The sequence below is a fragment of the Pantherophis guttatus genome, chromosome 3 (genome assembly GCF_059756535.1).
Source record: "Pantherophis guttatus breed Tessera chromosome 3, ASM5975653v1, whole genome shotgun sequence".
Classification (NCBI taxonomy): Eukaryota; Metazoa; Chordata; class Lepidosauria; order Squamata; family Colubridae; genus Pantherophis; species Pantherophis guttatus.
In genome coordinates this window covers 68,888,320-69,010,215 of record NC_142065.1, presented here as the reverse complement: position 1 = coordinate 69,010,215, position 121,896 = coordinate 68,888,320, and the positions used below count along the sequence as shown (strand labels likewise).

The 121,896-nt window shown below is 39.9% G+C and overlaps 4 protein-coding genes and 2 long non-coding RNA genes across 8 annotated transcripts; 3 read left to right on the top strand and 3 right to left on the bottom strand.

Moving 5' to 3' along the window:
* The first annotated feature begins 348 nt into the window (after nucleotides 1-348).
* LOC117664323 (uncharacterized) lies at nucleotides 349-3,835 on the top strand. Its single transcript, XR_004590995.3, has 2 exons — nucleotides 349-534; nucleotides 2,384-3,835. It is a non-coding gene; the product is annotated as an uncharacterized LOC117664323 (long non-coding RNA).
* A 7,019-nt stretch (nucleotides 3,836-10,854) lies between these two features.
* Nucleotides 10,855-56,332, top strand: ITGB3BP (integrin subunit beta 3 binding protein). Of its 2 annotated transcripts, none has more exons than XM_034415248.3 (9): nucleotides 10,855-11,336; nucleotides 18,678-18,720; nucleotides 23,856-23,991; nucleotides 28,933-29,008; nucleotides 30,935-31,013; nucleotides 32,253-32,346; nucleotides 33,476-33,535; nucleotides 51,722-51,791; nucleotides 55,746-56,332. In XM_034415248.3, the coding sequence occupies exons 1-8, from the start codon at nucleotides 11,329-11,331 to the stop codon at nucleotides 51,772-51,774; spliced, it is 549 nt and encodes a 182-aa protein (XP_034271139.1). In that variant the 5' UTR covers nucleotides 10,855-11,328; the 3' UTR covers nucleotides 51,775-51,791; nucleotides 55,746-56,332. The 2 variants fall into 2 exon arrangements, with proteins under 2 accessions (XP_034271139.1, XP_034271138.3); XM_034415247.3 differs by lacking the exon at nucleotides 10,855-11,336 and adding an exon at nucleotides 16,037-16,145.
* Nucleotides 56,333-63,115: 6,783 nt separating this feature from the next.
* ALG6 (ALG6 alpha-1,3-glucosyltransferase) lies at nucleotides 63,116-88,787 on the bottom strand. 2 transcript variants are annotated; one of them, XM_034415243.2, is made up of 15 exons: nucleotides 88,702-88,787; nucleotides 83,782-83,883; nucleotides 81,186-81,270; nucleotides 77,947-78,036; nucleotides 76,195-76,283; nucleotides 72,668-72,750; nucleotides 71,068-71,132; nucleotides 70,568-70,753; nucleotides 69,970-70,105; nucleotides 68,296-68,381; nucleotides 67,828-67,912; nucleotides 65,214-65,284; nucleotides 64,677-64,745; nucleotides 64,346-64,544; nucleotides 63,116-63,788 (listed from the first exon to the last, which is right to left on the bottom strand). In XM_034415243.2, exons 1-15 carry the CDS (start codon nucleotides 88,784-88,786, stop codon nucleotides 63,591-63,593), a joined length of 1,629 nt encoding a protein of 542 aa, XP_034271134.2. In that variant the 5' UTR covers nucleotide 88,787; the 3' UTR covers nucleotides 63,116-63,590. The 2 variants fall into 2 exon arrangements, with proteins under 2 accessions (XP_034271134.2, XP_034271135.1); XM_034415244.3 differs by lacking the exon at nucleotides 88,702-88,787 and adding an exon at nucleotides 88,314-88,686.
* Nucleotides 88,788-91,474: 2,687 nt separating this feature from the next.
* On the bottom strand, nucleotides 91,475-96,149 carry LOC148114626 (uncharacterized). The gene is made up of 2 exons (XR_015733123.1): nucleotides 96,041-96,149; nucleotides 91,475-95,251 (listed from the first exon to the last, which is right to left on the bottom strand). It is a non-coding gene; the product is annotated as an uncharacterized LOC148114626 (long non-coding RNA).
* Nucleotides 96,150-104,080: 7,931 nt separating this feature from the next.
* On the bottom strand, nucleotides 104,081-106,604 carry FOXD3 (forkhead box D3). The gene has a single exon (XM_034415242.3). The coding sequence runs from the start codon at nucleotides 106,151-106,153 to the stop codon at nucleotides 104,849-104,851; it is 1,305 nt and encodes a 434-aa protein (XP_034271133.1). The 5' UTR covers nucleotides 106,154-106,604; the 3' UTR covers nucleotides 104,081-104,848.
* On the top strand, nucleotides 106,233-117,401 carry LOC132711215 (uncharacterized). Its single transcript, XM_087888809.1, has 4 exons — nucleotides 106,233-106,283; nucleotides 106,438-107,083; nucleotides 116,143-116,422; nucleotides 117,233-117,401. The coding sequence occupies exons 1-4, from the start codon at nucleotides 106,233-106,235 to the stop codon at nucleotides 117,267-117,269; spliced, it is 1,014 nt and encodes a 337-aa protein (XP_087744935.1). The 3' UTR covers nucleotides 117,270-117,401.
* The last annotated feature ends 4,495 nt before the right edge of the window (nucleotides 117,402-121,896 follow it).

Below are 121,896 nucleotides of genomic sequence, written 5' to 3'. Positions count from 1 at the left end.
TGGATCAAGGCATCTACAGTTTTGCATATGGTCATTTGAATGTTTTAATGAAATATATTACAACACATATAAAAATGTATGCAGTTTTTTAAAACAAAGTTCTTAACAGAATCCTATTTTTTTCTAAAGACCTGACAAGGAATCCTTCCATTCAAAGGAGTCCTCCCTAAAATTAATGACTTGGAAATATTTATTTTAAAAAATAACAAAAGATAAGGCTGCTTACAAGTTGATTTAAACTGTTGTTGACTACATCCATAAATTTTTAGCAGTATAATAATGGACACAAGTAGAAAGAAATTGCAATGGAATAGGTTTCCTGCTACACGTGGACTTTTTTCTTTGCAGTTTGAAAGAATATGCTGTGCCATTGAGGCATTATTGTAGACATGACATGGGAAAAGCCTTTCAAAGGGATGCTGAAAGAAGAATGGGAAATATATCAGTCATCACTGATAATCTCAGGAGCCTAAATCATCTAGTGCCTTCAACATAAACCCAGATTCCAAAAAGTACTTCTTCGAAATGTACAAGGTATGTTAGTTGGAGGATAACATGTTTTTTCCATCAACAAAATAATACATCCGGAAATTGGAAAGGAAAAACTTTCCAATTTCCTTAAAGGAAACAAATTTCTATCTTTTGCAAAAAAGAGAGAGAGAATAACTACATATTTATTGTGCAATAAAATGACCACCTGGAATACCTTTCATAACTGATATGAGATTTACTGAAGCTGCAATAGCACAGGTGACTGAAAAGATAGAGCAATGGAAGGACAACTTTTATTTATTTTGTTATTCCCTATCATAAGCCTTTATTAATGACATTTGACAGTAGGCAGAAGCAAAACAAAACACAAATGTGGATGTTATTCATTTCCTAGGTATGAGGGTGTTTGTTGGGGCACCTTGTAAGTATAGCCCTCTTGTTTCTTGTGTGGTTTCCAGTTAAGACAAAAATAAAAATAATATCCAAATTGAGTAGGTAAAGCCCTTAAGTATCTAATTATTGATTTTAAATCCTTTACCCCACAGAAATTTCAGTCTTCAGTCTTGAAGTTTTCTCTAAATTGAGAAGCTTATTTTACACATTCTTATGTGTACTGTCATTCTTATGACAGTACATATTGGTAGTTTTTGGATTGGGTTGAGAATATACATAGGTCACATATGATTTATTATCAAACTCCTAACTGTTCTGTCTTGTAGAGAAGTAAGATATTCTTAGTCTGAGAGGTAATTTTGCTGGTATGTGGTATTTGTATTTGTTGGTGCTTGTTTTTTATTTTTATGATCCAATATGTAAGGAGTTCCTTGGAGAACTTTGTATGTTTATACGGGTTGTCTAGCCTATAGAAATGGGCAGCATTCAAGCTATATAAATAAATGAATGCTATCTCCTTACATATCATCTGAGAGTCTTGATTACATAGAAATACAGCCTAAGTTGAACAAACCAAACAAATTTGTTATAGCTACCAGCCTGATAGTTTACCAGCAAGAGATTGGAAAGCTAGGTTGTCATTATTTCTTTATTAGGCTGTTGAAATAGAACCTGTTATCAGTGGTTCAAAACTCTATATTTTCACATACAATATATCATCTTTGAACATACTGGAATTACAGGCTAAATTGTGTAGAGGTTCAAATACCTAAACACAGAGAAAAAATATCCTCAGAGAGGATGCTTTAAAATTTTAATATAGAACAAATGTCACTGCCTAGCAATGTTCAAGATATAAAGGACTTCAGAGTTCAATAACAAATAGAGAGTTGTTATTTGAAACAAAAATGTAACTCCAGAGAACAATCAGTTCAGTCTTCTAGCAGCAGTTACATTATGTGGTCATAACCATTCTCTCTCCCTTACACAGTGGTCTCAAGGTGCACATTTTTAATGCATTTTAACAGTTTCCAACTAATGTTTTTTATTTCTCTAGCTATTATTTTCCGTTGAAAGAAAACTAGTAAAGGTTGAATCAGGAAAGGGAAAACAAATGGGAAAAGATCAATATTAACACTCTACAAATATTGACTTAGCAAAGTGACTTGGTTACTTTTCTCCCACCGGAATGGGTATTGAATGGATGACTTATTTAAAAGAAATTACCTGTAAAACTTATTAGTCTAGATAATAGTCAATATTTTCAAGCAACAGTGTATATTTACCAATTAATGTCTTCCGATCTGAGCAGGCTTGAAAATATTTCTTTCCAATTACCTTTCCTATAGATGGTTGTGATATATAATCTTTCAGGCTACTTAAGCATTTAAGATCCTAATATATTATTCAATTTTGAATTTCTCCGTGCAATTTTATTCAAGAATGCTTTGCTTTATGGAAAGGTTTGGGTTGTTCTACCAAACTTTCATATCTGCAGAGCCTGTATCTGGTGAGGAAACCATGAAGAACAATGAAACCTTACCTCTGTTCGATTTGCTTCAATAAAACTTTGAAGTTTTGTTGCTCGTGGTATCCATACTAACAAGAGTAATATATGTGATTTGCAGTGACTTCAAGTTCACTGATAATTGGTAATAAACATCTATATCTGCCAAGTAACATTGTACTCAAACATTACAGAATCTATCTGGTTTGAATTAATAAACATTAGAATCCATTTTTTGAAATCAGCATCGTTATGATACTAAAGGGAGCTCTAGTTTAGTGACCATAATTGGGACTGGCAGTCTGGCTGCTAAGTGCTACAGTTACTAAATGGAAAATCACATGACTGATGGTCTTATGACCTTATTTCTCCTTCAGTTGTTAACTGAAGCAACATGGTTGCTAAGCAAAGAATCACATGACTGCAAATTATGATTTTACTTCCTCCTTCTCTAATAACTGCTTGTGACAAAGCATGGGATGGTGATCACTTAACCATGGAATGCTACATTGGCCATAAATGTGAAGGATGGTTTTTTTTCTTTCATGTTTCTAACTTTGAATGGTTGCTGCATGAGGCAGGCATTAAGCAAAGACTACCTGTATGTCTTCTCATTATGAAGGAAAGTTCCCTAGGTTATGTTTTTTTCTCAATTATAAAACTAAAGTCTGAATAGAATAGTCTCTGAAATTGAAAAAAGTTATCAGTAAATGAATAAGATGAACTAACTTGTTAAATGACTGAGTATAATGAAACTTCCTAAGCTCATATCATTTGCCCTATATTTATTGCTTGAATTTGGATATAAAAGCAGAGTGCTAGTACGTTTCCATAATCTTATTTGCTATTTTCTAAGCTGTAATTATATTATTTGAGTTATACTATTTAAGCAAAAAAGAAACACTTATTTATGGAACTTTTATACTATTTCCTTTTCAATTGAGGGAAGAACACAAATTAATATACAAATCACAGCCACTGATGATACTTCAGTAGTACTGAGTCCATCTAATTTCACAGGCACAGGCAAATATTTAATTAAGCTTATTGCACTACAGTCAATGGCACAGTTAAATGTTTTCTGCTGGCTGCATCACAACCAATATTTGAAGTAAAATCTACTCAATCTCTCTGTTAAATCAATGGATTGACAAACAGATGGTTGATATACTGTATCTTATGTTCAATTGTTTTTTCAATTTTTGAACACAAGTGATACAGCAATACCAGCAGGTTTTTTTTTAAGTCAGTGGCAATAATGACAAATTATAATTTCTGACATTAATGAAGCTAAAGTTATCAATGAAATAATGGTGCAAAAGTGACTGTCCACTGTAAAATATAGTGTAGTACTATCTAATATTTATTATTGTAACAGGCCTTTGAGATGGATTTTGCCCGGCTTGCTGAAGGACTGTACAATAAAGCAAAATATTCACATTTGTTGAAACTGATACATTTGGTTTTTTTCAAAGCAATCCAAATTTGTAGTGATTTGAATTTCACTCATGATTATAGTATTATTTAAATCGATTGTGAACTATTTAAAATTCATTAGCACAATAAAGTAACAGAGTCCAGTAGATTTTATTCTGCTAGTTGTTGACAACTATAGTGGGTAGTGCACTTCTCCGTTTCATTAGCGCAATACCAGAAACAAAATAAAAATTTGTATTTTTGCAATCATTCTTGAATTAACAGGTTTTGGGGTAAAAATTATGTTGACTTATCTTTTTCCAATTGACATATTGCCCTGAGGGTCACAATTTGGTTTCTAAAATTACAGGTATAGTTCTGCTTTACTGGCTTCAATCCACCTTATATGCAGGTATAACATGTGACACACCTGTTCATTACTGATGAAATCTATTATAAAACAGATTTGTATGGAGGCTTTAGCTATCTGATTCCTAGCAGTTTTATCAATACACAGAAAAACAGTATATTTTGGGGCATATGAAGAAAAATCTGCATCTGAAACAATTTACAGCACCTATTTACATTTTTAAATCATATCTAGAAATATTGATCACAATCCATGCATTTTCTTTAGGCACTGTATTACCTAATGGCACTTTTACCTTTTTTTTTTTTTGAAAAGCAGCCTCCAATGTTAAATGATTAACTGCAATCTGAATTCTGCTAAGTTTCCAGCATAGTTTGTGAGAAGACTTCAGGTATGGGGGGAGGGGGGATCCTCTAAAGGCCTGGCAGCATTTATATATACTTTCCACTGTTCATATTTTGCGATTAACCATTACATGGTATTTTTTGCTATATGGCTATTTTAGTTACCTGAAGAGGTTGCTTAGCTTCCTTCTTTGACACAAAGTTCATTTTTAAAAAACCTGGGGAAATCCCAACTCTCTAGAGAGATACTGTAAAATTCTGTTACCTGCATATTATTTGTACTTCCTGGGAACTATACTTGCTGTGAAATGCTAACTTGCCTCCAAAGACTTTTAAAACAAGGTCTTTTACATTACTCTTTAAATGTACTTGTAAAGAACAATTGGATGCTGGTAAGTGCCTTGAGATATTTTCACCTAGTTCAGAACCTTCTATTTCAGCAAGTAGTTACAATTCATTTATGTACCTCATTTTGAAGAATATTGAAAGTTTGGTGTGGTGGATAAGGCATCAGTCTAGAAAGTGGGGAACTGAGATGTAGTCCTGCCTTAAGCATCTAGACAGTTGAGTGACCTTGGGCTAGTCAGTCCTAGGAAGGCAATTATGGCAAACTACTTCTGAAAAACTTTGCCAAGAAAAGCGCAGAGATTTGTCCAGGTAGTCTCAGAGAATCTGACATGATTGAAAGGGGGGGGAAAATTAAGCATACCCATTATATATGTCATAAATATTACAAATTATAAAGCAGAATTTATCTTATTTATCAACCATCATGCCTTCTGTCTCATTCTAGCAATTTGACTCTTTTATCAGTAGTTTGATATAACTAACAGATGTTCTTCAGATATCTCTAATTATATAAAAAGGTTGAACTGTACTGAATAGATCTTTACATGGGCATTGGGAAATATTTGTACTCAAGGGCCATGTGGACAAAGATGAAAGAAACATCAGGGAAAATGATCACACAATCATCTTTAATATGCAGATTAGCAAAAGCTAATGCTGATATTTGATCATTACTAACTCTAAAAAACCACAAATACCCACCAAGTAAGAGAATTACAAAAGAATTTTTGACAAAAACTTTTTTTTTTTTTTTTTTGGTATACTGGATAAATATATCAAAAAATTTAAAAGTATGTTTTTCTTATTTGCTCGGTATCAATTTCTTGCAAACTCAGCATGTTCTTGTAAATGAGGGGTAGACAACCCATGAAACTTATGACCCCAGAAAACTGTAGGAATACCATATATCAATTTGATTAGTGATTTGCAACGATCTGTGATTTGCAGCAAATGACTAATTTGGGGCAATGGTTTTTCTCCCAGTTTTTAAATGAAATAATCCACAGGTATATTAATCGTATAGCGGGGTTAATGCAACTATTTTGAGCCAAATTCTATCATCCTCTCCATGGCGCATACCTAGCACATGGTTGGATGGGGAAGCAGAAAGTAAACATCCTCTGCAAAAGGATTCTCTTCCTCCTTGGAACTCATTTGTTTATCATAATTAATCCTTCCAGATGTGCTCCTGATACCTCACACTTTAGATCCAACACCACTGTATAATAACAATGGAGGGCAGATAAGACAGGCAGACAGCAGGCTGATGATCTAAAATATGCTACAATGGTTTCAGCATATGAATCTATGTTTCCCAGATATAAGATGAAATGGTGAATTAAACACTCACATGCCATGCATCACTGATATTTTAACACATGGGTGTCAAGCTCGCCATGTCACGTTGCCGTCATGTGACATTTCATGACATTTTTCCCATTTGTGGAGCCGGGGTGGGCATGGCCTGTGTGTGACACATTTGGCCACCAGTTTGACACCCCTGTTAAACACTTTAATATTTAAATAAAAAAACACCTAAATCTGTTATTTTGATTCAGTTTTCCAAGCTACTTTTAGAGACAGCTAAATAAGATGCTCTGTAATCTTTACAAAATAATGCATCTTCATAATGCTGATTTTTTTTTTTACTTCAGAATTTTTAGAGAATGGCATTTGTTTACAGAATGGCAATGTAGTGCTCTTCTGACTAAGTCACCAGACATCCTGTGAATAATGCAAACATATTTAGAGCCATTTCTTTTATTTGGAAGCTTCACTACACATCACCATCTGTCCATCCCCTCTGGTTATGGGAAATACATTAAAAATTAGTCATTGTACTTCATTTCTGTAAAAAGAAATCTTCACAAACTTCCATTTATTTATATTTCCATACAAAAATGTAACATTAGCATACTGCTATTAAACCACAGTGGTTCTGGAACAGTTCACAATAATAATATCAAACTCATAGATCAATCATTCTGCCAAAACCCAGATTTTAGGTGCAATTACAAAATGCATTTCATTCAAATAAATCATAGCATCATGAAAACATGCAAAAATGAAAATCCATGAAATTGGTACAAGGTAATGTTCTACAGGGAATTGTTAAGCCTCCCAAGACAAACCTGAAGGTACCAAACTCCCTGTCTCCTGGAGACTTCACACACTCTTGCTTTGGAGTAATACACAGGATTACAATTCTTGCTGCAAACTTTTCCAGTTGTACAGGTGATCCTTGATTTATGACCACAATTGGGACTGGACCTTCCACCACTAAACATGTGAATTGTGCCTGATTATATGACTTTTTTGCCATGGTCATTAAGCAAATCATTGCAATTGTTAAGTGAATCTGGCTTGCCCCATTGACTTTGCATGTCAGAAGCCATTTGGGAAGATTGCAAATGGTGATCATGTGACCCTGGGGCGCTGCAACCGTTGTAAATACATGCCAGTTGCCAAGCAACCAACATTTTATTACATGATTACCAGGACATTGCAATGGTCGTAAGTCTGAGGACCAGTCATGAGTCATGTTTTTCAGCACCATCATAATTTTGAATGGTTGCTAAATGAATGATCATATGTCAAGGACTATCTGTACCTTGCTGATATCATTTCCCTAATCTGAGTGTATGAGAGGTAGGGCTCACACACTGCACTGCCTTTCTGAAGACTAAACAACCAGAATGCAAAAATTAAATATATTTCAATTGTGCCAACTGCTGACCACATCCACCCAGCAACTGGGCAGAGAACCCCTTGCTAAAATTTTTGAAGCCCACCCCTGACCATAACTGACAAGCTATCATGGTAAGCTTTACATGCTAAGACCAAAACATATACTTTACAATTCTTTACAATCTAATTTCATGTATTTAATTAATAATACAAACTCCACTAAACTGAATAGATTTGCCTTTTAGAAATAATGTTTAAAAATTCAGTTCTTTTTTGACTAGAACTGGCCCAGCTTCAAATTCCCAAACAGCTATGAACTCACTGACTCTGGATTACTTACTATGCTTATCCTACAATATTGTTTAAATGGGAAATTCTCTAGAATTCCTCAGAGGAAAGATGAAATATAAAATAATTGTAACACCTGAATGGGAATTATTGTGGCACATTTGTTCCCCTATGTAGATCAGTGAACCCCAACCTTTACGGCTTGGTGGCCTAGCCAGGTGGTGGTGGAAAAAGGAACAGGACTGCGCAAGTGGCAGCCCGCCATGCACACTTGCGTGCAGGCCTGCACTTGTGCAAATCAAGCTGCATGTACACCGGCCTTCCACTTGTGGAGTTGCGAGCATGCGCACCGGCCTGCTCCTTGCACAAGATAAGCTGCACGTGTGCGCCAGCCAGTTGCAAACAGGCCACAGCCCAGTAATGGAACATGGCCTGGGGTTTGGGGACTCCTGATGTACATTATTGAATTGCTAAGCACACATCAATAAAAATAGGTTTTGTTTAAGATACTGTAAACGTTCAGCCAATTATTGCCAGAATTTGATTATCTTTGATGCAGAGTTAGTTGTGGTTTCTGTTTTCCAGAAAAGAGTCAAGTGAATGTAAATTCAGTAGGTCTATGGAAAACAGCACTACATCATCTACTACAAGTGACAACCTGTACAGCATTTCTTTTTAAATAATTATAATTGAGCAAGTCTTTTTCTCGTGTATAACTAGTAAATGTTAATTGTCATTTTCTTTTTTACCAATAATGATTTAAGCTTTTAGAAGACCATCACAAAGTGCATTAAACTGTAGCATACTGTACTGTTGGTAGAACAGCCTGTAAAATCATTTTATCCAGGGCTGAGTCTGAAAAATATATTCTGGTATAATAAATTGAATACATCAAGTTCAGTAAGAAGACAACAATAGGTTGGGACCCCTTCAGGACTCATTGGAGCCTTACTTGAGAGGCCTAAATCACTTGCAACTTTTTGAATTATCTAAGCCTTTTACACTTGGGAAAGAAAGATAATAATCACTTATCATGGATAAAGTACCCTATTTATAACAACTATTCGCCTTGCTTGACAGTTTATATTATAGTGGCATAAGGAGTACCCCAGGGACGCAGTCCAGTTACTGCAAACTTGTGTCACTATAATAATTAAGGACCAGTGTTAGCACACACAAAGGAGTTCTAGCCAATGAGTGAACAAAAGAATGTTAATCTTATGGTCATCCATTCCATCAAGTATGAATGTGTGTCTCTGCTCATGAACTCTTGTCATTATTTAGCCATTTCTCATTTGGGCAGTTATGCAGTATGCAGATTATTTAAGTAGAAGAAAGCTTTTTCACTGTGGTTATTCAAATAAAAGCTGCATTGAAAGTTCAATAAAAAATATTGCTAGAAATAATTTTTGCGAGGCTAATATGGTGTGAAGCCAGACGTGGAATTTTCAAAGTCTAATTCCTATTATTTCTCCAGAGTAATTATCTCATATTTACACTTAAAACTATTTTCTCTTCATAATGCTTTTCTGAGTCATTTATTTATCTATCAGCAAGACCAGAACACAACCATGCACATCTAATAATTCATATTGAATATTCTGCCATGTAGTCCTCCCAATACGTTATTGATGTTACCTTGATATACTGGAGTAGTAAATCTGATTTGTACTAAAGGAAACTGTTAGTTCCTACACTTGTTCACTCTGCACAGTTGAGGCGTTGCAGGATTAGGTAGTAGTTGTTACTCAACTAATATGTCTTCTCTCAGGTATTACCTATAACATGGCCACAACTGAATGAAAATGGCAAACAATATAAACGTGATTCTATTATGCTTCAGATTATAGCACAAACCTGCAGTCTAATGAAGATCTATGCTTATAAGTATATTGATTGGGAGCTGTCCAGAATTGGCAAAAGGATGTGCAGCTATATAAATGTTTTAAATAAACCTCAATAAAATAAATTAATTGCATCTGACAAAATATTACTCAAAAGTGATGATAATTAGTAACTGAGGGAGGGGGAAACCAATGTTTATTCCATAATCTATAAGAGAGATGAGTAAATCACAGGATCATTGAAGGAAAAGGATAGCTGGAGTTATTGTTGAGTTGTTTTAATGAGAACTCTTGATATTAGTGGAGAACTAATTTTACAAATTGGGAAACAGCAAAGTTGTATTATTGTATAGAAATGTTGATGTGCTCAATAGGTAGCCAGAAATAGGTAAAGCTGGGGAGGCTCAGATGCAATGACTCATTTAACATTTAATTATACCTTAAATTTACATATAATTGAGAGCCAGTGTGGTATAGTGAATCGTTCTGGATAGCGAGATGGGCAGGAACGATGGTTAGGGTCAGCAAAAGTTATCTCTCAATCTGCAATGAATCAGTGTGATGACATTCTATAACATTGAATACAAAAGGCTTTATTCTGCTGGGCATTGATTCAGGGCAGCAATAACATATGACTATTATTACAAGCAACTGTTCTTGTAGATTCTTTGACCATTGGCCACAGTGCCATTATTCAAATCCTATACCAGATCCCATTGGGGAAACAGCTAATTCCTAGGATATCACATAGACACTGACTCATCTATGCAATAAAAAAACCTTAATCTTTGTTAGAAATCGGTTCCAAAACTCTTTTTTACAAAATTAGTATTTACACTTGGAACTGGCAGTTAGTCAAAACATTGCAAGGCATGTATAGAGAGCTTTTTCTTTCCAGAGCACAAGCATGTCTATCCATAGGATATCTGAGATAACGTTCACTTTTTATTTACTACAGTATTTTCCCACACCTGGAAAAAATATAATTTTCCTTTCAGTTATTCATGATGTTATTTAAACCTTTGTTAGTGCGCCCACGTGTGTATAAGAAGAGTAATGCAATAAAATGCTCAACTGAGAACTGAATAGTTGCAAGAGCGCATTGGTCTTCTAGGAACTTTTTTTTTTAATAGCGAATGAAAGGAGAAAGAGTATTAAAATACCAGACAGCAGCCTTAATTTCATCTGTGAAACATCAAAGGGCCTAAGACACTGCAATTCTTTTCAGGAAAACTTATCGCTTACAGAATTCATCTTAACCACTTAAGGATAAACATCAACCCAATAATCAATGATTATTTTCATTGTGACTTTCCTTGATCTTTCCTAAAATAAAATCCAGAGTTTTAAGACTGCCTCTTTTCTGTTTCTTGCCACTGCTCGCCTGCAAATAACTACGGGAAATTTTATCTTGCTAAGAATCTGATGGTAGTCGAAAAGGGCAAGAGGAAAAGAGAACAATAACAGCGAGCAGAATAAAGAGCTTCGGCCGCTCATGCTAAAAACCAAGCAAAGAGGAACGCCGTTTTCAGACTGGGGATTGATGTTCCCGCCCGGCCGCTTTTGAGCGGTGCACCGTTTGGACTTGGGGCGGGAGTCTCAGCTTCGCTGCCGAGGAAAGGCTTGGAAGTGGTCCTGATGCCGCGGTAAGAGGGAAATTGGGGTGAGGGAGCAGCGGAGGGGCACCATTGCAGCGGATTGGCTGGCGGCGCAGGGGCGAGGTTGGGTATGCTGGTCGAATTTAAATTCGAACGCAGACGAAGACCAACGAGTTCTAACGGTGCCACGGACTGTCAGTTAAGAGCAGGGGTCTCCAAACTTGGCAACTTTAAGACTTGTGGACTTCAACTCCCAGAATTCCTCCGACAGCAAGCTGGCTGAGGAATTCTGGGAGTTGAAGTCCACAAGTCTTAAAAGTTGCCAAGTTTGGAGACCCCTGATTAAGAGTGTCTGTTAACCGGAGGACGGACAGAGACCTATTGCATTAATAACTGTGTTCCACTACACCGACAAGAGGAGTGTATTTAGGTGCTGTTGTTATAGGTGTTGAGACTGTCGAAAGAGTGCAGAGAAAAGCAACAAAGATGATTAGCGGACTGGAGGCTAACACATATAAAGAACGGTTGCTGGAATTGGGTATGTCTAGTTTAATGAAAAGAAGGATTAGGGGTGACAGGATAGTGTTGAGATATCTCAGGGGTTGCCACAAAAAAGAGGGGGTCAATCTATTCTCCAAAGCACCTGAGGGCAGGACAAGAATCAATGGATGGAAACTAATCAAGGAGAGAAGCAACATAGAACTAAGGAGAAATTTCCTGCAGAGCAATTAACCAGTGGAACGACTTGGCTCCAGAAGTTGTGGGTAGGTCCAACACTGGAAGATTTTAAGAAGAGATTGGACAACCATTTGTCTGAAATGGTTAAAGGGTTTCCTGCTTGAGCAGGGGATTGAATTTGCAGACCTCCAAGGTCCCTTCCAACTCTTTTATTCTATTCTAGGTAAGATGCTACTTTTTGCATGTGTTTGGCAAGTTAGTTTTTCACCCTTGGCAGCACCTGGAAAAGTGTTTTCTTGACAAGGTTTTTTGGAAGTGGTTTGCCATTGCCTGTTGCTTAGGTCTAAAGGGTGACTGATCCAAGAAGGCCAGTTCATTGGCTTTGTGTCTAAGGTAGGACTAGAACTCATGGTCTCCTGGTTTTTAGCCTGATGCCTTAACCTTTACACTAAGCTGCAGCTGAGAGTGCTATTAATATATAGAAATAACTATGGGAGTTGTGCTTTGGAGTGTTTACAGCCTTTGAGTTTCCTCTGCCCCATGGTAATAAATATTTCTAACAGTGAATCGCCTCCACCAGCCTGGTGTCCTCCAAATGTATTACATTAGCAGCCCAATCATTTCCAGCCTAAGTGGCTTTTCAATTTGGAAATGATATGAAAAGGGCACTATATTGTGAAAAACTTCTATGAACATATGGGATAGAATATTCAGGTGAAAAGTGATTTCCACCTGCTTGTTGCTAGAGAGCCAAACATGCTTTAGCTTGATAAATTAGGAAAAAGTCCTGCTGAGATTTATAATGTTTGAGGATTTCCTTTTTTTTTTTTTGTTTACTTGAAAAGGTAAAAAATACAACACATACAACACACATACCTCATTTTGTTTCCTAGTATGAAATGAAGCATTCTTTTCCACCTCTCTTCATTTGATAGTATTTTAGCTACTAATACAAAAGGTGGCTTCCAGGCCTGACATTAGCATTGATGAGAATTCCCATTTAAATGCTTGTCCTAAACATTTACTTTTGAGACTTTATATTGTTTCAGAAAAGTTTATATATTTAGCATAATAAAAGGATAGATGAGGTTAGTCCTGTTCTTTGGGTTCACACATCACATTAAATCATGGTGGCTTAGCACAATGTTATTAGGATCTTCAGCAACCTATGATTAAATATATGATTCCAACTAATATGTATAGTTTTTATTTTTGAACCAAGCATTCCTCTTGACAGTTGCTGCTGCTGGGAAATATACAATAATGATGATCCATTGAGTAAACATAACTTATTCATAATTTTCACTGACCACTAACTATTGGGGTTGGATTCATATCATAGGCTATGCTAAACTATGGTTTATGGTTTAGTTTGGCAGGCAAACGCAGGTAGTGCTATCCTAGTAAGATGTGCAATTAAAGTAAAAAGTGAGCAACATCAAACTTTGTGTTTATGCAAAATGCTAGACAATAATCTGCTTGACAATTTGGTTGATTTTGGCTTTAAATATTATGTGAATTCAGCCATAATCAGCATATATATTCATTAGCAAGAGCTTTAAAAATGTTCAGGCATATGTACATATGTGCGCTGACATATATTTGACGTACTTCTATTAATTCTCCAAGTAGTCAATTTTTGGTGACTGGAAGTTCTACTTAACATGATGGAGGAGAGCTAAGGATTAAATTCTGAAGTAATAAGGCAAATTGCTCCAGTATGTAGGTAAATAAACAAGATTTTTTTTTATTTGGCCTTGATACTGTGAGGAGTCTTTATTTTTAAACTATGCCAGGTCTATTTCAGGATTTGCTCTACAATTTTATAGTTCTTTAAAATCAGAGATGCAGAAAATGTGGCCCAAAATCTGCAAAATCATGCTCCAAAAGGCAAGACAAGAAACAATGGTTGGAAACTAACCAAGGAGAGAAGCAACCTAGAACTTAAAAGGCATTTTCTAACGTGAGAGCTCCAAAAAGAGATTGGACAACCAATCTGAAATGGTATAGGACCATGATGGCGAACCTATGGCACGCGTGCCACAGGTGGCACGTGGAGCCATATCAGTGGGCGCGCAAGCATTGCCCTAGGTCAGCTGCAGTGCACATGAGCGTGCAGGCCAACTGATTTTTGGGCCTTCCGGGCACACTGGAAGTTGGCAAATGGGCCATTTCCGGCCTCCAGAGGGCCTCCAGGGGGGTGGGGAAGGCCATTTTCATTCCTAGAAAGCCTCTGGAGCCTGGGGAGGGCGAAAAACGGGCCTACTGGGCCCACCGGGCCATCACGTGCCAAAAACAGGGGGAGTATGGGGTGGTCGCACATGCATGTGCGGGGGGGGCGGGGGGGCGCATTGAATTGTGGGCGTGGGCATGCACATGTGCAACCCCCCCCCCGCATAACCTCCGCTTTTGGCATGCGACGTCAAAAAGGTTAGCCATCACTGATATAGGATATTCTGCTCGAGCAGGGGCTTGGACTAGAAGACCTCCAAGATCCCTTTCAACTCTACTATTCTATATTCTATGTTCTGCATGTGACTCATTAATATTTCAGATTTTCCCAGAATGACTTGGATCAAATTCTAGATCTTGTATTTCCATTGCTGAGGAATTATGAGGTGTACAGTATAATGGATGTCTGAACTATTTCAAAAGCTTAATGTAGCCATAGAAATGGTGGTAGTAATAATTTATTATGGTTGACCAGAATTCTCAGAGTTATTCACATAATTACTTTCTATTTTGAATAAAACCAAGAACATAAAATTATAACTAGGTCACTGAGGCAATCAGGGCATATTTAATTTATAGGCAGTGTAAAAAAAATCTAACTACATTCAAAGAAATAAAATTTACAGGTATGATAAAAGCAACTGTACCAAAAATAATTCAAAATTGTCTGGATACTTTGCCAACTAGGGAATTATGAAGCAAGTCCTTGTGTTCTTATAGAAGGAACTACTGGCCATGAGCTATGGATTCAGTGGATCCTTTCCCACAAGGGTACAACCTCAACTTGTAAGAGTTTTTTGCCTTGAGACCAGCTTTTCAAAGAGCATTGAAATATGTTAATGTTCTTTTGGGTTTAGGGACCCTTATTTGGTTTAAGTATCTTGCTGGTTCAAAAAAAGGCAGTTGACTTCTCAGAAACACTTTCTTGGGTAGGGCAGATTGATCTCATCAGGTGTTCAAATTTGTAACACTTTTAAACTATATGATTGTCATAGAAATATGAATTCTAGCTGCTTTTCATGTAATGCAGATTATACATTTTTTTCATATAGACTTATTGATGTAACACTGGTAGATTCCTTGAGGTTAAATGTGCAGAACAGCTATATGCTGCTGTTTTGGATTGCTGATTCTCAAGATGGCCAAAAAAATGAATATACCATGATTCATAACATAATATGTTTTGAGACTGCTAAGAAGGTTATAGGATTTCCTTCAGAGCAAAAAACAAACAAACAAACAAACAAAACAAAACACCAAACTATTGGTGGAATAGTGACCTGGTGCCTTAAGTTAGAAGTTACTATCTCCAGTCTTGCTGCTGAGAGATGATGGGAAGCTTCAAAACATTCAAAATATGCCAAATTTCCAATATTATGTTGTCACACCAGCTTTAATGAATGGGTATATGTGCACCTTATCTCATAAGAACATAAGAATTCCATGTCTCAACTGAGCCTATACTCAAAAGACAGAAAGTGGTTCCAAGACTTGTTAATCATTTATGATAGGTTCCGTTGAAATCATCTGAGCAAGAGTGTTATGACTTTCACATCATTGGATTTCTTGGAAAATAAATTTAATTTAAAGAGGCTTATGTATTTTTACAGTCTCTATATTTACAGGGCCCTGTATTTAAAAAGGGAACATGCTGCTAAGAATTTTGTGAAATTGTTTTACATTTACCAATAGAAGAAAGTATACGTAGCTTAAGGTTGAATAGTGGAGTCCTTGGTGTTCTCTGACCTTAGTTGTTTGATCATAGATGTTTCATTACCTGACTAGGTACCATCATTGATACTAGTGAGCGTGGTGTTTACTCTGGGTTTTCTCCTTAGTACCCTGATCCTGAAAGCCTATGAAGAATTAAGGACGCCAAGGAAAAATATGTACTCTAATCAAAGGAAGTATGAATGAGAAAACCATTCCCCTACCAACAATGGCAAGGCAAGTTGCTGTTTATAAACAGGGAGCAAACACCACACTCAGTATCACTAATGAGTATGTACTCTGTACACTGTACCTAGTCAGGTAATGCAAGCAAACAAGATCAGAGAATACCAAAGACTCAACTGTTCAGCTTTTATTGTCTCTTGGCAAGAATATGAGTGTCTCTTACCGTGAAAATATAAATACCATACAACTCACAGTATCTTATTCTTTTTATACACAAAAATTTTCAGTAATTCCTTTTCAAAATAATCCTAAAATCAAAACTAGCAATATAAAGTCATGCTTCAAAGATGTCCTTAAACTTTTCTCATTATGTTTCATCTCAAGAGAATAAAGTAAAAATATTTTATTGGAGATTGGCTTGAGCGTTGGCCTTGCTTACATATTTTTACATGGAAGCATGTCTCATTGCATTCATAAGACTTAACTTTTGAGAAGATGAGAATAAACTACCTCCAACTAATAGGCAGCGTTAGCCAAAGCACATCATGTACACTGTTATACATTTCATTGATTCACTGTCCCATTTGGCTATTTGATCTAAATGATAAACCAGTTCTTAAGTAAAGTGTATTTTTTCCTCCTATAACTGTATGATATAGAAGAGCAATACAAAAGAAACGTAATAAATGCTTCTCAGATTATGCTTTCTATTTCACAATATAGCCTTGAATTGATGCTCCTTCACTTTCCCATTTAAGAAATGTCATTCCTTAAATCTGTAAAGGTCTTTGCAACTGTTGAGTTTTACTACTATTGCATAGGGGAAATATGTACCTAAAATAATTGTGTAACAGAAATGTGGCAACTCGATTTTTCTTCTCCTGGTAAAGCGGTAATTTCTTGGACTGTGAATGGCTAACGAGTTCAATTATTTCCAAGTTTTCAGCATCTCCACAGGCAGTGGAAAGAAAATTTGGGTATGCTGTAACTCTGCTGCCACCCAAAGTCTCTGACAGATTTTAAATAGCATACTGCTTGGCCAGTCTACCGTTTTTCCTAGATTTTTTTTTTTTTTCAGTTTGCTATAGTTTAATGGGATTTTCATGTAGTTTGCCATTTATCCTAATCATAAAGCTATCTTGGGTGCAGATTCCACTGTACTTTTGCTTCCAGCTTTCTTTGAAGTCCACCATAAAAACTTCCATCATAACATGCCTTAGTGTCGAATGCAAATACATGTCCCCTACAGCATCTTTGCAGAGTGAATGTATTAATGTACACAGTGTTTCCTTGCTGCCACTGAGATACAGAAGATGTAATGGAGTCTGCATTCGTTAAGCAATACAGGCACTGTGTTTTAAAAAGAACATTCCATTAAGAATTTTGTCAAATTCTTTCAGCTTTGATTGTATCTTGGCAAGAATGCAAGTGGCTTTTAACATGAAAAATGTAAATACCATATAGCGTTGCTTGTTTGTTTTAAAGACAAAAATGTTTTTCATTTTCATTTCAAGCTAGCAATATAAAGTCATACTTCAAAGATGTCTTTAAACTTTTCTCATATGTTTCATCATAAAAAAATAAAGTAAAAATATTTTGTGGGAGATTAGCTTGGGCTTTGGCATTGCACACAGGTGCCATTTATGCAGGTAATTTTTTGTGAGGTTTACTCATTCTAGCGCTGTGGTTGTTTGGAAACAGGAAAATGGCCTGTTTCCAATGTGATACCTGTAATATTCTTTTCTAAAATGAAAACCCTCTGCAAATGTTGTTTAATCTAAAGTTATCTTCTGATGCATTTATTAAATGATTTTTAAAGGTTCTTAGTTCCTTCACAGGGAAAAAAAGGTCCTTTAAATATTGTTAAAATTTAAGAAGGTACATTGGAATTGTCTCTGGGAACAATAGTCTAAATTTATGTTGACCTTTCTTTCTTTAAGTATTTAGTCTGCATTCAATAAAATTCTGATAACTGCTCTTTAGAAGACAGCTGTACAATCTAAAATATTATAAATATTCAGCTTTTCATTTCTAGTATTGCCATTAACAGCTGGGCATCTAGTTCAGGAAAACAGATTTTACAGAGGAAGCTGGCACGTTCTTGAATCAGTACAGTGAAGAATGCGAGAAAATATTTTCTTATGGTTTAGGGACCTGTAAAGTCATAGAGCATCTGTTCCTTAATTCAGTCATAGTCTAGCAGCACTGAATCATGTTAAGAGCTGAAATATAAGAATTGCTTTTTTCACCTTGAAAAATAACGAGGTAAGTTACTATGCAATTCTGCATAACAATGTTCATTGTTAGTACTTTATAGTTAATAAATATTTTGGGTAATCTGATATTGGTATTCTAATCGAAGTGTTTATTTCAGTTGTATGCTACATGTGAGAAAACAGCACAAATATAATCAGTTTTCAAAGCAGTATTTACCAACTTGTTCAATGTATAACTGTATGAGGTTAGCTCTTACTGTAAGAAAATGTTTGCATGTGGTTGAGATTAGTTAATGGGGATTACTACTAGCTACCAGTAAAGGATTTTCTTAGATTAAAATTTCCCTTTGCTTTCCTTCTTTTGTAGTGCTAAAAGAGCTTTGAAGCTGGAAAATCTTATTCCAGAAAAAGTAAGAGTTTTGTTTTTCTGTCCTGTATTTAAATTATTTTGTAAATTATTTTGTAGAAAATGTGTGTGTGTAAATGAGCAACATTTCAGAAAAATTATCATAAACATTTAATAATGATACTATATATCTGAATGTATAGAAGTGATTGCTAGAGATCTTTGAAGGCAATACTATTTTATATAATATTCTGGCTTTGCATGAAACAATTGACTATAACTAAGGAAATATAGTGCTGTTCTTTGTTTTGTTATATTAAAATCTCTTTCCAGCACCAAATGTTTTTATGACATTGCTTATTAGAAATTTGTTTTATAATTGGTGAAGCAAATGCACTGCTATCTGAATGTACATATAACAATATGCAATTATGATAATACTATAATCTGGATATTATAAACTGCAAAATTGAAAGCAAAACAAAGACATTTTTATGATCAGAATGTAATTAGCTGAGAGAAGTAATTTAACATGAAATAATATACTGTAACATTGTAATAAATTACCCATTCAGTTATCACAATAAAAATGAAATTATATTGTTTTTGTGTTTCTCTCTTGTTCTCCCTCATTGGTAAAATGTGGCACTGTGTGTTTCTAAACCCATTGTGCCATGACATATGCCAGTTTATTTTCTTCCAATACCAATTATGGGTGTTTCTGTGACGCTAAACCAGGTAGCTTGTGGAAGAGAACAAATAATAAGAAAATATATTAAAATGTAAATAAAATGAATTTCCATTTTTGTTTGCATGTGCCATTTTTTTTTTATTTTACAGATTTGCTACAGCTTAGCTAAACTGAAAATTTGACCTTGCTAAAATATGTATATTTTCTCTTTGTTTGGATTGAAACAAAATTCAAGCCAAACAAATAACAATCATTAGCAATGTAATTTGCAATTTCATTTTCTATTATTCATTATGTGCTGTAAATACAGCTGTGACTGTAATTTTGCATCTGTTTTCTAGGTCAGAAGGGTGTTTTTGGAAACAAGCGATCCAGCTTGAAATTATTTTATTCCACCCTAAAGCTGCTTTTTCTTCTGAAATGGAAATTTAAAAGGGGGGAAATGTTTATTTTAAGAATAATTATTTGGCATGTTTGCTCAGTCAGATCTCTTGCTGCAGGTTTATAATTTCATTACTTTTTCAAAAATCAGAGGTAAAATTAATCATGAAAATTGGGAGAACCACTTTTTTGTTCAGAGTGAAAACTGTGTTGCTAAATGTTGAAAGAAAGTGTTCAAATTACAAGACTGTTATAATATATCTCATCCAGAGGTAGCTTCTGTGGGCTGTTTTGAGAATATATGTAGGTGATAGAAACTGTAATTTGTAATCCTAAAAATTAAATCCTGAATGTTCTTAATTTCTTATTTCATTCTACACCACTTTCTCTCCACTTTCCCCTAAATTTTGAGTAGTAAAATTAGAGTTGGAAATGTCTTGCTCTTTATATGGCATTTAATAAATATTAAGTTAATCAAATAAAAACCTGCAGTTATCAGGCCCAAATCCAAAGATTAGACAGCAAAATCCAATTGACTCCAATCCTTTTATTTGTTTACATTTAATAGACAGAAACTTGCCAGATTAAAGCTATAACCTTCTAACCTAATAGAAGTACTCCTGAGAGATTATAGGATGTTGCTTCCTTGAATTTTTTTCTCCCTCTCCCATCTAGTTCAGTCTCATATTCTGGGCTTTTCTCTGGAGTGTACTGTCTCCTCCCTGGTAAATTGTGGTGCTTTTGGCAAAATCCCCCCCCCACCCTTCTCCAGTTATATATTCTATTAGAGCGGCCAAGAGATTTCCAATTATAAATGAGCGATAAACATTATCAATGTTTATTTATACACAAATACATTTTAATGTTTAGCAATATGGAGATATGGAAAGGAATATGGAATTTTATATTAAATAGTAAGTCTGCTATGTTTAGTTATAATGTGATGGTGAAGGAGGAAAAGGCAATAGTTCGTCAGATTCAGATTTGGCTTCTATCTATGTAACGCATCTGTTGAGGTTGAAGGTTCTCTTTCTTCTGAATCATCTATAAGCAGCGTCTGAGTGATTGGTGACACCTTTCTCATTATTTCATTTCATGATTAGTAGCATCAAGCAATTCTGAGGTGATAATGAGTGTGTAGTAGATTGATTAGGGAAGACTAGGTTATTGCCAGCCTTTTTTTAAAAGTTGAAATAACATTTGGAATAAAATGTGAAAAGTAAGTTAGCAGCTTTCCTCTATATTGGCAGGATGATAGGAGGATTATTTAACAGGTTAGTTTGTACAGCACAGTCTAAATCAGAATCAATATCAGGCAAAAGAAAATCTTGTCTTTGAGGACTATGCTGCTTAATTCTTGGGTCCTGCTGTAAGCTTAAGCCTACAGAAGTAATTTCACCTTGTTGGAACTGCATTGAACAGGTAAGTTGGGAAGTTACCCTGTCCTCTAAGTCAGTGGTTCTCAACCTGTAGTCAGCGGACCTCTGGAGGCTCACAATGTCATCACAGGTGATCCACAAAGGCTTGGGGGCACAGTGGTTAGAATGCAGCGCTGCAGGCTACGTCTGCTGACTGCCGACTGCCTGCAGTTCGAATCTCACCAGGCTCAAGGTTGATTCAGCCTTCCATCCTTCCGAGGTTGGTAAAATGAGGACCCAGATTGTTGGGGGCAATAGGCTGACACTGTAAACCGCTGCAGAGAGAGGGCTGTAAAGCACTATGAAGCAGCATATAAGTCTAAATGCTATTGCTATCAGTTAGGTCCGGCTGAGAGATAAGCTGTGTTAATGGGGAGTGGTTTTTGTGGTTCTTTAATCTTGAGTCTGTTCTAAAAATTTATTAACTGAACATAAAATAGATCATTGGTGGGGAGGGGGGAGAAAAGGATGGTTGCATTCTTTTGCAGTAAAGCACTGGTTTTAGTAGAGATTATCCTCTGCTCTTGCAGAAGCCTGAACCCTTTGCAGGTGAGAAGAATGTAGGTGGATCAGGGGCTGGACTAGAGTGTTTCTAAAAATTCTAGAAGAGAAAATGTATTTTTGTTGAAGAGTTTGTCCCATCCTAAAAAAAAAAAGGTACATTAAATGGTTTATTGAAAAAGATACTTTTAAACCTTAGAAAACCAGGCAATAAGTGATATGCATTCAACCTACTGATATATGCTTGGAGTCACAGTTTTAGGCGCTTGCTCAATAATTTATTACAACTTTCCAATGTGTAAGATTCCTAGCGAACAAAGATAGAGAGCAGAGCCTGCTTCTTTTGAAGCTATGCCTTCAGATTGATTGATTTTTTAGTAGAACACCTGGCATCATTAGATTTTGTGGCATGACAACTACTAACACCAGTTGTTAGAACTTGAATCAACTTACCAAGTTTAGATTGAATGTCATTTGAGGAAATAAAGATGGCCACAAATGTAGAACCTGTACATAAACAAAGCTCTCCTAGAGTATTTGGGATGGTCTCTGAAGAGTGGTTTTTGTGTAGTCTTTCTTTTCTATTCTCTTCAGTGTTTTGTAACTGAGGGTAACTAGAACTAGGCAAGTATTGTCTTTCCTCAACCTCCTTCAGAAAAGTAGAGTTTCCTTTCTCATGGTAGCAAGCTTGTTCTTAAGTAAAGGGGTACTTACAACTCTGTAAGAATCATGGTGTGGTAGGAGACCACTTTTTTGTTTTTCTACCTTGTTTTGTTGTTTCCCCACCTTTTTTTTTTTTTTTTTTTTTGCACTGTTGAATACTATTTCTCAGTTGCTTCTTTCATTGGTGGTCATTTTCAAGGTAATCACAGAAGTGCTAGAAGACAAGACAAGTCATTTAAATGGCGAGAGGGATGAAGTAAGAGAGTACTGACTATGAGTGTTCAGCCAGAATATAGCACTCTAATAGGATAAAGCCAGAAATGGAAGCGATAGAATAGAATAGAGTTTCAAGATCAGTGTCCCAAGTTTCAACATTTTGGTACAAATAACATTGTGTTAATCTGTGAGCCCTGCAATATCTTCTAGTAGGTTTCTGTGTGTAATTCAAAAATGCTGTTTTTAATATTTGGGATAGGTCTTTCTTGTGCATTCTCTTCCCCCACCCCCATCTTTTATAATATGTATTCACTGATAAGGCTTAGGAAAGATAACCATTATGCTGGAGAAAATGATGTGCCGCCCTTGCTATAGGATAGAGATGGCTAACCTTTTTGCCATCGCGTGCCAGGGGGAGGAGGGGTTGCGTGCATGTGTACCCATACCCATAATTCTAGGTGCCCCGCCCCCGTGCATGCACGTGTGACACCCCTGCTTCTGGCACACAATGGCCCAGTGGGCCCGGTAAGCCTGCTTTTCTCTTTCCCCAGGTTCCAGAGCCTTTCTAGGAGCTTGGGGAGGGCAAAAACAGCCTTCCCCACCTCTCCGAAGGCCCACCGGAAGCAGGAAATGGTTCATTTGCCAACTTCTGGTGGGACCAGAAGTCCCATTTTTTGCTCTTCCCAGCCTCCAGAGCCTTTCTAGGAGCCTGGAGAGGGCAAAAATGGCCTTCGCCACCCCCCTGTTGGCTTCCGGAAGCCGGAAATGGCTGATATGCCAACTTCCAGTGGGCCTAGAAGGACTGAAAATCAGCTGGCCAGCGCATGCATGTGTGCCAGAGCTGAGCTCCCGTGCCCACCGATATGGCTACGCGTGCCATATTGCCATCACAACTATAGGATAAGCTTTGGTTCTTTTGGGAGTCATTTAGAAGGCACATGCTACTACAATAAGGTCTAAATGTTGTGGGTTTTTCAGATATTAATTCAGCATCCATAGGAATCTGAAAGTGCAGCCAGAGACATTTGTGCCACTTCTTCTAGATATTCACTTAAGATCAACTATATTTTTCTGTTGTGACACCCATAACTTAGATCACCCTCTTGCAAAATTACATGAGTTGACTTTGATGCAACATAGAATTATGCTGAAAATATTAAAACATATGTAACTCTGGATTGCAAGGAGGTGTGTTGCATGATAGGTAAATTATGATTATTTAAAATAGTAAATAAGTGTATCGGCATTGAAAGGGAGAATGTGATGGTGCTTTTTTACTGCATTATCCTGCACATACAAAATGTTTTTTGCTGTTTTTTATTGGTACAGGTGCCAGCAACATCATCAGTAAAAGGAAAGGAAAATGGCCTTCTTTTTTCACCAATAACAGGAACATGTCTAATGAGTTCATTTTCAAGTTCCAGGAGTAATCATGCCAAAGAACAGAGAAATGACCTATCAAATGGTTAGTTGAACATTTTATTCTACTTACTATGTAACTTTTCTGGTTATTGATCAAGTCAGGTTCTTGATTTAGTAATTTATGTTTATAGTTACATAAATAGCTATAATTTATTTTTTATTTTCTCCCCACCCCCCAGTGAAATTGGATTATGAGGGCCAAGATTTTTACAACTTTTACAAGCATGCTTAAACCATATTCGATGGGGAGAATAAAAAACTTGCCAGATTTTGTATGACTTCTTTACTGTACGATGAATATTTGTAAACTCCTTTGACTGACTTCCTTCAGAAATCTGTAGGAGTTTTATTTTATCCTTTACATCACTCATTTAAAGGTGCAACAAAACTCAAGGTGTTGTTTTAAAATATACATTGCAGTTAATTAACTGCAAAACAATTTCATACCTTTATTAATTGATGGAGTGTATCATACAATGTATCAATTTAGAATTCTTGATTAAACAAGTTGTGGAAGTTCTAAAGATAGAAACAGACAGTGGTAGAGACATTTATGAGGCTGAATGTTCTCAAATAAACACAGAGCTCTGTAAATTCAGCCATGAATAATTGGTTGCATTCTTTTACATTTAAAACTCAGAGGGAAAAATTCAGATGAGAAACTCCTAAGGGGGAAAAATAATTGATCAAACTAGATTTCTTTAATAGCCTTAATTTAGAAAAAGTCTTGTAACATCTTTTCAGCTATGGTACTGAAAATGTATATCTTCTGCAATAGCTATTGTTGAAAGATCTTAATGTACAGTAAAAAGAGAAGGTATCTCTCACAATGTTGAAATCTGTTCACTATTTTACTCAAGTCAATTTGCAAATATTAGGTTGTTAAAAATAATAAAAATGAAAAAAAAAAGGCTAGAAAGTTGAAAAAAAGTCTCAGAAAAATGCAGTGGCAAAATTATGGCCAAAAATAAAAAAATCCTACATGGACCAGGAGTTAAGTTAACTTTGAAGAAGCTTTTGTTTTGTTGGTCAAGTAAAGAAAATATCATTTAGGATTTTAAAAATACCCGTTTCAATTTCCAACTATGACATCTTTATCATAATACGCCCACAACTTACTTGTGCTCACACTATTTGTAAGAAATTAAATTTAGAAATTAAGAGTAGAATTTTAAAAAAAACAGCTTACCATCCGATTCTTTGGCATTATTTCTGCAGCTTGATAGAACTAAAAAAAGGAAAGCTACTGAGGCTTTGCTGTATAATTATCCATCTAAATGTCAACTGCGAACATGTGATGCCTTCTTTTATGTGCAAAAGGACTGTTCCCTTATGCCCATACTTAATTACAGCATGGAAATATAGCACACACTCACCTTTGCCTTTGACACTTAATGTTCAGGGATTTTACTTCAGGCATTTCTCCTTTTCCCCCCCACTCAGAGTACAGGCATATAAAAAATTCAGTCAATCTATATGCCACATACATATGTGCCACACAAAAATCGCTAAAAATCATAGAGTTGGTAAAAGCAAATACTTTGTATACTGTTAATAAAAGATTCATTCAGGACATCCAGTGTTTGGAGTTTTGAAGTTGTAGATTACACTATAGATTATGAATATAGATAAATCTATTATTAATATTCAACTAAGAAGACAGGAATTACTGAGTGAATATGATAAATTCTTCAATTTGTATAATTGCTTTTTTACCAAGTAGCTCTAACTTGCAGTATGATGTACAAAGAGTACAGATTTTCCTTATTTTAATTGGTCCATATTAAGCCATAAATTTCCAAACGATATTTTCTTTCTTCTCTTCGGTGTCTCTGTATCATTTCTGTTTTGACATGTTACTTGGCTTTAAGCCTGGTTTAAGGCAAGATTTTAAATAAAAAAGCCCTTATTGTTCCTCAGGCCTTTTTAATGCATTTTACACTACAAGTAGTCCTCGTATAACAACTGCAGTTGGGACCAACAACTCCATTGTGAAATGACATGGCTCTTAAGTGAAACTTCACATGATTGCGCCAGGCTTAGTATATCCGTTCTGCTGTGGTTGTTAAATGAATTGACTGCAGTTGTTAAGCATAATGTCACATGACCACGGTTTGCAACTTACTAACAGCTTCTCCAATGACTGCTTATTGGAAGCTGAGCTGGCTGTGAAGGACCAAGTATAAAGCTACTTTTTCAGTGCCATAATAAAATTGAATGGTTGTTAAAGAAAGGCAGCCATTAACCAAGGACTACCTGTATTTTCTGTATCTCATCCCACACAAACTCTAAAAATTAGATTCCCCCTAATATCCCTTAGCTCCCATCTTGGCATTCCAGAAGGCTTTAAATAGTTTGGCTGTTTTCCCAGGCCTTGTGCTAGGGTGGTCAGGATTTGTTTGAGAGGGTCAGTGGGTTAATCATTAGTTCTTATTTTTTATCATTTTCTTACTTGTTTTTATAACTGTTATATTGTATTTTCTATTTTATTTTGTTTTATTATGCATCTCCCAAAGTCAGTTTAGAGCTGGACGGTGCCTAAATTGAATAAATTAAAACAAAATAAAATTAATTAATTTATGATCCCATAGCTAGTATTCTGTCTATATTAGCATGACATAATAAACAACAGGCTATTTTACTAATTTAATTAGATTTCTAAGCATTAATGTTTTAAAAATTGATTTTAATCCTTACAAATCCCTTTAATGGCTATACATAAATGCAGAAATCTGTGAGTGCCAAATTCAGTGACCAAACAGAAAGGTAATTAATATACTTTAATGAGAGAAAGCTTCATTTCTGTATCAAATATGGGAAAGGACCAGGTTTCTCAGGCTAATAATAGTTATTCAGGAACCAGGAGGACACATTTTGCAAACGTTCAAGAGCATTTTTCGAGGATGTTCAGGGCATTCAGATTAGGTCCAGTATAAAAGCCACTGTTGTTTATGAATCAAACATAAGGTCCTTCTCACTGTGTTTAGAACACTATTTAAATTTGGGAATGGGACATCATTTGTTGTAATCTGCAGAGAGCTTGTGTGAAGAGATCCTGCAGCCTTTCTGTACTTCAGTTCTGCACTTAAGATATATTCCTGAAGGAGTAAAATAACAGAATGTTATACATTGTAAATTTTAAGTCATGACTTGACATGCATACAATCAGTAGATTCGGTGCAGTGCAGGAAAACACTCCTAGTGATATTTACATGGTACTTTAATCATCCCCGACCTCTTTCACTTTTAGATAGCCTTTAATTCTCCCTTAGTTGGAATCATTTGGTGTCACAAGACTTGGGAGCAAGCTGTGCTCAGCGGATTGCCACCTCCTACTACTTGTGCCCTACGCTCAGCACTAATTCTGTTGCCTCTTCTTTTAAGTCCAGTCCATCCTGTCTCCCAGAGGGAGGCGACATAGACCACACAGTGATTATCTCTTTGCCTTATTCCTTAATGTGCTTGATTAGAGAGGGCAGGAGAGGAAAAATAATTGAGCCAAGCAGGCTCTACGATGGAGAGATCACATGAGCCCAGTCATGTTGTCTGTATTGTCCCTTCCTGTTAATCTGCAGATCAGGACATTTTAGTTTTCTGAACATAACTGTGTTGCGATTCTTTTGAATGAACGGTCATTAAGCTTCATTCACGTGTGAGTGAATGTTTGTTGCTTACTTATGGCTTGATCTGCACGTCCTGTGTTAGGATATGGGCATACACTTCGCATTCAATTTGCCATCGAGACAGACTGTAAGGATAATATTTGGCCAGAAGATCAGCAGCAGCTATTTAGTTACTTGGATTTTTATGCCAATCCTCTCATGACAGTCTCTCTGGGCAGCTTCTGTAAATAAAAAGATAATGCCGTAATCCTAAAAAAACAACCATGTGCAGAGTGCAGAATCAGCTTGAAGAACAGACTGGTGCACTAGTCAAAACTGAACAGGAACACACAGAACCCTTTCATGTGTTTGCTTCCAAATCGCCTTAAGAAAAGGAATGGTTTTAAACTATTTAACCAGAGAATAAAGCAGTAAAGAGAGGGGAACTATCTATGGTCTGGAACCTCTACATGCTCTGTGTTGCTTTCTTGGTTAAAGGATGGGTTTGGGGTTTTGAGGAAAGAAATTTCTCCCTGTCTCCCTGATGCAAAATGTTCTAGTTGTCTAGAATGCTGAATTCCTTTTTCAGAGCCTTTGAACTTTCTCTGGATAGAGAGGGAAAATACATCCCTAATTTAAAAGCCACTGTTTGGGGATTTAAACCTCTGTTCTGTAGAAAACGTTTGCCTATCTTACCCAGCTATCGCAATGAGATTGACTGCTAAAAAGTGTTACGGTTGCTAAGGATTAACTTTCATAGGGCTTTCCCCACTTTGGGGTGATATTGTACATATTATATAGTACAGTGACATTGAATTAAAATCAAAGTCTTGTGTACTGTTTCCTTTCGGTGATTTCAAAAGTATGAGATAACCCTCATTCTTTTCTATATTCTCTGTTGAATACTTTTTTAAACCAGTTCAAATTGAGTGTCTTGTTTTCCTTCCTCATTCCAGTCCTTCTACCTGGGACAATGATGGAGTCTTTGTGAGAGGAATCAGGGGCTGGCTAATGTAAATAATCCACTCCACTAGAAGCATCCTAATTCTGAGATACTTTTTGGTTTCCAGGGTTTAAACAGTGTATGTGTGTGTATATACATAGTATACACATGTATGTGTATGTGTACAAAAACACACAGACACAGAGTATATTAGATAGATAGATAAATAGATAGATAGATAGATAGATAGATAGATAGATAGATAGATAGATAGATATAAACAGAGAGACAGAGACACATACAGATACAAGCATACATACATAACATTCATACATATTATATTAATATGGAGAGGAGTTTCTGTTCATCAGCAAAATGGGAAGTGTTCTTTATTGAGAAGATAAATAATTTATTCCTACTTCTTTAATTAACTTTGTAGAAATTGGAGAGTCTTCCAAAGTCTTGCCAATCCAATCCAATAGAAAGGAGCAACATCAAATGAAGAACAATGACAAGTAAGGTTTTCCATTGAGTAATTATCATGAAGTTCCAACTGCAGGTGATTTGGGAGTGTTCAAAGCATTAGCACTTCTAGATGCCATATATACAAATACTTTTTTGCACTAGTATTTCCTGTGCATTTCCATGTTTTAATGTTTTGAATGACACATTCATCCAAGGGATTGAAAAGAAGATTAAAACCCTCACTTTATCGTGCTTGCCATGCTTTTTCTTTGTATTTTATGTTTTATTGGTTTTATTTTTATTTTTTTATTTGATTGTTGTGAGCTGCCCAGAGTCATTGAAAGTTGTGAACTGTGTTAAATAATTTATCTGTATAGGTAGTCCTTGGCTAGTGATGGTGATTGGAACCAGAATTTCCATCACTAAGTGATGTGGTCGTAAAGCACAATGTCCATCACATTACTTAGTGACAGAAATCTCAGCAATCAGAAAATCCCTATTGGTATTTTTAATTGAATTCCCCTGGTGGGAACCCACTCCAATCCAAGCCATTACTGATTTGGTACCTCCCAGCCCTGAATTTCAATAAGGGACTTTCTTGTCCTGAAGTCCCCCCATCTGCCTAGCTTCCCCCACTGCTCTTTTGGCTGCCCTGCATTGTGACATCCTTCAACAGCAGTGGCAACTCTGGGACTGAAGTAAAAGTCCAGTACCTTCAGTAGATTCTGCTGGCTGTAGCTGCCTTGGGCCTCTACTTCAGCCCCAGCACTGCCAGCGCCGTTGCAGAGTGTTACCTCAAATTCCATGCTGCAGCCAGCAACCCAGCACCACAGCACAAAGCCACAGCTGCTCCCACCATCTAGTATCTATTGTACCTTGTACTCCACCAGCCCTACTGCACCTAGGTGACATTTGCTGCCTTCTCCCTTCCGCTGCTGCTGAGGCATCTCTGGCCCGGCCCTATGCAAGGCGGCCACTAACCACCCCAGCCTTCTTCCTTTTTTACAAATTGCATGTACTGTTCTCCAGATTGCATGTGTCCTCACGATTCTTTGGAAGGCCTCTACGTCAGCCCCAGTGTAGCTGTCACTACGACCACCGCTAAAGCAGCACTCAGGCAGAGATGGGGCCCTAGAAGCACCCCTGAGACCCTTAGTCTTGTTGATGTGAGTGAATGACCATGCCTGAATTTTGATCATGTGATCACAACGGTGCTGCAACAGCCATAACTTCGGGGACAAAGCGTAAATACTATTCAAATAGTTTTTGAATAATTTCAACAATTATACAGGATTAGCTGTTGCCTAATCCTGCAAGAAACTGTTATTCCTTCCAATGTTGTTGCACTGGATTTGGCAGCAATGCCATCCAGTATGGTTGATGATGAGAGAGGTTAAGAGTTGTAGTTTAGCAACATCTGTGGAATCCTCATCTTTATCCTATAATATCAGTTTGGTTGTTTCAGCTGTTCGGAGCAAGCAATTGTTACTTGAGCTTTTATTTAATATATTTGTACAGTGTAGTCCTTCTGTCAAATATCGACCTTCTAACGGCCTTCAGAATAGTGCTGGGGTTTCCATTGTTCTTTTTTCTCTGTTCTTATATCCACTGTTTACTTTCTCCTTGATCTTAAACAACCATGAATTTGGAATGTGGCTTGGTTGGAATTCTTATGTACAGTACTAACACTGGGATATCTGGGTAAGTAGATACTAAATTAGTACACTGAAGCATGTTTGCAATCTTAATGCAACCAGGAAGAAACCCGATGAACTAGAAATATTTTTCAGATGCGTGCCATAATGTAAATAGTTGCAACTTTATATGGCTGTTGTTTTAACCTTAATTGGGGTAGGGACAGGTTGTTTGCTAAAAGCACAACTTTACACGGAAGGTCTAGTTTTTCCTTATTTCTATTTTCCTTATTTTTGTTTCAAGTATTGTGCCATTGATGTTGTATTTGTCTTTTTACATAGACTCTTGGTATTGCAGTCTGAAGTTGAACATTCCCTGGAAAGATTCCTGAAAATCCGAAAAAAACTAACCAATCTGAAGGTCCATCATTATGCTTTTCTGCTTTATCAAATTAATTCAATTATCTTGATTTAAAACAAAAAAAATCATTACAGCTTAGTTTTTATGTTCTTCCTTTTCTTATTGTGAGTTGAGTTCAGTAGAAATACTAAATATTCCATAGATGCATATGTGTGCTTGTGCCATCTCTTCAAGGTAGACCCGACTAAGGAACCAAAGTCATATACACTAATGCTACATTTATTATAAGTTTATATTAACAGAATTTTGCAAATCTGAGTGTTTCCCTGCTCTCTCCCTTTGTCTTTGTGAAAACTAGGGAAGGTTTTCTCTGAGATGCTTGCTCAGGCTACAGTTTTGCTCTGGATTTAGATTTATTTTCTGACTATAGTCCTGGTTATGGATCTTTCTCCTGTTCCTCAAGGTGAATCTTTCTGCCCATTACATCTTTCCAAGGGGTCTGGAATAGCTCTCTACATTCTCACAAGTTCTTTTCTAACAAGTTGCCCCTTTCTGCATTCACCTGCTACTTTCACTGTCTGAGAGGTGCATGTGTGTAAGAGGATTTGGGGATGGCTTTGCTCCTACTTTTCATTTTGTTCAAAGTTTATAATAATTGAAAAATATGGGAATCACTGTCAGTGAATTTTAAAATGTAACAGTGGAATAATTGAATTAATTATAAGTAATAATAGTACAACTTCTTTAAAATATCTAAGTAATCCTACTCTTTTGCAGTGCAACTTCCGATATGCTTTTTAAAGTCTGGTGTTTCCCTTAGCCTTAAAAATGTTTAAATCTTGATATAGTAGCTGAATATGAATTTGGATTGGAGGACATCTGAATTAAAATCACGGTTCAACCATTCCTGCATTTTCATGTTGGTGCATGAGATTAAGACAGAGTTATGGGAAACAATACATTTTATCTGATTTGCTCTAGGAGAGATGATAAAATAATCCAAGGTTACCCCAACAGGCAAAAACTTCAAATCATATCCAAAATTTATTTATTTATTTATTTGTTCAACTTGAATGAAATTCCTGGTTTCTCAGTTCTCTAACTACCAAATGTAGCCAGGAAATTAACTTTCAACTTCATTGAACTGATCCTATTGGGCATATTTCTAATATAACGTGCTAGTAACATGATATGTTTTATCAATTGAAAAGAGTGGAAGATTTAAGAAATGTTGTTTTTAGGTTAAAAACCTTAGCACTGATACTAACTTTCTCAAAAAAATAATAATCTGTTTTTCAGGCTTTAGAGGGCACCGGAGAGCTGGAAAATATTCTGGGCACTTCAAACAAGCCTGGTAACTTAAAAATTGAAGTGAGAAAATCCAGGAAACTGAGTAAGAAGGATTTTATCTCATTCCAGGTTTTTCTGACAGAATTTAAACTTTACATTTTGTAGGAGGGCTTGGAGCTATAATTGTATTATATAATAATATAAACCCTTCATTGGTTTATTTTTTATAACTTTTGAAGGCTCTAAAGACACTTTGCATGGAACAAAACAATTACAAAGATAAGTGGAGATATATATATAAAGTTATTTAAGGCAACACAGCTCAATCCTGTATTTATCTAGTTAAATACAGTATTAAATTTAGTGAGACTCATCTCATGCAAATAGGACTATACCCTTAAATTAAAGTGTTCTGTTGAGGAAGTTAAAAAGTAACCTAATGTTTAATTCTTCACAGATGAAATGACCAAGTTTGGCATCCTATCTGTATTTCTCAGTTTACTAATCCATTCATGTATAAGACTTTCTGGGTTTTAATTTAGACAATATCAATATTATGGCTTTACGTGCATATTTTCTTCTAATACTTGTCCTTTATCGGTTCTTGTAATATAAGAATTTTGTTTACAAACTCTTTAGTGTATTCTAATATCCTCACCAATGTGTGTAGTAATATGCAAGATAAATTGTGTGGGTGGATATTTCCATAAATTAAGATGTATTATTGCCATTTATATTAAAATTTACTAAGATTCTATTTGCTGCTTTTCTTTTTTGGGGTAATATAGAAGTGTTGTAAGGTCTAAGGGTGATTTCCCTTCTCATTTCCTTAAATTAGATGAGAAAACTGTAAAAAGCATACAAACTGTCATAAAATTTGAATAAAAGTTGCAATAGTGAAAATAACTTTTCAATACAGACTGGATTATTAAGGTCTATTAAACATAAAATCTGTGAGACCTTGATTAGTATTTAAAATTTGATTTTTATGCCTACAGCTGGTCTTGTAAATAAAATGGCTTGATTTCCTGTCTACCTGAAACCCTCTGTTATCATTCCTGATGCTTTCTTAGAAAACACTCATTCTATAACTATAATGGATGTAGAAATCTGCATTCAATTCAGCATTTTTAAATGTAATGATTTCATTGGGTGTTACTTAACCACCATTTTAAACATTAGAATCACACAAGTAGAGTTCTCGTGGTATCTAAATATTGTTTCTTCTTCAGTTGAGCAAGTCAGAAAGAGAAACCTGCAAAAACCGGGTGCTGTTAGACTTTCTACTCAAGGTGAGGTTTTTATTCCTTAATATTGTATAACATTTGCTTTGATGGCTAATTTACTAGGGAATTCCATTTCTTGACATGCTGTTTCGCAAGGCACCATCCCACCCATCCCTTACAGTATAATGTAACTTTCGTCTCTTCCCCAAGCACTTAAGCAGGTATATAAAGACACATTGTCACATTTAAGGGTCTAACTCGAGGTGTCCAACCTTGGCAACTTTAAAAACTGCGAATTCCCCAACCAGCCATGTTTACATGTCTTAAACATTAAGACCTGTAAAGGGAGTGTCCCAAGGGAGACACTCCTGGTCCCAAGGGAGGACACTCCCGGTCTAACCAAAGTGATATGGTCTAAGAAGCTGCATTTGGTATTAGTTATTTTGCAATTTATCAAATGCCAAGAGGCTAGATATTTTGGACAGATGTTTCATTTTTTAAAACTCCAAATAAGATGTTGAATTGTTTATTTACATATCTTTCCCCTCTGGCTAACGAGGTGAAGGAAAATCTGCAGCGCCTTGTGATGTTGATGTCCTTTTTTAATGATTGAGAACCACAAAAGTAGAAGTAGCAAACCCAGTTTTCTCCAAGCAGATGCCTAGGCAGCCCAGGAGAAAGAAACATACTGCTGATGAACTGCAAAAACCTCATTCCCATTTTTTCCCACTTTATTAACAAGCTTCCCCAGTTGGCACTCACTCCATCAGTGTCCACCAATAAGTGGTATGGAGTTGAAGTCCAACACGGTTGAAGAGGTCACATGAAGTTGGATTTATCTTTGTAACAGGGATGATTGGCTGGTGGGGAAACAACTACTGTAGGGTATTACAGACTGAACTAATTTATGGATTATTTATTTATTTATTTATTTATTTATTTATTTATTTATTTATACATACATACATACATACATACATACATACATACATACATTATATCTGCAAATTCATTGGAAGCCTTGAGTGGGAACACTTTAGAACATGGTTGTCCAATCTTTTGGCTGGCCTGTACTGCATAGAATGAAGAGGAATGGTTTTGGGCTGCACACAAAATATAGTTAATATATATAAATAACAAACTTCCTTTATTTTTTAATGTTATTTTTTTAATGATTTTGTTGGGCCCATTACAGGCTGTCCAGGGCCACATGAGGCTCATGGTTTGGACACAACTGCTTTAGAGAATCAAGAAATCAGGGACAATTTTGATTTATATTCTGGCTTTGCCTTCACATAAGAAAATGACAGAATTTATTGTCTGACATTGGTTTTTGCAGCCTGTTATCGTGGTCTTTGAATAAGCTGTTTGAAATCCAGTTTCCATGAAATCCGATAATTCTCTTATATCATTGGAAAATTTAGTCCTACAGGATGAGCATTGATAGAATTGATATTTATTTACTGAGTCTGCATTAGATCTGCAATAATTTGACAGTTACAGTGGCTCTTGACTTTTTATTTATTTCTTTGATTGCCAAATGCCATTATTTTCTAAAATGAGTTTTGCAGCAAGTTTTTTTAAAAGGATACTAAGGCGGTTCAGAGATCCTAAATAATATCCAGTGAAGTACAATTGTATTCTTCCCCACGGAGCCCTTGTATTGTCCAAAATATTTTTATAGAAGATTGGGACAAACAATGGAAGTGCGGGAGAGAGGTCTGGAGAGAGAGGAGAAAGTTGGGAATATTTTACACAGATGGTCATAGCCCCCCACTATTTTAAAATCATTCTGGGCTTTCCAGAGGCTCTTATGCAAACATGCAGCTTATATAGAAATGTTTCTTATCAAATTATTTTCCTACCAAAATCTTTTTCTTTGCAATGTTGAATCCACAGAGAAGAACCAAATGTACACATTTGGGGAGCAGTTTGCTTTTTTTAAAAAAATGTGCAATCTTTATCTTGAGACTCACACAAACATATTCATGTTTTGCATTTTGAAAGAGTAGACTATGACAAAACACAAGGAAATGTGATTCGGTGATCATGGTCATGAAGATTCGAGAACAGTGGTGTCCAGCCTTGGCAACTTTAAGACCCGTAGATTTCAACTATTACAATTGCTGGTAGTTGTATGCTGGCTGGGGAATTCTGGGAGTTGAAGTCCACAAATCTTAAAGTTGCCAAGGTTGAACACCCCTGCTCTAGAGTCTGCATGTGATCCTAGAGCACCTTCAGTTGCTACCAGTGGTGAAATCTAAAATTTGTTACTACCAGTTCTGTGGGCGTGGCTTGGTGGTGGGGGGGTAATGTGACTGGGTGGACATGGCCAATTTTTTTTTCTTTTAAAACCATTTTTTCTACAACCTCTTCGGCGAAGAGGTTATAAAAAAATGCTTTCAAAAGGCTCTGACGATCCCAGTTGAGTTGCCTCACCGGCAGAGGCTTTTTTCCTTTTACAAGCCTCTGCTGATCAGGCAACTCAGCTTGGATCGTCAGAGGCTTTTAAAAGAAAAAAAAACCTCTGCAGATCAGGTAACTCAGCTTGGATCGTCAGAGGCTTTTAAAAGAAAAAAAAGCCTCTGCTGATTAGACAACTCAGCTTGGATCGTCAGAGGCTTTTAAAAGAAAAAAAAACCTCTGCAGATCAGGTAACTCAGCTTGGATCGTCAGAGGCATTTAAAAGAAAAAAGCCTCTGCTGATTAGACAACTCAGCTTGGATCGTCAGAGGCTTTTAAAAGAAAAAAAAAACCTCTGCAGATCAGGTAACTCAGCTTGGATCGTCAGAGGCTTTTAAAAGAAAAAAAAGCCTCTGCTGATCAGGCAACTCAGCTGGGATCATCAGCTGATGATCCCTTTGACGATCCCAGCTGAGCCATGCGATCATCAGAGACTTTTTTTTTTTACTTTTAAAAGCATTTTTTTGGCCGAAGAGGTTGTAGAAAAAATGCTTTAAAAAATTAAAAGAAAAAGCCTCTGATGATTGTGTGGCTCAGCTGGGCATTGGGGGGGGCAGGGATTTTTTCTATTGGTTCTCTGAACCACCCGCCTCCATCGCTACTGGATCGGGCGATCCGGTCCAAACCGGGAGCATTTCACCCCTGGTTGCTACCCTTTATGCTAAGACAATGGTGCAGTTTTCCTGCAGAAGCAGTGTTACGGCAATTTGTGGTGAGGAGCACTTCTCTCTATTCTGCTGGAATCCTTGGCCTTTAATACAGATTAAGCCTCACTTAGTACTTAGCTCCCTTTAAGGAAACACATGCTGCCATTTTTCCCCTCGGGCATCTTTAATTCACTGATCTTAATAAAAGCTACCTTTTTTTTTTTCCAGTGTTCTTTGGGAAGCTTACAACAAATTGGAGCCAGAACATACAATGTTTTTAGTGTTCTTGACACCATGAAAGCAGCATATTTAAGGGGAATATAATCTGTTAATACCTGAATTTACACACACACTTCTGTATCTGTCTTACCCACATCACCATTTCTTAACTTCAAATCTCTCTGTGTACAGTATAGCCTTGGTGCCACCCAAGGCTTTAATAATGATAATATTTCTCTAATGTCTATTACTGGGGGACTTGAGAACACTCAACATTTATGAATACAGCCTTGCCACATTGCAGAGACAAATGAACTCTATTTTACAAAGTCCAATCTCACCAAGGCACTTAAAAAGATGAGATGCTTAACTGACATCACTGCTTAGCTGACCCACCTGAAGGTTTAAGCATATCTTATTTAAAAATAAGCACTTTATAGTTCTGTTTCATATTATGCACTTCAGTGGCTTAAAATCAGGAGGTTATGAGCTAGTGAGATAAACGATCTTTTTCCATGGTCTTAAGGAGTATTTCTAATCACTAGTTTTTCATAGACATTCTTCGTAAAGTTGTCTAAGTTTGACAGATGGAGGAAAAATCTACCTTGAAAGCATAAATATATCATGTGTTACACAGATTCATAGAATTTGAAAGACTGTTTAGACCAGTGGTGAAATGTAAAATTTGTTACTACCTGTTCTGTAGGCGTGGCTTGGTGGGGGGAGGGTAATGTGACTGAGTGGGCATGGCCCACCCAGAGGCTTTTAAAAGCCAAAAAATGCTTTTAAAAGCCTCTGACGATCCTAGCTGAGTTGCCTGATCAGCAGAAGCTTTTTTTTCTTTTAAAAACATTTTTTCTACAACCTCTTCAGCTGAAGAGGTTGTAGAAAAAATGCTTTTAAAAATAATGTAAAAAATGCCTCTGATGATTGCGTGGCTCAGCTGGGCATGTGGGGGGGCAGGGATGTTTGCTACCAGTTCTCCAAACCACCCTCCGCCATCATTACCAGCCTGGGTGATCCAGTCCAAACTGGGAGCATTTCACCCCTGGTTTAGACCAAATCCAGTTCCTTGTTAGTGCAGGAATCAAAATTAAAGCACCCCGTCAGATGACTATGTGCTGAGCATATCCAGCACCAGAGAGCCTTCCACTTCTTAAGATTATTTGTTCCATTATCTAACAAACTGCTTTTGCTCTTAAGATTTTCTGAACATTCAATCTCTCTCCCTCCTCCCTCCCTCATAAGAGAAGCTTATTCTCTTATGTGGAGACATCTTCTCCCCTATCAACACTGATAGGAGGAGGATATTGTGGAGGATATTGTGGAGGAGATCCACAATATATTGTGCCCCCCACTCCTAACCTCTGGAGCTGGTCCAAAAGGATATCATGGAAGATAGTATTGAAGGCTGGTGGGAGATCAAGAGAAGCAAGGACGAATCCTGCCATCCTGATTCTTCTTGCGGTCATCCAGGAATGTAACCAATGCCATCTCGGTTCCATACTGAATCTCAACTGCAAGGGAACCACATGATCCGCTTCATACAGGGCCCTCTGAAGCTTGCCTCAAAAAGACAGGGCAAAGATCCTTTTCCACTTCCTCATATCTAATGGGATCATGTTTGCACTGGTATATGTGCATGTCTGCTTTTTTTGCTACACTGATCATGTTTACAAGAAGACTTGATTCCAATCTGGTTAGTCAATCATTTAGAAAGAATTGTTTCATCATAGCCAGTATAGTTGTCCATATAGCATTGTTTCCAAAATATTTGGAATATTTGGAAATGCACTTACATAAACTATGAGCCTAATTTTATTCTTGGCCCTGTATTCACTACTTAAATACATGTGAGTAATGGATACGAATTAGGAGCAAAACCTCCAACTGATGCAAGGATAGGAAAAACAGCATGTGTGTTTTCTTTCACAAAGTTTGGTTAAAGACTAGGAAGATAAGTAGCTTGTCTGTCCTCACAGGCAAAGAGTGAACTGGGGAAGACAGCTAGTTCCCAATCTTGTGTCTTAAAACTCAAGGCAATGCTTCCTTTTTCCTGAGCTTGAAGTCATTTCGCATTTCTATTGATATCTGAAATCTCCGTAGCTCAGCAGTGTGTTCTTGGTGCCAGACAGGCAGCCACACATCTTGATCAAATAGATTAGTTTTCCCTTGTGGTTATGATTTAGTTTTTAAAAGAAACCGAATAAAGGACATTTCAGCAATGAAGACTTAGCTTGCTGGGTGTCAGATGTGTTGAGTAGGGTTTTCTCATTCTTTATTGTTAACATGTACTGAACGGATAACATTCTTGCCTCGTTTTTTTTCCCTATCTTACTACATTTTTTTATTCATGCTTTGTGTCTGTATATAGAAATTTTTAGCATAGATGTTTCAATTTTTAATCCAAACACTATACTTAGTTAAATGGTGTTGCTGTTTAAAAATTACTTTAAAGATAAGACCACCACAGTAGCAGTTTGTGCCTTATCTTAGAATGGAGTGTGGTTTATTAGAGAGTCCAGCTACATAAAGCAGGAATGAGCATGGCCCAAAGATTAAACACAATCTCTGGTTGATATGTGTTGCCTGCTGAAGATCTCATAACTCTTTGTGATCTAGGAAGCCACTAATCCATGGCTGGCTGGGGAATTCTGGGATCTCTTCTTCATGCTGCAGAGGGTGAGAAATACTGCACTAATAAATTAGTTGCATAAACCTGTAAGCCTATTTCTGGAAGCCAACAATGGCTTGGCTTGGCTTCTCCTTCCCTACTTTTGCTACTTCTCTTTTTTTGTTGTCCCCCCTCCACCTGCTTTTTGCTTCCTCTCTGTCACTAGTTGTTTTGCTGGGAGCAATAGGAATGCTGGGAGTTGTTTTGCTGGGAGCAATGAGGGCTCCAATTTATTCATAGCAGACAAGACTAAAAATTCTTTCTCATTGCTGGCTTTTGAGTGCTCATTTTCTGTGGTGTGCAAAGGCAGTTTCTAAGTGTGACCTGGAAGCTGCTGGAGCCTTCAGGGCCCCAAAGGTAGAAGATGATCTGGCTGAGCAAGTGGGCAGGGTCAAACAGGTCATGAGTTTGAGTTTCACGATTCTCCCACAAGAGACCTAAATCCAGCTCCCCATGAATTCTGTTGACTCTTCCGTTGACCAGTTTGCCTTGACCATTAGTAGATCAGATTCTTGTGTATAGATAGCATGAAATAAACTCAGGAGTGATGGAAAGAGAAACCATACAAGCTTTGAGGGTAGTACTAGGTCTACTTTTCTCTTTCTCTTGTTCACTGGGGAAAAAAAAAATCAAGCAAACGTTTATTAATATATAGCATAGCTATGAGGAAAGTAAATCCATTATATCATCTATGGCAAACTAAACTTTATGTTTTCAGAAAAATCTGTTGAACTGGATAGAGTCCCCAATTCCAGTGAAGATAAACGCAGATCAAAGTTGCTAATTGAAGTCAAGAATGTTAACATGATGGAAATCTTCTGATCTTGAAATCAGAGGTTTTTTTAAATACTGGCCATTAACTAATGAAAAGAACTAACAACTTAAAACAGGTCCCTACTGAATTGGACTCCTCACCCATCTAGCCAAGCAGTCTTTTCTCACAGTGGCCAACCAACTGTACAAAGAAATCTTCCACTAATCTTCCATGGCCTTCATGATACACTTCATCTGGGCCCATAGCCATTGATCTGCATGACTTCCATTGATCTGCATGACTTCCATGGTCCAAACTTTTTGTGAAGCCAGCAAGGCTAGTATCCTGCACAACATCTCATGATAGTAAATTCCAGGATTATTTATCAATACTCAGAAACTCCTTTCAATATAATAGTCAATTAACACACAAAAAAACCCGAAGGATTGAGTGTTTTGTGTTCAAGAACAGCTATTAATGAGATGTTGAATTGAGATGATTTCTTCCATTTTGAATGCTAGAGGCATATTTAACACTCCTTCACCTCCCCTTCCCCCTCCTCCCCAAAAGCACATAAAATTTAGCATGATGTATGAAATTGGTTGTGGAATACAAAAAATATTTTTAGATTTTAACAACGTTGATTTTAACTGCCACAATGGTATCTGTTTTGCTGTTCTGATAAGAATGGGTGTGTCAAAAATAACTGCAAGGAAGGAAGGGCAGCTGAAGATGGAACATAGTGTTTTATTTTGCTTTTCACTTTTGGATGTGGTTTTCTATAATTATTTTTAATTAGTTACGCTCAGGACATAAAACATATGACTATTCTTTAGCTTGGTACTGATGGAATGTCACATTATCATCACATGGTGAGGCATGAAATTTATTTACTTTACATAAACAACCTCTTCTTAAAACAACTTAATTCAGAGCATTCCTTCATCAATGGACAGCATTATGTAGATCTTAAGATATCATTTTATGTTAGCAGCATAAAAAATAGCACCATTGTTTGCCCATGACTAGAATTTACAGTAAACAAAATGTTTTTTGAAGACAATGTAAGCAAACTTGAGAGCAGCTGCCAGGAGATGAAATCGAGTTGTGTTGCTGCTGTCTAAAGCATGCCATGTCTGTGTGTAGGATGGGTGCCGCATATTTCCAAAGGGAATTTTTGTTTCAGCATATGGAGGAGCAAATCCAAACACAATTAACCTTTATCCTGCTCAGTCCTGGACAGTACTTGATCACTTGGGGAGAGGCTTGTGCCTTGTGCCGGATAAAAAAAGCGGTGCTTACCCAGTGGGCAAATTCCAATTGATTAGAAAACAAAAGGATCTGTTACAAATGGGTTTGCTATGTCCAAGACAAAGCAGTGGAGTTTTGCAGTCTTTTTTTTTTACTTTTTTTTTTTTAAAAAAAAGCTGCTTTCTGAGTTTTGCAATATTATTATATTGCATTTAGCCTGATTTGGATAATCCATCTAATCTAGCTTTCTATTGTAAGATCAAGCAATGTGAAGCTAGCAGACTTTGCTTGCCCCCGTCACTTTGCCGTTTGCCACAATTGTATAGTGCCTCGGTTGCAGCTGGCTGATCCCAAAAAGGTAGAATGGAAGTCCTTGGACAGGTAGAAGGCAAACGGTGTCTAGGCCTGATATTTAGAGCAAGATAAACTTCAAAGTACTCTGTACCAAGTACTTTGGACCGTTATTTCTCAACCTTGGCAACTTAAAGGTAGGGGGACTTCAACTCCCAGAATTTCCCAGCCAGTGTTAAAGTTGCTAATAATGAAAAGCACTGCTCTAGACATTATGACATTTTTTGTCAGAAGATAAAAAATGTCATATATTAAGAGACCATTAGCCCATTTTGTTCAGAGCTACCTACATCAATTGGTCATGTTTCCCCCACCCAAATACTCATCTGGCTTAATTCGGCTTGACTTCCCAATCTAACCAAGGTTGGCCAAGTCCTACATCATCTGAAAAGTGTAGACCGCAGACCTGCTGGTCATAGCAGTTGCCTTATAAACTATTAGTTTCTCCATTAAAAAAGGTATATTCTGAAATTGCTCTGTAGTGGATTCAAAATACCATTGGCTGGAGATAATGGGTGTTGTAATCCCACACATCTGGATCATGGAAAACTGGATCATGGTAACTTTGTAACTTAGTAATGCATTTTATAAATTTAGTTAATATAAGAGGGTTTTTAAAATGTTATTTTTTCCAGAGTACTGCTCCTGCAGTCCATAGCTGGGTTTCTTCATCTTCAGTTCCTTTTGACTGGGTGATCTTTAAGAATATTTCTCTCTTCGCCCTGTGGCCACGCCCACTGCTCCCATAATGCACCAGTCTTTTCACTCAGTCACTGAAGACTGGTGTGTTTTTTCTCTCTTCGTGTTCACCTTTGCTTGAATTAGCCTTTAGCGTTTAGGATTTTATTTATTTTTCATTTAGTGTTTTTCTCTCGGTGAGAGCCTATTTCAGAAAGCTGCAGGGAGCTAGAATCGGAGCTGGGGTGCCAGTCCGTTCTCCCCCCGGGCGTCTGACGGCCGTCAGACAGCAGCAGGGGCTTTCCGACCCTTCGGGGCGGTTCCCCGTCATTGCTTCTAGCCGCTGGTGTGAGCGCGGGATTGCGAGTCGCCGTGATCACCCCCACACCATTCTATTTAATTTGGTTTGAATCGGCTCTCATAGTAGCGGCTCCGGAGTTGTGCATGGTTTGCCCTGCAGGCTCTGATGTTGATTTCTCGACGCTAGCTTGCTGCTGCGATTACTGACCACCTCAGCCGGGGCCTCTCTCTAGTGCCGAACTCGCTGCGCTGACGACATTTTCCAAGCGTCGATATCTGGAGCTTCGCGCTGTCCCTAGCTGCCGGCGGTGAGAGATCGAGGCGCCCGACCTTTGGGCGGCGCCCCCTTTAAAGTTTATTGCCGGGACGGAGGCGCGTGTTGTGGTGCCTTCGCTTTGTGTCCGGCACCCCTCCGAGTCATTAGCCGTCTACCCAGCGCAGCCTAGAGCAGCGGCGGGCGCCATTTTGGATCTGTTCGAGCGCGCCCTCAGCTAGCCGCCATTAGCCCACGCAGTCCCCTGCAGCTGCGGGCGCCATTTTAGAACTGCCATCGTTCCGGCGGCCATTTTCTGGCGAATTTTCGGCAGGCCTTTGATCTCGCCACGTTGAGCGCCTGGGACGCTCGTTATCTGTCTCCGCCTCATTGTTGTCCTGTGGTGTGCGGGCCAGAGGCAGACCTTCTTTGATCTAAGCCGGACTGTTTGCCCGTGATATTGGGGGCTCCTTAGGCCTACGCCTTCTGGTCGCACCCCATCTTTCAAGACTTTGGGCGTCTCCTGTGTATAGTTTTCTTGTTGTTATATATATATATATATATATATATATATATAAAAAAAAAATAATACAAATTCAAAATCTCCAAAAAAATTTCATAAAAAAAAAAAAAAAAAAGAGGACAATAATAAGTCTTGTACATACATAAATATATTTACCTTGCCTTCCTGAGATGGCGGATTCCTATTTATCCTCTGACTCGGAGAGGGAGCCCAGTCCACCTAGGGCCCCGTCCAAACACAGGTCTAAGTCACGAGGGAGACCTACTGCCACTTCCAGTGAACCTCACCAGCGTAGACCTTCATCAGCGGCGGAGAAGGACGCCCAGCGCCGACATAGGGCGCTTGAGAAGCAGTATGATAGAGCCAGACTGGCCACTTCGTCCTCTGTCTTTGCTCCTGCTCAACGGCTTTGTCCTCGAGAGGACTCCTCTGTGACACCCGATGCCACTCCTGGTCCCAGTGAGGATCGTGGCACTTCCGCATCTCGGGCCCCATCTGGCTTGTCTCTCACTAAGAGGGCCTCAATGTCCTTACCTGACGTCTCGACCGTGGGCCTTGCAGAGACTCATGCTCCTGCTTCCAGTCGGGCTGAGGCTACATTTACACCAACTGCTGCGGGCTTACGGGGCCCGGATGGTCAGTTGTTGGCCCCCCAGGTGGATTTACAGGCGGCTTTGTCCAATGCCCTGTCCTCCATTTTGGCTGCGGGGATTCACCAATCTGTCCTTCAACAGACGCTTCCAGTTCAGACCTGCTCTTCCCAATCAGCAATACCTGCTCGTTCCAGATCTCCATCTCGGTTGGTTCACATTTCCTCTGGGGAATCCGAACAGGATGAGGAGCTACCTGAAGAATTGGAATTCTCAGAGGATGAGGACCTTCCACCGGACACTCCCGCCTTCTCCGGCTTATTCCGACCTTCGCTGTTTAAGTCTTTGCTGCATAAAGCTCGACAGACCACCAATATGGGAGTTCCACTTACTGAACCATCTACGTCTGCAGCTCCTCATGAGGCTTTGTTTTCATCATCCAAACCAGGGAAGGATTTTATTCCCTGCCCTCAACTGTTTGCAGATGTTCTACAGTCCCCCTGGTCTCAACCGGGGTCTCTGATGGGCCCCACCAGCCTGGACAAAAAGTTATACTGTGGGGCTCCTGAGTTGGACTCCTTATTGGCCTTACCTGCGGTGGACCCTCCAATTGCGAGCCTTTCGTCTTCCTCACTTTTGTCCTCGGATGCTTTGGACGTTCTTAAGTCAGAGGACAGAAAGACTGAACTTTCCTTTCGTAAGGAACATCAATCCCTTGCTTGGACAATTAAGACGGCGATGGCTACGTCGTTCTTTAATAGGGCCACATTGATATGGCTGAGGCAGCTTCAAGAAAAACTACCACCGGAAGACACACGGCTTCACCAAGATATAAATAAGATCGTAGCGGCCACCGAATACTCGGCAGACGCCTCGTTAAACTCGGTGAAGTTTGCCTCGAGGGCCTTGGCCTCGTCTGTGACATCTCGCAGACTATTTTGGCTCAGAAATTGGAGAGCTGATGCCAGAGCAAAGTGGAAATTGGCGGCAGCCCCCTTTAAGGCCCCGAACCTCTTTGGTCCTGCTCTAGACCCTGTCCTGGTCGAGGACAAGGACAAAAGGAAGGTGATGCCCGCGTCCTCTTACCGCAGACCAGAACGACGCTACACGCCCTATTCCCAACGTCAGCCCTTTCGGACTTCGTTGGGCTCAGGGGGGCCCTATCCACAGCGTGGTTCGTTTCCTGGACCCGACCGTTCATCGGATAGGCAGCGGTTTCGAGACAGGTCCAGGGCCAACAGCTACAGACGCCCTTTCCGTGGATCGGGCTTCCGCCAGGCCCGTCGGGGCAAATGACTACGGGTTGCAGGATCCCATCGGGGGGCGTCTTCAACACTTCAGCCACCGATGGGAACGCTCAACCAAGGACGCCTGGATTCTTCGGACGGTATCTCAAGGCCTGGCCATCGAGTTTCTGGGACGTCCTCCGGTTCGTTATGTCCGCTGTCCGGCCCACCTGTCCCCCGACAAAGAGACTCTTCTGAGGAAGGAGGTCCTCCACCTACTCCTTATCCGAGCAATAGAACCTGTTCCTCGGGATCAGCAGGGCAAGGGCTTCTATTCAACCCTATTCTTGGTCCCCAAACATTCGGGGGGTTGGAGAGCCATCTTAAATTTAAAGCAGCTGAATCTGTCAGTCCGCTACCGCAGATTCAAAATGCACTCCTTGGGATCCATCCTTGCAGGTGTTCGACGGGACGACTTCCTCCAGTCTGTCGATCTCAAGGAGGCTTATCTGCACGTTCCGGTCCTTCCGGCCCACCGCCAATTCCTACGTTTCCAGATTGGGGAGGACCATTATCAGTACTGTGCAATGCCCTTCGGCTTGTCATCTGCGCCAAGGACGTTCACAAAGCTGGTGGCGGTTGTGGCGGCTGCTCTCCGAGTGTTACCTGTAAGGGTGTTGTGCTATCTGGACGACATTCTAGTCCTGTCCTCCTCCAGAAGCCAAGCCTCTCGGGACCTGGCCCTGGTCATCGAGTCCTTTCAAGACCACGGGTTTTCGATCAACTTCCCGAAGAGTCATCTACACCCAACCAATGTTCTCCAACACTTGGGGGCGGTGATCGACTCCGCTCGGGGCCAGGTCTCCCTATCTCCGGACAGGGCGGAAAGCATTCGCAACCTGATTCGACTCATCCAATCCAAGCGGACTGTTCCTCTTCTACATCTATCCCAGTTGTTGGGGAAAATGGTCTCGTGTTTCTCGATAGTGCCATGGGCGCGCAGACACACGAGGCCGTTGCAGTGGTTCCTGCTACCGTTTCAACGCTCAGGTCGCAGCGATTCTCTCCACAAGGTCTCGCTCCCCCCTCAAATCGCCCTGTCCTTCAACTGGTGGACAGGCCCCAAGCTTCTCCTCGGTACACAGTTTCTGATCCCGGATCGGCTGACCTTGACCTCAGATGCCAGCCTCTTGGGCTGGGGAGCCCATCTCAACGATCAGATGGTGCAGGGCCGCTGGTCTCCATCGGAACAGACGTTGAGCATCAACCTCTTGGAGTTGAGAGCGATTCGCCTGGCTCTCTGTCATTTTCGCCCCCTGTTGCAAGACCGGCATGTCCTCGTCCTCACGGACAATATCTCCGCCAAGGCCCATATAAACAAGGAAGGGGGCACGAGGTCAAGGGACCTGATGTTGGAGGCAGAGAAGCTGTTCTCTTGGGCCGAGGGTCACGTTCTGTCTCTGAAGGCCGATCACATCTCGGGCGTGGACAATGTGAGGGCAGATTGGCTCAGCAGGCAACTGATAGACCAGTCGGAATGGCAACTGGATCCCGAGATTTTCCAGGAGGCTGTCACCATCTTCGGCCTGCCTGTTGTAGACCTCTTCGCCAGTCCGGCGAACGCCCAGCTTCCCAGATTTGTGTCACGTTATCCAACTCGGATGGCAGAGGACCACAACGCCCTACGGTGCCGCTGGCCTCCCGGCCTCTTGTACGCCTTTCCCCCACTTCCGTTGATTCCTCAAGTCATTCGAAAGTTGTTGGACGAACGTGCGGAACTTCTGCTGGTGGCTCCCAGTTGGCCTCGTCGGCCGTGGTATGCCGACCTGGTGGCTCTGTCCATACTCCCTGCATGGGAGATCCCACCGAGCCGTCTCTCTCTACGCCAAGGAGCGGTGTTCCACCCAGATCCAGGATGGCTCCGATTGGCCGTTTGGCGTTTGAGCGGGTCATCCTGCGCAAGGACCGTCTCCCCGATTCTGTCATAACCACTATACAGGCATCTCGCAGACCTTCGACATCGCGCATATACGAGTCCTCGTGGCGGGCCTTCTGCGCCTGGTGTGCTGACAACTTGGTGGACCCTACGTCGGCTCAAGTCGTGGACATCCTCTGCTTCTTACAGTCTGGCCTGGACAAGGGCTTGTCACCGTCTACCCTTCGTCGACAGACTGCTGCTTTGTCCACTGTAGTTCGCTGTCCGCCTTACTCGTCTCTGTCTCACCACCCCCAAATCAGAGAATTCTTGCATGGGGCTATGAACTTGCGTCCGCCTCCGGTTCGTCGATACCCGACCTGGGATCTTTCCCTTGTTCTTCAATCGCTTATGAGTCCCCCTTTCGAACCGCTGAGCTCTGTGTCTCTTAAGTACTTGTCTTATAAGGTCGCCTTCCTTTTGGCGATCACATCCGCCAGACGGATATCCGAACTTTCAGCTCTGTCGATCCGGAACGACTTGTGTATTTTCCATACCAATACGGTTGTTCTTCGCCTGGACCCGGTTTTTTTGCCGAAAGTGAACTCTTATTTTCATCGCGCTCAGGAATTAATCCTTCCTGACTTTTGTCCGTCACCCAAGCACCGACGTGAGAGAGATTGGCACACGCTTGACGTGCGCAGGGCCCTCAGGCGTTATATTCGCAGGACTGAGTCATTCCGGAAAACGGAGGCCCTTTTGATATCTTTCCATCCAAGATCCTTGGGTCAAAAAATATCTCCATCGACTGTGGGCAGGTGGATTAAGGCGTGCATCTCTACCGCTTATGAACGTCAGGCCAGGCAGGTCCCATCCGGGATTTTGCCTCACTCTACTCGTAGTGCGGCAACGTCAGCTGCTTGGGCCACTCAGGCATCTGTTTCTGACATTTGCCGGGCTGCCACCTGGTCCTCTGTGACACCTTTTATCAGACATTATAGGGTGGATTCCTTTGCCTCGGCTGAGGCTTCTTTTGGCCGTCGTGTCCTGCAGAGTGTGCTAGCGACGCAGGACTCCGGGGGCCTTTAGTTTCCCACCCTTGTTTTTTCTGAGCTTGGGTATATCCCAGCTATGGACTGCAGGAGCAGTACTCTGGAAAACGAACATTGTCTTACCTGAATGTTCCTTTTCGGAGTACTGCGACTGCAGTCCATCCCCTCCCTTGTTTTTCTCCTTTCTTCTATTATTGGACTATTGATGTCTGGACTTGTTATTGTTGTCGGCCTGTTGGTCTTTTCTTGGACTATGTTAAGTGGTCGCGCCTTCGTTCAAAGACTGGTGCATTATGGGAGCAGTGGGCGTGGCCACAGGGCGAAGAGAGAAATATTCTTAAAGATCACCCAGTCAAAAGGAACTGAAGATGAAGAAACCCAGCTATGGACTGCAGTCGCAGTACTCCGAAAAGGAACATTCAGGTAAGACAATGTTCGATTTAATGACCTTTCTGCATTTCTTTCTATCAAAGTCTTTTTTCACATTTGCAAATTGAACCTGGTTATAAGATAGGATTTGTTATCTTTGTTACAATATTTTTCTTATTTATTTTTTTTTTACAATTTTAATATATTCCTAGAGTCAAAGCTATACATGTATATTCAAAAGTAATCCCCAGTATGTTCAATATGGCTGATGCTGTGATTTGTTTCTCAGAAATAAATTCCAATAGCATGATGCAAGATTGAAACTTTGCATTGCAACCAGTGGTGAAATCTGAACCGGTTTGCTACCGGTTTGCTGGCCGCGCATGCGCAGTTTGCACCAAATGCATGCTGTGCACACATGCGCAATACACACCAAAAGGAGGGTTGGGAAGGTAAGTAGAACAGCGAGGGGGGGGGAAATCAGCTGTGGAGTGCGATCTTGGGAACCTTTTTAAAAACATTTTTAAAGCATTTTATACCACGGGTTCGGGTGAATAGGTAGTAAAAAATTCTTTTAAAAAGTTAAAAAAAGGCTCAGATGATCACAACTGTGCCGCATGATTGTCCGAGCCTTTTTTTTAAACTTTTTAAAAGCATTTTTTCACTACCTATTCGTCCAAACCGGTAGTAAAAAAATACTTAAAAAGCAAAAAATAAAGAAGTTCTGACAATCAGCTGAGCGACGTGCGATCGTCGGAACTTTTTTTAAACATTTTTTTACTACCGGTTCAGTGAACCAGTAGCATTTTTACTACCGGTTTGGGCAAACTGGCCTGAACCGGTAGCATTTCACCTGATTGCAACCCCATGCACGTCTACTCAGAGGTAAACTCCTCAGAGTTCAATAGGACTTAGCTTCAGAAAAGCGAGAACATTGTGGTCTCACTTCCCTTTGAAGGCTGAACCATTCTTGAAATTATTTTGTAAGAAACTAAGTTTGGGCTGTATCGATTTTGTGTGGCATTTTTTGCTTTAGGTGAGATTTTAATCTGTCTAGCAGAGAAATGCTACTTAGTGGAAGAAAAATGGTTAGTCTTCCATTATTCTTTTGGCCTCTGAATATTGTAGGATATAATGCTTTTTGGTCGTCTTAATCTTTGGCCTAGCAGTAGTTAAGATGTCAATTTTAAAATACAACATTAGAGGTATGTAGCATCATAGTTTACAGTAATGTTAGATATTTTGAAAGCAAACAGTGTTTCAAGTGTGGTTTAATGTTCTATACTTTCTAGATTAAATGTTACCTATCAAGTTGACTGTGATACTCATTTATAAAAAATATGTACTTGAATATCTTCAATTATATTCAAAATCAACTATACAAATGCATCCAAACATACACTAGCTTACTAAATTGCATTCCTTTCAGGATTGCCTCATGAACTTGGATCCAATTGTTGTATGCTCTTATTTCTTATAGTTTTTTTTTCAGCAAGCCTTACAATAATATAGGAATATGAATATCAAGTGAAATGAAACCTTAAATTATAAAATGTTATCAGTACTGTGTTCCTACATGACTACAAATGCTCAGAAAGAATACCTGTTTCTTTTCTTTCAGACATGTAATGGTTATTTAAAATAAAACAGGGTGTGGGAAGGCACAACTGAGGCGATTAATAGCAATTACTTTTAAAGAGGTGTAAATAACTTGCTATCCAGACATTACAAATATCTAGGTGCTCTCTATGTGCTGATGACAACAAAATTGAAAAGAAAGACGGTAATAATTCTGACTGGTTTTCTCTGCAGAAGATATTGATTATTTGTGTGTGGTGAGAGATTTGGAAAATTCAATTAAAGGAGTTGTGCAAAGGTTTCATAAATTTTCCTTGTACAGCGTGTACACAGACAATGTTGCGTATTAAATCAATGCAGCACTTCACAATATATTTTCTTTGAAACATAAAAATAAATAACATTTAAACAGTTCTGCTTACTACAGAAACAAGTTTTATTTTCTGCGAAGCATTTAGTCATGTGCTATCACTGACTCATACACATTTGCCAGCTGTAACAAATTTTATAGACATTTTCTCCAGAGACATAGTTCATGTACTATGAATTTTTAAATGAGCAAATGGTGAAGAGGAGATGTCAGCAATATAAAAATTGATCAGTTAAAAGATAAAAGCATAAGTAAAGAGATTTGTATGGTAGTCTTAATAGGTTTTATTAAATAAAAATACTATAAAAAGAACCATAATGAATAGTCTAAAGATTTTAACTGTGCTTGAGGGTTATGGAGAAAAATTATTCTGGCACATTTAAGAAAAGAGAGGTTTTATATCAGCAGTCAAGTGACCATTTTTTTCCCTGTCTCCGCTTTCCCTATCCACTTTGGAGTTACGTGTGGCTTAAAATGCTCTAACTTTGCATGCACTTGCAAAAATCAAAGCAAAAATCCAGAATAAAATTTTAGAGAGCTCATGGTGGCTTTTGATTCTTATTGAGATTCTTATTGACTGTACCCAATAGTTACAAATGTCACTTGAAGTTGAATGTCCCATGTTATCTCTGGAAAATTATCTTCCTACTCTTTCTTGTGAGAGACAAAAAGGAGGGGAGGGAAAGTGCAAAAAAACAGTTTTAACAATTTCTCTGTAATTGTGACTATAATAAAAGCAGGACAAAATGACTAATGCAATGGAAATGGAATGAGAATAACTTGGGCAGTGTATTGGATTTTGGATTTAGTGGGGTTTTTTTTACTCCATCCAGCTTCATAGCTGTAAGACACCAGTAACCCTTAAAAAGTAAATAAATATCCATTCTGGCCACTACTCCTCATCTGAAAAATCTTCAGTCTTCACATTTGTTTGAATGTAATAGTAGGTTGTACTCTATAATGGCCTATTAATAAGTGGGAAGAACTGCAACTTGAGTGTGTTAAAACATGCTAAGTATAAGTTGTTCTTGTTTTGCAGAGACTCTCCAACCTGCCAATAGCTTTGCATTCCTGAAATCTCTCATTGGCTAAGGTGAAGAGACATTAAGGTGAGGCTTTAAATGTACAATATAGAAAATCATGTAATGGGAACTTTTGTGGGAATTATAGACCTCTGATAGCATTACATTTTGAGTGTAATATAATTTATTAAAAACTGTTTCAAAAGTGTTCATCTGATTGAATTAGTCAATGGAAAAACAACTCAATGTGATCATAAATATTTTCTCTGCAAATTGGTGATTCTCAAATGGCAAAATATTTTGCAAAAGATATATTGTGCTGTTTCAGATATGATGTAATAAAAAAAGCATTCTTTAATCCAATTGTATATTTATAGGTTATAATTCCATCCTTGCATTATTCAGAGTGAATCCCATTTTGTGTGTTTTAATGTGTATATATAAATATTTGTTAGGATATTTTAATGTGTATATATAAATATTTGTTAGAATATTTGCTTTAATTTTTTTAAAATTTGGATGGTCATCAAAGTGAAGTTGATAAGGATTTCAATCATTTTTTGTGCCATATTCAAGTGTTTTACTTTTACATGGGTACTCAAAACATACTGTTTGATATTTGTTTTTAGAATGCATTTCATTCAGTCTTGATCAGAACACATTTCACTTCAGAACATATTTCAGTTTGCTTTTATAATTTTATAAAATCACATTGTGGTAGACCAGTGCTAGTTAGAACTAATTTTCATGAAGTAATCTTCATCAAATTGAATGTTATTTATTCCCTCCTAAGTCAGGATAAGATTGTACTCATTTAAGTATATAGTATTTTCAAGACCATAGTTTTCTTATCATCAAACAAAATTTACATATAATACAGAATCAGCATTGTATCAAACTAGGCTGATTTATATTGGAATGTAAGATGGCAGCCCTGTGCTTCAGCATCACTGAAAAGTGGATGATTCTGAGTTGCATAGTGGCCGGCTCACCCTCTCATTCTATGAAATAAATATTGCTCCCTTGTTTGTTACCGTTGTAGCACCAGAGCAAGTGGACTGGAGTTTGCACTGCAGCTCTGATGCTTATAGCTCCTATATTAATAAATATAACTTTATTGAAGAGTACAGCAGTAAGAAAAACAACAAATAGTACTGTCTTAGGTTGTTCAACTAGAAAGAAAAATGCACTCTGAACTGCTCAAGGGATGAAAGAAGCATATATACTTGGAGCTGAATCAGCAGAAGTTGAGCAACAAGACTTAGTGCAGCACAAAACAAAAGCAGGATTTTTTTTTTTTGCTGCCAGTGAGAAAGCAATAGAGTTTCTTCATCCTTGGCAGTTTGAAACACAGTCCGAAAGCTCAGCAGGACAGCACAAGAGCATGTACAAAGTGCATCCTAAACACTCAATAAGCCAAGAGAGGTTTGGTGATCTTAAAAATATCCTGAAGCCATTTTAGTAAGATGCCAGATACTACACAGAATGGGGATGTACACCAAAGCTCAACAAACAAACCAAGACAGCATTAGTAACTGGAAAGCACAGTAATGCATGTATGAACATACAAGCACACTTTTTTCATTATTTGTCTGCAAAAGCAGGAATGTATGCTTATGAACAATGTAACTTGTTCATTCATGTGTACTTTTGATGCAGAAAAGATTTTTTTTAAAAAAGACCAAAGTGATTTCCCAACACCCTTACAGCGGTTTTGTTCTGTTTGGCCATATACTTTTCTTTCAACACTCTCCTCCTCTTATTCTATTCAGTGTAAACCAGAGTAGCAGGTACAATACTAGCTACATGGGGAAAAGTTTGGGAAAAAAACTTGCACATGAACGATAGAATAACAACCCAGAACACAGCACTTAAAATGGTCAGGATATTTGAAACTATAAAAAAGCCAGGGTTTTTTGTTTTGTTTCTTAAAAATCACTCACCACAAATGTATTTTACTGAAACTACTATTTGATGTCAGAGCATTTTACATATTCTTAACACAAATCAGAGATTTGTCTTTCTCAGGTAAGTCAATATTCTGTTATGAGTGCAATCCAGATGAGTTAATGTCTACAAGGCAGCATTCCCATTGGCTTTGAGAGGTAGGCAGAAGGCAAGTGGCTGCTAGGGATCTACCAGTGAAAAAGCAGCCAGCCTTTAGTCACAGTAGACATCCATAGAGGCAATTTTGTCTCAGGAAGCACAGGTTAACTCTGCTACTAAATCATGGAGTATCACTACATAACCTGTGCCAGAGAATAGCCTTGCTCAGGATGCTGGTACATAGACACAACAGTTGCTGGGATCTAGTTATATGAGTATTGGTTGCCAACAACTTGTATCTTCTCATCTTGCCCAGGTAGTGCAAATAAGAGTGTCCAATGTTACTATTTAAGCCAACAGATGACCTCTCTCTTCTTGTTAATATTCAGCTTTCCCCGTACACTGAGCATGACGATAGTACATAAGTTCACCAATAACTATATATATAAAAGCGAAAACCACTCACACATTAATCACGAAATCTCCAGAACTGTAAAGCCTACAAACTTGAAATTTGCCACCTATGTTTCTCTTGGCTTCTAGGTGCTCACTAAGAAAAGATTTTTCAAAATGACCATCAGAGCAGTAGTATTTCCTATATTATTATAACACACTCTGATGCTAATTAGTTAGACGTTCTATTCCCCCTCCCAACTTGAAAATAACTCTGGAGAAAATGGGATAGCATAGGACAGGCTTCTGTGGAGCAAGCCCCATGGAAAGAAGGAACTACAAAGCCTGGGGGAGAGAAGGGGATAGGAGAGGATCTATGGGGCAAGCCTGAGGGAAAGAAGAGGATAGGAGAGGATCTATGGGGCCAGCCTGAGGGAGAGAAGGGGGTAGGTTAAGAGAGGCTTCTGTGGAGCCAGGCTGAGGGAGAGGAGAGGCTTTTGTGGGGCCAGCCTGAGGAAGAGAAGGGGAGAGGAGAGGATCCATGGGGCAAGCCTGAGGGAGAGAAGGGGATAGAGAGGAGAGGCTTCTGTGGGGCTAGCCTGAGAGAAAGAAGGGGAGAGGCTGATCTTAACTACTCATTAATTTTCAAACTCTAAGTGTCGATTTATCAAGCCCAAGCACATAGTTTCGTAGCGAAGCACGGACGTCCAGCTAGTCCTAAATAAAGCAAGCAGGGTCCTGGTGGAGTTGAGTGGAGCATTTGCTGAATGACTTATGTAACCATCCTCTTTCTTTCCATCTGGGACACTTCTGCAACCAGGAGTGCACTCCACAGAGGAAGATTGATTAACAGTTTGTTAATACGATTATGTTTCTCCTTACTGTCAGAAAAATCAAAAGGGTTCGTAAATGTTTAAGTACCACTGCCTACCTAGTAACAATAAAGGAGAATTCCAGTAAATTATGAGTTATTGTCGGGCTGACAGTTTACTGTGGTCCTCCAACAGCAGCAGCTGCAGTAGTAGTAGTAGGAATGCATGTTCTCACTGTATCTCATAATCCTTGAGTTTTTATTAGCAGAGTGCATAATTAGAAAATAGAAAAATAATCTCCATTTATTGTAAAAAGGGGAACTTGCTGAAGAGACATAAACTCATTTGTATTATTATAGTAATCCATAATACATGTTTCAGAATCCAAACTTTCCAACACTTAAGTGCCATTATTGGTAGCTATAGTTCTTGGTAGCTATAAGTTGCTTGTTATCAAAGCAATTAAGAGCATTTATTTGTGCCACATAGACCAAATAATCAGCATGAAATAACAGTGTTGTGTTAAACATCATTCTCTTTATTTTCTTGAAATATTAAGACATTTGGCTGTGCTCCCATTTTAAATAATAAACTAAAGTAGTAGTATTTGTATTGTAACAAATGCACATTTCCTTGCACATCAAGGAAAATGGGATATTTTATTTCCCAATGGTTTGTGTGTGCTAGTATGTTTCATAATTGTAATTAGCAATGGTAAACAGTGTAACATTGGTGCTATATCCTGTTATTTTAATCATTTGTATGTATGTGTGTTTTAAAAAACCCACAGGTTTTAAGAATATACCAAGCTTGGCTGCAAGATTCTCCAACTGCCTGATCCTACTTAAAAGGTTAAAAAAAAACCTTCCTGTAAATCTATCTCTCCAGCAAATACCAGCTAAGGATTGCTCAGTGTACCAGGCAGGTGCACATCTAGATACAGTTTCTTGCATCTAATTTAAACTTTACAATCTGTACAACCAGTTAATCTCAATGTAAATAATACACTTGCCATAGCTTTTTATGCAAATATGTAATGGCATAAATTGTACTCCTTCTATAGTTAAAAAAAACCCTAAGAAAACTTGCTCAATGCTGGTAAAAATTCTTTAATGAGCTTTTCATTACATTTTGAAAGAAGGCCTACTTTTAGAGATGGATGCTATTTCCCAGGCCTTCAAACAAACTGAAAATTTCACAGTAATTATATGCTCCATGCTGCCTCTGATGGCCTGCCAATTCTTCCACAAACAATGAAGATGCCTTGCCAATTTACAGCACATTGTTTATCTTATCAGCACACACAAATTCAAACAAATATGCCATTTATCTTTGTATATAACCCTTCATTTGTTAATAAAGATTTATGAGATCTAAGCATTGTATATGCAATTATTGTTTTAGCGATGTTGGTTTCCCAGTGAAGTTCAGTTTTTTTATTGTTAATGAAACCATCCAACACCAGTATGTTTTGTGTTATTGGAACTTAAACAACTAAATACAGTACATTAAAGCTCAATCCTTAAAAGGTTAAGTATTTTCGTGAAATAGTATTTGCAAGCATAAAAATTAAGCTAGTTCTAATATAAGATAATCCTTGCTTAATGTCCACTTGTTCAGCGGTCATTTGAAATTACGGCACTGAACAAGGGGTACTTACTTACCCATGGATCCTTGTAGTTGTGACCATAGCAACATCCTCATGATAGCTTTTTGACCAGTCCTCAAATTTACAACCATCCCAGCATGATCACGTGATCATGATTCAGGCACTTATGTGATATGATTCAGGCACTTATGTGATATGATTCAGGCACTTTGTAATTGGCTCACAATTACCGTTTGTTGCAGCATCCCAGAATCATGTGATCACCAGCTGTGACTGATACCAGCATCTAACAAAGTCAGCAGGGAAGCCATCCAGTAGTTACAAATGGTGGTCACATGACTGTGGGACATGACCACCTGGGATTCATCTAAATGACAGCAACACTGGGACAGCTGGAATTAATGCTGTAAGTGCAGTCATGACACCACACATCTTATGACTGAATATCAGAATAGCAGAGTTGGAAGGGAACTTGGATGTCTTCTAGTCCAACCCCTGCTCACGCAGTAGATCCTATACCCATGATGGTGAACCTATGGCACATGTGCCCGAAGTGGCACACAGAGCCATTTCATTTCATTTCATTTATTGGATTTGTATACCGCCCTACTCCCGAAGGACTCAGGGCGGTAAACAGCCACAAAATAAAATACATAAATACAAAATTTAAAAACAGAATAAAACCGAATTAAACAATTTGGCCAAGACAAATTAAAAACACCCAGTAATTTTAAAAACAAATTAAAATTTACATTTTAAAGGGGAAAGATTTAGGCCAGGCCGGCTTGATGGAATAAAAAAGTCTTGAGAGTGCGACGGAAGGTGCACAGATCCGGGATCCTCCGTATCTCCGGGGGGAGCTCATTCCAGATAATAGGTGCCCCCACAGAGAAGGCTCTCCCCCTGGGGGCCGCCAGTCAACATTGTTTGGCCAACGGCACCCGGAGGAGCCCCTCTGTATGAGAGCGTACCGGCTGGTGGGAGGCTATTGGTGGTAGCAGGCGGTCTCGTAAATAACCAGGTCCTAAGCCATGGAGCGCTCTAAAGGTGATAACCAAAACCTTGAAGTGCATCCGGAAGACCACTGGGAGCCAGTGCAGCTTGCGCAGGAGAGGTGTTACATGGGAACGCCACGTCGCTCCCATAACCACCCGCGCGGCTGCACTCTGCGCCAGTTGGAGCCTCCGAGTGCTCCTCAAGGAGCTGTTGCCTGGCACATGCGGCGGTGTCTCTTCCGAGTTTCTGGTGCGTATGCGATGATCAGCTGCCCTTCGTGTGTGTGGCAGTATCGGAAACTGGAAGAGCTGGTCTTCCGTTTTCCTGTGTGATCATACATGCCAACTATTTGATTGTTGCGTGCACATGCGCTCCAGAAACCCAGAAGACTAGCCGGAAACCCTAAACAGGAAGACTAAATAAACTGGAAGTTCATTTTTGGGTGCGCGCGTGTGCCCTGGGCAACTCTTCCAGGTTGCAACCCAGATGAGCGCGCGTGTGTGCTCCTTTTTCAGCACTCAGTGAAAAGGTTTGCCATCACTGATCTATACCATTTCAGATAAATGGTTGTCCACTCTTCTTAAAAACCTCCAGTGATGGAGCACCCACAACTTCTGAAGGCAAGCTGTTTCACTGATTATTTTTGATCCCTATCCCAATTACTGTTGGTGAGGATTACTTTATATGCATTGGGACCCATAAATGATTTGATATTTCAGTTTGCATATTAGAAGCACATTTTTAAGACAGACGATTTTGAATGGAAGTAATGAAATGTTTTGTTTGCTTTATGAAAATGTATACTTTTATAAATTACTGATAACTTAGTTTAGGAATAGCAAAGACTGGGAACTTGAAATTTACTTTCTAATTTTCTTTAACTAGCACAGTCTTTATTATTTATTATTTCTTTCTCTTACAAAAAAGAGAAAGAAAATAGATTGCTTCAGAAAACTCATTACCAAGAAATTATCATAAAACAAAAGAGCAACGCATGTAAATCAAATGTGTTGTGTACTTGTATAATTCAATAAAGGTATTTGAGAATCTAGAATGTGAATTAAGAATTCTCATAGCTTTTTTTAAAAAAAGAATGTAACATTTATCTGTATGACTCTTAACTGTAGAAATAATTAGGAAGGAAAAAAACACATCTCAGAATATCATATTTGGAATACATGTTTCTGTCTCCCTAGAGCCATTGGGGCAAAGTCTCCAAGGATAAGGAGGTTAATGAAATCAAAAGAATACTACAACAAGCTTTAGAAAAGGCCCATCTATGCTTACTCAGGGTTAAATTGTATAAATATGCAGAAACAGAGGGCCTGTAGAAATCTAACACTGGAAGCTAAAATTCAGGAGCATGAATGAATGCTTTACTATTGAATGGGCCTCCATAAGGGTTAAGTAGCCTATATATTCAGTAGGAAGAGCAACACTACATTGTTTTTCCATACAAGTTTGATACCAACACGATCAGTAGCTGTCTATCAATCACAGAGAGAACAAGCCTGGAGATGACTGCAGCTTTAAATTTGCATTTGCGCTTTGTACATAAACCATTATATTTATAGCCCATTTTCTTGTTTTTCTTCATGTTTAGCTGTTTATGCTTTTTGAAAAGCTGCTCATGAGAAGGCACTATAGAAACAGCATTTTAAAAAATAGTATAAAGTGCTTCTGTTTGTATAGAACTATTCTCTATCATATTGGTATGGTTGGGGAAAGTCACCATCTGGTTTTAAAATGTATGAATTAGACTAATGTAGTGGTTCTAGTGTTGAGAGAGGCCCAGTTCAAAGTCACTGAATGACCTTGGTTCAGTCACACTTGGCTCAACCTCTTTCACAAGATGGTTATGGGGGGAAATGGGAGGGATGCTCTGTATGGGAATTTGTCTTCCTGTGGAAAAACAAGACATAAATCTCATAAATTATAATAAAGTTTGATTTTAATACAGTAAAACTTTTATTTGATGATTTTCCATTTACCAATTCTTTTCATTTTGACATTTCAGTGTTATAAAGTTGTTTTCCCCCCTAAAATGTATGTATAAAAACACAGACACTGAAGGACAGGATTGATCATCAGGATTAAAAGCAGGAAAAGGGGATTATTCATAAAATGCATATCAACATGATTCCAAAGAGCATAACGTTTTACACCAAGTTATAATACAATATTACACAACATAGCTAATTCTAAATTTCTTAATTACATTTGTTTCGCTGATTTCAGTGGAATTTACTGCTCTATAGGTTTCCAAAGGATGTCAACTACTAAAACCTCATAGTTACCAGTTTTAGGCATTTCTCCTTTTTCAATAATAGCTGTGTAAGTAAACACAGCTATTATATATTTTTTATATTTCTATGAAAGGAGTATCATAACTCTTCCTGTACTGAAAGCCATCAGAAGGAGAAAGGAAACTGCATATACCGTATTTCCCTGAAAATAAGACCCTGTTTTATATTTTTTTGAACCCTGAAATAAGTGCTTGGCCTTATTGCCATGCGCTAAAAAGCCCGATTTGGTTTATTATCAGGGGATGTCTTATTTGGGGGGAAACAGGGCAGGGGTGAAATGAAAAATTTGTTACTACCGGTTTTGTGAGCGTGGCTTGGTGGGGGCAGGGGGTAATGTGACTGGGTGGCCAACTTTTTTAAAAAAAACTTTTCAAAGCATTTTTTCTGCAAATGCAAAAAAATGCTTTGAAAAGTCTCTGCCAATCAGGCAACACAGCTGGGATCATCAGAGCCTTTTCAAAGCATTTTTTTAACCACCTCTTCCGCTGAAGAGGTTGTAGAAAAAAAATGCTTTAAAAGTCTCTCTGATGATCCCAGCTGAGTTGTCTGATCGTCAGATAATTTTTTAAAAGCCTATCTGACGATCAGGCAACTCAGCTGGGATCGTCAGAGAGACTTTTAAAGCATTTTTTTCTGCAACCTCTTCCGGGGAAGAGGTGGTTAAAAAATGCATTGAAAAGGCTCTGACGATCCCAGCTGTGTTGCCTGATCGGCAGAGGCTTTTCAAAGCATTTTTTTAACCACCTCTTCTCCAGAAGAGGTTGCAGAAAAAAATGCTTTGAAAAGCCTCTGACGATCCCAGCTGAGCTGCGCGATCATCAGAGGCTTTTTTTTTTTACTTTTAAAAGCATTTTTTCGGTGGAAGAAGTTGTAGAAAAAATGCTTTTAAAAGTAAAAAAAAAAGCCTCTGATGATCGTGCGGCTCAGCTGGGCATGGTGGGGGGGAGGGTGCGCAGGGATTTTTGCTACCGGTTCTCCGAACTACCCGCCATCGCTACCGGATCAGGTGATCCGGTCCGAACCGAGAGCATTTCACCCCTGAAACAGGGTAATACTAAGCTTTTTCTATGCTAATGAGCACTTGCTCTTGACCTCTGATTACTGCATGGGAAAAGATAGCATAGGGCCGTGATGGTGAACCTATGGCACATGTGCCAGAGATGGCACACAGTGCCCTCTCGGATGGCACGCAAGCCATCACCCTAGTTCAGCTCTGCTGCGTATGCGCGCATGCCTCCCACCAGCCAGCTGGTCTTAAGGTCTCTGCTGTGCATGCATGGGGACAGGGCTCGTGCGGGAGCTGCTCGTGCATGTGTGGGGGAAGGGAGGTGTGCGGGGGAGGGGCGTGCGCACATGTGCAGGGGCGTGGCGGATACAGGAAGTGCGCACACATTACATTTTGTGGGTGTGGGCATGCACACTTTGGGCAATTGGTCCGGAAAAGGCTAGCTATCACTGGCCTAGGGTAATAAAAACATGAAACCAGTACAGGTAGCCCTTGACTTATGATTGGTCACTTTGCAACTGTTCAAACTTATGACAGATCCCCCAAATTACATCTAATTTGTGTGCATCAGAAGGATATCAAATTCAACGGTACTATTTAATTGTTATGCTTCAGTAAGGTTAAAATGGAACATCATTTTTCCATACATGTATTTCTAATAGGTAGCTGAATCTAGAGAAAAATCTATGGAAAGTAGACCTATTGTGTCTGTATTTTAAAAAACTTTATCCAATATAAAAGTTTAAATTTAAATCTGATATTTGGAATAATATTTGAAATGCCAGGGCAGCCTGAGAATGGTTATGACACATCAGTAAAAATCAGTATTACATGAAAAGACTTGCCCATATACACAACAATCTCTCTTTCCTACCACTTCTGAATGAAGCTAATCCTTTAGGAAGGAAAAGAACCAATGCAAAAATGCATTTACCATTACTGTAACTCAACCCAGCCCCAAATCAGTTATCTGATCACTTTTATTTACCATTAATGCTCGGGATTCAGACTACATATGGTAGATGTCAAAGAGAACCATGTCCATTTCTTCAGAACTTAGAAGTTTACATTCACCCCAGAATCATCAGTGAAAGCCTAGATCAAGCTAACAAACAAGCTTGCTAATAAGCTAGTAAGCAAGCAAGCAAGCATACATACATACATCACTCTATACCATACTCACTCTATACCTTGAGGAAAAGGGAAAGAGAAATAGAAAATAATATCCAAAGTCAACTGAACATAGAGTAAAAAAGATTTACTGTATTTAGTTGGACCTCTACTGATGATATTCATATATAACAGAAAAGCAAAACTTTTAAATCTTCCATTTGTCAGAATTTTTTTTTTTTTTTTTTTTTTTTAATTTGATTTATATGCCGCCCTTCTCCGGAGACTCAGGGCGGCTTACAGTGCGTTAAGCAATAGCCTTCATACTTTTGTATATTTATACAAAGTCAGCTTATTGCCCCCACAAACTGGGTCCTCATTTAACCTACCTTAGAAAGGATGGAAGGCTGAGTCAACCTTGAGCCTTGGAGAGATTCGAACCAGCAGTAAATTGCAGGCAGCTGTGTTAATAACAGGGTGCTTTAAACCACTGTAGTACCAAGGCTCTTGGTCTTGACTAATCAAGTCTGACTAATCAAACAAACAATATTTTTTGTTAGGACCTTTATTATAAAACTGCCTTCAATTGTCACATTATGAAAAAGCAAGTCTCTTACAAGACAATATGCAAAACAACCTGATTTTGCAACATGATTTGAGTTTTTCTGAGTGATCTGTTAATTAAGCATTTTAGTTTTAGTGCTGCACTGAAGTTCTCTTTCTCTCAGTCTACTGAAGGATGAAGGCCTCTTAGTTCAGCACACTGGTAGATTGTTTTTCAACTTTCCAGTCAGAAGAGAAAGCTTGGCTGACCCAAAATTAAACAACCAGCTTCCATGCCTATGAAAAGCCTAGAACCCAGGTCTCCCTATTCCTAAATCAATTATCTGAACCCTAATTGCTACAATGACTCATATGTTTATGTGGGAAAATCTCCCAATACTATAAGGTTACATGTTGATATACATGGAAAGTATTAACCGCTGCTACAGATTGTAATTCCTGTTGAGGCCTTCAGATATTATTGAGGTTAATACTGAAATAAGACTGTCAGGAAAGGATGAACGATGACACTGAATCACTTGACACTTGACCTTGATGATTTTAAGCTTATAATAGAGAGGATACTGAAATTTAGTATAAGGCAATTTATTATGTGTAATCAAATACACTGTAAGAGATAGCACTTAGTAGCAATAGACATGAGTAATTGCTGTAACATACAATCAGTAACGTCAACATGTTTTATTTTGGGAAGTACATTAAACCAATTCAATCATAACATTATTAAATTATTGGGATATTATATCTGTTTAAAATAAACTTGCAGATTGTTGAGATGCTTCTTATTTTCTGGATTCATTTTGAACTTACTGTCAAGTGTCAAGGGTTCTTTTTTTACTGCACAGAAAAGACCAGTAAGCACAAGTCTCTTGTGAACAGCACATATTAACATGTAAATATTTTCATCTGGCTTTTCTTAGAAAATACATGAAATAACAAAAAGATTTGCATTTCATTATAGAACGCTTTAAGGCAAAGGTCTATGGAAACATAAATGGTATGTCCCAAGTAAGACCTATTAATTTTCCAATTTGGCACTTGAAATTAATTAATTTTTTTCTGGTTTCGATCATCTTTTGATTCCCACATTGCAATGATGTTAAAATACAGTAAGAAAAAGAGAAAGTGTAAGCAGGATACAACAGAGACAGCTACTGGAAATAAATCTGGTAGATGCTTTGGAGGTTCCATCATGGCACTCATTAAAGTCAGGATGCTCATCAGAGTTACTGAGATGAAAAACTAAATGTTGGGGTAGGAGAAGAGAAAAGGCATGATGATTACTACAGGCAAATAAGTGGTTTCATTGGGTGTTGTTTTCCTCACCCTTACATAGGAAATTGGGTGGCATATAAATTTAATAAATAAATAAACATTTCAATGAACTCAATGCCTCCACAGCATAATATAATATTTACCAGTTGCCAGGGTTGATACTAATAAAATACCATTAAATATACACATTTTTCAAGTAGAAAAATAATCCTAGTATTGCTAATGTATATAAAGTGCTCACTGCATTACTAACATGGTAACACACAGTGATGAAGGAGTTCATTTTATTAGTCAACTTGAAGGATTATGATTATAAGATGCTAGATGCTGCTCATAAGTAATGCTGAAAAGTGTTCTAGCAATTGTTTGATAACAGCATTACTGAATAATGTAATTCAATAGTTTAACTGAGGAAGTTTGGCAACTTAATATAGTGGTTTGTGCTTTGGTAAGAAAAACATGCAAAGCATGAATATGCTCTTAGTAAAATTAGTGCACATAATATATTTTTGTAAGTTACTTACTAAACTCTTCATAACTTTTGAAAATGTCTTAAACAAAGTCAAGTATTTCCTTAGGTAACTGGAAAGTTTTTTTAACTGCAGATCATCTTCAGATGTTTTTTCAAATATTGAAAAAGAAGTTGTACACACCAGGAGGAAAGCCAACATTGTGACAGTGTAAGACAAAAGAAGGCCATCCTTTAATAGAAGAGGAAGCATGCTGTAAAGGGAAACATGAATTACTGTGAATTCTAGCAAGGTTATACAAACCAAAAAAATTACAATGTAAAATAAATCTTAAAATGTCTTCTCAAAGTACGAAGAATTGTTCAGAAATAACATTCGAACTCACCTGAAAGTTGAAACTAGAAGAAACCATGTAGATATAAAAGGAATTTCATGTATAACTAAGCAGACTGGTCTAAGGAAAAAACAGAAATATAAGCTCAAAAGCACTGTTTAAGAACCATAGTAACTTTTCAGTTGCTGCTTCCCCGATAATCATAAAAGAATATTAGGACAAAAAAATAAATGGATTAATGCTCTAAATAAAGGATCTTTCTATAGGAGTAAGCAATATTTCATGTCCTTGATACGCTGCAATAAAAGAATCTGCCTACATGGTCATTGCTGATCAGCTACAGCTTCAATGCATACTCAGTATTCTGGGACCTAAGAAAAGTCCATGATTTCACCTTCCGGATTCTATTAGAATGGGAGAGCAGAAATTCATGGACACACAACTCACATGTTTTTACAAATGTATTGGTCCTTCTGTAGGAGGTTGAATCTTATTCTAGAACTACAGTCAGCAATACAGTTTTCCTCACACATATTTCCAGTGTTTTTATATAATAATTAAAGTATTTTAATATAAAATACTACTTACACTGAAACAAGAAGAACAGATTTTTCATGCACTTGGAATGAGAAGAGGAAGAAAGACAATGAACAGCAAACCTTTGAAAAAGAAAATTACGAATGTTAAATGCTAGACAAGATCTGCTTTTACTTTTATTGACAGGTCTATGTAGAATATTTTGTGCTATTAGTCATGGCCAATCAGTTCCACACTTTAATTACCAAAAGCATTTATTTATATCATAAAATATGGCTATTTGGCCAAGGCACACAATATGATAAAAAGCTTTAAATTAGTAGCATGTCTACCTGGATAGGTTTATTAGCTGATTAGTTGTTGATGAGAGCACGAACCATCAACCAGATAAGTGACTCACCAGGGCATCTAAACAAATCAACATAACTGACAAATCATTGATGTAAAACTTAAGCATCTAGACAAATTGAGAAGGATTTAAAATAGGCTTCTGGTATGGTAGAGCTCTACTTTCCCTCTCTGATCTGAAATACTAAATTTGGCTGAAAAGTTTTATGATAAGTTTTTATTACACCTTTAAGTTTTTCAGTGTTCTGACAAATATTGCAGGTAAGCAGTCCAATATCAAAGACCACTAACAGTGCAAGAGTCCATCATTTAGGATCTATGACAATTCGCCATGGGCAACTTGCCACGGCCAACTCACCATGGCTAACTCGCCACAGCCAACTTGCCACGGCCAACTCGCTGCAGGACAATTTGCCATGGCCATCTCGCTACAGGACAACTCACTGCTGGACAAGAGTTACACTAATACCAAAGAAATGGTGGAACAAAATCATTGAAGAAAGGATGCAAAAGGAGGGACAGAATGAAATGTGAATAGTAAAAATTAAAATATGTTTTATTTATTTTAAATAATTAAATAGAATTGTTAAATTGTCCCGCAGTGAGTTGGCCGTGGCGAGTTGTCCTGCAGTGAGTTGTCCATGAAGAGTTGGCTGCAACGAGTTGGTTGTGGCAAGTTGGCTGTGGCAAGTTGTCCCATTCCCATCATTAAACCATGTTTGTTTGTTTGTTTGCTTATTTATTTAATTAATTAATTAATTAATTAATTTTTATACCGCCCTTCTCCCGAAGGACTCAGGGCGGTGAACAGTCAAAATAAACATATATATAAAAATGTGAAATAGAAGCAATTTAAAATAATGAAGCCAATTTGGCTCATCAGTTAAGATCTTCTAGCATAAAATTTTGACAATTAAAAAAATTTATGCCAGCCCGGCTTGGTGAAACAGAAAGGTCTTAAGTGCACGACGGAGTTTACTGTTTACTCTTCATTAGCCATGTTTACTTTCAACGAGATATTCTGAATGAGATTAACATGGATTATTTTATTGCCAAATAACTCCATGGATGTTATAAACAGACTATTATAATAATGTCTATGGAGTAAAATATCTCCTAACTTTTTGTGCATGTAGTTGAGGACAGATTAGAGACCATAGGAAAATAGGAATAGGAAAATAGCTAGCCCCAACAGAAGAGAACATATGTGGTTCACAGGGTTGAACTGCAGAGTTCTTGATGCTCTCTGATCTTGGTTTGATTCAGGATATTTCATTAGCCAATTAGGTAATGTCATCAGTGCCATAATTATGTGCCATAATCATGATGTTACCTAGGTGGGTAATGAAATGTTTGCAAGTAAACAACCAAGCTCAGAGAGCATCAAGGACTCCACAAATCAAGCTCTCATAAGCTGCATTCTAGGATACTAAAAGAACTTGAGAGATATTTAAAAATGGACAAGTTATAACAAGATGGTAGACAAACATTATAAAAGATAGATTTGGGGTATTTTCCCAACTCAGGAATTTTTTAAACAAAATTATTTGTAAGATCCCTTCTACTTTATGATGATTCCCAATACTACAGTGTAATTTGTATCTTTGCTAAATAAATATTTCATTCCAAAATTGTTTTTATCAATTTTACCATGTTGCTTTCTTTCAGTAAAAGAAAATTAAAGGAATTCTTTGCAAAAGAAAAAAAAAGGAACAGAACATGGAGTTTTAAGTTGCCACTGGTGGCCTCCTTTAGAAAGAAATGTTTTATTTATATTATTTTGCTTATTAGATTTCTACCTCACCTTTATTACTTTTTAAGTAACACAAGGCAGCGAGCATACATATCAAACATAGATAATACTCCTTATTCTCCTATTTTCACCACCACACACCCTGTGAGTTGGGTTGGGCCGAGAGAGTGACTGACCTAAGATAACCCAACTGGCTTTCATTTCTAAGGCAGGACTAGAACTCATGGTTTCTTGGTTTCTAGGCCAACACCTTAACCCACACACACACATACAGAAGAATAAATAAATTAGAGAAAGCATGCAGAATGAAATTTCTTAAATTCTTTCCAACTCCCTAGTCTCCATGCTAGATCACATGATCAAATGAAGCAGGAAAGAGGGAGTTAAGAATGGAGAAGTCAGCAGCATTTAGCCCAACTGATTGTTTCATAGGGAATCACTGATTGGAATTGTTCTTTTCCCCTTTCTACATCCCTATCAACTATAACAGATAAAGGAAAGAGACTATTACATATTACAAAACTATGAATTTTTATGTTTAAATATGTGTTATTATATACTTACCAAGCCATATTTAAATCCTCTGAGTGAAGGTTGCAGAGTCAGTTTTATGCAACTGGGAAGTACAGTCAGGAATGTTAAAGCAAAACTAAAAATAAAGTAATAATATCATATTAAAACCATTGATTTCAATAACCAGATTAATTCTGAATCAAGAATCAGATGAGAATTGTTTAGGAGCACTTTGGTATTGCTCAGTTTTTATAGTTACTGAAGAGAAATAAGATTCCTTTCATAATGATGATGATGTTATTGATTCAGCTAAGTCCGACTCAATCACAAATAAATAAACCAGCAAGCAGAGAACAGCTCCACACAATGTTGAAATAATCTTTTTTATTAAAGCCGTTTAACTATATAATTCTATATAGTTCTATATAACATAAATAATTCTAAATTATTTGTTCTTTGAAATGCATCTTTTGCTAAAACCATAAAGGAAACTGCTTGGGGAGTTTGATATTTACATACCTTAATTTAAGTTGTGTTTCTCTTGTCAGGATTGTCTTTATTTTGAAAAGAATGCTTACAGTGCACCAAATATTGGCTACTTTATCCTGAAAATATATTTAATGTATTGCATTATTTTGAAGATAAAGCATAATTTTATATACATGGAATGGCAGAAATAATCTACATGAAATTAAACGTATCTGTGTCGCCTTCTCATAAAATCATAGATTTTTGAGACTACAGACCGTCAATGCTACACAACTACTTATAACTATGTATTATCCATATTTTAAAAAGCAATATGAAACATTTTTTCAAATGTGAATCCACACTACATTCTGCCACATTCTCTTACTAGTACATATTTAGCACCGCCTGCTAGCTGCCAGCAATGACAGAGTTAACCCCTAATAAATCACGAAGTCTAAAGACATTAGCAGTTGTGCTAGGATCACTTTCCAAATTAAATTTGTAACCACACAGCTAGCATACTCATGAAACTCATCCCTAAACAGCTGCTTGAATCACAGCTGTGTAGACATAACAGCAAGAAAGCTACTACAAACAACTGAACAATCTCCTTGTTCTCTTACAAGTATACAGAACACACACTGCAAATTTGCTGAAGGTGACAAGTGCTTGGCAGCAGCACCAACATATAAGGTGCCAGCTTAATAGCCAGTGAAGTTTTACAATTATCAGCACCGAAGACATGTCTGTAAATGGGAATCAATTCAAAGAACCTGTCATAGGCACCCCAGGATAAACTTACCGTTCATTGCTTAGTAGACAGTTTCTTAGTTTACCCAGATTAATATCCCAATCAACCACTCCTGTGCCAGTTCTAAAAATTTTAACACTGAATAAACTGTGTGAAGTTTTTAAATCATACAGACCCATTTCATTAAAATCTACAATATGTTTCTTTTGTTTTTAAAGCATAAAGTGAGATTAACAGTCAGAAAAACAACCTGCTTGACAGTCCTTTGGCTTATGAATTTCTATTCTTCATGTCACATTTCTATTTCTATTTCTATTTCATCATGTATATGACTGGGGAATAAGATTCTAAGTGTTTCTTACGATGTGCCATCACCACTGCTGTACTTAATGATTTTCAGATGTGAGTCCGCTGCAAAGTGTATCACTATTTCTCTGTCTGGTGCAAACAAATTAATAAAAGAAATACCAGTAATAAAACCATCCAGTTTATCGTAAACATCTTAAGGCTTTACCTCAGCCAAGCAAATTGTAAATTTTCCACCAGGACTAATTTAAACCATGCAAATTTGAGCATCAACCCAATCTCTATTTTGGAAGATTTTTTTTTTTAAAAAAAGAAACATTGAATTCATTTTTTTCATATTGAATTATTTTTTAAAACCTCTAGATTGTGCAAGGACATTGTTTATTATTGTGGAATATATTTGAAAAATGTATGCCTGAACTATAGATCTGACGATGGGATTAATTCTATTTGTATAATATCCTAGAAGATGCCAGCTGAGCTAGGGGTTAAATGCTGGATTAAATAACTGGCAAGAAATGACAGTCAGAGAAGTCAGATCATATTACTAGCCTTCTGGTGTATCTTCCACATGAAATCCCTAAGGGTCAAAGTGAAGGTTTCTCAAGGGAGCTAAAAATATAAAACATTTACAAGAAGCTTGGGAGGGGGAACATGAGGCATACCTCAAACAAACCTCGATCTACTGGAAAGAGCCTTCTGAGCACTTGCAAAATTTGTCCAATGTCTGTACAAAATGGGAGCCAGCAGATCACAAAAGAAAGAGTGACAATAAAAGACAGTTTCATCAACAACCATAACCTGTAAAAAAAAGAGGGAAAAAAAACCAAGCCTCAAAGGAAGAGAATTTTTATGTACAGTACTTTCAAACTTAAAGTTTACTTTTCCAAATAGGAAACCTGTTAGAAAAGTTAAGAAAACTGTTAAATATGCTCTCCCTGCCTCCCCCAAGAACAAGAAAAACATTCTAAACTCTTATCTTCTAAATATGGGTGTACATTTGTGACCTGTGCTTAACTAATGACAGGTGTTGAAGAGAAAAGATAGTTGTGTGTATTTTGATACACTATAGACACTCTTAAAACTATTTAGTATGTTATTTAATGACTTAGGAGAAACATGCTTCTCTGGGGGAAGGGGGATGATAATGACATGAATCCCTACTGCAAAAGCCAATCAAGAAATGAATGACATGCACAAATTCCCAAGGCAAAACAGCCTAAGTGCATTCCAGGACCATTTTCTGCTTGTAAAGATACTCACCCTTTGCCCATCAGGCCTTTCTTGAAGCACTTTCCCAGCAGGTAGCAGAAGAAGGGCAAAGCGTGGTAGAGCTCCATTTGTTTGTAGTTTATAGCAAAAGAAAATGCTACGGAGCCCAAAAGGTCAAAGTCATAAGAGAGAAACAGCACTCCCCACAAAGCAAGACCAAGACTCACGGAATTATATATGTTTGTTCTGTTAAGGACAATAATCTGTAAAGAGCTTGCTAATGAAGAATAAGCAACTATAATAGGATTCTGTTGGTTGTCCGCTGCCACCAAAACCTACCTGATGACGCAGCGTCATTCCGATAGCATGAAAAGAATCTTTATGTCTTAAAATAATAAAATGGGGCAGAAAAATGTAGCTTTCACTCTACCTGTGCCACACATTGCTTTGACTACCCTCACCCCTCCCCTTTTGTTACCCACACAACACACCTATTCCACAATATCCATGCATTGCAAAAAACAGGCTTCACAGAACAAAAAAAAAGATACTGAAAATGTCCATAGTCAATCAGAATGAGACCGGGATAAAGCAATGTGCAGAGAGCACTAGAAATCTGAGAACAACAACAAAATAAATAATACAGGTAAAATGTGAATATTTATTTTCTTTAGAAAGATTATATTGGAACTGTCAATCTATTGAACTTCTTCCATCTAAAACAATATAAACAAAGTAGTGTTAAATCTACTGCAATGGATACTATTTTGTTTTTTATTGTTTTTCAAAAGTATAACTCAATTACTTCATATGTTTAAAGTTTGTTTATTAAATTTATATTCTAACCTTTGTTCACGAATTCAAGGCACTCCTGCCTTCCATTTCCCCCCACAACTATTCTGAAATGCAGGTTAGAACAAGAGAGTGTGATGATTCCAAAGTCAGCCAGTGAGCTTCCATGGCTGAGGGTTTCTTTGTGACTCAGAAACATACAATGATCATGACACACAGACATAAGATCTGAGCTTTGCTTGGCCCAAGGAATTACAAGTTATCTGATAGAAACACCCACTAGACAAGAATGACATGTCTCTCTGATGATTTTATGTATGAAATCATTCACAGCTGCTCTGAATTGTCCACTACGTGGACACGGATCTCATGAGATGACAAAGATAGTGTCTTGTAGTGGCACCTGGGAGATTTTTGAGCCAGTAATTAACAAAGAAGCAGATAAGGTTCTCTGTAGCCTTATCACTGCCATTTTTGGATTTGACCCCTGACCCTGTTAGCTAGTTAAACAGGATATCTTTGAGATTACCTATCCCATATAAAACTTGTAGTGCCAGGAATATTATATCCTCTCCCTGTTAGGTTGGGCTGAAAGAGAGTCACTGGCTCAAAGTCATCTAACGTGCTTTAATCACTAAGATGGGAATAGAACTCACCATCTCCCACTTTCTAGCCTGGTACTTTAACCACTAGACCCGTGATGGTGAACCTATGGCATGCGTGCCACAGGTGGCACATGGAGCCATATCTGTGGGCACACAAGCGTTGCCTGAGCTCAGCTGCAACGCCGGTCATCTGATTTTCAGGCCTTCCGGGCCCACCGGAGGGGCCTCCAGAGGGCCTCCAAGGGGGTGGGGAAGGCCGTTTTCACTCTCCCCAGGCTTCAAGAAAGCCTCTGGAGCCTGGGGAGGGTGAAAAACAGGCCTACCAGGCCCTCCTGTAACCTTTTTGCCATTGTGTGCCAAAAGTGGGGGAAGTGTGGGGGCGGTCATGTGTGCATGCGCGGGGGGGCAGGGCGCGGGGGCATTGAATTATGGGTGTAGGCACACACATGCGTGACCCCCTGCGCGCTCCCATTTTTGGCACGCGACGGCAAAAAGGTTAGCCATCACTGCACTAGACCAAACTTGCTCTGTGTTAACCATATTTTATAATTAAGCTAAATGTTTTAATTGTAAACCTTGTTTATTTTACATAAATAGATCAACATGTATTTGTTTCTTGTGAAATACTGTAATGAACACTGTTAATGTTTTTAATCATAATTGGACTAATATTGTTTATCTGATTATTCACACATTCCTCACTTTTTTTACATATAAACAACATTATTTTTGTTGCAAAGAAAAATATACTAACCTTCTTTTTTACTGATGTCTCTTTTAAATAACAGCAGTATAAGATTACTGCAGGAATATAAACTAGCATATCAGCAACAAGAACTGCAAGACAGAAAAATTATATACAACAGTCAAACCAATATTTCTCATAACTCTTAATTCTGCTTTTTCTTGTTATCATTATGAATCATTTACGGAATTTCCCTTCATACATGGCTGTTTCTGTATGTGTCTGCATGTATGTGTGCTTATCTGCGTACAATCATAGAGAGGGAGTTCCTAGTTACAGGCACTACTAATACTTAAAATGCTAGGAAAAACAAATAAAAACACCATCATGTGTCTGGTGGGCCTCTGGAACATGGAGACCACTAGAGTGCTTGATGGGATTGTTTCTGTAAGGGTTCCTCCCCAATTAATGATCCTGGGTGGCTGCTTGGTTTAATGAAGAATTAAGGGAAATTAAATGACTAAAAGGACATCTATAAGCAGCGGTCACAGTAAAACCAGAAATGCATCAGACCAGGTACTGATAAAGGTTCATTTTTAAGTAGCACATCAGCAGCAAGAGAAACATAGCATGATTTCTCTGAATTTAACTGCATTCACAGATGTTTCTCCCAGCAGTCTCAATCAAAGCCATCAGAGGTTTTTAGGGAAATATGGGTAGGTTAAGATACCTACAGGCTCAGTGCATGGTTTTGTGGTTTTGTGGGCAGATAACATGGCTCATATGGGCTAGATACCAGTTGGACAGAACCCAATACGGTGAGCAAATCTGGATCCTGTACTGTTATCTGAGATTCTTTTGAGAATACATTCAATGAAGTGAGCATGTCTTATTGGTATCTCAAAGAGGGGAACGTGTTGTTCTTGGTCCTTTAGAATCTTTTATTGGTGTTTGATACCATCCATCGTTGTATTCTGTTGGGCTGCCTGCAAGAGTTGGGAAGTTGGAGGCTATCAAAGAATCTGGAGACTATCAAAATCTGGACTCTATTTTATTGCCAGAAGCATCTATTTCAAAGGAAGTGTTTAGAATTCATTTATTGTTCTATATTTATTCTGTTGGAATCTATCCAGAATTCTCTGATTGGGGTAGGCTATAAAAATAGGAAATATAATAACAAAAATTCATAGCAAAAGATACCAAAACAAAACATCAGCAGAAGCTGATATTAACCCAATGAAACCCTTGACTAGTTTCTAACTTTAAAAAAAAAGAGAGAGAGAGAGAGAAGTACAAGTGGTATGTGGGACAGAGGTTCATTTTCATAATGATTTTCATAATTTATTTGATTGTTTGATTATTGCCAATAATCAGCCACTTGAATATGTACATTTCATTTGTTATACAATAATTATAAAATTATTGTAAACATAAAATTACTTAGTTTTTTAAAAAAATTATTTTACAATGCCAAACTATGACTTGAGTGATTTTTCAAAACATTAGGTTTGTTCAGTATATACACTATCTAGAGGGAGAATTTTCTAAAATGGATAAAAATAATGGTTAACATTTAACATTATTGAATTCTGTAACCTTGATAACACTCATTTAATGGCTATTGTTTAAAAAATGTCTATCCATTTGTTTCGTTGATACATCAATGATTTATCAGGCGTGTTGACTTGAGCATTATTAAAGACTATTTCAAGGGTAATTTGGTTCTAGTGATTTTTAAAATGTAGTCAATTACTAAAGACCAGATGGAAAGGTTTGTGGCCAGCATAAGAGGTGAGGCGGAGGAATGTCTAATTCTGCCCAAGTTAATCAGCAATAAGGAGAAACTAACATAAGATTATTATTTTTTTGCACAACTCTATTCACTCCTGAAGGATGAATAACACAAACTAATTAATTGTTTATGATGCTTAATAAAAAAGTCATATGACATCGCTGGGTTTGTTTTTCTTTCATTATTAACCACCATATTAATATCAATTAATATGTCTATGAAAACAATAATCATTTTGATTTAATTGTAAAAGTAATCACTACTAAATGCTATGATTCTGTATAGAATACTAGCAGTTTTTAAATGGCTGGGAAAAGCTATTACATATTGTTATACAGTAAGAAGCATTTAATCTTGTATGTGCATATTAGCATCCATTTCAGTAGAACCCTAAAAAAGTAGGCTGCCTGGGCCCAAATTAGTCAGATTATGAACACTTCCAGCTACTGCAAGAAGAGCACTGGACAAGCAATACAACTGTCTGTTTGTTTTTTCTTTATTGTTACAATCCTCTAAGTCAGTGGTCCCCAACCTTTTTATCGCCGCGGCCCGCTGAGCGCGCGCAGGGGTGGGGGCACGGCCCAGGAGCTTTTGCGCACGGCCCATTGCGCACGGCCCAGGAGCCTTTGCGCTGCAGCGTTCATGTCCCCCGGCCGCTGCGCGGCCCGGTGCCAGGTACTCCACGGCCCGGCACCGGTCCGCGGACCGGGGGTTGGGGACCACTGCTCTAAGTCACCAAATCACTGACAATATCTTTTCAGGAAGTGTGGAAGGTAACATCTAGTCCAGGGATATCCAACCTTAGCAACTTTAAGACCTGTGGCTTCAACTCCAATCTGGCTAGCTGGGGAATTCTGGGAGGTCTGCCAAGGTTGAACACTCCTGGTCTAGTCTATCAATGTTTAGTCTAGTATTTCCATAAAAACTGAAAACACTTGAAGGAAGAAGAAGCACTTATTTTATATATACTGTATATATGGAATTAGAATTAGTCAAACCGCCTATTTTATTTAGTGTTGTAATCATCTTATACGCATCTATAGATAATTATTAACATGAACTTCAGTGTTATCAAAAATTTAGTTTTATATAATATGGAGTAGAGGACAAACTGTCACTCTACTGCCATTATTTATTGATCTTTTTGTACTCAAATATTTCTAGCATATTAGACAAAGCAGATTTGATTATATCATGTAAAATAAAACAATGTAACTGCTACTATATATAAACATGTGTGTGTGTATCTCAAAAATATTTAAAAATATTTACTGCTAACCACATATTAAAATGATTTAAATAACTAAAAACAATTTAATATCAGATTTGATATTATTCAACATTTATATGACATTTAAATATTGAATAATGAGCAATTAAAATTACCTGTTCATTAGTCAAAACTGAATAAAGTCAAGCATTTAGTTACTACGAGAAGTTCAAAAATATGAAGAATATTGAAAAGTCCAATCTCTTTTGCTCACTCGGCATAATTGGCTTTAAAACTGAATCTGGGCATATTCCTCTAGGAAGAGGAATATTCATCTTGTGTAATAAAAAAATGTTAGCATTATATTTGGCAAGTTATTCAGAATCCTGTAATGTACTACTTACCTTGAACAATCCCTTTCATTAAAGTATTTTGTTAGTATAAAGCTGTATTAATATGAGCAGAGTGATATTAAAGATTGTAATTATTTTATCAAACTTTGCAAACTCCTCTTATATGGAGCATCTCCAAATACACAATACAGGATCAGATAAAATGCCTTGTATAGTTACATTGGGGAAAAAAAAATCCTACCTGATGCACGCATAAATAACTTGTGTGACTGACTCTCATACCCACGAGATGTGTGTAGAGTAATCCAATTGGGATTTATTAACTTTGCCCTAAAACAGTTACAAATAAGAAAAAACAGAATTCTGTGCATATTTATAAGATATGACAATTTAAATTTGTAATAACTGTTCATTTAATGGTACCTAAACATCAAATGTAAAAAAAAAAACACCTCATAGTAGTTTTTTTAAAATGTTGTAAACATATTCCTCAGATTTTTAACAGCATAAACAAGGTAGCAGAGACCATTCTGAATAATATTATTTACTTTAAATGAATTTACAAGAATTCTTTGGTTTTAGTCCAGTTTCTGAAAACTAAAAGCAATAATAAAACACTGTTGATAATTTCAACATATCTATTCCAGTGGGTTTTTTAAGACAAAAAATAGCTATGCTGACCACAGAAAAAAGTAAAACCCATATTGTAACAATAGTATTATAAAGCCAGTTCAAGGTAATAAAATAGCATAGTGTTTTCTAGATCTATCCCAAGCTTTTATCAGCTAGTTGTATTTATTTAATAAAAGTAAAAAAAGTAGAAATTGTAGCCATTAATTTGTTTGTTACAATTTTGTAAAAAATAGAATAGACAACCTACTGTCCTTTTGATATTTTTAATTTCAATCCCTGTCACAAGGCAGTGTAGCCATCTACAATAAACTGCAGTTTTTAACATCTAGAGAGACCGTCCATTTCTGAGACAGAATATAAGAAATAAAGTCTAAAGTCTCTTGTGTCCTTTAGCACAAGATTTCTGTCACTTTTAAATTTTAAAGTAATATCTCTTCAAAGCTACTTCTCAATTGGCCTCTGCAAACTAGAAACATAGGTACATATTGATCACTGTGAACAAATGTTGTTCTTTATCTTGCTACAGATAAAAACAGGGAAGTCCCACTAAAAGCTTATCCTTATTACCATGATACTGATACTGATAATCATTTATCAAACTTGTGTACCACCCAACTCTCAATAACTTTGGGTAGTTTGTGATAGTGGATTGTATGATCACAGTTGTAAAGTATTTCAGCATCTTAATGAAAAATGCCTTGGCCGTATACAATAATATAAAATCAAATAGTCTTTGTAAACATAAGATACATGTATTTATATAATCAGACAAACAGAATTAGATGCTTAAGCTGAATACATAAATCCTGAGCTATATATAAGATCTATTTGCAATCTTCTCTGTGTCTCATCTGTAACAAATCTGTACAGTTTGTTAGCAAAATATGAAATAATGTGAATGCCTTAACTAATATATTATAAAATAAACTGTATGGAAGTTGGTGACTTGTAACCCACAATTGCCTCCTGCACCCAAAGCATGGTCCCTAGAATTCTTCAAAGTAGCTGGAATGTTGCTTTTGGGGAAATTTGGAGGATTTATATTGAAGGGCTTTCCCCAATTTAAAGGAGATAGAATTTAAGGAACAAAATAGACATCAAGTTCCTGCAATTACAAATATGAAAATAATTTCTTGATGTGACCCCAATCCAGTGATCTGGGAATTCAAACATTGTATATAACGTCCATATCCAATCATTTTCCTATTCTTCATCACATTAAAAAAAAATCTTATTAGGAATGTGAATCTCCAAATATACCACAGAATTCTTATGGATATAAACAGCTTCTGAATTAGCGTACTTTTTCTTCTTCTTAAAGAATTATTTTAAACAATTGGCTATATAATAATTAACTTACACATAAGCACACAGAAGACTGTGATAAGCAGTAAGAGGTGGGTAGTCAAGGCCCCAATATTGTAAATTATTGTCACTGGTGTTAAAGTACCTGAAAGATAAAGTAAAATTCAAAATAAATATACATGTTTAACATATTTTAGTGACAATATCTCTTTTATTTTCTTATATAATTTTGAAGCTATTTTGTGACAGCTTCTGAGAAAGCAAGCTTTTTTCTCCCCCCAAATCATCTTTGGACAGTTTTCTGAATAAGTGTCTCTTAAATAATAGTTTGCAGAATGATGATGGAAATAAAATGTGCTTTTTATATTAATTATATGTAATTGTATAAGATGCCACAGTGGCTTTAAAATCTTCAATATAGGTCTAAGATTTCACGAGGTTTTCTAATCTTCAATACAGGTTTTCCTATATTTAGGAAAAACCAGATCTAATTCTATTACTTTCACTGGAAGAAACACACAAACATCCGAGATAAAAAGGAATAATTGACTGCTTTTGTCAGTACACAAACTGCTGCCATTAGAAGAAAAAACTGCTCTATGTAAAACATATTCAGATGGTACTGTTGTCTTATAGAAGGATGAGCTTTTGAAAACTCATTGCACCTTAACCAAACATAACAAAATTGTTGACTCTACAGAATTTGAACACAATAAGTGACAAGCATCACGAACCTGCTCAAGACTTATCAATAGTAACAAATTCAACTGGTCCTCTAAATCCTCTAGAGAACAATACAAAAGTGCAAAGGCAAAGAATGTTCATTTGGTATGAGTTTTCTGTACTGTACATTTGAGTGAAAAATAATCAGAATTTAGACACTTCTTCAAGTTGAAATACTTCAGAAGATTTTATGTAATGAAAATAAAAATTACAAAAATAAGATATCAGAACCTTTAAATCTGTGTGAAACAGAGTGACTAGTATTTTATAATTGCCAGGGGCAAGTCCTCAGTTTTTCCAGTCTATCCAGTCCAATGCAGCCAGTTTCTGACATTTATTGCAATAAATGATATTTCTTGAATACCTTATAAGCAGCCTGAAGTATCTTATGAACAATTCATGATAAATCATATTTCTTAAAGCTGCATCTCTACCCTTTTATCCCACTATTTAAATTTTCTCACACCAGGTTAGTTTTAACTTCTTCATTACAGTATTAATATTCTGCATTTTACTTGTTAATATCTCATTTATTCATCCAGCATTGCCCTCTAATTCAGTCTTAAACTCCATTAGAAAAGGTTCGTGCATACTGATGAAGGGAAGGCTAAGAAATTCCATATTTCTAACTAGCAATAAGGAAGAAAAGATGCTGTCAAGATTGTCTTTGATAAATATATGCATGGACTCCAAAGCAAGATAGGGAAGGCAGAAAGATTTAAATTCATGCCTCTGGCTCTGGAAAACCACATATAGGAAAACTACATACAAATCACATTTCTAGTTTATTGCCCACCTTTTTAATATACTTTGCTTCTGAACAAAGGAGGCAAACGTGAAGTACATGCAATATCACTTGAGTATATATGCATAGTGTTGTCACTGTAGCTTCTTCAAAGGCAAAGACTTTGGGGGAACCAACTTTCTAGAAATGCCAAGTTGCACGTAGTATAATGAATCACAAAATATTTGATGCTGTTGCAAAACAAAGCTAATATAAAATTGCTTCCAAATATACTTTCGATATTGCTATACCTCGTTATTCAGAAATACTGTACATGAAGGAAAATTCTAATTACCCAAGAGTAAGCTAGGTGAAAGGATTCAATAACTGTAATTATATGTTTTGGTGGCAGATAAGTGCACTTTCACTGGGTCTTATTCCCTTACTTGTAAATTCTTATACTTATTAATCTTTTGGAACTGAACAATCTTTTCTCTCTCCCATCACTTCATCAAACCCAATTTGCCTATAATTTAAACATATTATTTATTATTAAGTATAAATATAATTTACACAAAAAACATTTCCCTTCATTCTATATTGAAGCCTTATACTGAGACAATACATTAGCTCATTAGCTTCTAGAGTCAACTATGTGCTCTAGTAAGCAACAAATTCCAAATTTATTAGTCTTAGCACTATCTTTTATTTTAACTGTGGAAGGGAAATGTTGAGGCTGAGTCTTTAGAAATTAAAATAATACATTTAATAAACATCAGGGCTGTGCACATTTTGAAAATGTGAGTGCAGCATCTTTTTGCTATTCATTAAAACGGTCCAGCTTTCTTTAGAATTTTGTGTGAGCCTGAAAAAGGTGTATTTGCTTTAGAAGAGCTGAATTGTTAAAGAGTTAACCTGACTCTTAAGCAATCGCACCTTCAACTTTGAAATAGAAGCTTGAAAAAAGAGGGGCTACTGGCTGTGCCTGCATTCCTGCAATGTCCAAAATGCAGCACCTTTCAACTCATTTGCAAAACAGGTGTAGCTTAATAAGCAAAAAGGAAAAGTGGGAGAACTTCTATAGCACTGTTTCTTTTTATCTTTCTGAATGCTTTATTACATCTGGAAGATGAGAAAAACTTGACAATGGGCTTTCTCCTTCAGGCAGACTCTTCCATTAGCATACCCTCCCAATCATTATCTGTCCTGAATCATAATCTTCCCTTATCCATGATATGTTAAGAGAAAAGGCAAATACTAGATCACTAGTTTTTCCTAACTATAGCTTCAATGCTTCATCTTTCTCTCCAGTGCTTTGCTCATCCAATGGGTAAACAGAAATGTAATACAGCTATCATTTTTCTCCTCTTTTCATATTCCAATCAAACTAGGTGTCTTAAAGAGAAGCAACAGCACAGAAGAGGCATGTACTTCTATTGAAAGGCAGAGCATAATACAGAGACATCAGATATAAAGCCAAAGATGAGAAACCAATGCTTTCTGCTTCAACTCTACATTTTAGAAATGGAATTTCTACACTAATGGTATGTTTCTATAACGCTTGCAAACCCATTTAATATTTTAATTAAGTTGCCTAACCATTGTAGATATAGATACTTAATATGATCATAATAAATGAGATAAATCTGAACAGACATAATATAGTATATTGGATCTGAAAAATAATTGCATTCCTATAATACTATTTGGGATATCACGTTGAAGAAAAGTGAACTTATTTCTACATAATTTTGTACAAAACTATATGGTCCAGCTAAGTCCCCCCCACCCCACCCCACCCCACCAGCCTAAGAACATTCCTTATATAAATTGAAATAAAGACATACCAGTGCTTGACTGGCAGATTATAAGTAATTTCTTGCCAGTGTCTTTGTGCTTCATAGTCTCCATACATAGGTGCTTTTCCTTCACCTAAAACACAAAAGGAAGATGAGACACATGTTTCTGTACTTATTTGTTAAACTACATGCCATCCATTGTTATGATTCTACTAGTGTTTTTATTAAATGCTTGAGAAATGAATGTTTTCTATTCTAAATATGTGTCCATGCTAAAGAGAAAATATTTCAAATTCAGCCCTATAACCAAAGGCCCTCTCTAATAGTAATTTTTGGACCCAACACCTAATAGCTGGTTTCCTCAAAAATATGGTCCCTATTGCATATCTCCATTCATTTACTAATGTACAATGAAGGAGATAAGTCACTTTCTTTTTCTTTAAGCTTTATATAAAAAGTACTTTCTTTGCTATTGTAACATTTTATGCTTGAGTCAAATTCAGCTTGAAGTTGCACCAGTTTTATATGTAACAAATTAGGTTCCATTTTGCTTAATTCTACTTGCTATTCTCTCAGCCAGTATTGAATAGGCTTCTTTTTGAACAAGTTATAAGATATATGAAACAGTGTAATTGTTGTAGCATCCAAGTAAATATCTAATATATACAATTATTCATTTCTTGCCTCCTGATTAACTAATGAAAGCACATATATATTTCAGCTAACACACTATAACTTTACATAAATTGAAAAGTTTCTTTTAAATCTAGGAAAGACTTTTATCATTCTTTTATATAATTTACTTTTTAATCGTTCATACACGCAAGAGGAGAAGGGTAATATTTGTTCCTTTGTAACATGGGGACAAGTTCCACAAGAAATGAACTTCTGGAGCAACTAAATATCATTATTGCCTGAGCATAGGCAGAGGACTATTGCCTTGCCTTGCTTTTTGGTGAAGAATTGCTTTTAGTGCAGACAAATATATACACATATAACTCTTTTTGGGTGGGGATTGGGAGAAAAAGCTGCCAATCATAACATTTTAAAGTTATTATTAAACAGAGGCAGATCTTCAAAATATACCACTATTACTTTATTGTAATGATAGGAGTCTATGCCTTCTGAATAAGGCCCCTATGTATAAAATACAAATTATAAAACCTCCCCCCTAATTACTTAAATACCAGCATATTCTAACCATCTGCCTAAACCAATGTACAGAGACAATAAACAGTGCTATTAATTTGTGCAGACCTAAGTGTCTGAATGAATGGTTGCAGGTTGAAGATTACTTGAACTATGCATTTGTTTACACTAGATTTTATTAATGAGTTACTTTAAGAATAATAGATTATTCTATCTATTACAGATAGTTCTCATTTAGCTACTGCCTCATGCAACTATTGTACACCCTTGACTGAAGATTGGTACACTCTTTCTATCTGGGATGGTTGTCCTCTTCCACCAAGTGTGCAGCTTTCAGGAAAAAGCACATGGAGTGGTGAGGGAAGAAAGAGGCACCTGACTAGCCAATTAGATCAGCTAAATCAACTCTGCTGGTGATCAATAGGGCGACACATGTCAGATCACCCTCACATCTGCCTCATGCAGCAACTATTCATCAGTACAATCGTGATGAAAAAGTGACCAATCCTCACAGTCCTCATAGGTCTATAAAGCAAAGGAAAGCTGAAGTAAGTTCATAAGCATAATCACTTAGTGACCATTTCACTTAACAGCCGAGTTGCCAATTCCAATTGTGATCACTAAATAAGGACAAGGAAGAGATAATTTCAACAAGTCTTTTTATTTATTTTACTGGTACTCTGAGCATAAGAAATATTTTTTACTGAAGTACTTTAATACCACAACTTTTGGTTTTTATTCCGGAAATGTCTACTGTTACAAGTCTTCATAATAACATTTCCTGTTTAAAAGATGATTACCATAAAATGGAGTGTCTGAAGAACAGAAATATATTCAGGTGTTAAAAATATGTAATTAGAATCAGTGGAATAGGAGAGAAGAGCTGCTTTTACTAAGCCCATTCCCACTAGAAGTACTGAGGAGGAAATTCTACCATATAAGTATAGCATCCTAACGGTAGATTTAAAACTTATGATCCAATAGGCTAAATATATAGAAATGAATATTTTATTATTGTTGTTGTTTTATTTTTACATAAAACAGTTCAGCTAAGTGTTTCCTGGACTTAACCCTATGTAACTATTAACGGAATAATGAAATACTAGATTAGTCTGTTCATATGAGGATCATTCTTAGATCAGTTAAGAATAATCTAAATTTTATAAGATGCTCAAATAATACAGCATTTGTTTATTTCAAACAGATATTAAACATGGAATGCTCAGGATATAACTGAATAATACTGAAGAATGAGCAAAGATAAGATAAATATTTTTATTTATATAATTATGCTGATATTTGCAGTTCTATAAAAATACAAAATAGTCGCTCATATTTCATACATTTTGTACAACAATCCCATATCAAGATTTCCCACTATCGTAATCTGAACTTTTAAAGAAAATTATCTCCATACCCTATTCTATTCTATTCTATTCTATTCTATTCTATTCTATTCTATTCTATTCTATCTCAAAGTTTGAATGTGTATTACCTGAATAAGGACCAAGTGATACAGTCCATCGAACAATAAGTCCAAGTAACACAGTAATTGTGATTAAGCTCCATTTTTCCATAGCTGGCTTTTGGTCCAGACCTGGAAATAAGAACAATTATATTACACACTATTTTACATTAATTTAGTCCTAATCTATTACCATAATAAAACCATTTCTCTATGACCGTGATGGCGAACCTATGGCACGCGTGCCACAGGTGGCACGCAGAGCCCTTTCTGCCGGCACGCCAGCTGTCGCCCCAGCCCAGGTCCACCGCACATGCGCGCACCTCCCATCAGCCAGCTGGTCTTCCAGTCTCTGCCGCGCATGCACGGAAGCAGAGCGTTCCAATCTCTGCAGGTTCTACCCTCTGCAGATGCCTCTGCAGGAAAGCAGGAGAAAGCTAATGCGATGGGGGGAGAAACTGCAAAGATCTGAGGGGTACTGGAAGGCAGGAGGCACTCAATGGGGGAGGAACTTTGGAGATCGTGGAAGGCAGGAGAACGCTATGATTCGATGGGGGAGGAACTTTGGAGATCATGGAAGGCAGGAGAAAGCTATGATTCCATGGGGGAGGAACTTTGGAGATCATGGAAGGCAGGAGGCAGCTCTTTAGCACAGCTAAAGCACAGCTCTTTAGTCAGATCTCTCTCCCCTACATGTGTGGCTCTTTTAAACAGGGAAAGAAGACAGGCAAGAGAATGAACACGTGTAGCAGGAAGCTCTGGTGTTGCCCGATCATCAGCCAAGCTCATCAGAATTTTGGCTCTAGAGCCATCCCAAACCCCACAGCCCACGAGCGAGGCGGAAGAAGGGAAAAGCCTCTCTCTTTTCAGTTTCCCATCGGGCTGGCTCCGTCAAAGGCTGCCTCCCAATCTCGGAGCCTCCTAAAGTTTCAAGGGCCACCACATGATTTCCATGAACTTGAGCTGAGCAGAATTGTGGGGCAGAGCCAATGTGGCGGCTCCTGTTTTTCCCAGCTGTTGAGTGCTCATTTAGAGAAGAGGAGCTGGGGAAACAGGCAAGGCGCAGCGGCGGTGGCAGGCAGGTAGGTGTCAGGGAAGCGCTGAGGGCAGCATATGCATCTTTGGGCTTTCCACTTAGGTGGCAATAGGTGCAGCCTGTCCCCCGTCCACCACCTGCTCAACCTGCAGCTCCCAGTGGGAAGGAGCCCCGGCAAGCCTCGTGTTTGGAGCTTCCTCGGGGGCAGTCTTGGCCCCGCCATCTTGGCAGCGCCATGCGCCAGGTGGGGAACAGCTGTCTCACCAGGGAAGGGCCGGTACCTAGTTGTCCTCTGGTAAGAGGTATGCTGGCCCACTTGGAAAAAGTGGGGGGCGCATTGGGGGGCTACGCATGCTCAGTGTGGGCGCATGTGTAGAGGGAGCGTGGGGGGTGTCATGCACGCATGCGTAAATGGGAGCGTGCATTGCATTATGGGTTCCGGCACGCGGGAGCGCAACAGTGCTCGCCCGCTCAGATTTTTGGCACACAATGCCAAAAAGGTTCGCCATCACTGCTCTATATGCACAACTCTGTTCCAAAAGGCAGCAACCCAATGTGGGCTTTTTATAATATTATTATGGGGAAAATAAAACCAGTGAAAACAAAGAGCGAATTCAGTATCAGAGGGCTATTTTGCAACAGCCAGAATGCTATTGAAAGAATCATAGCAATAGCACTTAGACTTATATGCTGATTCTTTCTTTTCCCCCCTCCTTTCCTTTCCCTTTCCCCTATCCTTTTCTTTCCTGATGCAAAAGTGCCTAGAAAGGAGAGCCATTCCTGATTTGCCAGTCTGCCAACTGGGTCTCTCAGATTTAATTGCAAAGACATTTGAGAGCCAGTCTATGGCATATGGGAGCTAACATAGTCCACCATAACTGGCTTCTGTAAGACTGAAATGGGCAGTGGGGATAGCAAATTTTGTACTGATTTTAGTTATCTGCTGGCTCAAAGGCAGATGAGTATCATTTTAACCGAGTCATAGAGAAAGAGCCATGTTAAACACAGACTACCCAAAGCAATGCATTTTAGAAAATCTGCCAATATAGTTAATTTGTGATTTAGTGTATAATATGAAACCAGAAAATTGGGTTGAATAAACCAATGTCAAGTATATCATGGGTACACAATTAAACCAAAGTATCTATTTCAAAATATGATAAACCTAAGAGTTTATCATTCCATATTAAACCCAGTAATTGTCACCTAAAAACTGTGGTATAGCGGCTTGCATGAATCCAGTCACTAATTTTTATTAAAGCAATCTTCTCTAGTCAGGAATCATGCACATTGATAGTCCCATCAATCCCACTCGCCATATCAACGACTAAATTCATGCAATGCAGAGAACCACAAAGTACTCATTCACTTGTTAACCATGTAATTATTTTAGGATTCAGTTTGTATAAATGCAGAAAACAGTATGGCAATGAAGAATGCATGAAAATAAGTGGAATGATTAGCAAAAGGTTCAACATTAAAGAAGGAGTAAGACAAGGATATGTAATGTCCCTGAATTGTTTAATAGATAAAATAGGAACTGCGCATGGCTAGTCTAGTGAAGAGAAGGACCAGGGGAGACATGATAGCAGTGTTCCAATATTTGAGTGGCTGCCACAGAGAGGAGGGGATCAAGCTATTTTCCAAAGCACCTGAAGGCCAGACAAGTAATAATGGTTGGAAACTGAACAAGGAGAGATTCAACCTGGAAATAAAGAGAATTTTTCTGACAGTGAGAGCAATCTATTTTATTTATTTATTTATTTATTATTTATTGATTGATTGATTGGTTGGTTGGTTCAATTTATATGCCGCCCTTTTCCAGAGACTCAGGGCGGCTTACAATGCGTTAAGCAATAGCCTTCATACTTTTTGTATATACCTGCTTAGTAGGGCTTTTGGCCGCCCCTAAGCAGTGTTCTTTTTTATACAAAGTCAGCTTATTGCCCCCACAATCCGGATCCTCATTTTACCTACCTCGAAAGGATGGAAGGCTGAGTCAACCTTGAGCCTGGTGAGATTCAAACTTGCAGTAATTGGAGGCAGCTGGTGCTAGTTAACAGCACTTTAGTCTGCTGCACCACCAAGGCTCTTTTGGAACAGCTTGCCTTCAGAAGTTGTGGGAGCGTCATCACTAGAAACTTTCAAGAAGAGACTGGACTGCCATCTGTCAAAAATGGTGTAGGGTCTGCTGGGCGGGGGTAGGGGGTTGACTAGATGACCTACAAGGTCCTTTCCAACTCTGTTAATCTGTATCTGTATCTTAATATATGCGAAATGCTTGTGGAATTATGAATGGGACGGGGCTTGTTCTTGCTTTCAGCGGTTTTGCCTTATAAGTTTTATCTTATTTGAAAGACACCAAGAGTTTGATTAGATTGAAGTGATGTAGTAATCTAATAAATACAATGTCACAAATACACATTCAAACAGAATGTGCAATATAACAAGGAGTATGGCTCTGAAAGTTAAAGAATCAAACATCAGAGTAGTTGTGTTTGGCAGGAAATGTGGAGTGAATGATTGCAGATTGTAGATGGTGAAAAACTATAACAAGTACCGGTAGATGAAATCGCATACTTGGTAGCATGGGAAAATGGTTGGAGAAATGTTGGTATAAAAATAGTAGGTGATACATTGATACATGTTTCTATCAGGAAGAAACATTTATCAAAAGAAGCAGAAAAAAAATAGCTGTGCTTGTACTCACTTTCTTATTGGGCAATATAAATTTGATATGTCAGGAAAAACAAAGATGAAGGCACATACTATTTAAGAAGTTAACAAGTCAAATAAAGAAGTTAATTGCCGGCATGAAAGCAGTATATTGAAGTGACTTGATCATAGAGGGAAGAAAGTAAAACTTGTACTTCAAAAATATTTGATGGAGTTGGCTGAGAGGAAAGGGAAAACTGAGAAAGTTGGGATTGGATCCTCAAAAATGGAAATGTGAGAAATTTCAGGATGGCAATATGTAGACATGGTAGAAGCAAGATTGGTTCACATGGACAGAAAGATAGGCAGTATCTTGAGCAACATTGATGCAAATTAAGTTTTAGCTATACTGTACACTATTTCCTTTTGTTTCACATTTTAAATTGCTTGCTGTTTCCCTGCAGATGGCAAAGAATTACATACAAGAAAGGGAATAATGTGATGGGGATGTATGTTTATTCAAGAATATACGTTTGTATACGACTGTAGAAACATTTCCTAGAATTGCAGGCGAATTATTTAGGAAGCATCGTTGGTATTTATGAAAGGAAACCAGATTAGGGTTCCTGTAATATTTAACCATATGCAACCTGCGCATACAATTTAAAACCTCCTCGACGCCCATTACTTTTAGTTCGGAAAGATTTCCTATGTCACACCCCACACCGATGTGGGTGGGAAGCACAGTTCCTAACAGGTTAAAAAAAAAAAAAAAAAAGCTCTTTGAAGAGGAAGCTGGTCACGATCTCTGTCCTGCTACAGTCCACGAAAGCTCCTCCCTTCCTCAGTGGAAGAAGGTTCGGCTCCGTACCCAAAGTCACCCTGCCTCTGTATCGCTTTCCCTGCTTGCAGCACAGCCTTCCCCAACAGGGCGCCCTCCAAATCAGCACGTTGATGTAAATCCCGGCTGTGGGCGAGATTGTTGGGTTTTTTGCTTTTTTTTTTTCAAAATCAAAGGTTCTGGAAGGCAGGAAGCTGAGCACCCACAAGGGGAAAGAATGCAGTTCCTGGCTCCCCACTCCCCCACCTCGAAGGGACACAAGCCCTCCTCTTAACAGGAAACGCCAAGCCCCATCCAGCTATCAAGCGCGTGCTTCCCCTCAGGAGCGCTTATAAATTATAAATCCCGCCTTTGCCTCGCGCCACATCTGCAACCGCCAACAACCTGCCCACCCGCCATTGGACACTTTCCGACTCACCGAAACTGACAGGCGCGAGAGGGGATTCAACGGGCGTGCGCGCGTGCGACCCGCTCATTGGTCCCGCCTTACTGGCCGGCCGCATGCGCAATAGGTTTCCTGAGTGGGTGACGTTGCGTATCATCTGCTTGTTCCGTTGAGGCTGAGTTTTTCAGCGCAGTCGTCAAAATCAGTGAACGTGGCTGCTGATTTTAGATGAGGCTACTCTCGCAGGACATTAAGATAAATCTGTGTGTCTTTACAGTTACGACATTAAGCCGTTTAGTTTGTAGCTCGCTGTTTTATTTAGACTGGGATCGCACATTACACTGTACTAAGCTATGGATTTATTAATCATGATTTCATGAATAAGCCATGTTATAGTAGTTCAGTACAGTGGTGAAATTCAGTTTTTTTATTACCGGTTCTGTGGGCGTGGCTTGGTGGGCGTGGCAGGGGAAGGATACTGCAAAATCCTCATTCCCTCCCCACTCCAGGGGAAGGATACTACAAAATCCCCATTCCCTCCCCACTCCTGGGGGAAGGATATTGCAAAATCTCCGTTCCTACCCCACTCTCGGGCCAGCGAGAGGTGACATTTGCTGGTTCTCTAAACTACTCAAAATTTCTGCTACCGGTTCTCTGAACCTCAAAATTTCCGCTACCGGTTTTCCAGAACCTTTCAGAACCTGCTTGATTTCACCCCTGGTTTAATATCATTGTGCACATCAAAATGGGAACAATAATACCCAGGGGAAAAAATTAGAAAGTGCATTAGAAGTGGTTTGGCACACGAGAGGCATACACAACCACCTGCAAAAAATATCTCCTGTATCTTCGGGCTATATTTTATTCTATAATTACAGAACACTACAAGCAGAAATAGATCACAGTCTGATAAAATATGTAAGTTATTTGGCCAGAGTCTTTAAAAAATTGGAAAAAGTGAAGCAAAGTAAGCAAATAAAAACAGCAAGATAAATAACATTTATTTTATTTTATTTCATTCATTCATCACATTTACATAGCACCCATCTCACTCAGTGATTCTGTGCAGTGTATAACTAAAGCATTAAAACCATATAAAAATACATCAATAAAAGGAGTCGGGTAAATAACAATAAAATAAGCTACACTTAAAAAATACTTGTGTGGGGAGAGCCTTCAAGGTGCTAAGCACACTTAGAGTTGCATGCCACTCAGCAAACCCTATGTGAGTTTGCAGAGCCAGTTCAGACCTCTTGAAAGGTCAGAAGGGGCGGGGCTGTCTCATCTCTTAGAGCAGTGTTTCTCAACCTTGGTAGCTTGAAGATGGGTGGACTTCAACTCCCAGAATCCCCCAGCTTCCAAGGTTGAGAAACACTGTCTTAGAGGAAAGATATTCCAATGGGTGGGAACAACAACAGAGAAGGCTCTCTTCCTGGACCCCACCATGCAAAATTCTTTAACTGACAGGGTGTGTAGCATACTTTTCCGCCTGACCGGGTGGGACGGGCTGATGTGATGGGGGTAAGAGGGTTCCTCTGGTAACCTAGACCCATGTTCTGTAGGGTTTTAAAAGTAATAACCAACACTTTGAATTGTAGTCGGAAGCAAAATGACATTCAATCCAGTTTACACAGCAAAAGTGTTACATGCACCATCCTTGGGACCAAAAAAATTACTTGCGCAGTCACCAGCTGAAGCTTCCAAATATTCAGGGATAGACACATGTAGAGCACATTGCAGTATGGGAAATGACCAGGGAATGAGTGATTTGATATAAGGGCCTCCCAATTCAGGTAGAGATGTAACTGCTGCACAACACGAACAAAGGCCGTCAAAGTTGATTAAAGGCCAGTGGTGGGTTGCCCCCGGTTCGGACCAGTTCGCAAGAACCGGTAGTGAAACCGGTGGGAGGCTCTGCCCACCAACCCTTGGTAAAGCCCATTATTGCCACCTGCTCTTTCAGCAGGAGTCATGTGTCCAGGAGGTTCCTATTACGTACCAAGTTGGTCTGGGGCAGAGCATAGCATGTTCTGCTATGGCTGATCCAGTCATAATTCATCTCCTTTTGCCTAGTAATTTTATTTACGTAATATTAGTATTAAATTACCTTTGGTTAGGCCCTTTGTAATTCTGCTGTTTTATGGTCCTATATGAGATTCATTTATGGTAACTCAAGTGTTGATTTCTATTTGTATTGGTTCTATTCCCCTAGCACTGTGTTCCTAATCTTGTTTGCTGAATCTCAAGATTAAAATGCAAAATAATTGCTTGACAACTTTACTTCAGAAGGACCTAAGAGAGTGGATTTCTTTAACCTTAGTTCTTTTTCTTAAGGTTAATGCTGATAAGCTTTCATAGAATGTATAAAAACGTTAAGTTCCAACTGTTCACCTCTAAATTGGTAATATGTATTATAGTGCACTTCCAACAGAACAACCTGGCAGCCAGTTGCAGTCAGGTTTTCTTCCCCAGTAACCAACTAAGTTAAATAGTATAAAAGAAGGAGAAAAAGGGGGATGAATATTAATAGGAAACATTTTGATTTCACTTCATATATAAGACATTTCAAGTAATCACAATCTTAGTTCCTGCTCACTACAACAGTTTGGCCATTATATTTACATATATGAGATCAGTATCAATTGTTGTTGTTTGCTTTTAAGGCATAAGTGGGAATATCTAAATTACATTAAAATAGTTGTTTGAGAGAGATAATGGGGGCAACTGCTTGGAATATGGTTCAGTATATGATTCAGTACTTGAAATGATCAGATGGAATAATATTCATGCTGAATACGACTTAGTCAGAATATAAGCCCAAGAAGTAATTCATTTATTTTGACTTTAGTAGGAAAACATAATGGTAGAAAAATCATTGACATAGCATGCAATGAGAAAAAGGGAAAGCTCATGTAATTGTTCGGCCTCCAATCTTCTCAGAATCTTAGAAAGCTCATATTCTGAAAGCCTCCAGACACTGAATTATGGGTATCTACCTAGCAAAACAGTTGATGCCTGCATACACATTCCATTAATACAATACGATTAATACAAGAGGAAAATGTCAAAGTTGCTATTTATGGAAATGTTCATTCACTTAGTTTGCTTATGTTCTCTGTATTTATCCACTTACACATGTGATTTTTCTAAAGATTATTGTAATTTTAAAATTGCTTACTGATAAGGCACAGTTTACTTGGCTTTATGTTATCTTACTCTTATCCGTGCATGTGGTGAATCAGTAAATATAGTCACTTTCCTCATGAGAAGTTTAAAGAATTGCAAAAATATGGGTTGTATTCTCAGGTTTCTGACATAAACTATTCAATGAACTCTGGCCATCTCTTATCTTCTCTCTCATCTTCCATTTTCATACTTCCATCTAATTTTATCCATCCAGCTATCTTCTGCAATCATCATCTAATTCACTCTTTAACATGATTGTGTGAAACCCTTATCATTTATTAAACTTTTCAAATGAGAAAGTGTTTAATTGGTCTGAACTAAGACATGCTATAAAACTATGTTCTAATTTGGAACACATGCCATCTCAAATAAGTTTGCAGATATTAGAAAGATAAATGTTTTCTGCATGCTCAAATATCCTTATTTATTAATCATCGTTCCAGAAGATACTCAGACCAACTTAGAAGAGAGTTGGAAAATATTCTAGAATTGAATAGCAATAAAACTGTTCTGCTTAACTTTCAGTCATTTAAGAGCTGTTAGTTCTTCAGTGTGGTGTGAATCAGGGCTGAAATGCAGAAAATAAAATCCCCTCAAATTTGATTTCTCTCTCCCTTTAGAATTTATTGCAAAATCTGTTTTTCCACACAGGAGTCATCATTTGATGCCAACTCCTCCTAATTAAGACACAGATGCATATAATTATCAAACTCTGAACTGTACATATTTTTGTTCAAGAGAACACTTAGACATTTGAAACTTTTTTTGATTATCTGTTTTTACAAGCACTAAAATAGTAGTATGTGCTAAAAAGATACAGAACATTGACATTATTTATACAGAGAGTATGTTAGTAAGTGTCTGGTGTGTAATATAGTATAGATCAGGGTTAGGGTTAGGGTCTGGCCCATGGGGTGCTTAGATCTGGCCCGTGGGGCCGCCCTGGAAACAGCAAAGGACTGGCCCATGGTGCTTTCATCAGTGAGAACGGAGCTTGGGAGGGCATATGCATCCCCTAGAGCTCCATTTTTGCTGGCAGAGGGTTGCAGAAAGCCGTTTTCACTGGCAGAGCGCTCAGGCCACCACAGGCACCCCCGACACGAGTGACATTGAGCTGGCCATGCCTAACCTGTCCACGCCCACCCCAGCCCCCAAGGTCAAACACAACCCTGATGTGGCCCTCAATGAAATTGAGTTTGACACCCCTGGTGTAGATAAATATGAACCTGACCTGGGCATCATATCACACAGAAGAACAGACTTTTCAGTCATAAAATGTACTTAATAGTCTATGTAATACTGGTAAATACCTTGAAAATACATTCACTGTTAATACAGCCTCTATTTTTTTAAAATGAGAAATGAAAATAAAATAAAATAAAACAAAACAAAAGCAGGTCAATAAGATACAGGTTGCCTTCAACACTAAATGACAGTAGTAGAGAAGGTTACTTGTTTATAGCGGTGTTTGACCAATACCTGTTTCAGGCAAGCAATTCATCACTTGAGGGCATGCTTAAGCCTAGCTTGGGCACATTTTAAAAAAAAGATTATAAGATTGGTCGCCTTGGCCAAAATGAATTTGTGTTGGAACAATTAAGCATTATTTTCAGAGTACAGTATGGACTTGCAATCATGGATAAACTTCATTAATTTGATTTATTTTATAAATACTGCTTGAATGTCATCACATTTTTAGGAAATAAGCCATTGTATTTTTTTTTCCAGAGAATCAACTATACAGTCCAATATAGGACTTCTCACAACAAGTCCCATCTGTATCAAGACAATTTGTACTTCCCAAGAAGTCAATATTTTAGAATTAAGATATACTTCTTTCAATCGACCAGACTCTGCTAATGTCTGAACCCCCAGAGTCTGCTTGCTAATATATTTATTTTGTTCTCTGGTCTCACTACTTAGGAGTGCTCTAAATCCAAGAGGAATTTAAAAGTGATATTTGCTATAACCCACCCCGTCTTCTGTGATTTAAAAAAGTTATTATGATGCTTTTTTGCTGCCTCCTAGATTAGATGCATTATAATTGAATTTCATTTTGGAAAAAAAGACATCTTCCATCTTTCCATCCTTCCATCCCTGAACTATGCATCCAGGGTGCATGAGTGGACTGAGGTGGAGATGGAAAGAGAAGGACAGGTCCAGAAAGCCACCTAGTGTGTGGAAAATTAGCATGCAGTGGCTGCCTTTCCAATTCTTTTCTCCATTTATTGCCTCATCTTCCTTGAGCAGTGCTCTGAAGTGTCCTGCTTAATTTCCTTCCCAGTTCACCACAATTGTAATTGTTAGGCAACCAATCCAGAAAAGATATTTAGTAGTCCTAGTATACCCTTGCTTAAATGTAAGCCAGCAGTGTGATGCAGCTGCCAAAAAAGGAAACAGAGTCCTAAGATGTATTAACAGAGGGATAGCATCAAGATCATGAGAATTGGTAGTACCACTCTATACTACATTAGTGAGGCCACACTTAGAATATTGCATCCAGTTCAGGTCACCATGATACAAAAAAAGATGCTGAAGCCCTAGAAAGAGTGCAGAGGAGAGCAACAGAGATGATAAGGGATCTGGAGGCTAAATAATACAATGAAAGGCTAAGAGAACTAGGTATGTTTAGCCCAGGGGCCGGCAACCTTAAACACTCAGAGAGCCATTTGGATCTGTTTCCCACAGAAAAGAAAACACCGGGAGCCACAAAACTCTTCCCATACCTGACTATTTCCTGAGCAGCCACAAAACTAGCATATATAGTTGAATAGGGCAATCTTTATTCTGTTTTCTTCTGAAACTTTTCTTTTCTTGGATTTATCCATGATTGGCCTACCGGGGATCAAAAAGATTAATAAATTGTGCATCGGTGGGTGTCGCACATTGGCAATTGTGACATATATTTTGAGCGACGGAGCCGCAGCCGAGGGATGAAAGAGCCACATGCGGCTCCAGAGCTGCGGGTTGCTGACCCCTGGTTTAGCCTAACAAAGGGAAGGGTTAAGTGTGACATCATAGCTGTCTTCCAATACTTGAAGGGCTGTCACAGAGAAGAGGAGGTCGATTGATTTTTCAAAGCATCTGAAGGCAGGAGAAGAAGCAACGGGTAGAATTTTGTCAGAGGAAGATCCAACCCGGAACTAAGGAGAAATTTCCTGATAGTGAGAACAACTAGTCAATGGAATAGCTTGCTTCCCAGAGTTGTGTGTGTTCCATTGCTGAAGGTTGGATTTGAAGACCTTCCAGCCCTTTGATTCTATGATTCTCTCTGCAGTCAGAGAGAAGCCAGTTGCCACCAATTGACAACAGGCAGATAAAACTGAAATGAGGCCCAAAGGCATACTAGTCAGGAGGGTTCAACAGTAGTAGAACAGGGTTCAACAACCTATTAGACCTGAAAAACAAAGACAAAACCATAGAAACATTTAGGATCTTGTCCCACCGTAGTGTCATCCCTTCTGTTCTTGAGTGAGCAAGAACCATATAAGATGAATATTGTTGCCCCTGCTACTATCCCTCCCTGTCTCTTTCCAATCACTGCAGTCCCTTGACTTCAAGGGAAGATTGACAAAGCCTAATAGATTCAAACCTATTAAGGTTGCCCTTGAGTGATGTCAGAATAAAAGAGGGGGGAATAACCACTTCAGCACCAAGGATAACTTAAGCCATCTTTATTTATGGTTTAAGAAGACAAGGCAGCATCCTAAGGCCAGGGCAGAGAAAAGAGGTTGCCAGCACATGGTTCTGCAGTGTTAAATACAAGTGTAAAAAAAAACAAACCCACCAATGCTTGTCCTCTTTACTGTTATCACAGCTCAGTTATGGCTGGGTGATCCTATAAGATGCAATAAATCACAAGTGAGGAAAGGGCCCAAGTTATTTAATCTTGCAGAACAGGTGGTTGTCTTGGTGATTTGCAAGAGATTGACAAGAAATCCTGGCCCAAGTGTTTAGCAATGCCACAACAGAATAACAGCCATGGTGTTACTGAAGTGGGGAAAGGTTGGGATATTGTAACCTGCTGTTTGGAAGGCACACGATTGGACTCAGAATTATTTTAATATTAAATGTGAGCCCTTGCATCAGGTTTTCAATGGACGTATCACAGTGCTCCAGTAATCAAGCAAGCAAGCAGGCAAGCAAACAAAGCCATAATGAGTGATCTCAGAAACTTGAAGCTTACCCTGGCTGTCATAGGACGAGTTACAGAGGCAAGCTGAACGATTACACAGTTCACATTCACAGACATCTTAATAAACTAGGTCAACTTCCTGCTGCAGTCCTCTATGTACCTATGGGGGAGGGAAAAGGACCTATTAAACAAAACGGGACTGGTTTCTAATTAGGCACAAATCACTTTGTAGCGTAGATCAATCAGTCAATTCATTGGGTAGGGAAAACCACTGCAGGCCGAATGGATAGTGTGGTATGCCCTAACCTCCTATTCTTATCTGATGAACAATGTATATATATGAACACATCTACATGTGAACAAGACCAAATTTATTTGGGGGAGGGGGAAAGGTCTATTCAATCTGCATAATCTGACATCCCATTAGGTTCATTTTAAGATTTCAGGGAGCCTTGAGGTCAAAATAGTCATTTGAGCACTCTTCCCTTAGCCCATTTTCTTCTTCCTGTATCCTATAATAATGTACAGGTAGTCCTCAACTTACAACCACAATAGAGCCCAGGATTTATGTTGCTAAGGGAGAAATATGTTAAGTGAGCTTTGCCCCATTTTACGACTTTTCTTGTCACATTTATTAAATGAATCACTGCACTTGCTAAATTTATAACACAGTCGTTAGGTGAATCTGGCTTCCCCATTGATTTTGCTTCTCCGAAGGTTGTAAAAAGGGGTCACATGACCCAGGAACACTGCAACTGTTATAAATGTGAGTCAGTTGTCAAGCATCCGAATGTAAATTAAGTGACCATGGGGATGCTGCAACACTCATCAGTTTGAAAAATGGTCATAAGTCACTTTTTTCAGTGCTGTTGTAACTTTGAATGGTCACTAAGTGGACTGCCGTAAGGTGAGGACGACCTGTATTTTGCTCCCTTGCTCTTTATCCATTGGAGTAAGGAGTTCAAAAATTGGGAAACTGGAAATATTGAAATAGCTCTTGGCATTATATTATTAATTGATTGATTTTAATGCCTTGAAGTAAAAAAAAAATGATCCACCTGAGCATTTCAAACAATGAATTCTACTTAATGAATCCCTTCTGTGTGGGGGATCTGGGGTTATTGTTTCATTGCTTCTCCCTCTGAAAAGACCCTGTATGCCATCATGATGGAAGGCAAAATAGTATCACTTGTTTTGTAAATAACTAAAAATAATTGCCAAGAGAATGAAAATGGATAAAAAATTAACATTTACTTAGAAGGATGGTCTATTGAGCTTAATGAGCTTATTCCCAATCCCAATTAAAGAAATAACTGAAATTCCCATGCTCCTAAAGGTTGATCATAAATTATACTAGTAGTAGAAGCAGCTTAGTGGGAAATCTCAATGTATTTGGAGGCCAAACTTGTTCCTTGGGTTAATTCCAATGTCAGCTAGACATTGTCTTATTTTAGGAATTGGGGACAAGGTTATTATAATTTTCCCATTTGCAAGATGGGAACTATGATGCCTTTGGCACAATCCTCCAATGCAGTTTTATCGTGAATGAAGTCTCAGTTCAGTACAGTGAATTCTTAGTCTGTGTGCATGAGCATGTTTTTTCTTAGGTATCTCCATTTGATATTGATGGAATGAAACAGCACCTATCCATCCTTAGTTGATCTTAAAAAACAACAACCCTAAACTGGATTGGAAAACTATCCAGAAATCCCAGGGATGTAGGCTAAACTGGGAAGATGAAAAACATCTTGGAAGAAGGTAAGACAAACCTTTCTATACTGACATTTATTATGTCAATAGAACTACATGGACATATGCATGTAAGTTGCCAGGAGTCAAACTAGATTTTTATTTATGAATAAACATGCTTAGAATTACACTGTAAGGGGAAAATGTATCACTGGGTCATCTCTATTGAGCCAAAGAACAACACAGCAGAGACTTCAACCAAGCTGGAATAAAATATATAAGCAATTTCTTTCTGTCCAATAATGGGAAATATAGCCTTACATCCAACAGAGAAATCTCTTCCATCTCCTCCTGCTCCTCCATTTTATTCTTTGTAAACCACATAAATCTCTAATTTCTCAGAATAACCACACAATGCAAAGCGGAAGAGACAGACTGTCAACTGATTGTATAATCTGATGCATGTAGATTTTGCATTCTTGACACAGAAGAGGAAATAGAGGAATTGATTTGATTTGATTTGATGCAAGTTTACACCTGTCTTTTGGGACCAGGCTATATTCCATTTAATTAAATTTGTTTCCCATCCAATCCTTTTGGAATGAAGTCAGGGGTGAAATCCAGCAGGTTCTGACAGGTTCTGGAGAACCGGTAGCGGAAATTTTGAGTAGTTCAGAGAACCGGTAGCGGAAATTTTGAGTAGTTCAGAGAACCGGCAAATATCACCTCTGGCTGGCCCCAGAGTGGGGTGGGAATGGAGATTTTGCAATATCCTTCCCCCAGGAAGGTAGTAAATTTTTCTTTACTACTTTCAGTAGTAAAAAAAAATTGAATTTCACCACTGAATGAAGTGTCCTGGAAGTTTCATATAGCTAGTATGAGAAGTAGAGTAGCCATTATTCTAAGTGGATATGCCACAAAATTTTGCAACGTATATTCTTTCCATTCACCTAAAGAGATTCGAATGAAGGTTCAGGCTCAATAGCTAATCCTATCTTTAGGTTACTATGAAAAAAATATCTTTATGTAGTTCTATTATCTTTATTCCTTGACCTTCAATATTTCCTGTCTTTTGAAAAAACTTTCATGCACAGTCTACCTGCTTCTTGTCTAGTTGTATGTCTGTTAATTCTTATAAATAATCTGGGATTGCATTTTCTTTCAATAATATCAGGGAATTCATTATGTGGAGGGAATTGATGGATTCACCCTTCCTGAATTTCCTGAGTGTCCTTTAAACTCCATCAGAGCTAAGGGTCATCACCTTCACATTTGGGAGTAAATCCCATATATTATGTATCATGTAAAGAAGCATACGATTTGCCTATTCTGAGGTTATAACTGTCAGTTTGTTTCCGCCATGAATAATTTTATGAATGTTTGTTTGGTTTTCTAGTCATATTTGTTCTAAACTAAAAAGCATTGCCTGAACTTCTTCATTGAAACTTTCTCCATCTGTCCTGATCATATTGGATTCCTCTTTTTGCACCTTTTCAAAGATTAGACTGCAAAAAGAAAGAAAGAAAAATCCAAAAACTTCTGTATGCTATGATTAAGCAGCTTAAAAGGTCTGTATCAGAATTTAATTCAAACTTATCTTTAAGTTTACGGACAGCTGTTTTAAATAGCATTATCAACAATAGAGTAGAATAAAAATAGTATCTGCAATGAGATATGATTGTCATAACTTGTCATAAAGCCTACCATTAAAGTCCTTTGTAACTATTGTTCCCAGTTTACCGGCAAGAACCAGGATTGAATAGCGTTATGATTAATTGTTCTTCCACCATGCCATTCCTTGAAGAAATTCAGAAATGTTTGTTTCATAACAGTCTTTTTTGATAAGCCAGGCTGAAAGATAGTGACACCTATGGACACCCACTGAAATTCTTCCTAGATTCTTTGCAGTCATCAGTTATAGTTTAGAAGTGCTGCAAACCTTTCGTAAGTGACTTGAGAGCATTATGGGGAAATATTTGCAACTTCTATTGTTTTTGTGGGTTATTGTTAAAGGGAAACTTTAACATACATAAAAAGGGAGGAAGATTGCCCATGTCTTTTAAATTGGAATAAATAACACATGCATCCTTTTTACTTATGATGCATCTGTGTAATCTGGACTGGAATAAGCTTCTGATAGTTCAAGAAATAATTTGAGAAAAAGCTCCCAGAACTGCCTTGTCATTTCCATTGTCCTCTTTATCATAAAGATCACGCAAACTCTTTATGTATGTAAATGTCTGTGGCACAAGTTCACTGTATATTTGGACATGTGGACAATAACTTTCAACCAGCCTGAATACTTGCTTTATTAGAGGTTAGCGAGGAAAGTATTGATGTATACTGTAATCCTTTTGCCCATGAAGTGGTCTTAGAAACAATCTGTATATTTTCATGTTATCAAATCCTCCTTTCCATCCATTGCAGTTCGTTGCCATACTTGCAAAGAGTGCCTATACATTCAGGTCAAAGCAGAGTGGGATTCTGACTTGATCTAAGGCCTACAGCTTATCAGATGATACCCATAGAACCCCCCTTGTTAGCTGAAATCAGGTCATAGAAACTTACCAACATGGCTTTTAAAAAGCAAACCCAAAGGCTTCTCTTGAGCTTTAAGTGGTATTCCAGGGATCATGTCCAAAAAAATAATGGATGGGACCACAACAAAAGTTAAATATATTTTGAAATAATTTACATATAAATGTAATTAAAATTAATCACCTTTGATATTTAAAAAGAATTTCTAGTCATGCTTTTAATCATTTTCCCTTTTTTAATCATTTTAGAAGTCACAAATTAATATCAACTTTTGGATATCTTCAGGGATTGTACCCAAGGCTTTCAAGGGATACCTATGGATCTTAGGTTTCAGACCATGAACAATGAGATTATCTGATCTCCAGTTGATCATAGGAACCATAATCACAACAGCCTATAGGTGTGGATTGCTTTCTTTTTGTTGGTTGCCATTATACCTGAGCTCAAGGATCTATGTAGTATTCTCTCTTTTAAATTCTTCCTCTTCCACTCTGCTGTCTAAGTTTTAAAATACCTGCTCAATTAGAATCTATTTTCTATGTCTTCCAAATCTTTATTCCTTGTAAGGCAATAAACAATGATCACCTTTGACTCACAATAATGAAAATCTGGTTTCTCTAGATCTGGTTTCTCTTTTTCTCTCTGAACTCCCCCTGCTTCCTCATGGTTTAGGCCACCACTCCACCACTGCAGGCAGCATACTGGCTATGAGTTGAAGTCCCTCCAATGTGGAAGACCCCACCCCTATATTGGGAGAATTTCCTTAATACCTCTGATATCGAAGAAGGCAAAATGAAGGGATATTATGCCCTCTTTCAGTTTTTCCTTCAATGGGCTTCCATGCTGAATGGGACAAGGAGGAAGGATTTTTTTTAAAAAAGCAAACAAACACAATTTAGCCCATCTTGGAAGACTCCTAGTGCAGCAGGCCATGCCATCACACCAGCAATGCAGCCACTTCAACTGCTGGTTTCTTTCATCTTACTGCCTCTTTCATTTGCCCTTGGGCTTCCTGGGTTTTATCAGTAAGGGCCTTTCTTCTCTTTCTTTCTGTCTTCTCCAGTCCAACCTTTCGTCCCTGAACTCAGAACCTAAAGTTGCTTATTTCTGCTTCTATAAATGGAGCAGTCAACTAAAGTTAATGTCCAAGGAAGGAAACTCATTTTATGCAGTTGAACAAAACAGGGCAGTAATTTAAAAGTTTAGCGGCTTCTGGATTTGGATATGCACTCCTTTCCCATTCTTAAATTGTTCCTGATGCACCAAAATCACCTATGGCTGTGTTAACACATATGCCAAACTTGATTCAGCACCCCCCCCCCACAAAAGTGGCTAAGTTTGGTGATTATTCCTTTTTTAAAAAATTGCTTACTGCATTAGGCGAATTGAAGCCAGGTGACTAATTCATGGGCAACCACATCTTGCAAAAGCAGCAGAAGAAGCAACTTAGGTTAGCCACCAAGTTCATTATGTCAGGCAAAGGCAGTCTGGGTGTTTGCAGAAGGACTGATATAGATGGGGGCATTCAGATCAAGAAGCTTAAAAAAAGGGGGTGTTTTACCTTCATGGAGCATCTCCCTGCCTCTCTCACCTGTCAGACTACCTGCCTACCCATCAGCTGCCCTCAGGTCTACACATCCGCCATGTTCGGGGTTGCCCTGAAGCTTCAGGGGGACTACCTGCCATTCCACCCCGAATTTGAGCACCTGCACACCAGAAAGCGGCGTCTCACTTCGGATCAAGGATCAAGCCCCGAATTAGCAATTCCTTCTCGGGTTGTCTTCCCCCACCGCCAGAGGAAAGGCGAACGGGGAAGCTTTCCCCCCACCTGAACCTGAGGCCTGAGAATCGAGCCACCCTCCCCGCCTCGAGAAAAAAAATATAAGAGACGCGCGCACTGCCCAGGCAGGCCGCGCGGTATTGGAGCTATGCGAGGCACGCGGAGGGCGCGCTACTCCGGCTAACAAAAGGCTCCGGCCTGGAGCGAGGCCTCGCGATCCAATGTCACGGCCGAGGCCGGAGAGCCCGCTGGGCGAGTCAGGAAAGGCCCCTGCTCTCTTTTCCCAGGGGGATCAGCTAAATATAGGCCCTCGGCCTGGCTCTGGTCCCAACCTCCGGACCGTGGGCCGTTGGTTGTATATCTATATATATTAAAAAAAAACGATTAGCGAGGAACAACTGCGAAGCGCCGCGGGGCTTTAATGGCGACGGAGACGCACTCCTTCCCCCACCCCGGCCGGCCTCGGAGATTCGGTAACTCGAAGGGCCGGGGGTGGGGGGGGGAGGAGGGATTCGCGTAGGAAACCTGGCTGGACCAGCGGCTGACACCGAATCCCCCCGCTCGGTCGGGAGGCCACCTGGCCTGCCTCGGAGTGTCAAATGATTAGCAGGTCCTTATTTATAAAGTTCAAGCTGTTTTCCTCCCGCCCCCCCGGTCAGCGGGCGGCTTACTTTATTTTCGTCCGCATATCCGCGGGTATCAATGTTTACTTAGGGTGGAATAATATTTATGGTTTCTCTAGAAAACAAATCGGGCCCCGGGCAAGGCGCGTCCTCCGGCCCTTGTCCAGCAGGCGAGCTCCGACCCGCCGATTGCTTAACGGGAGAGGACAGATTCTGCAGCCGAGCGGCGGAAAGGCGTCTTCCTCCCTCCCTTTCTCCCTTAGGGCACATGCTTCGTATTTTGGGGAGAATCAAATGGTTATTTTTTTTTTTTTATTATTCCTGCGGCTTCCAATTAAAAAAAAAAAACGGAAGGAAGGAAGGAAATGATCCTCCGTTCTTTGATCTGATCTTCCTTTTATTTTACAGAACGGAAACACAGACCTCTTCCAAATTAGTGATCATATCCATGGGTTCTAACGGTTCAAACGCCGAGCCCTGATTTCCCAGGTTGATCCCGATTTAAAAGATACCACGGATCTTTGCCTGCGAGAGACTGCTACATAACATGTACGAGGAAGTTCCCTCTATTAGGCCCAGAAGGCTTAATTAGGTTAAAGTCGTTTGGTACATCAAAGCATTTGTCCACCAAGATTCAATTAGGAATATGCGGTTAGATTCTCTCCTAATTTTGCGGAGGGGCAGGCTGTCGACAGTGGCATATCAGTTAGTAACTGAGCATTGGTATCAAATTCTGAGTCTTGTGATTTTGATTGCAGTTCAAAAGAAATGAATTACAAGCTTTCTTGAACTTGATTCCAGAGACTAAAGTTAGATGCTATTTCAATAGAAGAAAAACATATTTAATTTAAAGACAAACAGAATTCTAACACCTTCTGCATTTCTTTGAACATGAGGGAAAATGCAGTTAATATAAAAACCTAGGTGGAGAATTCAAGTTTTTAACTTATTAAATGTAATTAAAACAGAAATGAAATTTGTCTTCCTGGTTCTGTATTAATTCAGTATAATTCCTTCCTTCCTTCCTTCCTTCCTTCGAATTAATTGTTTTTATTACCAGATCATCTGACAAATTGTCCCAATCCTATTTCTTTATTATGGAAATTACTTTACCATCTCTATCTTAATATTTATATAATATCCAAATAATTCACCTATAAGTGTGATCCAATCTGTAGCAATTTTATAACGTTTTTAGAGAAGTGTCACTAGATATATCTAGATTTAGATATAGATTAATGGAAAAGGTCAAGGATGATTTTTGGGAAGGATCTTCTTGCTCTTTAAGGCATTAAATCTTTCAGTCTTGTATTTTTAATTGTATCCCATATATAGGTTCTATTGATTTTTTTTTTTTGTTCCCATCTAGCTGAATGACTACAGAATTTTCCCAATGGAGCAAAATCGTTTTTTATAACTCTCTTTCATATGATGTACTAACTGGAAAGCAAACACCAAAAGTGCCATTTTAAAAATTTATTTACAAAGCTGTGTACAACACGAAGGAATAACATTTAGAATACATATATTCATTCATATATAAACAGACTTCTATAATAGAATGAGAGGGGTATTTCTCCCCTTCTTTTTTTTCCCTGCTCAGTTCTTTCATATTTAAAACGCCTTCCCTTATCGTTTGCTGCAAATTTGGATTTATTTCGAAGAAAATTACCGGAGGAAAAATGAGAACCTTCAACAAAAGTGAAAGTTCGGGACTCCTAATCTTGAGCTTTCTCGACTTCCCGTTTTCCCCTTTTCACTGGATTTTTTTTATTTGCTTTTGCTTTGCTTTGCTTTTTTTTTTTTTTTGACCAAATATGGACCATTAAAAAAATAAAATTAAAAACTGCAAAGGAAAGTCCGTCATTGCCTGTCGCCCTCCCCACTACAAATATCGAAGAAACAGGTCGCGGCGGGTTGCGTGTCAGCTTTACCTGCAGCGTCCGAACCCTTCTTTCCTATGCGTTTCGCCAGCCTTGTTTCGGAGCTCCGAAGCCTCCGGGTTTACACCGCGAAGGCCACGGACTAAGGCAGAGAAGATGCGGCCACTGGAGCCGATCGAGTCCTCAGAGGGTCGTGGCGAGAAGAGAGTCTCTTGGCGAAGCGGGAGGCGGCCAGGGAACCCCCCCCTTCCCCTCGATTCTTGGCAGGATCTCAGAAAAAGGAGAGGCGAAAGGAAGAGAAAGAAAGAAGGAAGGAAAGAAGGGAGAGCGGGTCCAAGTGGGCGAGCTACTGCGCCGGCCACTTGGCCTGGACCGCGCCGGCCGAAGCGGCGGGCTGCAGGAACTGTCCGGAGAGAATGTTTGTAGGCACGCTGAGGATGGGCGCGATGGCCGCCGTGGTCCTGGCCAGCGAGAGCGGCTGGTGGGCCAGCAAGCCCGACTGCGCGGTGACGGGCGGCCGGAGGAACGTCTGGGCGCTGACGGCCGAGGCAGAGCTGGAGGCCGGCCCGGCGCTCGCCCCGATGATATTCTCGATGCTGAAGGAAGGCCGGGCGCTGGGCTCGGCTTTGACCCCGCCGGCCGCGGGGCCCGACCCTGCCACCGCGCCGAGCCCGCTGAGGTGCAGCTGGAGGCTGGGGCTGAGCTGGGCGTTGAAGGCTTTCCGGCTCAGCTCGCCCGAGGGCAGGAGGGGCACGGCGGGCGGCAGCATGGGTCCGACGGGCGGGATGTAGGGGTACTGCAAGGCGGCCGGGTGCGGGTAGGCGCCGTGGGGCAGGCCGTAGGCTCGGCCGTAGGGGCCCGAGGACGAGGCGGCGGCGGCGGCGGCGGCGGCGGCCAGGCTGTAAGCGCCGAAGCTGTGCATCATGAGCGCCGTCTGCTCGCGGAGCTGCTCCTGCTGGTGCCGCTTGAAGCGCTTGCGGCGCCGCAGGAAGGAGCCGTTGTCGAACATGTCCTCGGACTGCGGGTCCAGCGTCCAGTAGTTGCCCTTGCCCGGGTTGCCCGGCTCGCGGGGGATCTTGACGAAGCAGTCGTTGAGCGAGAGGTTGTGGCGGATGGAGTTCTGCCAGGCCGGGAACTTCTCCCGGTAGTAAGGGAAGCGGTTGCTGATGAACTCGCAGATGCCGCTCAGCGTCAGCTTCTTCTGCGGGCTCTGCAGGATGGCCATGGTGATCAGCGCGATGTACGAGTAGGGCGGCTTCACCAGGCTGCTCTTGGGCTTGCCGCCGCTGGAGGCAGCAGCCGCAGCGCTCGCCGCCGCCGCCGCCGCCGGCGCCGAGCCTTCCTCGCTTCCCTTCTCCTCGACGGGGCTCCCGCCGCCGCCGCCGCTGCTGCTGCCCGAGCTCATCTCCGCCGCCTCTTTGGCCATCAGCAGCTCGGCCGCCTCGTCCAAAGCCAGCGAGGCGGGCAACCTAGCCAAGCCGCTGCCGGGGCTGCCGACGGCCTCTAGGTCGCTGCCCCCGCCGCCGCCGCCGCCGTCCCGCTCCTCCAGGCAGTCGTCCCCCTCGCCCACCACGTCGATGTCCACATCTTCCGCCGTCAGCACCGTCTGGCCGGACATGTCGTTGGCGCTCAGGTTGCCCGACAGAGTCATCCCAGCTCAGGAAAGGAGGGAAAGCGGCGGGCTGGAGTGGGGGGGGGATTGATTAATTAATTAATTAATTGCGGCGGCGATGATGATCGGGAGAGAGCCGGGAGAGTTGGGAGAGGAGAAGGGGCGAAAAGTGTCTCTGTCTCGGGGAGGAAGGAAGGAAGGGAGGGAGGGAGGGAGGAAGGAAGGAAGGAAGGAAGGAAGGAAGGGAGGAAGGAAGGAAGGGGCTCCTGAGGACACTTGGACCCAAATCCGGCCCCTCTTTCAACAAGGTGCTTCTCCAACAGGTAGCGGTGTCAGCAGCCAGAGAGGGAGCGACCCCCCTCCCCAGCCTTCCTCTTCTTCTTCTTATTCCTGCTCCTCCTCCGCTACCTGCAGGCCACGGGGGCTTCCTCCTCCTCCTCCTCCTCCTCCTCCTCCTCCTCCTCCTCCTCCTCACCCAGCTGTCGGCATCCGAGAGCAGACCGCAGCCCCTTGCCCACCTTGGCGGCGACTGCGCTGTTAGCCGCCCCGGCGATCTGCGGGCCAAGCCTTGCACGCAGCTCGAGTGCGACGCCGGCAAGCGGGGCGGCCACTCGGGGCTTCTCCTTTCAGCAGCCTCTCCCGATCCACCAGTCAAGCGGCGGCAGCGACAGCAGCAGCAGCAGCAGCAGCAGCGACGACGGGGCGGCAGGGAGCAGGCAGAGGCCGAAGGGGCGGCGGCGGCGGCGGCGGCAAACCCGAGCGAGCGATTCGAGTACCGTTTTCGGCTCCTGGTCTGGAGCCCTTTAGGGTTCCTCCTTCCCGGAACGACTCCGGGCTTCCAGACACCTCCGGGCTGCTGTGGCGCTGGACGGTGCTTTCCCCCAACCGGAGCGATTGGCGACCCGCGACCTTCTCCCGGCTCATCGGAAGGGTTGTGCCCGCCACCACCGACCGAGGCTGTTGCTGCAGGTTAGCTCTCTTCGGCTGCGGGGATCTCCATCTCTCCTCTGCCTTGGCTCCAAACCTCCCCTCTTTCCCTTTGCCTTCTTTCCTCCTCTCTCTGCCCCCTCCTCGCTGTTTTCAAATCCCACAAACACCCCCCCTCCGTCTTCTCTGTTTAGGTTCCCCCCCCTCTCTCTATCCCGAAAGGGAGGATGGGCGGAGGGAGAAAAGGTTCGGTTTGGCAGCCCCAGCGAGCAGGAGAGGGCGGGGAATCCACGGGCGTTCTAGAGGAACTCGGTTGCCACTTAGAAAGTGCCTTTTTTTCAAAAGGCTTTCCTGATAGATTACTTTCCAGTTAAAGATATACTAGGGGGCGGGGCCACGTGATGGCTTGACGTCAGCGCCCCCCTGGCAGGCCAAACCCGGGCTCAAGTTGTTTCAGGGGATTGTCAACAAAGAGACAACGGTGGCTTCTTTCCCCCTTGATCACCGCCAAGTGATCAGCTCGGCTCCCCTTCGGGGAAAACTTGCCTAAACAGGCCTCGTGGCAGGGCTCCCCAGCATGTCCCCTTAAAAACAAACATCTGCCCAGGTCGCCAAGTTTATTCTAATAGGAATGGATGGAGCATCAAAACAAATCAAAACAAAACAACCCAGCTGGAATTCGATGCACTCAGGCACGCAGACACACACACACAAGAGAGAAGATGCCCCATGCAATCTTTTCAGAATTGGGCATTTCCACACACACACACACACAAACACACACACACCGCACCTGAGACAATAATATTTTTTTAAAAGAGAGAGAAGGGAAAGCAAAGTAAGTCTTCAACTGTGTCAGTCGGGCTGGATTAGGAATGAAATTTCTAGAGCCAACTGTAAATACAATTATTACGTTGCCTTGGAATGTTTTGGTTTTTTAAAATCCGTTTTTTTTGGGGGGGGGGAGGTTTGAACATCTCTATCTCCTCCACAACTTGAGAAAAAAAAATTTGTTTTGTTTTTCTACTTTTTTCTCCCTTTACCAAATAAATACCAGCATTCTCCAGGGAAAGGTAGAAGGAAAAGATGGGTATCTATTCCTCTTGTAGGTCAGCTGGGGATCGAAAATAAGACCAAAAGACATAAAATAACCACGCCTCCCTAAAAAAAAAAAAGATGGGAAGAGAAAGAAAAATAACCAAAAGAAGTGTGTGTGTGTGTGTGTGTGTGTATACACGCTGTAGCTTTATTATTATTGGTGGTATCTTGCAGAGGTGTTAACGACGTAATAATAGCTCATTAGCATATTAAAAAGTAGGAAATGGGGAAGGGGGAATGTGTGTGAATGGAAATATTTTGGTATTCACCTCCAAGGTAAGCCTTGTCCCAAGAAAACAAACTCCAGGAGGTAGCCAGTTCTCAAAAGTTTGTTGCAAATGTCTATTTCCTCCTCTTTAAACAAAAGCCTCCGTTTCCAGAGAGAACAATTGCTTGGGGTTTAGGTAGGAAATGACTCGCTTGATAGGTGGCTTTTCTTTCTGTTTTTCGTCCTATGCCTTGTTGTAATGATTGTTGTGACTTCAGAGAAATGTTGATAGGAACAACAACAACAACAAAAACAAAAACAACAGTCGTCAGGGGAAAAAAAAAAAAAGACCTGTGTCTTTTCTGAATCTCCAAAAGAAATGCCCAAATCCACCTGCCTGGACTGCCCCTTGTGCTGCGGCTTTTGTTTCCATCACAACATTTTACAATTTTCGGATAAAAAGCGAGACATCTTTATATTTTAAACGGGAGCGAAACACGCCAACCAAAAAAGTGGGTCCGTCTTCCGAAGGAGAAAAGGGGAGTTGGCTTAAGACCGAGTGTCGAAACGTGCTAATGAAGACAGAAATGGCAAGAATAGTATACAGAAAGCACCGGGTGGGAGGAAGAAAAAAAAAAAAAAAAACCTTCCCTGTGATTTATGCTCTGAGCAAAGGGAAAGTAAGAGGGGGGGGGGAAAGTGGCTCTCTGCATGGAGGACCAGACCTCCAGATCACTGTTCACACACGAGAGGGGCTTGCAAGTTTTACCTCTGGAAAAACCGGCAGCCGTAAGTTACATTTCTCTCCCCACCCCCACCCCACCTCTACCGCCGTCGCCCCACCAACCGGTATGGTATGGAGGGACGGATCGCTCTATTGGGTGATCTGCCACGGGACATCCCAAAAAAAAAACCAAAGCGGACGGGACTTCGAGCAAATGCGACGCGTGGGATATTTTGTCCTCCTCTTGTTTTTGCAAAGCGCTGCCTCGCGGTAGAGGAAAGGGACTTTCCGTAGCTCCTTATTGGGAAGCTCTCACCTTTTACAGAGGATCTTCGGCTGCGGTTCTACGATCGCTGCTTTGGAGCGATTCATCCCACCAGCTGGGGCTCCTTAGCAAGGAAAGCCACCGTTTCCCAGTCTCGGTTAGATGAGGGAAGAAACCAGGCTTGGCTAATTCGGACGAGTTTTAGGAGATGTGCCTGTTGGCGGGAAGGATTCGTAAACCAGGTTTTTCCCACCCCACAAACACGCGTCCCCCCTTTTCAGTCACTGCGGGTGGCCGTGGGAGGTTTTCTCTGTCCATTTTTCTTTTTTTCCCCCCTCTTGGTCTCTTCGTGAGGGAGCCTTTACCTTTCAATGGTCCCGGGGTGAATTCCGACCCTTGGACCAATAAAACCTTTGCAGATCTCCGTGTGCGTGTGTCACAGCAATGAATAAAAGGAATCCGATCTCGCCGTTCCGTGAAGGGGAAAAAAAAAAACCCCTTTCTCAAATACAGTCACGCATTACAAAAACATCCGTTTCTTAGGTGGTTTTCTGTGAAATCTCACCGGGGATTGTAACAAGGTGATGAGAGAGAGAGAGAAAAAGAGGGAGGGAGGGAGGGAGAGTACATCACTCTAGAAAGCGTCGCCTTCATTTGTTGAGCTTTTTGCTTTGACACAACCGAAGTCAAATTAATTGATTCATACCATTAATTACGGTGCTTAGCGTGGAAGAAACGTATCCCTTCGATTAGGACTCTATTGTGCTAATCTCTTGTTCCATCAGTGTTACCATCTGATGCTGGGAGGAAGAGGGAGGGTGACTGCCGGAGGGTGTTTGGGTGGCCGGGGAGAGAAAAAAGGAGGCAAGAGAAAGCATGGAGGCAAAGTTTGGGGCTCCTTTTGGCAAATCGAACGGGGCACCTGAGTTTGAAGCCAGGCACCATCCGCAGAGCTAGTATTCGTTCGCTTGCGGGCCTCCTGGAGGAAGGGCCAACTGGTTTTGGGGGCTCATCTTTGATTTGTCTCCTGTTCACCTTTTCCTGTGCTGCAAATATATACATATATAGTTTTTTATTTATTGGATCAATGCGTATGTTGTAGCTTCCCCTAAAATATTCCCCAAAAGGAGGTGAGGGAGAGGAAAACTGTTCATATCTAGCAAGGTGTCCGAAGCACAAAGCACAAAGACCGGTGCTGACATCCAAAAGCTAATTTGGGAAAGAAAGAGACAGTTTCTCTCTCTCTCTCTCTCTGGAGATGGAGATGGAAAGGAAGTCGCGGTTGCCCAAAGGAAGGATGAGCTTAAGCCAAAGGCCAGGACCACCCACCAGCGAATGGGTAAAAGGGAACCCTTCAGGGAACTTTGCTCTTTATACCTCTAAGTTTTCCAACTTCGTGGGGAAGCTTCCCTACAGCGTCCAGTTTGGTGACTGTGGAGCGTCTGTATATGTGTGTGTGGATGCTGAAGAAAACAATTTTAGAATAATAGCTAAACTTTCTCCGAAGAAATGCTCCTAATTACTCTCCTGAAAGAGAAGGCTGAAAAAGATTTTTTTTTATTGAAACGGAGGCGAGAGCCAATTCATGCGAGAGAGAGAGAGAGAGAGAGAGAGAGAAGCTACGTGTAGATATGTACAATAATGCACAGGCGCGATTTAGCAGCGGCGGAAACTACTGTCCAGATCGATAGGGAGTCAGATAGAGACGTTTGCTGGGCTTGATGGGGGGGAGGGGGAGAAAGAGAGGGAGACGCGGAACGAACAACTTATGATAGGAGAGGAGAAATTAATTACAGTTCACTTGGAACCTAGGATGAGCAAGTGAGTGTCTAGCCCGCAAAGTGAGTTAGAAATGAATCCGGAGAGGTGGTAGGACTGAAAAGGAGGAGAGGGGACGACGACCAGCTGCGTTGGGCTCTAGGCTTCTTCTCCCGGAACCAACTATATATTTGCTCCTCTCCTGTGCCCCGTGACTTTCACGGAATAGTTGTAGAAATCGTTGACCTAAATCCTTACCATTAAAAAAAAAAAGCGGGGCGTTTTTTTAATCGAAAAGGGTGTAAGTAAATAAAGAGGTGTGGGGGGGCGGGGGCGGGGAGGAAGCGTGTGGATGAACTGGCGTGCCAGGAGAGAAAGAGAAGAGTGCTGGTGTCTATAGGTTTCGATGTGAATGCTGTGAAATAGCCCAGCTGCTGGACTGAGAGGGGGAAGCATTTTCTCCTTAGCAGGTTGGAAAAAGAATGGGGGGGGGGGGAAAGCCGCGGTCTAGGCAGGCTTGCTATCCGGCGAGGGAAAGGAAGGCAAGGAGAGGAGGAGAAGGAGGAAGGTGGGGTGGGTAACCTAATCTAATTGACACCACCTCCCCACAAGAGTTTCACGGCCACAACCTTCCTTCCGAAGGCGCATCCAGCTTGGCCTTTTAGATAACACCTCTCTCTCTCCCTCTCCCTCTCCCTCTCTCTCTCTCCCTCTCCCCCCCTCTCTCTCTCCCTCCCTCTCTCTCTCTCTCTCTCTCTCTCCCTCCCCCCTCTCTCTCCCTCTCTCTCTCTCCCTCTCCCCCCTCTCTCTCCCTCCCTCTCTCTCTCTCTCTCCCCCCCTCTCTCTCCCTCTCTCCATTTCTCTCTCTCTCTCTCTCCCTCCCCCCCTCTCTCTCACACATACACACACACACACACACGAAGCCGCGATCCCATCGAAATCTATCCAATGCGGGCCCCGTTTCTGTGCAGTGAGGATGAGGATGGGGGATACTGTAACACAAAGTTGTTGGTGCTCTAAAAGGAATAATAACAAACCCGCGTGTAAAAAAAAATAATCGTGCGGCCGCCGCGAAACGAAACCCCGGGAGACGTTTGAATAAATACCCGAACACGGAGGGAGAACGGGGGTGGGAGTGTGGAGAAGCAGCAGCCTCGTGTTTCCAAACGGATATCTTTGTTCCTGGAAAATGTACAAACATCCCTTTTTTGTGAAAGGCGACACGTTTAATGAAGGAGGAGAGAGAGCAGTTAGGGGCCCAAAAACCCGACTCAAATGGTGGTGATAAATTTATGGCATTGTTAGCGTGCTTTTAATTATGGCTATTATGTTAATTATTGCCCATTAGCACGGAGTTATCAGCGGCGTGTCAGCTTTAATCAAAACGAGGCTTTCTCTTGAAAATGGGTCCTTTCCATCCGCCGGCAGAGACAGCGAAGAGAGGGAAACAAGGCAGAGCCGAGGCGGCAGAAGATCCCTCCGTAGGCCCCGGTCGACTGGGGGAACCAAATCAAATGACTTTCCCCCGTCGCAAAGAGCGTGATCCTTGGACGTGATCCTGCGCTGGCTTCTCCCTCCGGAGATTCCCCTCACCCCACCCTCCGGGGCCAAAGGCTGGGAAAAGAGGAGAGAAAAGAGCGCTTGGCCCGGCCTTTCCCCGCTTTCGCCTCTCCGCCCCTCCTTTAGAGAGGCCGCTTCATCATGCCGGATCACTCTGTCAAACTAGATGTTCCGGCTCGTTTTTATCCGTCCCGTTTTACAAGACGTCTCTCCCCCCCACCTTTCCCTCCCCCCCCCAACGTCACCTCCCCAAGTCGTGCGGGCCGGGCTCAAGAGCGCTCGCCAAACAAACAAGCTGGAGCGCCCGCTGGCCCCCAGCCCAGGGGTGGGAGGTGGGGGGGGGGTTGAGGAGACACCGGGGAGACCAGATCCGCGGGAGGGGCGCCCCCTTGGGGGGGTGTCCTGGATTTTGGCCCCAACTGAGGGCGCCCCTTTGAAAAATGTGGCCCCAGTTTTCTCTCCCGCGGTCTTGGATTGGGAAGAGTTCGCCCCATCGGCGCCAACCCCTCCGGATAGGAAACCGGAGAGGGGGGGCACCTTGGAGAAGGTTGAGAGGCTGCTTGGTGGGGCTAGAATGGCCCTGTGAAATTATCCTGGGATGTCTGGCACTGGCCAATGGGAGAAAAAAAGGACAATAAAAGGGGGGCTTCTATCTGGTTCGGGGAGGCCTCCAAGAACATTCCCCCCTCCTCAATAAAGCCTCAGGTAATAAGGGGAGGCTCCTGCCTTGGCAGGAGAGTCCCAGGCCCCGAGGAAACGAGCCTTGGATCCGAGAGCGAGAGCCGTCTTGGGGCAGGCCCAGCAGCGCAGGCAGAGGGTCTTTATTGCCCGAAAAGCCACTTTCTGGACTCTTTTTCTCTCAGGAGGAAAAGTCCTCGATTTAAGGAGATTTAGGCTCAGTCTAAGCCAGCTCAGGATTCTTGTCTCTTTCAGCCTGCAGACCCACAAGTCAGGCTATCCCCCCCCTCCTCAACCCGGACTCACTCGTCGTCCTGAACTTCAAATCCCAGTCATCACCAACTCGTCCAGGGACTGTAAGGATGAGGGATGCTGTAGTTCCAGGGGTCTCCAACCTTGGCAACTTTAAGCCTGGCGGACTTCAACTCCCAGAATTCCCTAGCCAGCTTTGCAAAATTCTGGGAGGGTTTTTTTTTTTTTTTTTTTGCTTTTAATTTATATGCCGCCCTTCTCCGGAGACTCAGGGAGGCTTACAATGCTTTAAGCAATAGCCTTCATCCTTTTGTATATTTATACAAAGTCAGCTTATTGCCCCCACAATCTGGGTCCTCATTTCACCTACCTTTGAAAGGATGGAAGGCTGAGTCAACCTTGAGCCTGGTGAGATTTGAACTTGCAGTAATTGCAAGCAGCAGATGTTAATAACGGTGCTTTAGTCCACTGTACTACAGGCTCGCTGGAGTTGAAGTCCTCCAGGCTTAAAGTTGCCAAGGTTGGAGACCCCTGCCCTGCTGTAGTCCAACATACGGAGGAAGGCTCTGCTTACCTGGGAGTGAATCTCAGGGAACTCGCTCCGGTGGAGGGGATTGGACTAGAAAGTTGCCCATTATCTTAAATTTAACGCGGATTCGAGAATGGGTCTCGTCAATTTTTTTGGGACGTACCCCAGAGGGGCGGACCCAAAAGAGAGAAAACTCTGAAGTCCTGTTGACTAACTAGACAATTTCAGGCAAATTTCCCCCGCCCCCTCTCCCCCCCCCAACTAGGACTGGGACAAGCATCGTTCTCTTACTTTGTTTTGCTGGCAGGGTTTTCAGGGATACCTGGTCCTTCTCTAGCCACCTTTCTCCTCTCCTCTATATACGTTCCGAGCAAGATACATCGCACCCACCACCACAGAAACCCCGTGAAATCAGTTGCCCGAAGACAGCGAATATCTCTCAAAGGGTGAAAACTTCCATGTCTGGGGGGGAGGGGGGAGGGGGGGAGGGAGGGAGGGAAACTCTTCCGACTTCTGAACCTTGGAGAACCCGTTTGTCTTGCTTAAGAGGAAGTTCAAGATCAGGGGCAGCCGCCGAATTATATTTAGAACCGCCCACCCGTTCCTCTTGCTTAAATTGAGGGTGATGGATTGGTTATTTAGATTTAACACCGATGCCTTCATTCAGTCTCCGGGAAGAAAAGGGGTGACCCGGCGAGTTCACGACTTCAGCAACGGGGCCTTCTGAATAAGAGAGGTGGGAGATCTCTAATGGTCTCCAGATGCTAACGATGCCCATAAGGCCAACGGTGGATAATCCAACAGCTAATTAAAAGCACCCCGTTTGGAGGCAGCCATAGCTGTCAGCATCCCACTCATAAAAGCAAAGAAATGTTACCCCGAGCACAGAATTCTGCTTTGGCCACTTTGACAGATTGCAAAGTTCTGGGATTCTTTCTTTTCTTTCTTTCTTTCTTTTTTTGCCCCAACGCAATTCAAGTATCCCAATTGCCACAAAAAGGCATCCACATCGAATCCAAACAATGGAAGCGAACAATGGGGGTTTTCTAAAAGGAGAGAGGGGAGACCCCGCCCAAGCCCCTCCCAGATCCTTCCAGCTTTAACATTTAGAGCAGGGATCGAGTGGATTTCGATGATAAATGACCAGAGCGAAACAAAAAGAAATAAGAATTATAGCGGATTTCCCATTGCCTTATACAGCGCCTCAGTTGTATTAGCGGATTCTCATCTGCTCCATTCCCACCGCTCCGTTAAAGGGATATAGAGTTGTTTCTTATCTTCCCAATGTCACATTTCGTGGAAGGATTGTATTTAATTTGTAACTATGGCAGTGGAGAGGACGCCCCATTCAATTCCACGGGAAGATTCCCCCCAGATTGTCTTAAGAATCTGGGCAGCTTCAGGGCCACTGGAAACCTACATAAAAGGGGATTGAAATGATGGCCACGCTTTTAAACCCTTGGCTGGTTACGGCTGCTCTTTGTGACACGGCACCGCTGTGGGATCACTTGTCGTTTTCTCCTTTGCGGAGATCCTTGATCTTCGTCTGCCGGATGCTTCCCTCCGCCAGGCAAGAGCTCGGACGCCTCTAGAAGCCGAGGGAAAAAAGGAATCGAAAGATTTGGCAAAACAGGATTTTTTTTCCCCTCCGCCGATAAATCGGACTCCTCATTACAAATACTCCTTTAAGGAGGCATACTCTGGCAAAGAGGTCTCCCTGGAGCAACGCGGTGGGGAAGAGGATTTCAGCCTTTCCTGCAGATTGGAAAGGGCGATTTGGAGCGTGGTTTTAGAAGCGTATTCAAAGAAGTCATTGGGGAAGAAAGCAATGTATTATTCCGTGTGTGTGTGTGTGTGTCTATCTGTGTTAATCCTTGTTATATTTTTAGGATGGGTCTTATCCCTCACTATCGTATCACAGTAAAATCGAACCACTGAAGCACCAAAGATCCAAATACAAATGACCTCCCCTCCCTACTCCCCTCCCAGCATCTCATAAGGGGTTTATTATTTTCATTGCTTTCACTAGGCATCCGGACGGCTCCTTCTCCGACATCTCCGCCAAAGGTACCGCATCCCCCGGATTCGGCTGGAAGGAAGAGTTCGCAGCTCCTTCGCAAGAGAGAGAAAAGAGATTCGCCTTCCGAAACGACTGGGGCGGGACACCGCAACGATTTCGGGATGTTGGTTGGCCTTCCGTGGACGCGTATTCCGTCCATTGGTTTGAGTGGGTTTTCGCCAGATCTGACGACGTCCTCCTCTTCTTCTTCTTCTTCTTCTAGCCACGTGCTGTCTGTTTGTTTGAAATGGTGAAAGTTGCACCCCACCTTTCCTTTCATTACCCTAGATCAGTATTTCTCAACCTTGGCAACTTTAAGACGTGTGGACTTCAAGTCCCAGAATTCTGGAAGTTAAAGTCCACAGCAGGGGTGAAATCCAGCAGGTTCTGGAACCGGTAGCGGAAATTTTGAGCAGTTCGGAGAACCGGTAGCAGTAATTTTGAGTAGTTCAGTGAACCAGCAAATACCACCTCTGGATGGCCTCAGAGTGGGGTGGAAATGGAGATTTTGCAATATCCTTCCCCTGCCACACCCACCAAGCCACACCACGCCCACCAAGCCATTCCCGCAGAACCGGTAGTAAAAAAATTTGGATTTCACCACTGGTCCACAGTCTTAAAGTTGCCAAGGTTGAGATATACCGAAGCAGAATAGAGCTGGAGGGGAGGTTGGAAGTCTGAGATTGGAGGTCTGAATTGGAGGTTGAGAATCAGAATCAAAATAGAGCTGGAGGGGACCTTGGAGGTCTTCTAGTCCAGCCCCCTGCTGAAGCAGGAGATCCTATACCATTTCAAACAAGTGACTCTCCAGTCTTTTTTTAAAAAAAGTGATGAAGCACCCACAACCTTTCAACTGCAAGCTGTTCCACTGGTTAATTGTCCTCTTTGTTAGGAGGTTTCACCTTAATTAAGAAGATTAATTAAGAAACACTGCCCCAAATCACAATGGTCTGGCTTGATCATCTCCCCTCTTTCAGGAAAGCATGGTGATGCTATGTGACCAATATAATTCTAAGGATAAAATCTTACTTACTTCCCTCCCTCTCTTCTTCTATTCCAGTTTTCTGTTGGCTGCTCTTTATCAGCATGGGATCTAATGGAGTCTAGTCCCATTTCCTGCCCTGCCAGTGGCTGAAACAATTATATCCCAGGATATAATTAATCCAGGCAATTATATCCCAGGATACTCTTTCTTTACCCTTAAGGCTTTGATCCAGGATCAAGTCAGAGTACCAGTTTGTTCTAAGTTTGTTGTTGAAAGCCTGGTCAAGAAACCAGGAGACTGTGAGTTCTAGTTCTACCTTAGGCATGAAAGAACAGCTGGGTGACTTTGGGTCAGTCACTCTCAACCCAACCCACCTCACAGAGTTGTTGTGGAAAAATAGGAAGAGTATGAAGTATGTTCACTGCCTGGAGTTACTTATAAACAAGAATAAAGGTGATATTCTTTTTTTAAAAAAATCAAACCAATCGTTTTAGGAAGAGCTCAGCTCTCCCTCGGCCCCTTCTCTTTCCCTCTTGATTCTTCTCCCACCTTTGGAGTTCCAAATCCCATCTTTTCAATTGCAATACATGCAGAGCACAGACTATTCTTTCTGATATCTCCGGGCCTCACTCCCCCGTCCCAAAAGAAAAAGAGGGAGAGAGAACAACGTAACTTAACCGAAGAAGTGGATTCCTCCAACCAAGAACAGCCTTTCCCAACTGGCGCCCTTTAGTTAGGTTGGATCCAACTCTCAGCCACAGTCATTTTCCAGGGGCTGGAAGGTGGGAGGTCCAGTCTAAAGGATTTGCAGGAGGCCAGGTTAAGGGGCGGGAATGGGCTTCGGACAGAGGTAAAGGCAGAAGGGGCGGCCAGTCGGCTTCCCGGCCTTCCCCAGCTAAAGAGCCATTCCTACGGTATTTATTCAAGTTTAGATTTTAACAGTATATTTAACAGCGCCTTGGTGGCGCAGCAGACTAAAGCACTGTTAAATAACACCAGCTGCCTGCAGTTATTGCAAGTTCAAATCTCACCAGGCTCAAGGTTGACTCAGCCTTCCATCCTTTCAAGGTAGGTAAAATGAGGACCCGGTTTGTGGGGGCAATAAGCTGACTTTGTATAAAAAAGAACACCGCTTGGGGTGGGGGGGGGGAAAGCCCTACTAAGCAGGTATATACAAAAGTATGAAGGCTATTGCTTAACACATTGTAAGCCGCCCTGAGTCTCCGGAGAAGGGTGGCATATAAATCGAACCAATAAATAAATAAATAAATAAATAAATAAACAAACAAACAAACAGTAACAGAGTTGGAAGGGACCTTGAAGGTCATCTAGTCCAACCCCCTGCTCATGCAGGAGACCTGTACTAGGGATTTCTGATCGACAAGCTCAGTGTCTTAGCCACTGAACCACCTAGTCACCTAGATTCACTTGGGTGGGGTTGGGGAGGGGGGGCTTTAGGTTTCAGCGGAGCGGAGATGAGAGATATTTCTGGGGACGGCATTGGAATTACGCCCCCTCCCTTTTACGCCACTTATGTGCAGCTCCTAAGACATTGCAGGGGTCTCCTTGTAGGGAAGACCACTAAAACCAAGAACCAAAAAGGAGGGGGGCCAAGGAGCACTGGAGGTGGGGCGGGGGAGGGGCGACCTAGCTCTTCTTTAGCAGTGAAAAGATTAAAATGCTGCCGGGGAGGTGGGGGAGATTCTTTTTTCCTCCAAAGAGGTGGGACAGGAAATGTTGGGGGCTTTGAAGCAGCCCTGAATCTGGGGTGGGGGCAGGCAGGAAGAGTGGTAGCCACACCATTTCCTGACACTTCTCTTCTCTTGAAACTCCACCTGCTGTTTGCAAGGGAGGGGGCAGTTTGGGATGAGTTTGGGATGCTGAGCCAGGAAGTCCTGGGGTCGAAAAGGGAAGGATCATTTGGGCTGTTCCTCTCCCCCCACCCTCCAGATTTAGCAGTTCTTCAAGGCCAAGAGCACTTGAGACCTGTGACCTCTGATTTTCGATATATATTGGGCCAACTGACCCAAACCAGGACTCTTTTCCTTTCCAGAATCTCACTTTGATCCAAATAATGTGCATACTTTTAACTATTTTCATTAAGGGGTTTTTTGTTTGTTTGTTTGTTTTGAATTTTCTTTTGGGAGGAATTTTTTTTTGGGGTGGGGGGAGAGACCCAGATCAGTTTAAAAGATCAACATTTCTGGAAATTCTGTATGATGAGTTGGTTGGGAAAGTTAGAGAGATGCCGAGAATGACCATGTGATGGAAAGCTATCTTCCCCAACTTTGGGATCTCCACAAAGAACTTTACAAGTCTAAAGTGAGATGGGCATTACTAATTTAACACATGGAAAGCACCAAGTTGTGGGAAAAGTCACTTCCCGACTGGGCTACTGTAATGCTCTCTACATGGGGCTACCCTTGAGGTGCCACCCGAAGGCTCCAACTGGTCCAGAATGCCGCTGCTCGGGTGATTATGGGAGCGACATGGCGCTCACATGTAACACCTTTCCTATGCGAGCTGCACTGGCTCCCGGTGGTCTTCCGAGTGCGCTTCAAGGTGCTGGTTCTTACCTTTAAAGTGCTCCATGGCTTAAGACCTGGGTACCTACGAGACCACCTTCTGCAACCGATAACCTCCCACCAACCAGTACGCTCCCACAGGGTGGGCCTCCTCAGGGTGCCGTCAGTAAAGCAATGTCGGCTGGTGGTTCCCAGGAGGAGAGCCTTCTCTGTGGGGGCACCTGCCCTATGGAACAGCATACCCCCAGGGATACAAATGATCCCAGATCTCCGTACTTTCCGTCGTGCCTTGAAGACCTTTCTATTTCACCAAGCCGGACTGGCATAAATTTTCAGTTTATCTAAATTCTACGCTGAGGATCTTAATTGATGAGCCAAATCGGTTTAATTATTTTAAATTATTTTTATTTCACATTATATGTATGTTATTCTGACTGTTCACCACCCTGAGTCCTTCGGGAGAAGGGCGGCATAAAAATTAAATAAATAAATAAATAAATAAATAAATAAATAAATAAATAAATAAATAAGCAAGCTCCCTAAAATCTTTGGATGGGAGAACACCAGGAAAGCTCAGGCCTACTGGATAGACTAAGAAGAAAATCCCCTGGAAGAAGGCAATAGCAAAACACACTGATGATGTTGCTGAAAAAAAGGTAATGTATGAAGTCATCCACAATTGAACGTGACTTGAAGGAGACTTCAAGTCTTCAGAGGCCAGCTGAAATGGCCAAACCAGATGTGCTTTGTCCAAAGATTGACCCATAATAAGTAAAGTTCATTAATAGGAGGCTTTGAATTTTGGTACAAACCTGTTCCCCTCCACTCATTATTCTTGATGGTTAACATCAAGCTTCCTGCCCACAACTGTAGAGTAGTCCTTATTTTACAGGATAACAGGGGTAAAGGCTGATGCTTGGGTACAGTCCCCTAGAACTCCTCCCAAAACTGCTCCCTGATAGTCATTCAGAGGGGTCTTCAAGGTCTGGTTTAAAAAAACAAAAAAACAAAATGGCAACCTCAATGGTGCAATGGAAGCTCCACCTGCTCTTTATGTGTCATGGTTCACAGTTCCCAGATAGGGCAAAGCTAAGAGTATTACTAAGAAGCACAATCCAACACAACAGAAGAGGTGGGGAGAGAGAGTGTTCAAGATGCCGTGGAAAATACAAAGTTAGCCCTGCATATGGCTAAAAACCTGCAGCATAATTTAAACAACTGAACCATTAATTAGTAGAATTCACTGAGTAATTCATTAAAAAAAAACACAGATGGAATGGATGAAGGGTCTTGCAAAAAGACAGAAAGAGGCAGTGGGAATCTGGGAAGAATGATATAATGAATTACAATCACTTTCCTGTCCTCTGACCGAAATCCTTGGATGAGATCACATATTCTTGGTCAAAGTGGGCAGGAGTCACTTCATAATGTAGTGAAATCTGCCATTAACCATGGAAACTTGCTTGAATGATGGGAGTTTCTATGATGATAGGCATTTAGTCTCTCTCATGTCAGTCTATCACACAGGGGCTATTGGGGTGGCAAAATGAAGAGAAATCCCAGGTAAATTCTTTGAGCTCCTTGCTAGATATAAATTGAATACATTGTTGGTCCTTATTAGGTATGGAGCAGATACCAGGGCACACCAGAGACTGCTCCAAAGCTTGCTGACAACAGGAAGCAAGCAAATACTGTAAAGATCATTTCCAGTTCTGGACATGACCCATCCAGCTGCTAACAGTCTAGCTTGTTTTTGACTTTGGGACACAGCAATGACCGAAAATCCAAGTATAGACACATTAGTCATGGGCAACAAGTAGACATCTCTCATGCCTCCATCAGTTATTGAACAGGTGAAGGAAATGTTACTTTGGCAATCCCACTGGTTGGAGATGGTTCTGCATAAACTGTATCCATGTATAGTTTTCTTTTACAATTCCGTGCGGCAAAGTTACATTTTTGGAATGTTACAGTTTAGAGTAATAAAAGAAGGATAAGTTTCTCTGTTCCTTGTTTTATTCTAGGACGAAGGCTAATGTATTTTTCAACAAAACCTTTCAATTTTAACTTCACTGGAGACTCAACATTGATAAATTAAAACAGGGATGGGCTTGATCTAGACTAGCAGAGGTCTTCAAACTTGGCAGCTTTAAGACTTGTGGACTTCAACTCCTAGAATTCTCCAGACAGCATAGCTATGCTGGCTGGAGAATT

Coding starts and splice junctions, on each gene's coding strand:
- ITGB3BP (XM_034415247.3), top strand. CDS start 16,108: ATGAATGAGAAAACCATTCCCCTACCAACAATGGCAAG. Junction 32,347..33,475: donor GAGAAAATCCAGGAAACTGA/GTAAGAAGGATT, acceptor TTTCTTCTTCAG/TTGAGCAAGTCAGAAAGAGA. Junction 33,536..51,721: donor TGTTAGACTTTCTACTCAAG/GTGAGGTTTTTA, acceptor CTTGTTTTGCAG/AGACTCTCCAACCTGCCAAT.
- ALG6 (XM_034415243.2), bottom strand. CDS start 88,786: ATGCGGCCGGCCAGTAAGGCGGGACCAATGAGCGGGTCGCACGCGCGC. Junction 71,133..72,667: donor AGACATCAGTAAAAAAGAAG/GTTAGTATATTT, acceptor TGTTGTTCTCAG/ATTTCTAGTGCTCTCTGCAC. Junction 68,382..69,969: donor TAGATCGAGGTTTGTTTGAG/GTATGCCTCATG, acceptor ATATATTTTCAG/GATAAAGTAGCCAATATTTG.
- FOXD3 (XM_034415242.3), bottom strand. CDS start 106,153: ATGACTCTGTCGGGCAACCTGAGCGCCAACGACATGTCCGGCCAGACG.
- LOC132711215 (XM_087888809.1), top strand. CDS start 106,233: ATGATGATCGGGAGAGAGCCGGGAGAGTTGGGAGAGGAGAAGGGGCGA. Junction 106,284..106,437: donor GAGAGGAGAAGGGGCGAAAA/GTGTCTCTGTCT, acceptor CTTCTCCAACAG/GTAGCGGTGTCAGCAGCCAG. Junction 107,084..116,142: donor GACCGAGGCTGTTGCTGCAG/GTTAGCTCTCTT, acceptor TGCTTTCACTAG/GCATCCGGACGGCTCCTTCT.